The sequence below is a fragment of the Acanthochromis polyacanthus genome, chromosome 23 (assembly GCF_021347895.1).
Source record: "Acanthochromis polyacanthus isolate Apoly-LR-REF ecotype Palm Island chromosome 23, KAUST_Apoly_ChrSc, whole genome shotgun sequence".
NCBI lineage: Eukaryota > Metazoa > Chordata > Actinopteri > Pomacentridae > Acanthochromis > Acanthochromis polyacanthus.
The window spans coordinates 1,851,604-1,972,319 of NC_067135.1; the positions used below are offsets into that span (position 1 = coordinate 1,851,604).

At 40.3% G+C, this 120,716-nt stretch overlaps 5 protein-coding genes and 1 long non-coding RNA gene across 9 annotated transcripts; 3 read left to right on the forward strand and 3 right to left on the reverse strand.

The window, feature by feature from the left end:
* Nucleotides 1-2,601: 2,601 nt before the first annotated feature.
* On the reverse strand, nucleotides 2,602-12,577 carry LOC110945603 (N-acylneuraminate cytidylyltransferase-like). Of its 2 annotated transcripts, XM_051943811.1 has the most exons (9): nucleotides 12,557-12,577; nucleotides 8,411-8,654; nucleotides 6,603-6,745; nucleotides 6,369-6,524; nucleotides 5,786-5,919; nucleotides 5,608-5,702; nucleotides 4,512-4,683; nucleotides 4,272-4,437; nucleotides 2,602-3,589 (listed from the first exon to the last, which is right to left on the reverse strand). In XM_051943811.1, exons 2-9 carry the CDS (start codon nucleotides 8,635-8,637, stop codon nucleotides 3,375-3,377), a joined length of 1,308 nt encoding a protein of 435 aa, XP_051799771.1. In that variant the 5' UTR covers nucleotides 8,638-8,654; nucleotides 12,557-12,577; the 3' UTR covers nucleotides 2,602-3,374. The 2 variants fall into 2 exon arrangements, with proteins under 2 accessions (XP_051799771.1, XP_051799772.1); XM_051943812.1 differs by lacking the exons at nucleotides 8,411-8,654; nucleotides 12,557-12,577 and adding an exon at nucleotides 7,241-7,453.
* Nucleotides 12,578-13,190: 613 nt separating this feature from the next.
* LOC127532311 (uncharacterized) lies at nucleotides 13,191-15,905 on the forward strand. The gene is made up of 3 exons (XR_007939689.1): nucleotides 13,191-13,324; nucleotides 13,578-14,188; nucleotides 15,253-15,905. It is a non-coding gene; the product is annotated as an uncharacterized LOC127532311 (long non-coding RNA).
* A 16,290-nt stretch (nucleotides 15,906-32,195) lies between these two features.
* Nucleotides 32,196-38,070, reverse strand: cmasa (cytidine monophosphate N-acetylneuraminic acid synthetase a). The gene is made up of 8 exons (XM_051943810.1): nucleotides 37,704-38,070; nucleotides 36,991-37,133; nucleotides 36,757-36,912; nucleotides 36,173-36,306; nucleotides 35,995-36,089; nucleotides 34,844-35,015; nucleotides 34,604-34,769; nucleotides 32,196-33,921 (listed from the first exon to the last, which is right to left on the reverse strand). The coding sequence occupies exons 1-8, from the start codon at nucleotides 37,928-37,930 to the stop codon at nucleotides 33,707-33,709; spliced, it is 1,308 nt and encodes a 435-aa protein (XP_051799770.1). The 5' UTR covers nucleotides 37,931-38,070; the 3' UTR covers nucleotides 32,196-33,706.
* Nucleotides 38,071-43,372: 5,302 nt separating this feature from the next.
* Nucleotides 43,373-62,119, forward strand: ovol1a (ovo-like zinc finger 1a). Its single transcript, XM_051943813.1, has 5 exons — nucleotides 43,373-43,687; nucleotides 58,353-58,567; nucleotides 58,940-59,146; nucleotides 60,127-60,271; nucleotides 61,328-62,119. Exons 1-5 carry the CDS (start codon nucleotides 43,588-43,590, stop codon nucleotides 61,660-61,662), a joined length of 1,002 nt encoding a protein of 333 aa, XP_051799773.1. The 5' UTR covers nucleotides 43,373-43,587; the 3' UTR covers nucleotides 61,663-62,119.
* Nucleotides 62,120-68,031: 5,912 nt separating this feature from the next.
* mus81 (MUS81 structure-specific endonuclease subunit) lies at nucleotides 68,032-79,573 on the forward strand. 2 transcript variants are annotated; one of them, XM_051943723.1, is made up of 16 exons: nucleotides 68,032-68,470; nucleotides 70,520-70,649; nucleotides 71,209-71,315; nucleotides 71,440-71,571; nucleotides 71,978-72,058; nucleotides 72,278-72,366; nucleotides 72,805-72,972; nucleotides 73,043-73,207; nucleotides 73,337-73,464; nucleotides 74,354-74,466; nucleotides 74,653-74,772; nucleotides 75,944-76,039; nucleotides 76,247-76,372; nucleotides 76,452-76,555; nucleotides 78,336-78,419; nucleotides 79,326-79,573. In XM_051943723.1, exons 1-16 carry the CDS (start codon nucleotides 68,282-68,284, stop codon nucleotides 79,390-79,392), a joined length of 1,899 nt encoding a protein of 632 aa, XP_051799683.1. In that variant the 5' UTR covers nucleotides 68,032-68,281; the 3' UTR covers nucleotides 79,393-79,573. The 2 variants fall into 2 exon arrangements, with proteins under 2 accessions (XP_051799683.1, XP_051799684.1); XM_051943724.1 differs by having other exon boundaries at nucleotides 71,209-71,294.
* Nucleotides 79,574-80,406: 833 nt separating this feature from the next.
* tmem185 (transmembrane protein 185) lies at nucleotides 80,407-87,439 on the reverse strand. 2 transcript variants are annotated; one of them, XM_022220913.2, is made up of 7 exons: nucleotides 87,204-87,432; nucleotides 85,681-85,857; nucleotides 85,343-85,550; nucleotides 84,614-84,697; nucleotides 84,100-84,276; nucleotides 83,007-83,130; nucleotides 80,407-82,338 (listed from the first exon to the last, which is right to left on the reverse strand). In XM_022220913.2, the coding sequence occupies exons 1-7, from the start codon at nucleotides 87,239-87,241 to the stop codon at nucleotides 82,088-82,090; spliced, it is 1,059 nt and encodes a 352-aa protein (XP_022076605.1). In that variant the 5' UTR covers nucleotides 87,242-87,432; the 3' UTR covers nucleotides 80,407-82,087. The 2 variants fall into 2 exon arrangements, with proteins under 2 accessions (XP_022076605.1, XP_022076606.1); XM_022220914.2 differs by lacking the exon at nucleotides 80,407-82,338 and having other exon boundaries at nucleotides 83,007-83,747; nucleotides 87,204-87,439.
* Nucleotides 87,440-120,716: the final 33,277 nt, after the last annotated feature.

Here is a 120,716-nt window from a genome sequence, read left to right on the forward strand (position 1 = left end):
TATTTTGTTGCACAACCTTTTGAGGCAATCACTGCAATTAAACGATTTCTGTATTTGTCAATGAGCGTTCTGCAGCTGTCAACAGGTATTTTGGCCCACTCCTCATGAGCAAACAGCTCCAGTTGTCTCAGGTTTGATGGGTGTCTTCTCCAAATGGCATGTTTCAGCTCCTTCCACATATGTTCAATGGGATTCAGATCTGGGCTCATAGAAGGCCACTTTAGAATAGTCCAACGCTTTTCTCTCAGCCATTCTTGGGTGTTTTTGGCTGTGTGTTTTGGATGGTTGTCCTGTTGGAAGACCCATGACCTGCGACTGAGACCAAGCTTTCTGACACTAGGCAGCACATTTCTCTCCAGAATGCCTTGATAGTCTTCAGATTTCATCGTACCTTGCACACTTTCAAGACACCCTGTGCCAGATGCAGCAAAGCAGCCCCAAAACATTACTGAGCCTCCTCCATGTTTCACCGTAGGGACAGTGTTCTTTTCTTCGTATGCTTGGTTTTTGAGTCTATGAACATAGAGTTGATGTGCCTTACCAAAAAGCTCCAGTTTGGTCTCATCTGTCCAAAGGACATTCTCCCAGAAGCTTTGTGGCTTGTCAACATGCATTTTTGCAAATTCCAGTCTGGCTTTTTTATGAGTTTTTTTCAGCAGTGGTGTCCTCCTTGGTCGTCTCCCATGAAGTCCACTTTGGCTCAAACAACGACGAATGGTGCGATCTGACACTGATGTACCTTGGCCTTGGAGTTCACCTTTAATTTCTTTGGAGGTTGCTCTGGGCTCTTTGGATACAATTCCAACGATCCGTCTCTTCAATTTGTCATCAATTTTCCTCTTGCGGCCACGTCCAGGGAGGTTGGCTACTGTCCCGTGGGTCTTGAACTTCTGAATAATATGAGCCACTGTTGTCACAGGAACTTCAAGCTGTTTAGAGATGGTCTTATAGCCTTTACCTTTAAGATGTTTGTCTATAATTTTTTTTCGGATGTCCTGGGACAATTCTCTCCTTCGCTTTCTGTTGTCCATGTTCAGTGTGGTACACACCTTTTCACCAAACAGCAGGGTGACTACTTGTCTCCCTTTAAATAGGCAGACTGACTGATTATGAGTTTGGAAACACCTGTGATGTCAATTAAATGACACACCTGAGTTAATCATGTCACTCTGGTCAAATAGTTTTCAATCTTTTATAGAGGTACCATCATTTTTGTCCAGGCCTGTTTCATTAGTTTGTTTTTTTAAATAATTATGTTAATCAACAATTCAAAAGTGATGGCTGTTTTTGAATATTTAATTTTCAATAAATTTTTATTTATTGTTACTTTTGTGAGTTTCAAGTGATTTCAGTGAGAATTGTGGGTTTTTCCTTCTTTAACTGAGGGGTACCAACAATTTTGTCCACGTGTGTAAATCCCCTGAAGGTGAAATCAGTCAGAGACTGGAACAGTTCACCATTTCAGGCTGTAAATGTGTTTATTTCTGCTGTAAAGTTGGACATTTTAACATGGAGCTCAATGGAGACCGACTGACTTTTACAGCCGCCCCGGTGGACACCTGAGGAACTGCAGGTTTTTGGATTTAACTTTCAGGGTCGAGTTCAGGGTGTCAAACATGCGGCCCACGGGCCAAAACTGGCCCATCAGAGAGCTGAATATATATAAAATATTTTATATACAATAAGACAAAAACATTTCTTCTTGAGTACAAGCTTAGGGTACTTGTGAGATACTTGAGTATTTTGTTTTTATGTTACTTCAAACAGAAATATATTCCATCCATCATCCACTCATTCATTCATTCATTCATTCATCCACTCATCCATCCATCCATCCATCCATTAAAAACAGAAGACCAAGACTTTGAACGAACAACTTCATTGAAAATTATTCAAACAACAAAAACAACTTTTAAATTAAACCAGCGAAATTAAAAATCCCATAAAGAGGCAATCGAACAAAAAAAGGCACTTCGGAGAAAAAAGAAGATCAGATGGTAGAAATGAAAGCAGGACATTAAAATCCATCAATAAATAGAAGAAATACAGCTGATTATTGCTGCTCATTCAGCTGTGAACTCCATATAGAGGCCTGTTTATCACTGCAGCTGAAATACAGAAAGAGCAGTGACTACTAGAGGCCTGGATGGTTAGCTTAGCTTAGCATAAAGACTGGAAACAAATGGAAACAGTTAGCTGAGAAGAAACCAGATTTGATTTGGGAAAGTTTTAGTTTAATATTCTCGATTTTAAATGTGTGATGAACACATGAGATACTGTCAATGGGACTGTAATAAGACGTGAATTTATAAAGTAAAAAACAAACATCTCTAAAGCTGTGACTGATTCGAGATGAACTAATAAAGTTATAATTAAATATTATTTCAATGAGTAAACAAAGACCATCTGGAAGCAGTTTCTGAGCTCAGGAGCAGCAAAATGCATCAAAAATAAGTAAAAAAACAACATTGATGCTTCGTTTCACAGGCTTTTTGAAGACTTCATGCTAAGCTAAGCTAAGCTAAGCTAAGGTAAGCTAAGCGGCTGTAGCTTCACCAAGTGTCTGGAAACTCAAACATTCATAAAAATCAGGGGAGCAACTAAGAAACATATGAATTTTATTAGAATACAGATTGTTTTCCTGATATAAACCACAATTATTCTACAGAATTCCATCAGTACTTTTCCTGGTTCCTTACAGAGAACCTGGTTTCTGCCTAAAATTGTCCTTTTCAATATATTTTAGTTAAAACATTCCAATATGTACATTTTCTGAAGACTCCTCTTCACTTGAGTCATTTCAGAGACTTTTTGATATTTTGGACACATTTTTTTTTTAGTAATTTTAGACAAGAAATGAATGATTTCTTCAGAAGTTTGTCATGTTTGACACATTTTGAGTAATTTGGGACAAATCTGGACACAGGTTTAGTCAGCTTGGACAGGTTTTCTTGAGCCACTTTGGAGAAGTTTGTCTTTTTAGGCAGTGCATTCTGGGTAAACTTTCAGGGCTCATATCAGTACATGTGATAGGTGGTTGGTCAGAGCACAGAACCAGTTTGATCAGACAATTAAGTTGAATTTGGTGTTCTGTTTTTGTGGAAAACATACAGCAAACTGCTGAGCTTCAGCTTTCTGCTTATCTAAGTCTGCTTTTGGTGGTTTGGATCTACATTTAGAGTCACTTTGCTCTTTAATAAACCAGTTTTTATCCTCTGATTTGGTTGGAATCTGCATATTTTGACCTAAACACCTTCTGTTGAGGTTAATCAGTGAAAACAGTCCAAATATTCTGACCCCAGATCAGTAAATGACCAAACTTGATCAAACTAATCTGTGTTGTTTCGCTGCTGCCACTCACTCCTCAGCTGCGTTTAGAAGCTGCTTCGGTCGATGTGTTCCTGCTCCATCTGAGACTTTGCCTTCTGTTTCTGCAGCAGGATGTGTTCACAGAACTCCTTCACGGCTCCCAGTCCTCCCCGTTCGTGGCAGGTGTACTTGGCGGCGTTGATGGCGACGACCGGAGCGTCTCCAGGTACGGCACTCAAACCGGCCAGGTTCAGACACCTGACGTCCGCCTGGCCGTTACCTGGAGGAGAGAAGAAGAAAATAGACTAATCTAATCACAAAATGGTGTGAAACAGCCAACATGTGATGCCAAATGAAGACATAAAACGACCAAAGTACGGTACAAAGCAACCATAAAATGATGAAAAACCACCAAACTGGGACAGTTCTGTGTGTTTTCCTTTAGTTTATGTTTAGTTTTTCTCATGCTGTGTCTCATTTTTTTTACTTTCTATGTCACGTCTGTCAGTTTGTGGACTGTCAGACATTAAACTGCTATATAACATAGTTTCAATACTACGATACATCCCATAATACTGATGCTCAAACTTAGTCACAGAGGAAATGAACAGACACCAGATTTAGTGTTCAGACTGACACCTGGATGGATTTAAACTGATCTGGCTACAGTTATTAAACGTGTTTCTCCTCCTAAATGTCCTGGTTCTATCTGCTGGACTGATGAAGTTCTGAGGCTCAGAAATGATGGAAAAAGTCCATTAAAAAGTGATAAATGTGGACCCTCCTGTGTGGACTTTAAGGACCTGGAACTCTGAAAATATTCACAGTATGAAGGTAGAACTTTGCTTCCTGAAATAAAGTTCCAGATGATTGTGAGGAGGTTCTGGTTGAAGGTTCTGGTTGTTTTTTGGTGGACTGACCCTTTGTATTCCTGTAAATAACTCCAGTTCCTAATGTTTTACCGATGTACGCCACGTCTTTCCAGTCCAGGTTCTTCTCCTTCAGGATTGGCTGCAAGTCATCCAGAGGCTCCGCCCCCACCTGCATCACCTGGCAGCCCATCCTCGTGGCCAGCTTGTCGGCCAGTGATCGGGTCACTGGGTCCTCACTGGAGGTCAGCAGAATCACCTGGAGGAGCAGGACAGATGGTCAGGTGTTGTTGTGTGTTTGTTGTTTGTGTTGTTTGTGGAACAAATAAAGACCTCCACGTCTTCTCTCTGCACCATCCGGATGCCTGCCGTGTCCTTGGTGTTGATGGAGACCATGTCCTCTCCAGATACAGACAGAAAGATCCGTCCTTCTGTCAGACATCCAGAGACGTTACAGAACATCAGACGGACCACCTCTGGAGTGTCCCGACCAAAGTAGCCGTACCTGGAGGAGGAGAAAGGAGCTTTTACCTTCAAACAGAAGACCATGAAGCTGTTCTAATAAAACTCCTACAGCGACTTCTTACAACTTGGCTCCCAAAAGTCACAACAAAACCAGGAGACAGCAATGGTGTGGTGACTAAAAATGGTTTATTGCCACGCAAAAACAACCAAATGGGCCTTAAAAACCCAAGCCAAAACCCAGAATCATGCTGATGGAGCTCCTGTCAGAGAGCCGTTTGAATGGAAGTGGACAGAATAAGAGCAGCTGAGCCACTGGATCAGGTGAGGACTGGAACAGACACACCTGGTGTCCAGGTGGAGGGTCGTCACACTGAATGTGGTGAAGACACGGACAGGATAGTTTACAGCAGATCAGAATGATTGAATGGATCCAGCAGAGGACACATTATGAAGTATTGGTTCTGAACCGCTCATGACCCAAATACAGAAAAAAAACAGAAGCAAAAAATTTAAAAAAATAAATTTAGAAAAAATAAATGAGCAAAAACATAAAGTAAATAAATCCCCAAAAATAAATAGCATAGGCAAAACACAAAACAAAAATTTAAAAAATATATCTAAATCATTTTTTGCTCATTTTTTTTCTATATTTGTTTTTCATATTTGTTTTCTTTTTGCTATTTTTAGCTATATTTCTTTTTTATATTTTTTTGTGGTTGTTTGCTCTTTTCTCATTTTTTTCTATACAAGCATATACATTTTTTTGTTTATGTTTTTTTAGTTTTTTGATTATTTTCTTCTATATTTGGGCTTACATTATTGTTATTATTATTCATCATTTTTTGCTATTTTTCTAGATTTGGGTTTATGCATATTTACATAATTTTTTGGTTTATTTATGTTTTTGCTCTTTTCTTTCTATATTCAGCTCTTCCAGGGTTCAACCTATCGTTGCTCTTCCTACCTGAGGACTCTCTGCTCTGCTACCGGCCAGTCGATGTCCACGTCGATGTCCACGCTGTACTCAGGCAGCATCTCATAGTAGGACACCTTTCCTTTCTGCAAGGACACAGTAAGACCATCTTATAAAACCAGTTAGAGCTTCTTCTGTCCGTCCAGAGTCCAGGACGCTGCTCAGCTACCTGCGGAATCCCCTCCTTGATCAGCTTGCTGGTGTTGAAGTAGAAGGATCCGTTCTCACACAGTTCTCCGTCCCAGTCCTGACGCCGAGGACGTTTAGCCGGGTCCAGATTCAACGGCTCCGTCAGCTTACGGGCTGCACGGAAGAGGAAGAACAGGTCCCAAAAATGGTTGAAAATCATTTAAAACATGCAGAAAAAGGATGTAAAACAGACAAATGTTCCCCAAATTACTTAAAACCTGTCTATAAAAACTCACATTTGCCCAAAATAGTTGAAAATGATTCATAAAATGACTCAAACGTGTCCTCCATAACTAAATCTCACCCAAACGGATAAGAAAATTCATTAAATTATTCAAAATTTATGTTTATTTTCCTCTCAAATAACTTAAATAAATTTGTAAAAGAATAACAAAAATGGAAATATAAAGAAAAACACATAAAATAAAAATAAATAACGTGACAATATAAAGCAACATTAATCAAAAAATGCATCCATAAAATAAAAGGCTGATAAAAGTAGAAATATAAAGACAAATTAACTAATAATAAACACGTATGAATATACATTAACGTGAACGTACATCCCTTCTTGACCTCCTGCCAGCGGAACTGGTGCCTGCGGACCACAGAGAAGACCGAGTCAAAGCCCTGCAGCATCATCATCTCCAGCGCCCCCTTCAGGTGGAACGGGTGGAGACACGGAGACGTGGCCTGGATGTTGCAGACCACGTCCACCTCTGAGGAAACCAACAGGTCAGGAGTGTTTTAGGGCCTGCAGCTCCACAGTCTGCACACATCCAGGTGAGTTTGCTCACCTGGGTTCAGCATCACAAACTCCTGCATGGTTTCCAGAGACGTAGAAGAATCTCTGGAGACTTCAGCGCTGCGCCGGTGAACTTTAGCCCCCCAGGACTTCGCCACTTTCTCAATCTCGTTGTGGTCTGTCGACACCCAAACACTGAGAAAGAGAAGGAAAAGCATCGTTATTATTATCATTATCATTGCTATTATTATTACTGTTATTATATAGTGTTTGAAAACGTCTAGTGCAGGGGTCGGCAACCTTTAACACTCAAAGAGCCATTTCGACCCGTTTCCCACAGAAAAGAAAACGCCTGGAGCCGCAAAATCCTTTTGGCATTTAAAATGAAGACAACACTGCATTTATCGCTTTTTTACCTCTATGCCCTTGTTAATCAGTCGTGATTAATTAATTACAAAGCCTTTAATTAGATAGATTCATTGTTTTAATCGTGTCCTTCCACTAATATTTATCTTACTTAGTTAATGTCATTTTTGCTCCTGGACCTCACATGTTACGTAATGTTAGCTGGAAATCAATAATTTGCGAATGTCTATTTAACTTGTAAAGTCTATTTATCTTAAGCCAATAACTTTTCTCCGGTAAGTCGCTGCCCTATTTTCCAAGACGACACTCCTCTGACTCTCTGACCTGCTGCCTGGAAATGACATTGAGCCGTGTTCTTGCGAGTAACGTGTCTTTCTTGGAGTGGAGCTTTAATATACAGGCTTGCCATTCTTGAGTACAAAACGATGTGAAACTACAGGCGTTGCTTCTCCAGGAGTAAAACAAAAAAAAGACATGAAACGTGTGGGAATTGGAAGGTCCGTGTCGTCTCTCTGCATCCCAGCAGCACATCCGGTGGAGTGACACGGCAAAATAAGAGCGGTAATTTCACAATATAACTCTCTATATTAAAATGCATTGAAACGCGCCTGAAAGGCAGAACACTTCATTTTCCAAAGTTACAGGGAGCCACAACAGAGGGCTGAAAGAGCCGCATGCGGCTCCGGAGCCGCGGGTTGCCGACCCCTGGTCTAGTGCTTTCTTGTTTTTGTCCTTTTCTGTTTCATTTCAGTTATTTAGTGTCTCATTTTTGTCGTTTTTGTCTGATTTTGTCTCTTTTTTTTATCATTTTATTGTGTCTGTCATTTTGTGTGTTGTTTTCATCATTTTTTGTCTTGTTTCTGTCATTTTGTGTGTTGTTTTCATCATTTTTGTCTCGTTTCTGTCATTTTGTGTTGTTTTCATTATTTTGTGTGTTGTTTTCATCATTTTTTGTCTTGTTTCTGTCATTTTGTGTTGTTTTCATCATTTTTGTCTCGTTTCTGTCATTTTGTGTTGTTTTCATTATTTTGTGTGTTGTTTTCATCATTTTTGTCTCGTTTCTGTCATTTTGTGTTGTTTTCATCATTTTTTGTCTCGTTTCTGTCATTTTGTGTTGTTTTCATCATTTTTGTCTCGTTTCTGTCATTTTGTGTTGTTTTCATCATTTTGTGTGTTGTTTTCATCATTTTTTGTCTTGTTTCTGTCATTCTGTGTGTTGTTTTTCATCATTTTTTGTCATTTCTTTCATTTTGTGTTCTGTTGTGTCGCTGCATCTGCTGTGCAAATCCACTGAATCATTTCCAGTGAATCAGTAAAAACTTTTAATTTGTCGCTGCAGTCAGTTATTATAATCTGAAAACCTGTTGAACAGTCAGTCAGTCACACTTTGATGAAAAGTCAAAGTCCATACAGACTCAGAGACACATGGACGTTACAATCTGAATGAATCTACCTTCAGCGGGTCCTCATGACGTCACCCAGGTGTGTGCTCACCTGTCGAACATCTCGGAGTCCACGGCGGCTCGCAGCACCCATCCGATCAGCGGGACTCCAGCCAGCATCTTGATGTTCTTCAGCGGGATCCCCTTACTGCCTCCCCGGGCCAGGATCAAGGCGGCGACGTGTCTCTTTCGCTCCGTTGACCGGGTCTGCTTGGAGCCGCTCGATGCTCCGTTCTGGGCTCCGTTATCACCGGAGAGGGCCCGTTTCCTGGAAGCCATGGCGGTTAACGGAGAGCCTGTGGCGGTTTGTGGAGAAAGAGAGCTGAAGGAGGTGGAAGAATCAGAGAACAGACAGAAACTACCAAAGCGAGAAATACGGCCGCCATCGAGGGGTCCGCGCAAGATGGCGGCGAGTCTAAACACTCTTTGAGACGTCTGCGATAAAATTCGACTCCAAACTTTACAACGTCGATATTTGATAAACCAAATGTGTTACTTCAGCCATTAAATAAGACAACGTTAAGAAGAAAAGCCAAAAACTGCGCGGAAAGAACTTTACTCCTGGTAAAAGTGAACTTTGCATAACGAGTGTTTTTGCTAACTGCAAATCTTCAACATCTTAGCTAGCAAGCGCTCCCAGCCAGAGAAATGTTGAAAGCTCAAGACAAGAAAGAAGAAACTAAACGCAAGTTAAGAGTTTCAGCAGTATCAGCGATGATGGAAGAGCATGATTACACAGATGTAAACAGCTCTGAGGCTTTGGAGGTCGATCCAGGGTTCGCCCCCCAGCCCGATTCACCCAGCAGCAGCCCGGCGCCCAAGAAAACCTGCGGTGGGAATCGTGAGCCTGAGCCATCTTTACTGTCCATACTGAACGACAGGGCAGAAGAAGTTAAGTGTATGATAAATCTGAACTCTGACGACATCAAAGAAATTAAGAAAGCCATTGAGCATCTGCATGAGGAGGTTGGTGACATCAAAAAAGAGAACATGGAGCTTAAAACGAAATGTGCAAAGTTGGAGTCTGACATGGAGAATCTACAAAAGCGCATTGCAGACGCAGAACGCTACAAGCGCAGGTGGTGCCTTCGCCTCTATGGGTTGCCCGAGCACGGCGAAGAAAATGAAGGAGAAGGTAACGGCAGTTTGCCAAAAAGTGGCTTCTGCGCCGGAACCAAAAGTTGCAGAGCGAATTGATGTAGTCCATCGGCTTGGAAGGAAACGTGATGACAACAAGCCCAGAGCGGTCATCATCCTGTTTGCTTACCACACACTGAGAGATGAGATATGGAGAAATGCAAAAAACAACGCATATCTACGTGACAACAAGCTGCGTTTTGGAGAAGACCTCACGAAAGAAGATAAGGATGTCAGAGCTGCGTTGTGGCCCATTATTGAGAAAGCCCGGAGCGTTGGAAAAAAAGCATACTTCGTGGGACGTAAAGGTCAGGGCCGAGATTACCCATCTAACACCTGTGCACCTCCCGCATACAAACAAAATGGCGACCGCAACAGACCGAGGTTTCTCTCGTGCGCTTTCCTCTGTTTTGCACGGGCTGAATTAGTTTGGACTACTTCTTCTTCTTCTTCTTTTAATTCCGGCAGGCTGTACGATAGAATGCGTAATGCTGCCCTCCACTGTTGAAAGGGAGAGCTTAGATTTTCCTCAGGACCCCTGTACGGCGAAGGAAGCTGTTAAAACTACAAAACATCATGGCGGAAAGGCAATTGTTAGGTCGCTTAGTGATTGCTTCACACATGTGTTACGCTGATTGGCTCTCTCCAATTCAAGCTGTGATCGGTAGTCCCGCCTCTGGGCTGGATTTGGTTCAATGGAGCAGTTCCAGACTGACTTTATGTGTATTTGTAATACACAATATAAAGGCTGTCTGGTCCCCAGGCAAATGCAGCACACCTGCATTTGCCTGGGGTGTGGAACTACAATTTACATAAAGTGACAAGTTATCATCCATGCTGTGAAAATCCCAGCCTTGGATACGTTTCTTCTTGGTCAGGACAACCTTTTCAGAAAGATATTCTTCAAAGAGTCAAAGTTCTCGTAGTTTCACAAAATAAAATATACTTCAGTCCTTCCAGTTCAGAACTCGTGTGAAATTAACATTTTCTTTTTCCTCTTGTTTTCCTTTTTCTGGAGTCACCTTGAGCATTCTTCTTTTTGTTTCGTTTAAAAAGCCTCGACTGTTTCTTTGGTTCGGGCATAGCGGGGCGGCTGTGGATCAGGTGGTAGAGCGGGTCGTCCAATGATTGAAGGATCGGCGGTTCGATTCCCGCTCTCGCCTAGTCGTGTGCTGTTGTGTCTTTGGGCAAGACACTTAATCCTCCTTTCCTCCAGTGCTCTTCACTGGTGTGTGAATGTTGGTGGTGGTCGGAGGGGCCGTAGGCGTGGATTGGCAGCCACGCTTCTGTCCGCCCCAGAGTGAGAATGTGTGAGCGTATGGTTGAATGGAAGCAATTGTTGTATAAGCGCTTTGAGTACTCTGATGAGTAGTAAAGTGCTATATAAGAGCAAGTCCATTCATTCATTCATACACCTTCGTGAGGTTAAAAAAAACGTGCAGATGCTAAATTTGCGCCTGTGTCAAGTGGAAGCTCCGACCAGAGGCGTGCAGGGGCAAAATTTCGGCCCGGAAGAATTAGTACTATAGCATGAAAGTAAATTTGTTTCTTTATTCTTCAATCAAAAAAGTTGCTCCAATCGCAAAACATGTTTTCAATCAGAAAAAACTTGACTTCAATAAAAAAAACATTTTCAATCAAAGAAAAAACTTGTTCAAACGCAAAAAAAAAAAAATATTTGAGACCCAAATAATTGCATATAAACACGTTTTTTCTTTGATAGAATTTTTTTTGTTGTTGTTGAAAATACATTTTTTGATTGAAGTCATATTTTTGGATTTGAGCCATATTATGGGTAGGACATTTGTTTCTTTGTTACTCAATGAAAACGAAAGCAGCCCAACCTCAAAAAATGTTTTCAATAAAAAAAAAGGTCACTTCAATAATAATAATAAAAATTCAATCAAAGAAAAAAAACGTTTTCCCAATAGAAAAAATATTTGAGACTAAAAAACAAATGCATTCGAACACGTTTTTTCTTTGATTGAAATTTTTTCATTGTTGAATTCAGTTTTTGACTGAAAATATATTTTCTGATTGAAGTCATATGTTTGGATTTGAGCCATAAAATGAGTAGGACGTTTGTTTCTTTATTACTCAATCACAAAAGATATAACTTCAATCAAAAAAAAAAAAATTTTCAATCAAAGAAAAAAAAGTGTTCGGAGTGTTTCGACTTTGTTTTGGCATTCAAACACCTTTTTTTCCTATCGAAGTGAAAAAAGTTTGGAAGCCTGTTTTTGCGATTGAATCATTTTGACACAAACATCCCACAGTGGGCGGATGCTTCTCCATTGGTCGGGCATGTTTGAGTGACAGGTGTCCACACCAATGACGAATCTCTCTCCAGAAGAAGCTAGAAGCTAGCTACTTGCGTGCGGGGAAGTCAGTCTTTTCTATAGTCGTATGTTTGTGCAGCTGACGCTGCATCTGTGGTTGCAGGCGCAGGCCACTACTTATTCCACCACCAGCTGCAGCTGCATTGTAGTATCCATGATAATGAATTTACTGTGAGTACAATGACCTCAGCACACTCCCACACCTTGGAGCGGAATGGAGCCGGGCTGAGGACGGTAAACCGGTTCAGCAGGTATTCAGTTTTAGAATATAATATTGTACTGGCAACACAGCATATCTTTGTGATGGCTTAAATCAAAGTTTACAAATTGTATAGTTGTAGTGTTAAGTACGTCTGACATTTTACATCTGCTTCAGTTCAGGTTTAAATGAAAATAACTTAGTATCATTCATGAATATCTGTCACAATCAAACTAAGATAAAATGAAAACAATTAACATCATTACTTCACACAGAAAGTACGAATATAGCAACTTGAAACACGTTTTCTACCAAATTTATACCCTTTAAATGCATATCGCACGGTAACATCACAAATGTGTCTCCGTTTGCATGAAAACAAGAATGAGCATAACATTCACACACAATTAAACTTATCTGCTCTCAAAGTTCCTGAAGACACCAGCAGTTTACTTTCTACGTTTCTCAAAACACACAGCAAACATATATGCTTCACCAGGTGTATTACATTCACTTACCTTACCTGTAAAGATGGATAATAAAGGAAAAACACAGACACGCTGTTACTTCAGTCACATCCAGTGTTGTAATGGACGAACGGAAGCAGCGAGACGGGTCTGTCTGCAGGCTGCAAGAGAGAGGCGTGTCGCAAAGTAGGCGTGTCGCAAAGTAGGCGTGTCGCAAAGCTTCGCATCACTTTGCGACACGCCTACTTCACGACACACCTCTCACCGGCAGTCACGGAGAAACACGCGAGATATGAGATTTGAATCTTCAACCATGGTGGGTCGTGTCCACACCGTAAGTTTTAGCATATTTCATGTAATAAATGTGAATGACTTGCTGCATGTTGTTGTTTCATAGCTATGGTGATAGGCGATATTATAGTATGTAATATTATTTCATTGAAGAAACAGGAGTACACCAGCCTGTTGCTGTGTAAACGTCACAAAAAGAATGACTGAACGCTGCAATGTGTGTTGTAATAGGGTGACCAAACGTCCTCTTTTGTCTGGATATGTGTACCGAGGGTGTTTTATAAATTCGTGTAAATTCTCCACTGTGCTCAGTCCGTATGTTTCGGTGTTTGATATATGTTTTTTACATTATTTCATATTACGTATTTATGTATTTGTCAAGTAAGACTTGAAAAGAGAGCTATTATTTTGTTTTAATTGATATGCTAATACAGAAGAGGCATTATGTAACCGTATTTTCTTTAAATAACAGTGATCTTGCAAAGCAGCTGGTTCCAGGTCCTTGGATTGAAAAAACAGGCAAAGACATCGAGGTAACAGTCTTCAAGATTGCATTACTTCATCAGAACATACAACTGCATTTATCAAGTGTCCTCTGTTGCTGTGTCCCAAAAAGAGGGTGGCCTGCAGTGAATATTGTAACTATTTTGCTCAAAACTTTTTTAGTATTAATATACATCCCCATATAAACTGACTTGGCCCATCAAAGCAATATCATGATACCATGCTTTTTAAAACAAATTGTATTAGATACATTTTGATATTTGTTCTACTATCGTGGTGCAGGAGCTTCTGAGACAGACACATGCAAATGACTGTGGCATTTTTATGATGATGGTAAGCTTTCAAACATGGAACTTTCAAATTAGCTGGACATGTTTTCAGTACCTGAACCTGTTTAATGTTTCTGACACAGTACGCCTGGTACCTCATTCTTAGTGATCCATTTGACTTCACTGTTGTAAGTTGAACCGATAATTTGATCGTTACAGTTCCTGTAAGTTTGACAAACTAGTGTGGATATTTAAAGTAGCAGCAACATACATGTACATGAAGTTAATCATTGTGGATTTGTGGAATGTGCTCTTCCTATAAGGACGACACGCCAGTTCTGTGGAGATGGTGGTGTTCTGTTATTATGGAAAACCTAATCCTGGAAGGGTATGATTGATTTAACCTTTGTTTGTCAGGCCAGCAGCAGCTGGGCCTAATTGAGCGTGATTCTGTGGTTTTGTTTTGTATGCTTTTCTTCCTCTCTCTCTCTAGGTGTGGCTCAGCAGGCAAGGAGTGGCAACAGGTGTTCTTTATTCAATCATGATCGCTGGGTGGGGAAGCAGCTGAGAGCAGTTCATCAGATCATCACCATCTCCTTCATAAGCAGACATGGCCGTAGCCAGGTATGAGGTCAGCGAGGTCCGGACCTCACCTATTTTTTTCCGAGGGTTTTTTTTTCCGCCAAATATGCCCAACTGAATAAAACATAAACTCATAAAAACTTGAAACCTCTCTGTGAAACGTGCTTGTAAATTATAAATTGTGGTAAACATCCATGGGCTTTGTGTTCTGTTTGTGCCTGTGTGCGTGTTGCGGTGAAAAGCTGTTTGATCAGCTGATGCACGTACCCGCAAATGCGCCCTATGACGCGGTTGGCAGCGGGCCAAACCCCGTTCAAAAACTAGTGTTTTTATTATTAGCACTTTGTAGACTACATCCCCGCCCATCTACACCAAGGTGATCACAATATATTTTTTAGATAATTCGGCACTAGTTCGGCCTGTCAGATCATCTGATCAAAGAGTTTAATTACTTTTATCCACAGCGGAGAGCGCGTCCGGCGCTTTTTTTTTTTGATGAGCGCCTGGCTCATCAGACAACATACAATGTATGTTGAAGATATTTCTAACCTTGCCAGTGACGACTTGTGCCTGTGAGAGGTCATTCTCAGCCATGCGAAGACTTAAAACATGGCTTAGCTCTACCATGTCCAACGACAGACTGACAGGCCTGGCGATGATGCATGTGCATCAGAAAGTGGAGGTGAACCGGGAGAATATCCTTCAACGGTGGGATGCCTCTGGTCACAGGAGGATTCGGCTAGCCTTTGATGTAAAAAGTTGATTTGTTTTTTTGAAAAAAATACACATTTTTGTTTGGAAAATGCTGATTTCACATCATTAAAAGATATTTAAACAACATCTTGTGTGACTTGTAGCCTAAAAAAAATATATAAAAATAAATATTTTTAAAAAACATTGAAAAATTTTCGGCGCACGCTTTGCGCGCGCATCATGGACCTCACCTATTCCAAAATCCTGGCTACGGCCCTGTAAGCAGACGCTGCCTGCTCCTCGGTGCCGGATCGTAGCAATAGCAACATCTATTCCTGTAATCATTCACCTGATTACTTTACCACTTCTCACCGTCATCCGTTCCTAACTCCGCTCTTTGTTCTTCTCTCCAGTCACCGGTTCAGCCGTTCCAGTTCCTGCCTCGCCACAGCCACGTTTCGTCTGCTCGTTTGAGGAAGTTCGGCAGAGACGTTTCAGCCATCCGGCGTTCCTCCCACACATCGATGGCTGTCTTTGTTCCAACTACGTTTCATCTGCCGTTTGTTTGAGGAAGTTCGGCAGAGACGTTTCAGCCATTCGGCGTTCCTTCCACACATCGATGGTTGCCCCGCTCCTGCAACCATATAGACTGCCGGCCGACTACAAACCATCAATCAGCCCTGGAACCCAGTCCGAGCATCCCGATTCTTCCGTCGTTAAGTACTGAGAGAAAAACTAATTGTTTGCCTGAGTTGAGAAACATGAACCTGCGTAGTAGTAGTTGAGATGAGACAGCTGGTTGTCAGAGCCGAGCATTAGTGAGAGAGAGCAAGTTAGTATTGATCATTTCTGTGTAACTTCACTATAAGTATTCTTGAGATTTAGTGACATTGGAAGCGCTAGGAGATTAGCTTCGTTGGTGTTTTGTATGTAATTCTTGTTGAGGAATTTAGTTTGGAGTTTTTTTTCACTGGTGATTAGTTCTCCGAGCCTCTAGTCTGTGCAACCTCTGTTTTGTGTTACACAAGATACTTCCTGTTACCCGCCCCGTTCTGGGATTTGTAGTTTGTTGCAAGAAAAATTAAATTTCATTCATTTAAAAACTTATTGTCTGTCGTTTCCTGCACCTGAGCTCCTCCATTCACCCTAACATTGTTAGATAAAAATATTGTTATATTGTATCCCTAGCTGGCCGTTTCAGCACTATGACTATTTTTCTTAGTTTATTTTTTTGTGTCTTCGGGCATGGGAGAAGGTTTGCCCATTTCACTAAGGAGGGAAAGGACATGATTTCTGGCCATCTTTCACCTGTTTTCTGACTGAAGCGGAAAAGAACAGATGATGAAGACACAGATGTAAGAATATGTGACAACAACACAATGAATGACATAATATGGTGACTTTACATGTATGTGTAATTAAGACCTTCTTCAAAGGACAGTGTAGTCACCAATAACCCTAACAGGCAGCCTTGGTTTAAGGCCCCCTGAATGGTCTCACTAGGAAGCACACCATAGTATTTGTCCTTTGTTTCATTTTATTAGTAAGTTTGAACCACCGGTCATAAGCCTGACACACAATAATAAACAGTTACACTAATATTATAAATCGTACATCGGCATTGCCGATCAGAGACCAACGGCTATCTAGAAATAATATCGGAACTAACTGAGATCTGGACTGTAATAAAAAAAATCCCCACAGTTGAACAGAGACAGAGATGCATATTATAATAGATGATATTTGAAGACATATTAAGTGTTTTCTTTTTTCAAATTTCACTTATTGTCACCATGAACTTGTGAAACTCTTGCTGCTTGCATCAGCAGCATCCTTTACAAACTGACAAAAAATGGACATTTGGAAGACCACCGACTATATCAATAAAGATTTAGTATAGTTTTGATATGTTTATCTTGGAATGTTCCATCTATTTAGAATCATGACTGGGAAGACAATGAGGGGCTGAAGGTTGGTGAAAAAGTTTGCTTGTTTATTTGTCTTTTGGTTGATAGATTCCATTTTTCAAATTAGAATGTTGACAGGAACATGTGTCAGTGGATGCAATGAGCTCTTAATCAACTTTGTTTCTCAGCAGAGCAACACATTAAAAAGGTGATGAATGTAATTAACTTCAGTTGTCATGGTTTTAAAGCTCTGGCTGACTATCATTCTTCATCAGTAAATGAATGTAGTTACCGACTATGAAATTCAAAAGCAGTCTTGTGTATGTTGTTGACTGTTCTCAACATCCAACCAAATAAAGTCTGACACAAAATGTTACACTTGTGATATAAATTATTTATTTACATTTACAGAAAAATGACCCCCATCAAGACAATGTAGTAATAACTATTAGAAATAGAACCCAAGATATAGAAGCTGACCTCTCTGAGGCATTCCTCCAGAGACTTTAGATTTTTCATCCCACACACACTCATACCTCACCACCACCAAGATGCTATTTCACTGATGTCTGACTGGGGAGTAATACAGACATTATTAATGAAGCTTTGTTTAAGGCAGTAACATTTTTCTAGATGTTCATGTGGCAATCATTGTACATATAAAGTGTGGCAATCATTGTACATAATTTAATTTACATTTCATTTAGGATACTTTTGTATTGTGTGTGATTGGATTTTTACAGATATTTTATGTTAAATTTAGAGATTGTGTGTGTATTATTGCATTATCCAGCTTCAGTGGCTAACTCTGACCAGCAGAGGGCACGTTCGCTACACAGTAGAGTGGTGATAACAAAATCTCGCGTGTTTTCTGACATGAACGAGATCACAAAATCAGCTGTTGCTAAAGTGGGCGAGTCACAAAGTGGGCGTTGCAAAGTGACGCGAAGCTACTTGGCGACACGCCTCTCTCTTGCAGCCTGCAGACAGATAGGCTGAATCCCAAACCGCCCCCTACACACTATCCCTACACACTACCCCTCCGTTTGCGCGTTCCCGTGGAGGGTCCTCCATATTAAGGGCCGTCCCAAACCGCGTAGTGCGGAGGGAGAGTGGACTGTTCAGCCCTTAAATAGCGAGTCTGCATCGATGCTCACTCTGGACAACTTTTTCAGGAAGTGCAACGTCGAAATGGAGGAGGAAACAACATATCGATGTAAGTTCCACATTCGTCCTTTATTTCTCCCACGCCTTTTTCACACTGACAGAACATCACAAAAAGAGTGGTGAAAAAAGATAAATCAAAAGAAACAAATCTTCTTCTCTGCTGATGTTTGATTTAATTGTGCACCCCCTGACACCTTAAAATTTGAACACAACTGACAGAATTCATTTATTCATTTGTTGGATTTGAAATGCCAGATAATAGGATTGGAAAAAATGTGAGTGAAAAAAAGTGGGATGCTTTCGTCTTCTGGAAGCAGCAGCGATCCTTGATAGTTGCAACCTGTGCCACAGCGCTACAGCCATGACAGTAGGTGTCTTTCTGTTACCATGGCGATGACGTCTTCCGTTTTCCGGTGAGGCAACAGGGCGTCCCATTCCTGCCGATCGTATTTATACCCTCCCCCTTCAATAATAGGTGCCCTCCACAGCTGCGAGTGTGACTTCTTTTGGAGTGACACTCGGTAGTGGAGGGGGAGTGTGTAGGGGGCGGTAGCATGGAGGGACAGACCGGTGACACCTGCCTCGTGGGCACGCACCACCTGAACACAGTTGCCCGCGGTGGTCCATGGTTGATGGGTTCTGTAATGTTGCATAGGGTCACATCTATACGTGGATCTGGCTGGAAGTCCCATGTTGTAGCACACTGGATTACCAAACTCATTATAGGTGAATAGCTTTGGTGGCTGCCGTTCTCTCCTTGGCCGCTCTTGTACTTGGTCTTTGTCACTCGGACTTTCACATGGTTGAGGTGACAGAGGTTGCAGCACAAGGTTGTCTCCAAGCATTTCCAGTCCATCTGGTGCCTCATCCCTGTCCCACCTTGATCCTCAATCCCACCTTGATCCTCTCTCAGCTGTAGCAGTTTGTCCTGTTCCTCTCCTTGCTTATCATGTGTTCCTGTAGGTTCAGAGCCTGCTGACTGGTCAACATGTTCCTCTTCATTACATGCCTGTGGACGTGTATCCTGAGGGGGCTGTTGAGGTAGGTAAAAGAACCAGTCATCCTCAATGTCCTCATCACTGTCATCCTCCTGCTGAGTATTGGTTATTTCTTTATTTGCCTGTTTCACATTTTTCTTTGGTGGTCTGGCAATTTTTAGAGGAACTTCCAAAGGCAGATGATCACATGGAAGCAAGAGATTGCGATGTAATATCCTGCTATCTCGCCCCTTTCCATGTTCCGGTACAACTTCGTAGACTGGGGCATCCTTGTTTACTCTGCGAACAACCTTGTGGATAGTTTCCTCCCAATGGCTGCATAGCTTGCCAGTTCCTCCTCTTGGAGTCAAGTTCCTCACCAGAACACGATCTCCTGGTTCCAGCTCCGAGCTCCTCACTTTGCAATCATGGTTTCTTTTTCCTCTTTCAGCTGACTTTCTCGCATTGTTCTTTGTTATCTCATAGGCTTCTTGCATCCCCTCCCGCCACTGTCGCATGTACTCTCTGTGGTCAGGTGTACCTGTTTCTGGTGTCAAGCGGAAGAGTATGTCGACAGGCAGCTTTGGAGTTCTTCCGAAAAGAAGATAAAAGGGAGAAAAGCCAGTGACTTCGCATTTTGTACAATTGTACGTGAAAATCAACTTGTTCAATGAGTCCTTCCAGTTAGATTTTTCTTTCTCAGTCAGCGTTCTCAGCATCTGTAGGAGTGTATGATTGAATCGTTCAACTTGTCCATTTCCTTCAGGGTGGTATGGCGTCGTTCATGAGCCTAACACTCCAGAAGTCTTCTTCAGTTGTGCAATCAGCTGATTTTGGAATTCACCTCCTTGGTCGTGATGGATGCGCTGAAGAAACCCAAATTTCAATGCATAATCATTGAAAAGCTTGTCTGCTACTGTTTTGGCCGACTTAGAGGTTGTGGCATAGGCTTTGGCAAATCTTGAGAAATGGTCAATCACAACCAAGATGTACTCAAAACCGCCCGCACACTTGTCAACATGCAGAAAGTCAATGGAGACTAATTCAAAGGGCTGAGTTGTGACAATGTTGGTCAGGGGTGCTCTAACTTCTCGACTGGGCTTCTTTTGCTTCAAACATGAACAGCTTTGAGCCACATAGTGTTCGATGTCCTGTTGCATATAGGGCCAGAAGAAACGTTCTCTTACCAGTGAGGTGGTCCGGTCAACTCCTTGGTGCCCCATGTCATCATGCAACTCCTTCAAAACGGTTGACTTGTACTTCTCTGGCAGAACAAGCTGTGTTCGTGTGGCTGTTTTTTGACGCAGGATGCCATCATCATCGAAGACAAGATTTTCCCATTCACTTATCAGCCTTTTACTCTGTGTACTGAATGATTTTAACTGTTTATTATCAGGTTTCTTATCTAACTTACGACACTCGATCACTGGGCCGATATTTTTATCTTCCTTCTGAGCTCGACAAATCTCTGCAGGCATGAGAGGCTGATGTTCTGACTTGTGGATGTGTTTGCACTGAGCAGACAGAGCCATGAACCACACTGGATTAGGATTTGGGTCCTCAACTGACTGTACTACTGCTTGTACTGAGCGAGATGACATTTCTTCCGTACAGTCTTTCAACAAAGTTTCTATGCAGACTGGCATCCTTGAGAGGCAGTCGGCATCAATGTTCTCCTTTCCTGGCCTGTAATCGGATGGTGAGGTGAAAATCCGCTACTTCAGCAACCCATCGGCTTCCAGTTGCATTTAGTTTTGCTGTGGACAGGACATAGGTGAGGGGATTATTATCCGTATACACAGTGCTGATGAGCCGATCAAACAGTCCCTGAACTTTTCACACACAGCCCATTTAAGGGCAAGGAACTCCAACTTTCCAGAATGTAAATGATAGTTCTTCTCGGATGCAGTGAGGGATCAGGAAGCGTATGCTATGACACGCAGTTTTCCTTCCTGTTCCTGATACAATACTGCCCCCAGGCCCAGGTTGGAAGCATCTGTGTGCAGGACAAATGGCTTTGTGTTTTCTTTTGTACTGTCTCATTTTTGTATCACGTTTCTCACTCTTTTGTACATCAGTAGGAGCTTTCATGAGATCGTAGAGAGGGGCTGCGATTCGAGAGAAATCCTGGATGTATTGGCTATAATAACTCAGGAGGCTCATAATGGCTCTTAATTCTCCCACAGTGGTTGGCTTCTTGTCTTTTAGGGCTCTGACAGCTATGGTGTCAGCAGGGTCAATCTTGCTGCCCTCTGATGAAATGACCCGTCCAAGATAGCGAACCTCTCTTCGAAACATCTCACATTTGGCCGGCTTCAACTTTATGCCATACTCTCTCAGCCGCCTCAGCACAGTTCTGACATTTTCAACATGGCTTTCAAATGACTGACTGAACACGAGTGTGTCATCCAGATATGGGATGCAGATCTCATTTCGGATTCCCTCCAGACATCCTTCCATGCATCGCTGAAAGGCAGCCGGTGCGTTCATGAGACCAAAGGGAATTCGGATCCATTCATACAAGCCCCAGGGGGTTACGAAAGCAGTGAGGGGGCGACTCTTTTCTGCCATGAATCCCTGATGGTACGCCTTTCCCTGCTCCAAGAGCGAAAACCATGAGTTGCCACCCAGACCATCCATGATGTCCTGCACTCTGGGCATTGGCTGGCGGTCTGGTACGGTTTTGCGGTTCAGCTCGCGGTAGTCGATGCACAGGCGTACGCTTCCATCTTTTTTTCGAACGCATACCACTGGAGATGCATAGGGAGAGTTAGACTTGCACACCCAGCCTTGTGTTATTTGCATGATCTCATCACACAAGGCTGGGTGTGATGAGATCACGCAAATAACTCTTCATTTCCTGGTACAGTGGTTTCGGTACGGAGAGGTAAGTTTTGGCCACAGGTTAAGTATCTGTCAGTGAGATGGAAAGTTTCAAGTTTTCAATACAGCCGATGTCATCATCAGATTTGGAGAAGGAGCCCGACTCTTCTCTTAACATTTGTTTAACTTTTTCTTTTTCAGGTGGGCTAAGATGGCTCAAGTCGACTGGGGGATCCCATTCACCACCAGAGATTTGTTCTTTCCCGACTCCCACATGACGTACTGTTACTGGAGGGGAGGGGTGGGGCTTCTCGAAGATTTCTGATGGGTAAACTGCTTGGACTTGTTGCACTGTCCCAATAACTGTTCGGCCAGGGAGCATTATGTCATGATCTGTTGGGTTTTGTACATCCACCATTATAAATGGTTTTGCTCCTTTTTTCAATGTTACGAGAGTATCAGTGAACTCAAGGCCCTCTGGCCACTGTGGATCGACACTTGGCTCAAAGATCAGTGTTTCATCTCGTAAAGGTGCTGTCAACACACGGCACTCTACTCTTAAAGCTGTGTGTCTGGGGACATGTACTCGCTCTCTGGTCATCTTGGCCACATACTCATGTGATCGCTGTTCAGCAGTAACTTGCTCTACAAAAACGTCAGCGTGACCCATTCCAAAACCAGGAAAAGCTGCTTGGACAGTTTTGATTAGCTGTTCTTTGTCAGTGGTGTTATTCTGCTGTAGCTCAGTTTCAACAATCAGTTCAATGACATTTGAGCCAATAATAGGTCGAGCAAGACTGTTACCTTTAATCACTAAGGTGGGAACGACGACCTCTGTTGTTGGAAGTCCATCTGTAGCTAATTTAAATGTTACCTCTATCCATCCTGAGTATGGCAGGTCTTCTCCATTAGCTACGATGAGGTTTAACGAGTCATCACCATCAATGATTTCAGAAATGTCCCTCAGTGTTACATGTTGCAAGTACTCTGCTTTCCAACGTTCACTCACGACAGTCACTTGTGAGCCGGAGTCCCATAAGGCCCTAACATGCTGGTCTTGAATATGGCAGTCAATTAGGTATTTCCTTCCAACAAGTGGAGCAACTTTGACTTGTTTTCTCTGTCGTGTTGTGGCCCCGACTGCATCACATGAGGTTGTTGAGCATTGGTTTTTGTGGACTGCCCAGTGTTCATGTTGACATGCCTTAGAACAGTACAATACACCTTTACATGCTGCACATTGTCTTAGTTTGACGTTTTTTCCATGTGCAGCACAGTGTGCACAAAGTTGGGGCGCTGTGGATGAAGTGGTCACTCCCTGCCCCGCTGGGGTAACCCTGGCTCATTTAAAGGCATTAGAGGAGATTTAATTTCCTACGACTTTGAACGTAGCATGCGCACATACAACCTCTCCCTCACCCCCCTCTAACCTCCCCCCTCTTAACATTTACGAAGAAACGCCCCCCTCCAGAAACTTGCGTTGGACTCGTGAAGTTGTCTTTTACGGCTGGGTCCCCCTGGATCTTTATCTGCCATTATGTAAAAAAAGATGAGCAAAACAAGTCTCCAACTAACTACGAAGCTATACCAAAGCAACACATACAGAAAACACGTAAGTCCAAGGCGTACGTAATCTACGTAACTAGGCCTGAGCCGGAAGATTTTTGACTGACAGGAAAGGGAGCAAACCAAACGCCTCGGTCCGAGCGCGTTGATTGGCTGATGTTTTTCAGGTCCTGCCATGTCCACAGGTTTTTTTTTTTTTAAATTTTTTTAGAAACCATACATACAAGTCCACTAAAGGTCAGTATATTCACTTTATGTGAATCAGACAAATTAAACAAAAAAACCATCCTCCATAATGCCTTTAAAGCACTCCCTCTGAATTGGCCTGATCGTCCCATTCTGCAACCGACAGCAAAGTGTTCGCTACTGCCACACCTGAAGCAGTGAATGCGGTCTTCTCTATTTTCCTGCTGGCACGCATAGCATCTCCTTCTGTGACTTGGAGCAGGTGTGGGAAAGGAGCGCTGGTTACCATACCTTTGGTTGAATTGAGGATGGCCGTGCTGGGGTGCAGGAGCTGGAGTAATCCAGTGTCTGGGTGGTGGGCCATGGTGGGCTGGTGCTAGCTGATGTGGTGTACAGTCTGGTGCAGATGCTGTATCTGGGTGGTGCCTGGGTAGGTGGAAGGGCTGCTGCTGCTGCTGCTGCTGCATGGACTCTTTGATGGAAGACACCTCAGCTTTGAGATCCTTTAAAAGACACATGTTAGCTTTCATCTCCTGCAGTTCAGAAAGAATGTCAGTTTGATTGTTACTGTGACTCGGCTGGCTCATTTTCATCTTTTCAGCAGGAGTGTGGTCAAACTGAGCACAGTGGACGGCTTCAGATCGCTGTGGTGTTGTCATTTTTTTCTTGCTTTGCCTCTCACTTTCATAGGCACATGCAGCATTCAGTTTTTCAAACAGGAGTTCATCAGAAACACCAGGCTGCTCAAGATATGGCTGGAGATCCCGCTTGATATTATCGTTTTGCAAACCAGTCATAACTGAGCAGTGTTGCCAACTTAGCGACTTTCTCGCTAAATCTAGCGACTTTTCAAAGCTCCTAGCGACTTTTTTTCGTCAAAAGCGACTAGCGACAAATCTAGCGACTTTTTCTGCCGTTTTGGAGACTGACAGGAAAACTGGGCTCATTCTGCAGTTACTGTTTTCAACCAGCAGCAGGTGCTGCTGTGAGCTTCTCCCCCTCCCAGAGCACAGGCTGTCAGTCCAGTAACCCCACAGCAGTCCCAGTGTCTCATTAGAGGACACATCAGTCCGCGGCCAGACGGCAGGTGAATCGCGCATATTTTTTTGCATATTTCACAACATAATACACATTATCACATTACATAATATATACCCTGTTAAAAAAAAAACATTAGAAAGATTCAAATTGGATATAGACTACAAATGTGACTTTTGTCAGACTGAAATAGAAACTATTTCTCATCTGTTTTATAACTGTTCATACAGTAGGAATTTATGGTCCCATATACAGCAGTTCATTTATGATAAAACCGGATATCTGATCAGCCTCCAGGAGAGGGACATCATATTTTATTTTGATGAACCAGATCTGCCCCGAAACTTCTCCTTTTTGATTCAAACTCTAATTATGCTGGCAAAATACCATATACATAAAACTAAATGGTCCAAAGCAAAACCAAATGGACAATATTTTGAAAATGAAATCTCTCAGTATCTTAATTTAATAAAATATGCGTCTAATTCAAAAGCAGTGAAAACCTATCAAGCAGCCTGTAATTTCCTTAAAATAATAACTTAATGCATTTCATCATGTGTGTTTTTTATCTATATGTACATGTAGATATCGAGGAATTGGTGTGTTTTTATATATGTGTGCGTGTATGCAGAGGTACATATCAGTATGTGGTTCTGTATTTGTGTATATATGTATGGATAAAGGTGTATATATTATAAGTGTACATTCTAGGGATGCAAATGATTGTGTAATACAATTAATGATGGTTGCTTCATCTGATCAACCGATGATCCACCAATTGATGAGAGGCAATTTTTTGTTGAGAAGCTGAACTCCCTTCTGAGTCAATTGCAATTTTTGCTTCAAACAGTGTCTGATAAATGCCTGATTAATAGTCAATTGTCTGCACCCCTAGTACATAACATATGTGATGTCTCCAACCCCCTGACATGTATATGTGTGATGTATGCATTTATTTCCCCCTTTCTTTTTTTTTTTCTTCTTTTCTTTCTCTTTTGTTAGTTTACTTTTTATTCTTCAGTGTTATTTTTTTGTTCTCTTTTATTAATATTACCTAATGGTATTGCTATTGACGTATGATCACTGTATATTGTAAAACTAAATTAAAAAAAAAAACAAAAAAAAAACCCTGCAGCAGTTCCAGTGAGGGGAGGGGGAGACCCACATCACTCCGCGGCCAGACGGCAGATGAATCACGCATGCACAAAGTCACTACAGATCCCATCCAGACTTATGGAGCCAAATAAATGTTTCTTCACTGTCATGCTAAAATAAACCACAGCATTTAGCCTCTAGTACAACAACATATTTTGGGTGTTTTATACTCACTTTTTGGTCTCTTCCACAACGTTATTCCTCTCTCCTACAACGTTTATTACAATTACATGCAAACTGGGAAATTATGCAAAGTAGGCGATGACATCATTTAGCGACTTCTAGTGACTTTTAGGAGGACAGCCAACAGCGACTTTCCTTACTGAGGAGTTGGCAACAGTGTAACTGAGTGTAGGAACATGTTCTGTACTAGCACGAGATCGTATCTCAGGCCTGACTCTGATTCTTGTGAGGCAAATAGAATCTTCTGCCTTAGATCTAGAGCACGGATGAGGAATCTTTGAGGTGTCTCTTTTATGCCCTGAACTTCCGATGACAGCTGCTTGTATAGTTCTGTCGCGCTCTTTTCTTGATAATGACAATGGAGTATCCGTCTTAGTGTTGGCAGTGTTATGTCACTTTTCCCCTCTAAGTAACTACGCAGCTGCATTCCCGGGACGATGGCTCTTATGACAGCATCAACAATCTCAGGCTCAGGAAAACCTTTTTGAAGGCCGTGTTCAATCTGTCGGGCTAAGCTGGAAAATGTGAGGCGATCTTTTTGTCCTGGTTCTCCAATTTGTCCAGCTATTTTAAATTCTTTATGCCAGGGAGGAGGGGCCTGAAATGCACCTGAAGCTGGTGTTGTGCGGATGACTGTGGTGACCTGAGCCTTATGTTCACTTCCCCTGAAAGTGCTTCCTGGAGGTGGCGGTGGTTGTAACTGAGGAGGCCTGCTTTCTGGTGAAACACTGTCCTGTGCCTCGTTCTGTTCTTTTATCTCTTCATCCAGTGATGTTTGAGGCTCAGCTGAATGCTCAGTCATGGCTGTCTCAGCTATTTTGTCCTTAAAGAAGAGGCGCTCTGACATTCCCATATCCTCACGTTTTTGCAGCTCTTCCCTCTGTAGGTGACTACTTATCATTGTGATCAGTGATGCTTTGCTCTTTCCTGCCACATACTCGGATTCCAATCCAGCAATATTGAGGAAGTCGCATAATTTTCTTAAATTATCTGCTGGCAGTGCACAAAAGTTCAAGTATTTCCACTTGCACCCTCTCTATCTCAGTTGATTCCATTGTCACTGCAGCAACAACTCAGTGTCCTGTAGCAGTAGTGGTCTGGGTGCTAAACCTTGGCTTTAGCGCTCCTGGTGCTTGAAGTTCACCTCAGATTGCTTGTGCTCTTTGTTTTAGACACTTGGCCCACCGTAGTACTTGTCACTGGATGCTGCCTGCCTGGGTAAGTTGAAGGGGACTGAATGAGAGTTGGGGACGTCCGTCGCTGGCAGAAGTCAAACCTTGTCTCACTCAATCCCAGCGGTGCCTCCAGAAAATGTTACACCCCTGTAAAGGGGGATAATAAAGGAAAAACACAGACACGCTGTTACTTCAGTCACATCCAGTGTTGTAATGGACGAACGGAAGCAGCGCGTCCCGCTCTACAGTCCGGCTCAGACAAAAGCAATCGAAACCCGATCACTGATTGGAGAAACAACTTTCAAAGAAATAAACTTGTATAAAAGTAAACACTGCAGAAAAACAATATCAAATAGTAAGCAAAGTGATTTTACAAAATAACATCAGGAGTCGCTCATGTTGAAAACACAGATTATCCTTTTCCTCTTCTCACTCTGTTTGAGACCAACGTAGTGGATAACAGATCACTCAATCTCACTATGAAATTCACAAATCAGTTTTGTTTTTACATTTGATAAATGAATTATGTGTTGTTTTTAACTGTGTACTATCATGAATTAAGTATTGTTTTGCTTACAAGTTTTTTTAACAGCATTTTAACATCGCTTTTATAACCATTACATTGTCACCGTTATTTCTGCCGCGCATGCGCGTTGCCGCCTGTTCCTGCTTTTTAAATGAGTACCTGTGCAGCTCGGTGACCCACCTCTGTTCCTCTCTCTGTGTGATCCGGCAGCTCTGCGCTCTCTCCCGTTATTCCGCAGCGGAGCCGTTTCCTGCTTTACCTGCTGCCGCCTCACCTGAGCTGCTCACCTGTCCGACGGGAACTTACCGGAGGGGAAAAGCGGCGGATCGAGCCGGTGGAGTTCGGAGGACAGCGTCCAGGTTTCCTGCGGGGCGGGACCCAGCATGCCGAGGGCCTTTCTGGTGAAGAAGGCGAATGTGTCGCCGGGGAAGCGGAACTGGAGCGAGCTACCGGACGATGAGCGGGGCGACGTCTACGTCCCAGGTGAGTCAATCAGCTACAGGAGGCCGGGTGGCGGCGGCTTTTACGCACAGATCGGGGGTTTAACGGTTTGGATCCAGCGGCAGGTGGGGAGGGGGTCCGGCAGGGGGAGGGGGCCCGGCAGAGGGGGGGGGGGAGTAACGGGGCCACCGAATAACGGGAAACCGGTGGGATCAGCGGGGGCAGCTGCGCGTATCTGAGCCAAACTTTTAAACTTTATTTGTAGTTTTTGTGAACAAACTGAAGCAGATCCAGGATCCGGTGGGACTCCCGGCTCACCTGTCCAGGTATCCGCAGCTGCTCTGTTCCTCTGTTCCTGTAAACTTCACAGATCGACCTTCAACCCCTGATTGTGCTTTTCTTCCTCCCGGCCGCTCCTGAAATGAAGCTTAAACAGAGTCTAACTTCGATTAGTGCGGACCGAAAATGTACCAAAAAGTCTAATTTGCTGATTAAAAAGCGTTATTTCGATCATCAGCTTCATATTAAAACTAAATTCTTCACTTTGTGTTCATAAATAGGATAATTACATACAGAACCGTTAAAATCCGTTCAAATAAATAACATTTAATTCCAATCAGCTGCTTGGTTGAGTTACTTTTTGTGTGATTTAGGACAGAAACTCTCTCCTGGTTCCTTCTCCCAACACTTGAAGGCCTCCTCGGGTGATAATAATGACAAAACCAGCCTGTAAATGTGCCAGAGTTGAGGGTTTTCCATGTAAATGAGGCTTGTTGGAGCCTCCTCTGCTCCTCACAACAATCCCCATTGTTGGAGTTTTATTGTAAGACCAAGGCGGTATCAGATAACAAGTAACGGACTACACCCTAAACCTCTCCAGTCTCCCTCCCTGCCTCACCCTTCCCCCTCCGTGTCTGCCGCTCCTCTGTGGCTCCTCGTCTCCTCACCGTTAGCTTTTAATCATTGACTTTTACATCCTCTCTGTGTTTGAAGCCGGAACGTTTGGATGAACTGAACCGGGACAACTTCCAGAGGCTTCAAAAACTCAACAAAACTAAGTTAAAAATAAAAAAAAGCTCGAGTAAAAAACAAAACACCTTAATGAGCAGTTTCGTCACAAATCGTTTTAGTAGGAACCGCTGGAGTCCATGTTGGATCAGCGTTTGGATGCATTTTACGCACCGAAATCAACACAACGAAAGCAAATTCTACCTACATTTCCACAGTCACACTCTATTTTTCAGATTTTTAAGGCGTGATCAAGAACCAAAATCACTGTCAGCTCGAGAAAAGTTTAATCCCCCCCCCAAACATCCAGTTTGTCGTGAAGACTTTCCTCAAAGAGCCAAACAAAGAGCGCCTGTGCGTAATTACGCACGGTTACCATCTGACCAAACCCAGCAACGGTCTCAGCTACAGTTTCTGGTATGTGCCGTTACTTGATGTACCTGCCCGGTGTGTGTGTGCATGTCCTTTTGTCACACACACACACACACACACACACACACACACACACACACACACGCACACACTGAGGTATGATAATTGTCTTCAGAAACAGGCGTGTTGAATACTTTTATGAGGCGCCAGATGTCATCAGTTTAGACAGTTTTCTTTGTGTGTGCGTGTGTGTGCCTGTGTGTGTGCGTGTGAGGGTTTTATTTTTATCTCATAATCCACAAACATGTGCCAGGGCCTGTTTCTGATGGGTCACCAGCCTGAAATGTGTTCAGTTTTCATCCCAGTCTGACTCAAAGATGACGTTAAATTTAAAACAAACTGGACTCGTTAAAGCTGCAAAGTGTTTCAGGTTTGTGTTGATCGATTCTGCCTGATGATTTAAACCGATCGTACACTTATTGAACTCTGACATCAACAGAAGTGACTATTTTTTAAACACAAGGTTTTAAGGATGTATTTAAATGTTGTAGAACACAGCAGAAGAAACATCAGGAAATAATTGTCACATCTTCGTTAAAAAAACAGTTTCACTCGGTTCATTTGAACAAAGCCATGAATAAACCGGTTCAACGGGTTCCTCTTTATCCTGCACCTTTATAATAATCCCAATTATAACTGAATTTAAACGGAACAAAAAGTCCCGAAGAGAAAAAATCTGCTGAAGAAAATCTCATTGGAGCAACTTAATTTTTTCAGTTTGTCAGTTTAGAAACGTGTTCATTTAAATAACATGGAACTAGTTTTTATTCATTTCTTCTTTCAATTTAAATAATATGAGAAAACACGCTTTCCGTACCGAACCGTCCACAGACGTCAACCTGAACCACCGGCCTCACAAGATCGGGATATTTGTGGATTTTGAGAAAGGACAGGTGCAGTATGGGAAATGTATTTTACATCATATGGCCTCTGCAGAAGACATAAACACAGTGTAAAAAATAAAAAGAATAATAGAAAGCTTGGTACATGTGAGGAAAAACATTATTTAGATCTTCTCACCTTTTCCTCTTCAGGTGTCTTTCTACAACGTGGACGCTAGAATCCACATCTACACCTTCAACGTGACGTTCTCTCAATTCAAATGCTGCAAAATGTGTTTTGTGTGTTTTTAACTGTTGGCAGCGCAGCAGCTGCACTTTAAAGTCCACTAAAGTTCTGCTGCAGTTCCACAGTTTGACCACCAGGAGGAGCAACTGATGAAAGAAAGAGAAGAAAGACATGAAGAAAAAAGATGAAACGGTAAAAGAGAGAAAAGAATGAGGATTAGAAGAAAGAGAAGTAGAAAGAAAGAGATGATGAAAAAGAAAGTAGAAGAAAAGAAGGAATAAAAGAAAAGGAAGACATAAAAGAAGAAAGAGAAAGAGAAGAAAAAGAAGAGAGAGAAGATGAAAGAGAAGAAGGTGAATGAACAGAAACTTTCTCACCATGAATCCATTTAAACTGTAACTATAATAACTTCAGAACATTTACTCAAAAAATCTCACTTTTTAAGGTATTTCTGGACTCACTTTTAAACTCCTTTGGCCTTCCTGTGCAAACATTAAAACTGTGAACATCCGGTCAGTGGTGGAGTCACAGTGCTCTGAAATGATAACTAAACGATCCTGAGGATAAAAATAAGAAGAACCTACAGATGAATTAACAAACAGGTTGAGTCTGTTTCCTGTCCGTCTTCTTTAATCTTTACTTCGTCTCTCCTCCCTGAACTCAAACAGGTTTTACCGTCCATCGAATCGATGAAGCACACGTCCTGCTGCAGAGCAAACATCCTGAAACATCCCAGTCTGTATTCAGATCACCTCCTGACACAAACCAGGATACAGGGACATAAAAAAATGTTTATTCAGATCCTCATCTGACCTTTATTTATGTTTTCTATTTGTAGTTCAGTTCAACGCTGTGCTGCAGGAGTCACACTGAAGGCATGAACCCAGGAAGAATCTGGAGGCTCCACTTTGACCACATGAAGAGTTTCAGATTGTTGGAGTGTTTGAGCCACTTTATAAAGTCTGATCCTGAAGATCCAGAGTCATGTCTGAGGGTTTATCAGCCTTTATGAGACACTTCAGCTTCCTGTTTCCCAAATAGATTTAGAAATTCATGATTTTGTTTCAACAAAGTTCATTATGTAAACAGAAAAGAGAAAATTAATTAAAAGGAGATGTAAAAGAACATGTTTGGATGGTATATAAAGAAGGACAAACCCTCTATGATGCATTTCTTTTAGGTTTCTGTGGCATTCAAGTTATGCAAAACGTTTAGCCTGTCTGTCATTTAATCTGGTGAGTTAAATAGAAATAAATCCCCTGAAGGTGAAATCAGTCATAGAGACTGGAACAGTTCACTATTTCAGGCTGTAAATGTGTTTATTTCTGCTGTAAAGTTGGACATTTTAACATGGAGCTCAATGGAGACCGACTGACTTTTACAGCCGCCCCGGTGGACACCTGAGGAACTGCAGGTTTTTGGATTTAACTTTCAGGGTCGAGTTCAGGGTGTCAAACATGCGGCCCACGGGCCAAAACTGGCCCATCAGAGAGCTGAATATATATAAAATATTTTATATACAATAAGAAAAAAACATTTCTTCTTGAGTACAAGCTTAGGGTACTTGTAAGATACTTGAGTATTTTGTTTTTATGTTACTTCAAACAGAAATATATTCCATCCATCATCCACTCATTCATTCATTCATTCATTCATCCACTCATTGATCCATCCATCCATCCATTAAAAACAGAAGACCAAGACTTTGAACGAACAACTTCATTAAAAATTATTCAAACAACAAAAACAACTTTTAAATTAAACCAGCGAAATTAAAAATCCCATAAAGAGGCAATCGAACAAAAAAAGGCACTTCGGAGAAAAAAGAAGATCAGATGGTAGAAATGAAAGCAGGACATTAAAATCCATCAATAAATAGAAGAAATACAGCTGATTATTGCTGCTCATTCAGCTGTGAACTCCATATAGAGGCCTGTTTATCACTGCAGCTGAAATACAGAAAGAGCAGTGACTACTAGAGGCCTGGATGGTTAGCTTAGCTTAGCATAAAGACTGGAAACAAATGGAAACAGTTAGCTGAGAAGAAACCAGATTTGATTTGGGAAAGTTTTAGTTTAATATTCTCGATTTTAAATGTGTGATGAACACATGAGATACTGTCAATGGGACTGTAATAAGACGTGAATTTATAAAGTAAAAAACAAACATCTCTAAAGCTGTGACTGATTCGAGATGAACTAATAAAGTTATAATTAAATATTATTTCAATGAGTAAACAAAGACCATCTGGAAGCAGTTTCTGAGCTCAGGAGCAGCAATATGCATCAAAAATAAGTAAAAAAAACAACATTGATGCTTCGTTTCACAGGCTTTTTGAAGACTTCATGCTAAGCTAAGCTTAGCTAAGCTAAGGTAAGCTAAGCGGCTGTAGCTTCACCAAGTGTCTGGAAACTCAAACATTCATAAAAATCAGGGGAGCAACTAAGAAACATATGAATTTTATTAGAATAAAGATTGTTTTCCTGATACAAACCACAATTATTCTACAGAATTCCATCAGTACTTTTCCTGGTTCCTTACAGAGAACCTGGTTTCTGCCTAAAATTGTCCTTTTCAATATATTTTAGTTAAAACATTCCAATATGTACATTTTCTGAAGACTCCTCTTCACTTGAGTCATTTCAGAGACTTTTTGATATTTTGGACACATTTTTTTTTAGTAATTTTAGACAAGAAATGAATGATTTCTTCAGAAGTTTGTCATGTTTGACACATTTTGAGTAATTTGGGACAAATCTGGACACAGGTTTAGTCAGCTTGGACAGGTTTTCTTGAGCCACTTTGGAGAAGTTTGTCTTTTTAGGCAGTGCATTCTGGGTAAACTTTCAGGGCTCATATCAGTACATGTGATAGGTGGTTGGTCAGAGCACAGAACCAGTTTGATCAGACAATTAAGTTGAATTTGGTGTTCTGTTTTTGTGGAAAACATACAGCAAACTGCTGAGCTTCAGCTTTCTGCTTATCTAAGTCTGCTTTTGGTGGTTTGGATCTACATTTAGAGTCACTTTGCTCTTTAATAAACCAGTTTTTATCCTCTGATTTGGTTGGAATCTGCATATTTTGACCTAAACACCTTCTGTTGAGGTTAATCAGTGAAAACAGTCCAAATATTCTGACCCCAGATCAGTAAATGACCAAACTTGATCAAACTAATCTGTGTTGTTTCGCTGCTGCCACTCACTCCTCAGCTGCGTTTAGAAGCTGCTTCGGTCGATGTGTTCCTGCTCCATCTGAGACTTTGCCTTCTGTTTCTGCAGCAGGATGTGTTCACAGAACTCCTTCACGGCTCCCAGTCCTCCCCGTTCGTGGCAGGTGTACTTGGCGGCGTTGATGGCGACGACCGGAGCGTCTCCAGGTACGGCACTCAAACCGGCCAGGTTCAGACACCTGACGTCCGCCTGGCCGTTACCTGGAGGAGAGAAGAAGAAAATAGACTAATCTAATCACAAAATGGTGTGAAACAGCCAACATGTGATGCCAAATGAAGACATAAAACGACCAAAGTACGGTACAAAGCAACCATAAAATGATGAAAAACCACCAAGCTGGGACAGTTCTGTGTGTTTTCCTTTAGTTTATGTTTAGTTTTTCTCATGCTGTGTCTCATTTTTTTTACTTTCTATGTCACGTCTGTCAGTTTGTGGACTGTCAGACATTAAACTGCTATATAACATAGTTTCAATACTACGATACATCCCATAATACTGATGCTCAAACTTAGTCACAGAGGAAATGAACAGACACCAGATTTAGTGTTCAGACTGACACCTGGATGGATTTAAACTGATCTGGCTACAGTTATTAAATGTGTTTCTCCTCCTAAATGTCCTGGTTCTATCTGCTGGACTGATGAAGTTCTGAGGCTCAGAAATGATGGAAAAAGTCCATTAAAAAGTGATAAATGTGGACCCTCCTGTGTGGACTTTAAGGACCTGGAACTCTGAAAATATTCACAGTATGAAGGCAGAACTTTGCTTCCTGAAATAAAGTTCCAGATGATTGTGAGGAGGTTCTGGTTGAAGGTTCTGGTTGTTTTTTGGTGGACTGACCCTTTGTATTCCTGTAAATAACTCCAGTTCCTAATGTTTTACCGATGTACGCCACGTCTTTCCAGTCCAGGTTCTTCTCCTTCAGGATTGGCTGCAAGTCATCCAGAGGCTCCGCCCCCACCTGCATCACCTGGCAGCCCATCCTCGTGGCCAGCTTGTCGGCCAGTGATCGGGTCACCGGGTCCTCACTGGAGGTCAGCAGAATCACCTGGAGGAGCAGGACAGATGGTCAGGTGTTGTTGTGTGTTTGTTGTTTGTGTTGTTTGTGGAACAAATAAAGACCTCCACGTCTTCTCTCTGCAGCATCCGGATGCCTGCCGTGTCCTTGGTGTTGATGGAGACCATGTCCTCTCCAGATACAGACAGAAAGATCCGTCCTTCTGTCAGACATCCAGAGACGTTACAGAACATCAGACGGACCACCTCTGGAGTGTCCCGACCAAAGTAGCCGTACCTGGAGGAGGAGAAAGGAGCTTTTACCTTCAAACAGAAGACCATGAAGCTGTTCTAATAAAACTCCTACAGCGACTTCTTACAACTTGGCTCCCAAAAGTCACAACAAAACCAGGAGACGGCAATGGTGTGGTGACTAAAAATGGTTTATTGCCACGCAAAAACAACCAAATGGGCCTTAAAAACCCAAGCCAAAACCCAGAATCATGCTGATGGAGCTCCTGTCAGAGAGCCGTTTGAATGGAAGTGGACAGAATAAGAGCAGCTGAGCCACTGGATCAGGTGAGGACTGGAACAGACACACCTGGTGTCCAGGTGGAGGGTCGTCACACTGAATGTGGTGAAGACACGGACAGGATAGTTTACAGCAGATCAGAATGATTGAATGGATCCAGCAGAGGACACATTATGAAGTATTGGTTCTGAACCGCTCATGACCCAAATACAGAAAAAAACAGGAGAAAAAAATTTAAAAAAATAAATTTAGAAAAAATAAATGAGCAAAAACATAAAGTAAATAAACCCCCAAAAATAAAACAACTATATATATAACCCCCAAAAAATAATAACATGGGCAAAGCACAAAAAAAATTAAAAATATATCAAATTTTTTTGCTCATTTTTTAAAATATTTGTTTTTTGCTATTTTTTCCTATATTTGTTTTTTATCGATTTTTTTTTGTTTTTTTGCTATTTTTTTCCTATATTTGATTTCTGCATTTTTTGGTGGTTGTTTGCTCTTTTCTCATTTTTTTCTATACAAGTATATACATTTTTTTGTTTATGTTTTTTTAGTTTTTTGATTATTTTCTTCTATATTTGGGCTTACATTATTGTTATTATTATTCATCATTTTTTGCTATTTTTTTCTAGATTTGGGTTTATGCATATTTACATAATTTTTTGGTTTATTTATGTTTTTGCTCTTTTCTTTCTATATTCAGCTCTTCCAGGGTTCAACCTATCGTTGCTCTTCCTACCTGAGGACTCTCTGCTCTGCTACCGGCCAGTCGATGTCCACGTCGATGTCCACGCTGTACTCAGGCAGCATCTCATAGTAGGACACCTTTCCTCCCTGCACAGACACAATAAGACCATCTTATAAAACCAATTAGAGCTTCTTCTGTCCGTCCAGAGTCCAGGACGCTGCTCAGCTACCTGCAGAATCCCCTCCTTGATCAGCTTGCTGGTGGTGAAGTAGAAGGATCCGTTCTCACACAGTTCTCCGTCCCAGTCCTGACGCCGAGGACGTTTAGCCGGGTCCAGATTCAACGGCTCCGTCAGCTTACCGGCTGCACGGAAGAGGAAGAACAGGTCCCAAAAATGGTTGAAAATCATTTAAAACATGCAGAGAAAGGATGTAAAACAGACAAATGTTCTCCAAATTACTTAAAACCTGTCTATAAAAACTCACATTTGCCCAAAATAGTTGAAAATGATTCATAAAATGACTCAAACGTGTCCTCCATAACTAAATCTCACCCAAACGGATAAGAAAATTCATTAAATTATTCAAAATTTATGTTTTTTTTCCTCTCAAATAACCTAAATAAATTTGTAAAAGAATAACAAAAATGGAAATATAAAGAAAAACACATAAAATAAAAATAAATAACGTGACAATATAAAGCAACATTAATCAAAAAAATGCATCCATAAAATAAAAGGCTGATAAAAGTAGAAATATAAAGACAAATTAACTAATAATAAACACGTATGAATATACATTAACGTGAACGTACATCCCTTCTTGACCTCCTGCCAGCGGAACTGGTGCCTGCGGACCACAGAGAAGACCGAGTCAAAGCCCTGCAGCATCATCATCTCCAGCGCCCCCTTCAGGTGGAACGGGTGGAGACACGGAGACGTGGCCTGGATGTTGCAGACCACGTCCACCTCTGAGGAAACCAACAGGTCAGGAGTGTTTTAGGGCCTGCAGCTCCACAGTCTGCACACATCCAGGTGAGTTTGCTCACCTGGGTTCAGCATCACAAACTCCTGCATGGTTTCCAGAGACGTAGAAGAATCTCTGGAGACTTCAGCGCTGCGCCGGTGAACTTTAGCCCCCCAGGACTTCGCCACTTTCTCAATCTCGTTGTGGTCTGTCGACACCCAAACACTGAGAAAGAGAAGGAAAAGCATCGTTATTATTATCATTATCATTACTATTATTATTACTGTTATTATACAGCGTTTGAAAACGTCTAGTGCTTTCTTGTTTTTGTCCTTTTCTGTTTCATTTCAGTGATTTAGTGTCTCATTTTTGTCATTTTTGTCTGATTTTGTCTCTTTTTTTATCATTTTATTGTGTCTTTCTGTCATTTTGTGTGTTGTTTTCATCATGTTTTGTCTCATTTCTGTCATTTTGTGTGTCGTTTTCATCATTTTTTGTCTTGTTTCTGTCATGTGTGTTGTTTTTCATCATTTTTTGTCATTTCTTTCATTTTGTGTTCTGTTGTGTCGCTGCATCTGCTGTGCAAATCCACTGAATCATTTCCAGTGAATCAGTAAAAACTTTTAATTTGTCGCTGCAGTCAGTTATTATAATCTGAAAACCTGTTGAACAGTCAGTCAGTCACACTTTGATGAAAAGTCAAAGTCCATACAGACTCAGAGACACATGGACGTTACAATCTGAATGAATCTACCTTCAGCGGGTCCTCATGACGTCACCCAGCTGTGTGCTCACCTGTCGAACATCTCGGAGTCCACGGCGGCTCGCAGCACCCATCCGATCAGCGGGACTCCAGCCAGCATCTTGATGTTCTTCAGCGGGATCCCCTTACTGCCTCCCCGGGCCAGGATCAGGGCAGCGACGTGTCTCTTTCGCTCCGTTGACCGGGTCTGCTTGGAGCCGCTCGATGCTCCGTTCTGGGCTCCGTTATCACCGGAGAGGGCCCGTTTCCTGGAAGCCATGGCGGTTAACGGAGAGCCTGTGGCGGTTTGTGGAGAAAGAGAGCTGAAGGAGGTGGAAGAATCAGAGAACAGACAGAAACTACCGGTCTGTTGACAGGAGACACTTCCGCTTTTACTTCTTCTGCTGCCTGGGTGGAGACTGAGCTCAGCAGCGCCACATTCAGCCCCGCAGGACGGAGGTGGAATTACAACAGCCGCAGAAAATAAAATGGGTCCATCTATAATTGAGGGACTTCTGAAGTGGTGACAATAATAGGAAAAGTAAAGATTCATGCTTTAAATGTGAAGTATATCACACATCTCAGCAGGTTGTTTTTACTATTTTATTTTACCCCTAAACTACAGAATGAAGTCAGAATTTGCTTCAAATAAGACACTGTTTTCATAACTAGTTTAGTTATGCTGGTACAGGGATTTAACCCTTGTGTCGTCCTGCAGGCCAAACTGACCCGTTTCATAGTTTGAAAATGTGGAAAAAATATTTCTGTGTCCATATTTTCAAAAATTTTTAAACATTTTTGGTGAAAAAAAGAAATCTTAAAAAAAATGTTTAACATTTTTTTTAACATTTTAAAATCAACCAAAATCCAGCGAAATTCGCTGAATTTTGGTTGATTTTTTGTGAATGTTCTTAAAGAAAATATCAGAAGTTTAAATGATATACATGAAATCACTTTAGATATTTTTAGGATTTTTTGAAAGATTTTTACTAATTTTTTGAAAATGTTTATAAGAATTTTCTTGCCCAATTTGGGGGATTTTTTAAAATAAAACTATTAAGGGAAACTTTTATGGAATTATTGGAATTTTCTTCTTGAAGGTTTTACAAATTTTCAGAAATGTATTGAATTTTTTTACAGAACGTTTGGGGTTTTTTTTCAGACAAGGAAACAATATTTTTTAGTGCGGGCAAATGAGGACAATAGGAAGGTTAAATTAAATCTGCAGTCAGTTTTTCCATTTGGAGGCAAGCCTGACTAATATACAGGTCATTCCCACACATTAAATTTCAAAGAATCCACGTACAAAATCCTAAAACCTGTACTTGTTGTGTAAATGTTCTAAAACTAGGACAAAAGAATGCTTGCAAATATTTTTAAAAGATCAAATAAATGTGGATTTCCCCCGAAAATGCCATTTTTCTCTTGTCCCACCCACATAATAATTTAAATAATAATTATTACACATGTAACACAACATGCTAGCATAAACTGTTGATGATGTTTCTGTCACTTTGTGTCTCGTTTCTGTTATTTTGTGTCTTGTTTTTGTTGTTTTCTGTCTTGTTTTTAGCACAAGAATGACTCGAACGTCCTCCAGTTCTGGAATAGCCCGTACACATGGAGACAGAATGATATATTATGAAGATAAACCTGGATTATTTAGTAAAGTAGCTACTTAAGTTATGATTCTTTTAAACTGTACATGAAAACCTCCAAATCTAAAGATTTTCAGGAGTTAATGCAGACTAAAAGCTGAGCTAAATGGAGAATAATATTCTGTTTCGTTGGGGTTTTAATGTTGTGTTTGTCTCTGCTGCCCCCTAGTGGCCTCTAGTTACTGCAGCTTTAACCCCATCTGACCACATTTTCTTTAGATTATCTCTGAAGTTCTGAACCGGTCCTCATGTCGGCTGAGCTGCTGCAGCTTTTCTTGGCAGAAACAACGACCAGACTGAGATATGTGATCGGACCGACTGCAGAACGAAGGAAGAGAGAAGGAGAAAGTCAGGACAGAAATAAAAACATCAGAGAAGGAAGAGAAAATAAATCCCCCTCCAAAACAGCAGTGCAAACCAGCCAGCAAGAGAAAAAATACAACTGCAACTACATCTGCAAAAAAAAAAAAAAAGCTGTAAAATAAGGATTTTTCAGCTGATTTACATACAATAAATGTGTCATTTTATGGCCGTGAATTATGAAAACTATTTTAGATTTAAAAAGAAAATATTTGTAAACATTTAAAAAGATTTAAAAATATGTTTTAAAATTATATTATGTTTAAATTTTAAAAATAATCGTAAAAAAATCATCTTAAAAAATTGCAAATAAAGTTTTAAAAATTCTATAATGTTTACATTATCAAAAATATATTTAAAAAGCACCTAAACATTTTACAAAACATGTTCTAAATATTGTTTTTTTCCATTTTCAAAATAACTTTTAAGAACATCTAATAGCCAAAAAAAGTTTGAAAAAAATTATATAACGTTTAAATTTTCAAAATAAATTAAAAAAATAGCAAAAAAAAAAGAGTTTTAAAATGCTATGATGCTTTGATTTTCAAAATATTGCATTTTTAAAAAAAAATAGCAAACAATATGCCTGAAAAAATGTTTTAATTTTCTAAATAAATTTTAAAAAATGAAAAAGTCACAAAAAAGGTTTAGAAATTATATAATGTTCTAGTTTTGAAAATGAATTTAAAAATACATCTAAAAAATTGCAAAAAAGTTGTAAAAACTAAATTATGTTGGGATTTTAAAACTGTTTGATTTACCCCGATTTGAAATGACTGCTAATGAACATGTTGGTCAGAAGAGAGGCGGTTAAATGAGATGGAAGTTGTTTGGTTTCGGTGACAGTTTAGGACGGAGATAGAGGAGAAAGATGAGAGAGGAAGGAGGAGGGTAACTCATCTGCCCCGACTCCTCCAACTGCCCCGGCAGCATACCGTTCATTCATTCACCCTCACCACTCCTCAGGAACAGGAACTGGCCTCCAAACAACCCTCTAAACACACACATGAGGTGTCTCCACTGCTGATAAAAACACGTTTACTGTCAATAAAATCAGAATAAACAGCAGAACAGCTTCAATTTGCAGCTCAAAACGAAGGGATAATTCTCTGATAAACTGTTGGGTAATTAAATATTATTATACTCTTTATTAATCTGGTTTTATTAGAATAAAACAAACACTATTTAAAAAACATCTGAAGAATATAACAGAAAAAATTTGTCCAAAAAAACTATATAATGTTTGAATTTTCAAAATAAATTAAAAAAACATCTAAAAAAGTAAAATATTTTTAAAATAATTATGTAATGTTTTGAATTTCAAAATAAATAAAAACATCTAAAAAATAGCAAAAAATATTTTTTTATATTACATAATGTTTTCATTTTCAAAATAAACAAAAAGAACATCTTAAAAAGAGCAAATTCTTTTAGAATAATTAATTTTTGGAATTAAAAACAAAACATCTTAAAAAATCTAAATTTTTATTATATAATGTTTTCATTATCAGAATAAATTTTTAAAAATACAAAAAATATGTATAAAAATGTATTTTAGCTGATTCAACTATCTACTCAAATGGAAATAATGTTTCCTGTGGTATACCGCAGGGAAGCTGCCTAGGACCACTCCTGTTCTCTATATATACAAATGACTTGCCATTAGTATTTAAAAAAGCAAAAATAGCAATGTATGCTGACGATTCAACAATCTATTCATCAGAAATTAAAATAGAAGAACTTCAAAATGTTTTAATGACTGATTTAAAATCTATAGACGAGTGGGTCACAAATAACAAGCTTGCTTTAAACATTGGTAAGACAAAGAGCATTGTGTTTGGAACCAGAAATATGTTGTTGAATGAACCCAAACTGAATTTGGTGGTCAAAGATACAACTGTTGAGCAGGTCATGGAGATAAAACTTCTTGGTGTTGAGATTGATAATAAGCTATCCTGGTCTAAACATATTAGAACTGTGGCCCGTAAGATGGGCAGAGGTCTCTCAATGGTTAGAAGATGTTCTCATATGTTACCTCTGAACATGACCACAGATGTTATAAAAACACTTGTACTGTCACAATTAGATTACTGTTCTGAAATTTGGTCATGTGCCGCTGCATCAGATTTAAACGTTTTACAAATAATTCAAAACAGAGCAGCTAGATGTGCTCTCAGACGTCCATTTAGAACGAATGTAAACTGGATGCATAATGTGTTGTCTTGGCTAAAGATAAATGAGAGATTTAAAGCATCACTGCTAAATTTGACAAGAAATATTATTGAATCCAAATTACCAAATATACTCTATCAAAGATTAGATTTCAGTTCCGATGTTCATTGTTATGAAACAAGACATGCCACAGAGGGCAGATTTAAATTACCTTCAGTAAAAGGAAATATGGGAACAAGTAGTGTAATGTACAGGGCTATGATAAATTGGAACTCTTTGCCAAGTGACGTCACTCATGCAAACAGTAAACGGCAGTTTAAATTTCTTTTAAAAAGGCATCTTTTGTTATATTAATTTTTTGGTCCAAAGGTATTTGTTTTTGTTTGTCTTTGTCTTTGCTTTTGTAAGATCTTTAAGTAGGTGTGTGTGGGTGTGAATGTGTGTGAATGGTTGGGGGGTGGGGGGGTCACTTTTATTTTGGTATTATGTGGTGAAAAACAGGTGTAAAATGTTTTCTTTGTAATGCTGTTGGACTGACTCCAGGAAGAGTAGCTGCACATGTTGCAGCTAATGGAGTTCAGAATAAATACAAATACAAATACTATTTAACTTATTGACAGGCCTGCTTTTTGACAGTCATTATGTAAATAAATATCTTTTTCCTGTGATTCTACCTGTAATTTAACAAAACTTAAAAATGTATTTACCATTGTTTAATTCTTAATATTCATAATTTTCTTTCAAATAAAACAAAACCTCAGTAAAACAATGATTTTTTTGCTTCTTTAAATCCAGTAAAAAAAAAAAAACTTTATAGTTTTAACTATTAGTCATTTTGGACACGAATTGAATAATTTTTGAGAAGTTTTTGTCATGTTTGACAAATTTTGAGGAATTTTGGATAAATTTAGACAAAAATTTATCTTGGACACGTTATGAGTCGTTTTGGGCACATCTTGAGTTACTGTGGAGAAGTTTTCGTCTTTTTAGACAAGAATTGGGTCATTTTGGACAAATTTGATTGATGGAAAGCGTCCTGGTTTGTTCAGTCTCAGATTGGTGTATCAGAAAAGGATGCTTCAGGATTTATCAGGCCTTCAGGCTGCAGCAAACACAGTCAGAAACTTCACATGTTGTGTGTTAAAATGTAAATAAAGTTGTTGCTTAGTGAGTTTCATCCGCTTTAGTTTGATGTTTGTTTAGACGTAAATCCTCCAGATCATTTTATCTCAACAGTCAGACTAACAGTCAGACATTTACTGACTGGAGGTAAATAATAAACTCTGACTGGCCTTTATGGTGTTGTAGTGTGTGTGTGTGTGTGTGTGTGTGTGTGTGTGTGTGTGTGTGTGTGCGTGCGTGTGTGTGTGGGCTGAGTTCTCCCACACCTTGGAGCGGAATGGAGCCAGGCTGAAGAGGGTAAACCGGTTCAGCAGGTATATGAGGCCTAGCCCGGCTTGTTGTCACCGTTATTTCTGCCGCGCATGCGCGTTGCCGCCTGTTCCTGCTTTTTAAATGAGTACCTGTGCAGCTCGGTGACCCACCTCTGTTCCTCTCTCTGTGTGATCCGGCAGCTCTGCGCTCTCTCCCGTTATTCCGCAGCGGAGCCGTTTCCTGCTTTACCTGCTGCCGCCTCACCTGAGCTGCTCACCTGTCCGACGGGAACTTACCGGAGGGGAAAAGCGGCGGATCGAGCCGGTGGAGTTCGGAGGACAGCGTCCAGGTTTCCTGCGGGGCGGGACCCAGCATGCCGAGGGCCTTTCTGGTGAAGAAGGCGAATGTGTCGCCGGGGAAGCGGAACTGGAGCGAGCTACCGGACGATGAGCGGGGCGACGTCTACGTCCCAGGTGAGTCAATCAGCTACAGGAGGCCGGGTGGCGGCGGCTTTTACGCACAGATCGGGGGTTTAACGGTTTGGGTCCAGCGGCAGGTGGGGAGGGGGCCGGGCAGGGGGAGGGGGCCCGGCAGAGGGGGGGGGGGGGGGAGTAACGGGGCCACCGAATAACGGGAAACCGGTGGGATCAGCGGGGGCAGCTGCGCGTGTCTGAGCCAAACTTTTAAACTTTATTTGTAGTTTTTGTGAACAAACTGAAGCAGATCCAGGATCCGGTGGGACTCCCGGCTCACCTGTCCAGGTATCCGCGGCTGCTCTGTTCCTCTGTTCCTGTAAACTTCACAGATCGACCTTCAACCCCTGATTGTGCTTTTCTTCCTCCCGGCCGCTCCTGAAATGAAGCTTAAACAGAGTCTAACTTCGATTAGTGCGGACCGAAAATGTACCAAAAAGTCTAATTTGCTGATTAAAAAGCGTTATTTCGATCATCAGCTTCATATTAAAACTAAATTCTTCACTTTGTGTTCATAAATAGGATAATTACATACAGAACCGTTAAAATCCGTTCAAATAAATAACATTTAATTCCAATCAGCTGCTTGGTTGAGTTACTTTTTGTGTGATTTAGGACAGAAACTCTCTCCTGGTTCCTTCTCCCAACACTTGAAGGCCTCCTCGGGTGATAATAATGACAAAACCAGCCTGTAAATGTGCCAGAGTTGAGGGTTTTCCATGTAAATGAGGCTTGTTGGAGCCTCCTCTGCTCCTCACAACAATCCCCATTGTTGGAGTTTTATTGTAAGACCAAGGCGGTATCAGATAACAAGTAACGGACTACACCCTAAACCTCTCCAGTCTCCCTCCCTGCCTCACCCTTCCCCCTCCGTGTCTGCCGCTCCTCTGTGGCTCCTCGTCTCCTCACCGTTAGCTTTTAATCATTGACTTTTACATCCTCTCTGTGTTTGAAGCCGGAACGTTTGGATGAACTGAACCGGGACAACTTCCAGAGGCTTCAAAAACTCAACAAAACTAAGTTAAAAATAAAAAAAAGCTCGAGTAAAAAACAAAACACCTTAATGAGCAGTTTCGTCACAAATCGTTTTAGTAGGAACCGCTGGAGTCCATGTTGGATCAGCGTTTGGATGCATTTTACGCACCGAAATCAACACAACGAAAGCAAATTCTACCTACATTTCCACAGTCACACTCTATTTTTCAGATTTTTAAGGCGTGATCAAGAACCAAAATCACTGTCAGCTCGAGAAAAGTTTAATCCCCCCCCCAAACATCCAGTTTGTCGTGAAGACTTTCCTCAAAGAGCCAAACAAAGAGCGCCTGTGCGTAATTACGCACGGTTACCATCTGACCAAACCCAGCAACGGTCTCAGCTACAGTTTCTGGTATGTGCCGTTACTTGATGTACCTGCCCGGTGTGTGTGTGTGCATGTCCTTTTGTCACACACACACACACACACACACACACACACACACACACACACACACACACACACGCACACACACACGCACACACTGAGGTATGATAATTGTCTTCAGAAACAGGCGTGTTGAATACTTTTATGAGGCGCCAGATGTCATCAGTTTAGACAGTTTTCTTTGTGTGTGCGTGTGTGTGCCTGTGTGTGTGCGTGTGAGGGTTTTATTTTTATCTCATAATCCACAAACATGTGCCAGGGCCTGTTTCTGATGGGTCACCAGCCTGAAATGTGTTCAGTTTTCATCCCAGTCTGACTCAAAGATGACGTTAAATTTAAAACAAACTGGACTCGTTAAAGCTGCAAAGTGTTTCAGGTTTGTGTTGATCGATTCTGCCTGATGATTTAAACCGATCGTACACTTATTGAACTCTGACATCAACAGAAGTGACTATTTTTTAAACACAAGGTTTTAAGGATGTATTTAAAGTTGTAGAACACAGCAGAAGAAACATCAGGAAATAATTGTCACATCTTCGTTAAAAAAACAGTTTCACTCGGTTCATTTGAACAAAGCCATGAATAAACCGGTTCAACGGGTTCCTCTTTATCCTGCACCTTTATAATAATCCCAATTATAACTGAATTTAAACGGAACAAAAAGTCCCAAAGAGAAAAAATCTGCTGAAGAAAATCTCATTGGAGCAACTTAATTTTTTCAGTTTGTCAGTTTAGAAACGTGTTCATTTAAATAACATGGAACTAGTTTTTATTCATTTCTTCTTTCAATTTAAATAATATGAGAAAACACAAGTTTTTAAGTTGTTCACACTACTTAAACAAACTCACATTTTTAAATTGACACACTAAAAAAATTAGATTTTCTTCAGTAGATTTTTAATGTTCATGTTTTTGTTCATGTAGCAGCTTTTAAGAAATTAATTCAACAGCAAACTTTTGTCTGATGAACTTTATCTTACTCTCTTGTGAAACTTAAATCTCAAAAACAGCAAATGTGAAAACGTTAAATTACACACAAAATGAAGAAGATTCAACATTATGTCAACCGTAAAAAAAAAAAAATTCGAAAAGGTTTAATTTAAATCAGTGACTTCTAATTTTATCTCATTAATTAAGTTCTGTTAAATACAGTTTCAGAATAAATGCTGTTTAAAAAAAAGTGTGTTTTGGCTTAAAATGTAGTTGTTCAAAGCAGTTTTTAATGTTATTTGAATGTAAATGTAATGTCTGATGTCCCTAATTCCCATAAATATGAACACGTTTCATTTCATTTCATTTATTTGTTTAGTTGACAGGGACAGTGTACATTAGTGAACATTTCTGTCAATGCACCAGAATTAGCCAAAAGGCTACTTTTCATCCGTAGTCCCTGGACAGATGTAAAATAATCATCCTAAAAACAAACAAAGCATGTCAAATGATAAAACATACAGTTCAAAGTTTACAATAACACAATACATTAAAAGCATAAAGTAAAACTGTGTTTAACGGGAGCGTTCATGAACTGAACATACTCATTTCATTAACTTGAATTTGGTTTGAAATCCCACAAATGTGTGTTTAAATTCCACAAAATATGAATTATGTTGGCCATGGAAGCAATCTTTGCATCTTTAACGGTAAATCAGTCCATCAGATTTCTGATGTGGTGCATTTAGGGGCTCTATAGATTGTAGTTTTTTTTTGGATTAGTGGAATCTCAGAAACACTTCAGAGGATGATGATAGAAAACGTGAAGATACTTCACAGTTCCTCCGTGTTTCCAGCTCCATATTTGAGTGTTTCCAGTTGTGTTTGTGGGTTCTGCTGAGGTTAATGTTTGCTGGATGGAAGGAAACGTAACGGACCGGCCGACAGCCTCCTGCTGCAGACAGACGCCTTCAGCAAACACAGCGAGGCTCGGTGTTTGATGAAGATATCGACTGATTGTTGGCTCTCAGCTGAGCGGACAACAAGAGAAAATATTACTGAGGCACAAACGGCAGCAGCGTTTTTATTCTGACGTCCTCAACCTTCACCTCCCAAACACACAAACCTCATTCATGACGAGGAGAACAAACAACACAGATTAAATGTCCAGCAGCAGCTCAGTCGCCACAGAAACTATCAGCACACGGCAAGGAGAGAGGACACATTTAAAACAAGGAGACCTCACAATCTACAGGAGCTTTAGTTCATCAAGTTCTACCTTCATAATATGAATATTTACAGACCGTAGAGGTAGGTCCAGATGGAGCTATGAGGCTCAGAAATGTTGGAAAAACTACATTTTTAATGGACTTTTCCCATCATTTGTGAGCCTCAGAACTTCATCATTCCAGCAGATAGAACCATGACATGTAGGAGGAGAAACATCTGAGTTGTCCTGAAAACTGCAAGTAAAATAAGTTAAAAAGCTGGAAAATTACCACAAAAAGAGACCAAACCACCAAAATTACCACAAAGAAACACAAAATCAGCACAACAAGTGATAAGAATACCACAAGGAGACACAAGATGTCCACTGAAAGATGCAAAGGTACAACAGAAAGGCCCAAACTACCACACATACCTGCAAAATCACCACAAAGAGGTACAAATATTATAAAAAGGCCCAAACTACCACACATACCTGCAAAATCACCACAAAGAGGTACAAATATTATAAAAAGGTCAAAACTACCACACATACCTGCAAAATCACCACAAAGAGGTAAAAATATCAGAAAAAGGTCAAAACTACCACACATACCTGCAAAATCACCACAAAGAGGTAAAAATATCAGAAAAAGGTCAAAACTACCACACATACCTGCAAAATCACCACAAAGAGGTAAAAATATCAGAAAAAGGTCAAAACTACCACACATACCTGCAAAATCACCACAAAGAGGTAAAAATATTATAAAAAGGTCAAAACTACCACACATACCTGCAAAATCACCACAAAGAGGTAAAAATATCAGAAAAAGGTCAAAACTACCACACATACCTGCAAAATCACCACAAAGAGGTAAAAATATCAGAAAAAGGTCAAAACTACCACACATACCTGCAAAATCACCACAAAGAGGTAAAAATATCAGAAAAAGGTCAAAACTACCACACATACCTGCAAAATCACCACAAAGAGGTACACATATCAGAAAAAGGTCAAAACTACCACACATACCTGCAAAATCACCACAAAGAGGTACAAATATTATAAAAAGGTCAAAACTACCACACATACCTGCAAAATCACCACAAAGAGGTACAAATATTATAAAAAGGTCAAAACTACCACACATACCTGCAAAATCACCACAAAGAGGTACAAATATTATAAAAAGGTCAAAACTACCACACATACCTGCAAAATCACCACAAAGAGGTAAAATATTATAAAAAGGTCAAAACTACCACACATACCTGCAAAATCACCACAAAGAGGTAAAAATATTATAAAAAGGTCAAAACTACCACACATACCTGCAAAATCACCACAAAGAGGTAAAAATATCAGAAAAAGGTCAAAACTACCACACATACCTGCAAAATCACCACAAAGAGGTAAAAATATCAGAAAAAGGTCAAAACTACCACACATACCTGCAAAATCACCACAAAGAGGTAAAAATATTATAAAAAGGTCAAAACTACCACACATACCTGCAAAATCACCACAAAGAGGTAAAAATATTATAAAAAGGTCAAAACTACCACACATACCTGCAAAATCACCACAAAGAGGTACAAATATTATAAAAAGGCCAAAACTACCACACATACCTGCAAAATCACCACAAAGAGGTACAAATATCATAAAAATGCCAAAACTACCACACATACCTGCAAAATCACCACAAAGAGGTACACATATTATAAAAAGGTCAAAACTACCACACATACCTGCAAAATCACCACAAAGAGGTACAAATATCATAAAAATGCCAAAACTACCACACATACCTGCAAAATCACCACAAAGAGGTACACATATTATAAAAAGGCCAAAACTACCACACATACCTGCAAAATCACCACAAAGAGGTAAAAATATCAGAAAAAGGTCAAAACTACCACACATACCTGCAAAATCACCACAAAGAGGTACAAATATTATAAAAAGGTCAAAACTACCACACATACCTGCAAAATCACCACAAAGAGGTACAAATATTATAAAAAGGTCAAAACTACCACACATACCTGCAAAATCACCACAAAGAGGTAAAAATATCAGAAAAAGGTCAAAACTACCACACATACCTGCAAAATCACCACAAAGAGGTACAAATATTATAAAAAGGTCAAAACTACCACACATACCTGCAAAATCACCACAAAGAGGTAAAAATATCAGAAAAAGGTCAAAACTACCACACATACCTGCAAAATCACCACAAAGAGGTACAAATATTATAAAAAGGTCAAAACTACCACACATACCTGCAAAATCACCACAAAGAGGTACACATATTATAAAAAGGTCAAAACTACCACACATACCTGCAAAATCACCACAAAGAGGTAAAAATATCAGAAAAAGGTCAAAACTACCACACATACCTGCAAAATCACCACAAAGAGGTAAAAATATCAGAAAAAGGTCAAAACTACCACACATACCTGCAAAATCACCACAAAGAGGTAAAAATATCAGAAAAAGGTCAAAACTACCACACATACCTGCAAAATCACCACAAAGAGGTAAAAATATCAGAAAAAGGTCAAAACTACCACACATACCTGCAAAATCACCACAAAGAGGTACACATATTATAAAAAGGCCAAAACTACCACACATACCTGCAAAATCACCACAAAGAGGTACAAATATTATAAAAAGGTCAAAACTACCACACATACCTGCAAAATCACCACAAAGAGGTAAAAATATCAGAAAAAGGTCAAAACTACCACACATACCTGCAAAATCACCACAAAGAGGTACAAATATTATAAAAAGGTCAAAACTACCACACATACCTGCAAAATCACCACAAAGAGGTAAAAATATCAGAAAAAGGTCAAAACTACCACACATACCTGCAAAATCACCACAAAGAGGTACAAATATTATAAAAAGGTCAAAACTACCACACATACCTGCAAAATCACCACAAAGAGGTACACATATTATAAAAAGGTCAAAACTACCACACATACCTGCAAAATCACCACAAAGAGGTAAAAATATCAGAAAAAGGTCAAAACTACCACACATACCTGCAAAATCACCACAAAGAGGTAAAAATATCAGAAAAAGGTCAAAACTACCACACATACCTGCAAAATCACCACAAAGAGGTAAAAATATCAGAAAAAGGTCAAAACTACCACACATACCTGCAAAATCACCACAAAGAGGTAAAAATATCAGAAAAAGGTCAAAACTACCACACATACCTGCAAAATCACCACAAAGAGGTACAAATATTATAAAAAGGCCAAAACTACCACACATACCTGCAAAATCACCACAAAGAGGTACAAATATCAGAAAAAGGTCAAAACTACCACACATACCTGCAAAATCACCACAAAGAGGTAAAAATATTATAAAAAGGCCAAAACTACCACACATACCTGCAAAATCACCACAAAGAGGTACAAATATTATAAAAAGGCCAAAACTACCACACATACCTGCAAAATCACCACAAAGAGGTACAAATATTATAAAAAGGTCAAAACTACCACACATACCTGCAAAATCACCACAAAGAGGTACACATATTATAAAAAGGTCAAAACTACCACACATACCTGCAAAATCACCACAAAGAGGTACAAATATCAGAAAAAGGTCAAAACTACCACACATACCTGCAAAATCACCACAAAGAGGTACAAATATTATAAAAAGGTCAAAACTACCACACATACCTGCAAAATCACCACAAAGAGGTACAAATATCAGAAAAAGGTCAAAACTACCACACATACCTGCAAAATCACCACAAAGAGGTACAAATATTATAAAAAGGCCAAAACTACCACACATACCTGCAAAATCACCACAAAGAGGTACAAATATTATAAAAAGGTCAAAACTACCACACATACCTGCAAAATCACCACAAAGAGGTAAAAATATCAGAAAAAGGTCAAAACTACCACACATACCTGCAAAATCACCACAAAGAGGTACAAATATTATAAAAAGGCCAAAACTACCACACATACCTGCAAAATCACCACAAAGAGGTACACATATTATAAAAAGGTCAAAACTACCACACATACCTGCAAAATCACCACAAAGAGGTACAAATATTATAAAAAGGTCAAAACTACCACACATACCTGCAAAATCACCACAAAGAGGTACAAATATTATAAAAAGGCCAAAACTACCACACATACCTGCAAAATCACCACAAAGAGGTACAAATATCAGAAAAAGGTCAAAACTACCACACATACCTGCAAAATCACCACAAAGAGGTAAAAATATTATAAAAAGGCCAAAACTACCACACATACCTGCAAAATCACCACAAAGAGGTACAAATATTATAAAAAGGCCAAAACTACCACACATACCTGCAAAATCACCACAAAGAGGTACAAATATTATAAAAAGGTCAAAACTACCACACATACCTGCAAAATCACCACAAAGAGGTACACATATTATAAAAAGGTCAAAACTACCACACATACCTGCAAAATCACCACAAAGAGGTACAAATATCAGAAAAAGGTCAAAACTACCACACATACCTGCAAAATCACCACAAAGAGGTACAAATATTATAAAAAGGTCAAAACTACCACACATACCTGCAAAATCACCACAAAGAGGTACAAATATCAGAAAAAGGTCAAAACTACCACACATACCTGCAAAATCACCACAAAGAGGTACAAATATTATAAAAAGGCCAAAACTACCACACATACCTGCAAAATCACCACAAAGAGGTACAAATATTATAAAAAGGTCAAAACTACCACACATACCTGCAAAATCACCACAAAGAGGTAAAAATATCAGAAAAAGGTCAAAACTACCACACATACCTGCAAAATCACCACAAAGAGGTACAAATATTATAAAAAGGCCAAAACTACCACACATACCTGCAAAATCACCACAAAGAGGTACACATATTATAAAAAGGTCAAAACTACCACACATACCTGCAAAATCACCACAAAGAGGTAAAAATATCAGAAAAAGGTCAAAACTACCACACATACCTGCAAAATCACCACAAAGAGGTAAAAATATCAGAAAAAGGTCAAAACTACCACACATACCTGCAAAATCACCACAAAGAGGTAAAAATATTATAAAAAGGCCAAAACTACCACACATACCTGCAAAATCACCACAAAGAGGTACAAATATTATAAAAAGGCCAAAACTACCACACATACCTGCAAAATCACCACAAAGAGGTACACATATTATAAAAAGGCCAAAAGTACCACACATACCTGCAAAATCACCACAAAGAGGTACAAATATTATAAAAAGGTCAAAACTACCACATATACCTGCAAAATCACCACAAAGAGGTACAAATATTATAAAAAGGCCAAAAGTACCACACATACCTGCAAAATCACCACAAAGAGGTACAAATATCAGAAAAAGGTCAAAACTACCACACATACCTGCAAAATCACCACAAAGAGGTACAAATATTATAAAAAGGTCAAAACTACCACACATACCTGCAAAATCACCACAAAGAGGTAAAAATATCAGAAAAAGGTCAAAACTACCACACATACCTGCAAAATCACCACAAAGAGGTACAAATATTATAAAAAGGTCAAAACTACCACACATACCTGCAAAATCACCACAAAGAGGTACACATATTATAAAAAGGTCAAAACTACCACACATACCTGCAAAATCACCACAAAGAGGTAAAAATATCAGAAAAAGGTCAAAACTACCACACATACCTGCAAAATCACCACAAAGAGGTAAAAATATCAGAAAAAGGTCAAAACTACCACACATACCTGCAAAATCACCACAAAGAGGTAAAAATATCAGAAAAAGGTCAAAACTACCACACATACCTGCAAAATCACCACAAAGAGGTAAAAATATCAGAAAAGGTCAAAACTACCACACATACCTGCAAAATCACCACAAAGAGGTAAAAATATCAGAAAAAGGTCAAAACTACCACACATACCTGCAAAATCACCACAAAGAGGTACAAATATTATAAAAAGGCCAAAACTACCACACATACCTGCAAAATCACCACAAAGAGGTACAAATATCAGAAAAAGGTCAAAACTACCACACATACCTGCAAAATCACCACAAAGAGGTAAAAATATTATAAAAAGGCCAAAACTACCACACATACCTGCAAAATCACCACAAAGAGGTACAAATATTATAAAAAGGCCAAAACTACCACACATACCTGCAAAATCACCACAAAGAGGTACAAATATTATAAAAAGGTCAAAACTACCACACATACCTGCAAAATCACCACAAAGAGGTACACATATTATAAAAAGGTCAAAACTACCACACATACCTGCAAAATCACCACAAAGAGGTACAAATATCAGAAAAAGGTCAAAACTACCACACATACCTGCAAAATCACCACAAAGAGGTACAAATATTATAAAAAGGTCAAAACTACCACACATACCTGCAAAATCACCACAAAGAGGTACAAATATCAGAAAAAGGTCAAAACTACCACACATACCTGCAAAATCACCACAAAGAGGTACAAATATTATAAAAAGGCCAAAACTACCACACATACCTGCAAAATCACCACAAAGAGGTACAAATATTATAAAAAGGTCAAAACTACCACACATACCTGCAAAATCACCACAAAGAGGTACAAATATTATAAAAAGGTCAAAACTACCACACATACCTGCAAAATCACCACAAAGAGGTACAAATATTATAAAAAGGTCAAAACTACCACACATACCTGCAAAATCACCACAAAGAGGTACAAATATTATAAAAAGGCCAAAACTACCACACATACCTGCAAAATCACCACAAAGAGGTACACATATTATAAAAAGGTCAAAACTACCACACATACCTGCAAAATCACCACAAAGAGGTAAAAATATCAGAAAAAGGTCAAAACTACCACACATACCTGCAAAATCACCACAAAGAGGTAAAAATATCAGAAAAAGGTCAAAACTACCACACATACCTGCAAAATCACCACAAAGAGGTAAAAATATTATAAAAAGGCCAAAACTACCACACATACCTGCAAAATCACCACAAAGAGGTACAAATATTATAAAAAGGCCAAAACTACCACACATACCTGCAAAATCACCACAAAGAGGTACACATATTATAAAAAGGCCAAAAGTACCACACATACCTGCAAAATCACCACAAAGAGGTACAAATATTATAAAAAGGTCAAAACTACCACATATACCTGCAAAATCACCACAAAGAGGTACAAATATTATAAAAAGGCCAAAAGTACCACACATACCTGCAAAATCACCACAAAGAGGTACAAATATCAGAAAAAGGTCAAAACTACCACACATACCTGCAAAATCACCACAAAGAGGTACAAATATTATAAAAAGGTCAAAACTACCACACATACCTGCAAAATCACCACAAAGAGGTAAAAATATCAGAAAAAGGTCAAAACTACCACACATACCTGCAAAATCACCACAAAGAGGTAAAAATATCAGAAAAAGGTCAAAACTACCACACATACCTGCAAAATCACCACAAAGAGGTAAAAATATCAGAAAAAGGTCAAAACTACCACACATACCTGCAAAATCACCACAAAGAGGTACAAATATTATAAAAAGGTCAAAACTACCACATATACCTGCAAAATCACCACAAAGAGGTACAAATATTATAAAAAGGCCCAAACTACCACACATACCTGCAAAATCACCACAAAGAGGTAAAAATATCATAAAAAGGCCAAAAGTACCACACATACCTGCAAAATCACCACAAAGAGGTAAAAATATCAGAAAAAGGTCAAAACTACCACACATACCTGCAAAATCACCACAAAGAGGTAAAAATATCAGAAAAAGGTCAAAACTACCACACATACCTGCAAAATCACCACAAAGAGGTAAAAATATCAGAAAAAGGTCAAAACTACCACACATACCTGCAAAATCACCACAAAGAGGTAAAAATATCAGAAAAAGGTCAAAACTACCACACATACCTGCAAAATCACCACAAAGAGGTACAAATATTATAAAAAGGTCAAAACTACCACACATACCTGCAAAATCACCACAAAGAGGTAAAAATATCAGAAAACGGTCAAAACTACCACACATACCTGCAAAATCACCACAAAGAGGTAAAAATATCAGAAAAAGGTCAAAACTACCACACATACCTGCAAAATCACCACAAAGAGGTACAAATATTATAAAAAGGTCAAAACTACCACACATACCTGCAAAATCACCACAAAGAGGTACACATATTATAAAAAGGTCAAAACTACCACACATACCTGCAAAATCACCACAAAGAGGTACACATATTATAAAAAGGTCAAAACTACCACATATACCTGCAAAATCACCACAAAGAGGTAAAAATATCATAAAAAAGGTCAAAACTACCACAAATAAGTGCAAAGGCAACAATAGTGCACCTATGTGACCCAAAATCACCTCAACAATAGGTGAAAATACCACAGAAAGACACAAAATCTCCACTAAAAGAAGTAAAATGGCCCCAAAGAACATCTGGTTCTTCATCTTTATTGATGATCACAGTTCTACCTTCAGACTGGGAATATTTACAGAGTTATGGGTCCAGATTTGTCACTTTTCACTGGACTTTTTCCATCATTTCTGATCCTCAGAACTTCATCAGTCCAGCAGATAGAACCATGACATGTAGGAGGAGAAACATCTGAGTTCTGCTAAAAACTGACACCAGATCAGATAAATCATTAGAATAAGGACACATTTTCAGTCATCTACTACAATTATTAAGCCATTTTCGACTAGCTCTGATGAATTGACACAACTTGGATGTTTATTGTCCAGTTTTTGTAACTTTCAAGTCATTTTGGACAAATTTGTGGACCCAGCTGTTTCTGTTTAATCACAGGGTTTAAATGATTGAAGTGACTTAAAAGAAAAACAGTCACATTTAATCATCCGTAGCATCTTCCATCTTTTAATGCTTTTGTTTGTCACTGTTTTCTCGTGTGTGCTTAACACTAAATGTGTTATATGTTCATTTTTTTTGAACACTGAGCATCAGTAGACAAGTTTTGAGTCACTTTACAGAAGTTTTTATCTCGGATTGGGCCATTTTGGTCAAATAGTTTTCCAATATGTACGTTTTCTTGAACATTCCTCTTATTTCAGTCATTTTAAAGAACTTTTTGATCATTCTGGAAAGATTTTTAGTCATTTCAGAGATGGTTATTGTCATGTTGGACAGATTTTGAGTAATTTTGGACATTTTTGGATCAAAGTTTAGTCAGCTTGGACAGGTTTTGGGTCATTCTGGACAAATCTTGTGTCACTCTGGAAAAGGTTTTTTCTGTCCAGACAAGAATTTAGATCATTTTGGACAAATGTGTTTGAGGGAAAACTTCAAATAATTTTCCAATATGTACATTTTTTTTAAAGACTTCTCTTTGAGTCGTTTTGGAGAAGATTTTTCATCATTATGGACATTTTCTGAGAAATTTATTTCATATTAGACACATTTTGACTAAGTTTGGACAAAAGTTTAATCACTTTGGAGAAGTTTTAGTGTTTTTAGGCAGTGCATTCTGGGTAAACTTTCATATCAGCATGTGTGATAGGTGGTTGGTCAGAACAAGTTCTAGACAATGAAAGAAGCATTTTTACACACAGAAGACACCAGGATCATCTGATAGACACTTTCTGGAAAAATAATTGTGTGAAATTGTTCCATTTTATGTGGTAATGTAGCTTCTGGTCGACTAACAACGCATCGGTCTGTTTAAACTTCATTTGGATGGATTTAGTCATCATTTAGTCACACTTTAAGCCTCATCTGTTGTTAAAAACCTCCTGGCTGCTTCTCTCTGAGTCCCGTTAGCTCTGCTGCTCGTTGCGTCTCTTTGTTTTCATCTTTCTGTGGGGCTTGGTTTGCATTCACATTTGCCTGACTGCGGCTCAGCTGATTGGCTGCCTGCACCGAGACACACCTGCCTTACCTGAACACACAGAGCGACAAAGAGCTGCACCTGCAGGCCTCAGTGTGTCGTGTTGTGTTCCTGTGGAGGTGGATTGTTTGAGGAAGGAGCAGATCTGGAGCTGCAGGACAGTCTGGTTGGACCGGTCCAACTGTGGTGCTGAAGACAGAGTGTGTGTGTAGAGGCTCTAACAATAGCTCAAACACACACATATTGAACCCTGCATGTTTGCTAATTGAGAGATTGTGCAAATAAGGAGCTGCCGGTCTGTTGTGAAACGTTATAGAGCAGCAGATTTAATTTTCCTCCATGAGCCTCAGACCTCTTTTACTGCCTGTTTTAAACGACAGTCACATTTATTAGTCATCTGTTGTCACTGAGGTGGATAAACGAGTGAATCAGTGCAGTAATCAGAATATTCTCTGTTGGTTTAATGATGCAAACTAAAGGTGAAACTACACAAACACCACATCACTGCCAAAATCTGATCACAAAATGACGTAAAACAGCCAATGTGTAACGCCTAATGAAGTCATAAAGACATAAAATGATCAAAGTACAGCACAAAACAGCCACAAAATGATGGAAAACAACCAAACTGGGTTGTGAAAATGCATAAAATTACCAAAATGTTACACAAAGACCACAAAATGACGTAAAACAATCAAAATAAGATGTTAAACTATCACAAAATGACATAAAACAGCCAACATGTGACGTCAAATGAACTTCTAACGACATAAAATGACCAAAGTACGGCACAAAACAGCCACAAAATGACATAAAACTACCAAAATGTAACTCCAAATAAAGTCTATAATTGATATTGTTAAATTACTAAATTATAAAACGGAAACAGAACAGTGATTCCTGATGAACCTGCAGACAATCTTCACCTAAATCTGCAGCTCAACATCAGTTTCTCCTTCTGTTTCTGTTAAAGTTTCTGCACACAACCTGCTGACTAACAACACGGCTGGAGACCAAAACCAGAACTAAAACAGCCTGAATCCTGGACTTCTTATTGGTTCCAGAGGAGGACTAACAGTCTGACTGCTTCTTGCTTTCATTCTTTCTACAGTTTCCATCTTCCCTCCGTCCGTCCTGATGATGGAGGCCGAGGCGAGTCCAGCTGAGACGACTCCGCTCTGCCTCGCCAAATACTCGGACGCTCAGACGTCGGCCGAGCTGCCGTCCAGCACGGTTCTGGGTCGGCCTCAGAGTCCGGCCGAGGAGAAATCGGAGATCCGGAGGAGGTCGCAGGGCGGCTCCACATACATACGAGCCAAAATCAAGGCAAGAAACCAGGACTTTCACACAGTTCTTCATGGGTTTCCTGCAGAGTTTAGTTTTAGCGAAGATGCTTGATGAGAATATTTCTCCATCATCCATCTCAGAGTGTCAGATGATCATGAAGTTTGACGTTCAATCTAAATATTTTCTCCAAAGTGAAGATTTAACCAGTAAAGTAGTCATTTCCACTGGGTTTATATTCATCTAAATGTCAGATCTTTGGGTTTTCTTCTGTTACCCGTGAGATTTTCTTTCCAATATTCAGAGAACTGCCTCATTTCCATGTCAGATTGTCAAACACTGATTTAGTTTTGGGTCTAATCTCGATTTTGTGAGAACAGAAAAATAAAATTATGAATCTTTTCTCTGCTACAGGTGACTACAGGCGAGTTGCCTCCCGATCCGTCACTTCTTCCTCTCAATCTTCCTCCCATTCCCACCCGACCGCTCCTGACCACACATGTGATGCCGGTTGCCTCGACGACGACCTCCGTCCCCGTGGAGACGGTCTCCATGGTGACCAGATCAGTGGGTCAAAGTCAAACTACGTCCACGGCGACAACAGCAGAGTTTGTGTGTCAGGTAAGAAGACGAGTTTAAGTAGACAGATTTGATGATAGAACCTTGTAGAGACATGTTTCAGCTTTAAAGTTATTCATGATTATTTAGTTTAGAGTGACGTTTAAGAACTGTTTTACATTCCTAATAAAATAAAATAAACCAAATCTAACACGGTTCCCCTCTGACCTCCTCAGAACCAGCTGGTTCTTTATCTACAGTAACTTCAGAGTTACGTTGGTCACAGTAGGTCAAAATGCTCCTTTCATTGTCTAGAACTCGTTCTGACCAACCACCTATCACACATGCTGATATGAGCCTTAAAGTTTACCCAGAATGCACTTTTTAAAGGTTCCCCTAAACCAAATATGCCCAAAACAATTCAAAACATGTCCAAAAGATCTTGAAACATCTCTAAAAAAAAACTTCTCCAAAGTGACAAAAAATTTCTTCAAAATGACTCCAAACCTGTCCAAGCTGACTAACCTTTGTCCAAAATTACTCAAAATGAGTCTAACATGACAAAAACGTCTCAAAAAATGACTCCAAAATGACAAAAATCATCTCTAAAATGACTAAAAATGTGAGTTATCAAAAAATTATCAAAAAGTTCTTTAAATCATTCAAGTGAAGAGGAGTCTTCAAGAAAATGTACATATTGGAAAATTATTTTGAGTTTTCCTTCAACCAAATTTGTCCAAGATGACCCAGTTATTGTCTGAAAAGACAAACACTTCTATAAAGCAACTCGAAAATTGTCCAAAATGAGAAATCTGGTCTCACCTCTATGTACTTCAAGGACCTGAAACTCTGAAAATATTCATAGTCTGAAGGTAGAACTTTCCTTCATTAATACAGTATAGTTATTAGTAGAATTAAGGTATTATAATTCTTATTCCTGAATGCCAACTTAACAAGTATTTGTGTAAAAATCCACCAGGCACCTTTAATGTTTGATTCTGCCCTGATGTAATGTAACGTGAGCCTGTTGTTGCTGCGTTTAGGTTTGCCAGAAAACCTTCCAGTACCAGCGGATGTTAAACAGACATATAAAGTGTCACAACGAGACCAAGAGGCACCTGTGCAGCTTCTGCGGCAAAGGCTTCAACGACACCTTCGACCTCAAGAGACACGTACGCACTCATACAGGTAAATACACACTACCTGAAGGTTCACACACATGCACAGTTACAGAAATGTATTCAAAGTTCTCTGGCAGCATCATGATGTGAAGCATGGTGGCGGCAGCATCATGATGTGAAGCACGGTGGTGGCAGCATCATGATGTGAAGCACGGTGGTGGCAGCATCATGATGTGAAGCATGGTGGCGGCAGCATCATGATGTGAAGCACGGTGGTGGCAGCATCATGATGTGAAGCACGGTGGAGGCAGCATCATGATGTGAAGCATGGTGGTGGCAGCATCATGATGTGAAGCACGGTGGAGGCAGCATCATGATGTGAAGCACGGTGGAGGCAGCATCATGATGTGAAGCACGGTGGCGGCAGCATCATGATGTGAAGCACGGTGGTGGCAGCATCATGATGTGAAGCACGGTGGAGGCAGCATCATGATGTGAAGCACGGTGGAGGCAGCATCATGATGTGAAGCACGGTGGCGGCAGCATCATGATGTGAAGCACGGTGGCGGCAGCATCATGATGTGAAGCACGGTGGAGGCAGCATCATGATGTGAAGCACGGTGGCGGCAGCATCATGATGTGAAGCACGGTGGCGGCAGCATCATGATGTGAAGCACGGTGGCGGCAGCATCATGATGTGAAGCACGGTGGAGGCAGCATCATGATGTGAAGCACGGTGGAGGCAGCATCATGATGTGAAGCACGGTGGTGGCAGCATCATGATGTGAAGCACGGTGGAGGCAGCATCATGATGTGAAGCACGGTGGCGGCAGCATCATGATGTGAAGCACGGTGGCGGCAGCATCATGATGTGAAGCACGGTGGCGGCAGCATCATGATGTGAAGCACAGTGGCGGCAGCATCATGATGTGAAGCACGGTGGTGGCAGCATCATGATGTGAAGCACAGTGGCGGCAGCATCATGATGTGAAGCACAGTGGTGGCAGCATCATGATGTGAAGCACAGTGGTGGCAGCATCATGATATGAAGCACGGTGGTGGCAGCATCATGATGAAGCATGGTGGTGGAAGCATTAACTGATGACCTCATCTCTCCGTCCAGGCGTCCGTCCATATAAGTGCACCCTCTGTGAGAAGGCCTTCACCCAGCGCTGCTCCCTGGAGTCCCACATGAAGAAGATCCACAGCGTCACCCTGAAGTACGCCTACAAGGAGCGTCGCAACAAGCTGTACGTCTGCGAGGAGTGCGGCCACACGGCGGGAACTCAGGACGAGCTGCTCCTCCACCTCCACCAGCTGCACCCCAACAGCGCCCTGCTGAAGGGGAAGGCCGCCCGGAGGGGAGGAGGACCGGGGGGAGACTCGGTGGGAGACTCCACGCCTGGTTCTCCACAGGGAGCCGACAGTGATGACACCACCGGATCATCTGGCCAGTAGGACGCCAGGAGAGCTTCAGGATTAACTCAGGGGAAGAAGGACTGTAAAGCAGACGTGATGTACATGTGTGTATATTTATGAAAGTGTTGGATTTAGGAGTCGACTTTAACCATGTTTGACTAAAACACACACTGATGAGCAGAAACATTCCTGGTAGGACCCTCTATGAGAATGTTGTCTTGGTACCTCCAGGTGGTCTTCATGTTTTGGATCATTTGTGTTTTTCTACATGGGTTTCTCTTCCTTTGTGTTGCATGTGAATATTAACTGTGGGCTTCTCTGTACAGTCGAAGAAATGAGTTTTGTTTTGTATTAAAAATACTTTATTCATTAAAAGGAGTAATATATTCAGAGAGAATGATTTCTTTGTGCTTTTAATATCAGAACTGGGGTCATTTCAGGCAGCGGCGTGGTGGATTTACTTTATTTGAAACCCAAAAGTAAGTTCTGTGAAATATTTTGGCTGAATTTTGGAAATTTCAGATGTTTTCAGACCTGAGAATTTTAGTGTTTTCACCCTTAAACAACCTGTGAAGTCATTTTCAGGGTTCGATATCTCCAGAAATAAAACTCCCACAGATATAAAATGTGAAGACACAGACAGGATAGTTTCCAGAAGATCAGAATGATTGAATTGATCCAACAGAGGACACATTTGTAATTATTGGTTCTTAAAAGCAGATAAAAATACAAAATGTTCAAACTTTGGTGGTATTGTGTCTCCAGAAAGTTCATCTAAGTGTCTATAAATGGATGGATCCATATTTCTACTAAAATACAGTCTTTGGTCCACATTTCACCAACTTTTGAGGCTCTAACATCAGTAGAATCTGATTTGTGGAAATTTTGCCAAGACAAGGTTCCTTTTTTTAGACATTTAGAACCAAAAAATTGTCTGAAATGACGACAAATTTGTCCAAAAATTACTTAAAATGTCTCTAAATTTATCTGAAACCAGTGGGGCTTCAGCCCCCCTTAAATAGGCTGCCCAGGGCCAGAACAAACAGAGTAGCATAGTATGTCTCTGAGAAAACATCACAGTATAGCCTTTGGTTTGAAAAAACGCCATCAACTCCAAGATTTTAAATACTTTCATTTACTGCAAATGAATATCTCCTCCAAACGTCTCACTAATAATCATTATCAGCCTTAAAAACCCACAAACACTCCCCCTCTATACTGGACCACACTTAGTACAGTCTGGTTCCCCCTTCTATAAATCTGCTTGGAATCTTCCACTTCCTGTTTGTCAAAGTGGCCTTCTATCTGGACAGGTTTTGTTGGAGCTCATCAACAAACATTTTGGGTAACTGCACTTTAATCTGGATGGATGACACTGAATTAGAGTCTGTTTTAATGAGACTGAGTTCAGATGTGTAGCTCTGTCATTAAATAGGAAATTATTTCTCAGAATTCACAGAGAAAAGTCTGAAATGTTTGCTAGGTTAGCGTCCCACATGTTCTTTGGCTCAGCTAAAGCTAACTCTCTCCAACTTCTGGATCTCTGGAGTTGCTTGTTGTTCAAATATCTTCTAGAGATGCTGAAGCTTAGAAAGTCTGAGATGTTTGTTCAGAATCAGCTCATTCTCAAGTCTGATCTGAACTGTCCTCTTTAGTTTGAACTTTCCCTAAACTTAGGAGTTAATGACAGAGCAGCACATCCAGACTCAGTCTCATTTATGTACAGATTAAACTTCAGTGTCATTCATTGATGTTAAAGTGCAGTTTTTCATGTTTGTTGCTCATGCTCCGACCAAACCAGTCCAGGTGGAAGACGATGTGAAGAGAAGCCACTGGCATGGCTCAGTGGGTAGAGTGGCCGTCTTGCAACCGAAGGGTTGGCGGTTAGATCCTCGCCCCGTCGTGTTCGAGGTGTCCCTGAGCAAGACACCTAACCCCGAATTGCTCCTGATGGGGTTGTGGTTAGCGCCTTGCATGGCAGCTTCCGACATCAGTGTGTGAATGTGTGTGTGAATGGGTGAATGTGACGTATCATGTAAAGCGCTTTGGGTACCTTGCAGGTATAGTAAAGCGCTATATAAATACAGACCATTTACGTTGGAAATAAATGTCCTTTAATTAGACATTGTCATGCAAAAGTTGGATTTCCTTTAATGATGTTCAAATCTTTGAGTGTTTTGTTGATGTTGGTTTCTAAATGTTTTCTGACACTCGACCCCAAACATTAAAACCTTCTACGGCTCACAAGCTGCAACAATTCACACATTATCAACTACACTATATTGTCAAAAGTATTGGCTCACCCATCCAAATAATCACAATCAGGTGTTCCAATCACTTCCATGGCCACAGGTGTATAAAATCAAGCACCTGGGCATGCAGACTGCTTTTACAAACATTAGTGAAAGAATGGGTCGCTCTCAGGAGCTCAGTGAATTCCAGCGTGGAACTGTGATAGGATGCCACCTGTGCAACAAATCCAGTCGTGACATTTCCTCGCTCCTAAATATTCCACAGTCAGCTGTATTATAAGAAAGTGGAAGAGTGTGGGAACGACAGCAGCTCAGCCACCAAGTGGTCGGCCACGTAAACCGATGGAGCGGGGTCAGAGGATGCCAAGAGGTGGCCAACTTTCTGCAGAGTCAATGGATACAGACCTTCAAACTTCATGTGGCCTTCAGATTAGCTCAAGAACAGAGATTCAGCAGAGAGCTTCACGGTTTCCATGGCCGAGCAGCTGCATCCAAGCCGTACATCACCGAGTTCAATGCAAAGCGTGGGATGCAGTGGTGTAAAGCACACCGCCACTGGACTCTAGAGCAGTGGAGACGCCTTCTCTGGAGTGACCAATCACGCTTCTCCATCTGACAATCTGATGGACCAGTCTGGGTTTGGTGGTTTCCAGGAGAACCATACTTGTCGGACTGCATTGTACCAAGTGTAAAGTTTGATGGAGGGGCGAACATGGTGTGGGCTTGTTCTTCAGGAGTTGGGCTTGGCCCCTTAGTTCCAGTGAAAGGAACTCTGAATGCTTCAGCATACCAAGATTTTTTGGACAATTCCATGCTCCCAACTTTGTGGGAACAGTTTGAAGCTGGCCCCTTCCTCTTCCAACATGACTGTGCACCAGTGCACAAAGCAAGGTCCATAAAGACATGGATGACAGAGTCTGCTGTGGATGAACTGAACTGACCTGCACAGAGTCCTGACCTCAGCCCAATAGAACACCTTTGGGATGAATTAGAGCAGAGACTGAGAGCCAGGCCTTCTGGTCCAACATCAGTGTGTGACCTCACAAATGTGCTTCTGGAAGAATGGTCAGAAATTCCCATAAACACACTCCTAAACCTTGTGGACAGCCTTCCCAGAAGAGTTGAAGCTGTTCTAGCTGCAAAGGGTGGACCGACGTCATATTGAACCCTATGGATTAGGAATGGGATGTCACTGATGTTCATATGAGAGTCAAGACAGGTGAGCGAATACTTTTGGCAATATAGTCTATCTTTCTCACAAAACTAAGATAAAAAGTGCAAAACTGTCTGATTCCTGCATCATGAATGTAAATCTTTTTGGTTTTTATCACAGTAAACTGAATATATTTGGGTTTGACATTTTATAAACCAAAAACAAGAAATGAATTACCGGAGAAAACAATCAACAGATTAATGGACAAAGAAAATGTGTTTTCCAACATATTGCTAAAAAAAACATTACGACCGGCTGTCGAGGAGCGACACAAAAACAGGACAAACGCTGGTTTCCAGGGGGGTTAAAGAGTTAAGTTTACAACAACACAACATGTGAGCAGAAAAATCACAAAGTCTGTCTTTAGTTCAGCTGAAAATATTAGTTTTTCTCTTTTTTTATTGAGCAAACTTTTCAGGAAGTAGATGAAGAATAACTAAAGCTCTCGTGTAGAAGTCCAACTTATTTTGGATCCTTGTGGAGAGTTTAATCTCAGAGTTTGTAAAGCTGTTGAGTTTTTAGTCACATGGATTGTTTTGACATTTAATAGAGAGTTTAGTGTCTGATTGTAATTCTGTTCAGTGAATGGATCATTTAAGTTATGAAGTCATGTGTTGTTTTTGCTTCAGCTCTTTTTATTGTTTAGTTGCTGATGTGGTCGACTTGAAGCTGCTGAATACATTAAAATCCTCCAAGACAAATGTTAAAAGTGGTTGCTGGAGTTATTTCAGTTATGCAGATATTTATGGAAAATACTGAAATGTGTTGTTCTCATCCAGCCACAGAACTTTCATCCATATTTTACATGAAGAACCATTTTCAATACTGCCTGCCCTTACTCTGTTTTTTAAGCTGAATGTTTTTTTTATTATCCCTTAATGTTATCTCCATAATAAGATTTTAAAAGGGCAAAATGCTTTTAATTTACACCAGAATGCAGGCAATAAGATCAATAATTTTCAAAATTTTATGGGGGAGGGCCCCCAGACCCCCCCAGCATCACACACAAACCAAATCTCACTCTCAGGTCACAAGTTGGCAGCCCTGAATTATTGTGTTGTGAGCAAAGCTCATGGCCACTGTGGCCTAAAACATTTACACAGTAAAGTATCTCTGAATAAATCTAAATCTGTCCAAAAAGTGGAATAGCAATTTCTCAGATTTTGTTAGCTGCTTGTGAATTAAACGTTCACTCACATCCTGTGCATCTCCTGGGGGCTAAGCCCCCCGTCCTTAAAACCTAGTGACGCCCCTGGCTGAAACTCATCCAGAATCAGGAAAAAATTGCCCAAAATGACAATAATTGATTGTAAAAATGGACAAGCTGCTACCATGTTGAGATTTAAGGCAGATTTCGTCTCTCTGAATGTTCCCACACGGATACGTTAAACTACAACAGTTGGGAAACAATCGGCTGAGCCTCATTTCACCACACGGAACCTGTTTGAATGTTCTGTTTCAGCGAGGCCCTCTGAGCTGCAGCTCCTGGCTAATTACTCCACCTCTTTGTGGAGCTGCTGTCTGTGTTTACCAAAGAGAGAAGCTGCTGCTGGAGGGTGAGGCGGATTCCTGGTCTCTGTCGGGTCTTGTTGGAGGATTCCAGCGGACTGCTTCAGCCTGAGGACACGTGGAGGAGCATAACGGTCTACAAACCTGACTGGATCCGCTGCTTATTTTGCAGGAGAAAAAAAAAACTGAAACACTTGAACACCACAGAGCACACCGCTATAAATCTAATTTTTCCTCAGTTATTTTTTAGGCTTGTGTTTATGCTGCCAGTCATGAAGTAATTAAAATACCTTTGACTGTGGATGAAAAGCTCATCCCTACAACTCGGTGTGGTAGAAATTTTCAGAATGTCTTTAGAAGTTGTCAAAACTTGTAAAGATTGATGCAAACAGGGGCTTTATTTTGTTGAGCCAAACTGTTGTTCTATCAAAAACCAGGAAGATTGTGTTGACATATTTTCCACTCATCAGATTCTACTGATGTTAGAACCTTAAAAGTTGGTGAAATGTGGACCACAGACTGAATTTTAGTAGAAGTATGGATCCATCCATATATATACACTTACAGGACCTTTATGGGGACATAATACCACCAAAGTTTGAAAATGTCGGATTTTTTCCCCACTTTTGAGATCAAATAACTAGTCATTGTCATTTTTGAATTTCGAGTAATTGTGGACACATTTGACCCTTGTAGTTCATCAGTAGCTCATGTGGACGCATTAGGCATAATCTTCTTCTGTGCATCATGTGACCGATGTCAACAAGGCTCTAACATCAGTAGAATTTGATGTATAGCAAGACAAGGTTCCAGTTTTTAGATATTTTGACAAACAAGCCTGAAATGACAATAAATTTGTCCAAAATTAATTAAAATGTGTCTAAAATTTCTGGACACTCATCCAAAATTAGGACACAATCACCCAGATAAGTATTTGATCTCAGAAATGGGGAAAAAAAAAAAAAAAAAAAAAAGTGCAAAACCTTCAGCCAAGGGTGGCATTGTGTCCCCAGAAAGTTCCTGTAAGCGTGTGTGTATATACATATATATATATATGCATCCATATTTCTGACAAAAACAGTCTTTCTTCAACATTTTGTCAACTTTTGGGGCTCTAATATCAGTAGAATCTGTATGGAAAGTTTGACAAGACAAGGTTCCAGTTTTTAGATAACCTAAATTTGTCCAAAAATTATTCAGAATGTGTCCAGAATTGCATGAAATGAGGAAAAGTTTGATGTGAAGGTATTTTATTGACTCTGAAAGTGCAAAATATTTTTTTTATATAAACTAACTGCATTACATATTAAATATATTATAACAAACTATTATAATAAACTAAATCCAGTTTCCAGGCGTTGCAGTTCAGTTAACCTGTAGTAGCCTATGTCGCCGCTGTTTGTATTTGGGCGCATTCTTCTTCTGCGCATCACGTGACCGATGTAAACAAGGAAGTGCTCCGTGTCTTTGAACGGAAGGCGCCAGCTGCTGCTAATAAGGGGAGTTGTGTTTATTACCGAACACGCACTGAAAAATACGGTTTTTCTTTTCTCTCTGATAAAATTGGCCGTTTACACCGTTCGTTGATTCCAGCCTTTGCGTCTTGTTTTATTAAACTTTAACACAGAGCTAATTAGCTCCCGTTGGCTAAAGTTGTCTTTCTCATCATCACGAAGCTGCTGTTATGTCCTCAGTCTACCCGTCATCTCTCCCCGGTCACACACACAGAGGGATGTCCGCGTCGGAGCCGGTTCGGTTGGGTCGGAAACGAGCCCTGCCCGCCTGCCCGAACCCGCTGTTCCTCCGGTGGCTCACCGAGCTCCGGGACGAGGCGAAGGAGAAAGGACTGAAGACCCAGTACACCTACCAGAAGGTACCTTATGCTCCGTTAGCTGTGGTGGGAAGCAGCTCTGAGGAAACTGAGGTCAAAATGGATCTACAGGTTCTGTCTGAGGCTGTTTACATCAGTGTAACAGGCAGGAGTTTCTAATACTGATGCGCAAAGTTGATTAAAGAAAAATTGGTCCTGAATAAAATTTTAAATAAAAGATTTAGTGTTTAAATTGCAGTGTGTCCAAAATGATCAAAAACGTCTGAAATGACTCAAGGAGTCTTCAAGAAAACGTACATATAAAATTAAACAAGTGATGTAAGTTTTCCCTCAACCAAATTTGTCCAAAACCTGTCCCAGTTGACTAAACCTTGGACAAACTGCCTGAAATGCGTTGCAGATGCGTTAATTTAACAGCAGTTAAACCTGACACCACCGATCAAGCGTTAAACAAAATGGACAACAGGGAATGTAGATGGTTAATATTTATTGTTGACAATACAAAAGATAATAGAATCACAAGCTCATTTACCTTAGCAGGGTCTAATCTAAACTATTGAAACTGATCACACATGAGCCCAATGAACCAAAGATTTAAAAAAAATAAATCAATCACTGCATATCAAACAGCACTGCATTCAATTCACACTTACATCGGGTCTCAAAGTTACCAGGATCAAGGCTGAGTATTACTTGCAGCTGATCTAAATAGGGAAGTGAATTATAAACAAAAAAATTAACAAAATAGAAAGAGTTAGTCCGCTCTCACAGGATGCACCCAGGTCTGTTCATCTGCAAGGCCGAGTGGACGAACTACAACTAACAAACCCAGAAACGGACAGCAGGAGACGGTGCAACCCAGATGGACTGTCACTGCAAAGCACAAACAGTAATACAAAATTTATGGATTAAATGAACAAAAACACCCTTTAATAAACATCCTTTAAAACCGCTTACCTGCTACATCAGCATCTCACACGCAGCAGGCCCCATAACACTGTGTGGTCATGCTGCAAAAAACACCTTTAAAAAAGGCACACCTGAAGCTTTGCAGAGAAACTCCACTTTAAAGATAAACTAACGTGCATCTGACCACAAACCACCGGGACGCCTCCTGTCCATCACACAGACAATCATCAGCACCTGACTTCATTTTATCACTGCCTGCACCAATCAGAGGCAGACAGCTGGTTTTAATCAGATTAATATGATGACAGATTAATCCACGTTCATTTTGACAGCCTGACTAAAAACGTGTCCAAAATTATCAGAAAGTTCTTTAAAATGATTCAAGTGAAGAGAAGTCTTCAAGAAAATGCACATATTGGAAAATTATTTTAAGTTTTCCCTCAACCACATGTGTCCAGAATGACTGAAAACCAGAGAAAATAAATCGTGGTGTCTTCTGTGTGTAAAAATGCTCCTTTCATTGTCTAGAACTTGTTCTGACCAACCACCTATCACACATGCTGATATGAGCCTTAAAGTTTACCCACAATGCACTGCTAAAGCTTTCTCTGGTGGATTATCAGAAAACAGAAACACATTCGTGTCCAAAATGCCTTAAAATTCTGCAACATGATTAAAGAAATGTTCAAATTTTGTCCTAAAATGAAAAATTTATGCAGAAAATGAAGTGATTTCACACTGAAGTGAGGCTCAGAAATGATGGAAAAAGTCCATTAATTCTGGACCCACCTCTGTGGACTTTAAGGGTCTGAAACTCTGGAAATATTCACAGTATGAAGGTAAAGCTTTGCTCCGTTAAATAAAGTTACTGTGGATAAAGAATCATCTGATTCTGAGGAGGTCAGAGGGGACTTTTAGTAGATTTTGTTGATTTTTTAAATATTTCTTGAATTCTGTTTGAATGGAAACAAATTGACCCACCTGTTGATGCTTTCTTTCCTCTTTTTGGCTCATTCTAAACCCTGCACTGACGTTTTTGCCCAGTGTAAATAATGCAAACACAAAACCTTTATGTGCAACTAGAAAAGTTTCTCAAACACAATCAGAAACATGAAAGTATGTACGAAGTCTCCAGAAAAGCTGACTCTTCATCTTTATTTGTGTGCTTTTGTCTTTTTGCAGGCCATCAACTCTCTGAATAAATATCCGCTGCCACTGAGAAACGCCAAAGAGGCAAAGATCCTGCAGAACTTTGGAGACGGCATCTGTAAAATACTGGACGAAAAGCTGCAGCGGTACCATCGACAGAGCGGTGAGGAACAGATGAAAAATGACACAATTCTGGTCTAAAAAAGCTAAAACTTTTCCAAAATGACTTAAGATTTGTCTAAAATGACCCAAAACCTTTCCATGCTGACTAAACTTTTGTCTAAATTTGTTCAAAATTACTCGAAATTTGTCTACCATGACAAAACCTTGTCAAAAAATGATTCAGTTGTTGTCGAAGATGACAAAAAAATTCTAAAATGACTAAAAAAATCGTCCAAAATGATCAAAAATCTCTCTGAAATGACTAAAATGAAGAGGAGCCTTCAAGAAAATGTAAATGTTGGAATATTATTTTAAGTTTTCCCTCAACCAACTTTGTCCAAAATGACCCAATTCTTGTCTAAAAAGACAACAATATCTCTGAAATGAGTCAAAATTTGTCCACAATGACAACAGACATAAAATCTGGTTTGTTGAAGAAGAGCCTCCTAAAGTTACTGCAGATAAATAATCAGCTGATTCTGAGGAGGTCTGAGGGGAAGTTTGTTCATGTTTCGGTTGGTTTTCCACGGACTGATCCTCCATGTTTTGTTCTGTTTCAGGTGCAGAAGCTCAGATCCACTCAGACCTCAGAACAGCGCCTCCTGCAGGCAGAACAGACAACAACAGCATGGCTCCATCCAGGAAGGTAAACAGGACAGCTGAGCCGGTATTGCTGTTTGTATATACTTCTTTTTGACGTAAATAGTGAACATTCTGAATGTAGAAGCTCATTTCAGAGGTATAATGTAGATGTTGGTCATTTAAATGTGGACATTCCTGTTTTTTTGTAGAAGAACACAGCAGGTGATGGAGGGAAGGCTGGAGCAACATCAGAAGGGAAGAAGAAGAAGAAGAGGGAGTATGTTCCTCAGAGGAGGTCTGGAGGTTACGCTGTCCTGCTCACTCTGTACCGACACTCACAGGTACACTTTTGTTGGGCCATTTTGTGTGTTTTTGTGTCTATGCATTTTGTTTTGTGTCTTTTTGTGCTGATTTCTGTCGGTTTTATGTTTCTTTGTCTCTGTTGTCAATAGGTAATCATTTTCTGTTTCTTTGTGGTTGATTTTGTGTTTTTTGTCGTCATTTTATGTATTTTTGTGACACTATATGGTTATTTTGTATCTTTTTTGGGTGATTTTTGTCATTTTGTGGTTGTTTTGTGTCACTGTTGTCAATAAGTAATCATTTTCTGTTTCTTTGTGGTTGATTTTGTGGTCATTTTGTGCTATTTTATGATGGTTTTCTGTGTATTTTCGTGTCTCTCTGTCGTGGTTTTGTTTTACTTCTACGTCTCTAAATCTGTGTGTCCTTGTTGTCGTCTCTCTTTAGATCCCGGGCAGCAAAGGTTTTATGTTTAAGCTGGAACTACAGACTGAAGCTCAGCCTCTCTGTGATAAATCTTTTGCTGTGGTGAGTTCTTACATGAGCCTCTGCTTCATCACTCATTAATTTGAATTTTTCAAAGCATCAGACATGGAAAGTTTTAAAGATGATCTTGATCTATCCTATAGTTTATGATAAAAAGATCAGAGATGATTGAGCTGAAGCCTATGACGATTTAAAATGACCTAAAACTTAGCCGTCTTTTACATAAATTTAGATGCATTTCTAATTTTTCTGTGTCTGCAGCCTGATCTGGGCAGTAAATACACAGCCTGGTCTTCAGTCAGCACCCTGATCCAGAAAAACCTGCTCATTAAGACTCACAATCCTGCAAGGTACAGCACAACAAAGATACAAAGTGTGTTTCTGTTTGTTTGTTTTTGATTCATTAACTGGATTCTGCCTTTTTGCCTGTAGAACCATGAGGGTGAGCAGGATCTGATCGCTTTGTGCTCATATTTTATCTATTTGTGGTGATGCTGTGCCTCTTTGTGGTCTTTTTTTACATCTGTTTGTGAGAATTTATAGTCAGTTAACAAGTTCTCTCTCATGGCAAAGTATTTTTATTCTCCCTCTGCTTGTATTTGTGGTGTTTTTTTTATATGGAATGACCCCACTGGTCATGGTGGAGTTTGTTTTACTCGTTGGGATTCACAGTAAGGCTGTATTTAATCCGGTGTTGCTGCTGTTAGTCAGTGAACATGCAGTTCTTTCGAGGTGGTTTTTGCCTCAGTGCTGCTCCTGAATCAGCTCTTTAATGCTCTGTGTTTCAGGTATTCTCTGACAGAAGGAGGTCTGGCTTTGGCCGAGCGTCTGGCAGCAGCAGAACAACAAGAAACTAAAGTCGGTTCAGGAGGGGATGAAGAGGAGGAAGAGGAGGGTCCTGGAGTGGTTGACCTGACTGTTAGTGATGAAGGAGAGGAGGAGGAGGACAGAACACAGTGAGTGGACTCTAACTGATGTTCTTATATTTGTTCTGTTCAGATCAAACTGACCCTGTTCTCCTCTCAGTCCGACAGTCGGAGCTGCTGGCCAGCTGAGCAGCGACGTGGACGCTTTGTGTACGTCAGAAAAACCTCAAAAATCACAGACAACCAGCAGAAATCCAAGTGGAGGATGTCTCCTACCTGGGACCTATGAAATTCTACTCTGTGTGGACTTTATAGAGACCACCGGGTAACACAGCTTAATTCAGGACCTTAAAAACTCTGATTTATTGGACTTTAGACAGTTTAAGACCTTTAAAGTCTCTCTCAAAGACCTGCACTGCGGTTAAACGTGTTTATTTTCCGTTTATTGTTGCAGCGGCAGCCACCACCGTAAGCAGGAGCTGGTCAAAGAGCTGCAGAGAAACGGAGTCAACTTTGACGTCAGGAAGCTCAACGTTGGCGACTTCCTGTGGGTGGCTCGAGAAAAGGTCGCACCTGTTCCAGGTAAATGCACACAGCAAAGAACAAAGAGACAAAGAATCTGAAAGATACCCGCACAAACATCCAGAATGAGTAAGAATCACACTAAAAACACTCAACTATGGCATCAAATCCACCGTTTATTCGCTCCATTCTGCTCCCTCCTGCCTCCACTGACCTAATAAAGCCAACAAAAGGCCCGAAAAAGTTAGCAAAGCAGCCGACAACGTGGTGAACTTTATTCTGAAAACAAGCAGGCATTCTCACTAAAGCATGTGCCAGATGTTCTGATCCACAAAAGCCACAAGTTTAGCTACTAAACTTTGTCATTTTGTGTCTCGTTTTGGTCGTTTGTGTCTCGTTGTTTTGCGTCTCCTTTTTGCTCGTCTTGTCTCATTTTTGTTGTCTTGCGTCTCATTTTTGCTCGTCTTGCGCCCCGTTTTTGTCGTCTTCTGTCTCGTTTTTGTCATTTTGTGTCTCGTTTTTGTCATTTTGTGTCTCATTTTGTCGTTTTGGTCGTCTTGCGTGTCGAAGTTCAGAAACTAAAACAAACTTATTTAGCATTTTCAGCAGAGCTTATTACCGATGGACCGACCTCGGAGGCAGGATACAGCAGACTGAGAACGCAACGTGGGACACTTCCGTTACATCCGGTCCACGTAAACGAGAACAGCCCTCAGAGAATACGAATGACTCCACTGTTTAGTTGATCTACATGATGTGACAGCTCAAAAACGCCCATCATGTCTTCTAGATGCACTAGTTTAGAGTTCTTTGGTTCAGACATAAAGTAGATAGACAGATGCTAGAGCTTTCATCCAAACTGTCTAGGTAATCAGCGTCTGTCTATTCACTTTATGTCTGCACAGAAGAACTCTAAACATCTGCCTGATGTGAGATCTGTGGTTTTCAGGTCAGCTGCGACTCCCTGCAGGCAGAGAACTGGTCCTGGATTATATAATAGAGAGGAAGAGGATGGACGACTTGTGTGGGAGCATCATCGACGGACGCTTCAGAGAGCAGAAGGTCAGAGCGCCGCTGAAACTATTCTTATCACTACTAAACAGGATGAGCTGAAATAAGCAGTTAAAGGAGAACATCTGCATACAGGTGTTTGGAAACGCTGCTCAAGCTGTCTGATCATTAATTATCACTTGAAGCTGACAGGTTTGAAAGTGAAAACCGATCTTTTCTCCGTCTTTCCTCCATCAGTTCCGACTGAAGCGCTGCGGTCTCCGTCGGCCGATTTATTTAGTGGAGGAATGTGGGACGGCTGCTTCTCACCTGAGTTTACCTGAAGCTACGCTGCAGCAGGCCATCATCAACACACAGGTACCCCACCGAGAGCTGACAACATTAAAACCGCCCGTCTAACATACGAGTAGCTCCTCTCTGATTGGTCGATGTCAGCAGCAGATCTTTGAGTACAGCTACCGGTCCTGAATGAATCACAAACGCTCCAACAGATTATAATCTGAGTCAACACCTTGAACTCTTGGTCGTGTTCCTCTAACTATTCCTGAACAGTGTCTGCAGGGTAGCAGGAAGCTTTAATGTCCTGGAAGACGCCATGAAGGTGGTCTGTAGCGGCATTTTGAAATATGAAAAATCTAGTATTTCTGCTTCATCAGCCGGTTAAAATGACAACATTCTGTCATCAGTAAAAAAACAAGACGAACAAAATCCAGCAAAAAAGTGACAGAAAAAGTTGTAATTGTCAAAAATTGATAATAAAACATCAATATCTGTACAGTAGTAAATACAGTAAAGCTGTAATTTTATAACAAATCACTCTTATAGAAATACAGATTTCTGTTTCTTTTCCAGTTTTTTTCTGTGATTTTGGTAGATATCATCTGTAACTTAACAAAACAGAGAATCTGTAAAATATCAGTTAACTGTTGAAAGAAAACACGTTTCTGAAACTAATATTACACCAACTATAAAGGAAAGTGATATTTCAGGTGGCATTGATATTAACAGCAGTAAGAGGCTCCACCTGGTGGAAGAAGCAGGCACTACAGCTGATTGATGACATCAATAAAGTCCTGTCAATAAAAATATTGATTCCTTCACAGTTATAATACAGTACATCTGCTCCACTTGTTCTCCTTTTTGGTTATTTTTCAGTTTAGAAATCTGCTGATATCTGTACTTTTACTGCCGGTTGAGAGTTTTACTAAAAAAAAAAATCTGTCATTTGAATCTTTACTGCTCATATTTATGCAGGTCAGAATTTTTTTTCCAGCTTATTTAAAGCTATAATTTCTTTGTTAAAGTGTTTTATGTTAAAAATAAGATAACAATTTGTTACTAATTAATCTAGCAAGTTTAAATATTGATCCTGAGATATGACAGTTATTTATGGTGTGATTTTTATCTAAATATTTTACATATTAGAGATTAAAACCCATAAAAATAACCTATAAAACACTGTCATTCCTCTATAGAAGCAATAGAAGAATCAATAACCAGTTGATGTGATTTAGTGTGTGTTTGTTAGGTGATCGATGGCTTCTTTGTGAAGAGAGTTCAGGATGTGAGAGAATCTGCAGCTTATCTCACCATCATGACACGGTTCCTGAACAAACTCTACCAGGTACAAACACTCAGAGGAAAAAACAGAGGTGGGTCCAGATTTACCACTTTCTAATGGACTTTTTCCATCATTTCTGAGCCTCGGAACTTCATCAGTGATAAATCTGGACCCACCTCAAGCATATTCACAGTATGAACATTAAATAAAGCTGCTGTATATACACATCCGCTGATTGACAGACTTTAATAATAACGTTTCGTCCTTCAGAACCGGACTCTGACGTGTCGGTCCAGAGAGCTGGAGGGGGATGTGAGCGCTGATGAGGACAGAGGAATCCCCTCCAGCTCTCTCATCTCCTTCACAGAGTTCAACCACGGCGCATTAAAAAACAAGGTTTGTGGACACAAGTCTGAACTAAAACGTCACAACACACTTTCTACAATCAACTGTGTGTTTGTTTGGATCTCCTCAGTGTCAGACGGTGAGGGAGGTGTTTGCCAGACAGTTGATGCAGATCAGCGGTTTGTCTGGAGACAAAGCAGCAGCGATCCTGGAGCACTACAGCACTCCACACAGGTAGCCCTCATCAGGGGTTCTGATTACAGGAGGCTTGGTCTGATTTTCACTCTTATCAGTCAGGTCAAGCATTCTGGCTGTCTATTTTAATGCCTCAGTATCTCCAGAAATAAAACTTCTACAGACATAAAATGTGGTGAGGACATGGGCCGAAGAGAGGACAAACTTTTAGTTACTGGTTCTTGACAATTGGAAAAAAAAATGTAAAGAAATGTGCAAAATGACTCAGTATTTGTCTCAAAAAAATTTAAACTTGCCCGAAATCTGTAAAAATGATCTAAAATTACTCAAAAACTGTCCAAAAGGAGTCAAAAAATGTTGAAAAATTACAAAAACGAATTATTATTGGTCCTTGAAAATGGAAAATAGTGCAACTCTTTCACACTTTGGTGCTACTGTGTCTGCAGAAAGTTCCAGTTTTTAGATATTTGGATTACATGCTGATATGGACAGATACACATTTAATAAAAGAATACCTAAAAGCAACAAACAAACTTATGCGCATGCGCAGCTCCTCTCGCCCCTTAATTCATGCCATTAAAACTGTTATCTGGTTGACATCAGGTATGAAGAACAAGCATTTGAATTCCATAAAACAGGGGAATGTTTGCCCATAATCACCGTGTAGCTGACACAATACACCATGAACACTGTCATCCTGTAAGAGACAGTTTAGATGAAGTCCAAGTGCTCATCCTAGCTGGTTAGCAGGTGCAGCAGTTCAATGTCATTTCCCCGGTTAGATGAACCTTAAATTTCATGTGGTTATGGCACAGGGCAAGCTGTTCAAATCACAATATCCACCATTAGTCCAGACGTGGTCAGAGTTGCCGCTAAACAGCAAACATGGAAAGCAGAACAGCCGGTTCAGTGTAGCACATTCACAGAGCTAATCCTTCCTTTTGGACGAAAATGCGAACTATTTTCTTTCCCTTCCGCTGGAAGCTCTGGTAGATCAGACGCTGTTCTCTCATCATTCAAAAGCTGACGTTTTTCCTCAAAAGACAGACGTGGAAGTAGTTTAAACCTGTCATCCTGTCGGTTAGCCCGCCAGCTAGCTTGAACGCTAAGCATCAATTTACTGATTCTCTGTGACCGTACCGAGAGCATTAGCATAGAATTAGCATAGCACAGGAACGCAAGATGGTGGCGTAGAGATCTGCCTTTTGACCTCAATGATTTTATATGGGGAAGCTGACTGCGCATGCGCGAGCACACCTCGTTTGACAGGTGAAGTGAAGGCCTTCAGGAGCATAGATATATACAAACGTGTATATAAACGTGTTTGTATATGTCTATGTTCAGGAGTATATCTATGTTCAGGAGAGGGTGAGTTTAGTTGTGCAGCTTCTCTGCGCGGCCAGGAGGAGGCGGTGTTGAGTCATTTTTATTGGGCGATGAAAAGCACTAAATGCCGTCACGTTCAAATCGATGCACACCAATTTTTGTGCTGAACGACCATAAGGAAAAAAAACACTGGAACAACAAAACCAAGACACAAAATGAGACTCAAGATGAAAGAAAAAATCGTCCCAAAGAGATGCAAAGCAACACAAATGAGACAGAAAATGTCTGAAGGAGGGAAACAAAACAACAGACCTGTAAGTTTGCACATGTAATGACAGTAAATAGACGTCACATCCATCACAGCAGGTTGGAGGCTGTTGGATTTTAAGTAATGTGCCTCATTGTGATTGTACCGGTTAGATCTGGACCACAACCACACCACAGTGGAGAAGAGATATTTTATTTGTTGAATCTCTGTCTGCTCTTGTTTCAGTCTCATGTCGGCCTACGATCGATGCACAAGTGAAGCAGAGAAAGAGAAGCTGCTGTCGACCATCCGATACGGGAAGCTCAAAAGGTTTGTAGCATCCAGTGGAATATTCTTCTGGTTGGTAACAAGTGTAAACAAGAACTCATTTCATTAAAAAAATCAACCAAATCTGACCTCCTCAGAATGAGCAAGTTCTTTATCTACAGTAACTTTATTTAATGAAGCAAAGTTTTACCTTCATACTGTGAATGTTTTCAGACCTACAGAAACTTGAAGTCCATAGAGGTGGCTCCAGATTTCTCACTTTTTAGCAGAACTTAAATGTCATGTGTCTATCTGCTGTCCTGATGAAGTGATGAGGCTCAGAAATTATGGGAAAGGTCCATTAAAAATGGCTAATTATTCTTTTTTGTTCATTTGGACAATTTTGAGTAAATTTAGACACATTTTGAGTCATTTTGTTCAGATTTGGAGCAACTTCTAACTATTTTAACTAATTCTAGGACACATTTTGGACATTTTTAATCACTTTAAGCCATTTTTTGGTTTAATTTTGAACATTTTGAATCACCTTTGCAGACTGTAAGTCATTAAGGAAAATTATGAGATATTTTGGGACCTGGAACTGGAACCTTGTCTGGTCAAACTTTAACATCAGATTCTACTATTAGAGCCTCAAAAGTTGGGGAAATGTGGACCAGAGATTAGATTTTAGTAGAAACATGGATCCATCCATAGATAAACACTTACAGGAACTTTATGGAGACACAATACTAACCTGATTGAATATTTTGTACTTTTTTCCATCTTCAAAGGCCAATAATTATTAATTTTAAGTCTTTTTTTATTTTATTTTAAGTCTGTGCTTAAAGGGCCTGTCACTCTGAAAATATTCCTAAAGTGAAGGTAAACTGTGGTTTCATAACATGACTTTTATTAGTTCCTGTTCAGCTGAAAGTCTTCCTGATGGAGTCGTTTTTGTTTTTTGTTCAGAAACGTGGGTCCGGCCCTGAGCAGAACCGTTTATCAGCTCTACTGCACTCTGGGTCCGCTGTCATGAACGTTCACCGCTGAACCGTCAGTTACAGACCTCATTTCTTTGTCTCAAAGAGCCTCCTCTCACCTCAGTGTGAAACTTTCAGAATAAACCCGATTTACATGTTTATGTAAAAAAACGCTGCTATGTTTCTGTAAAGAGTTCGACTAATGTGCACCAATAAAGTTTGTTATTTTGAATATTACTCATTTAAATGCAATCATGTCTTTCCCTGAGTGCTGGATCATTTCCATCCTTCCACTGAGCGTCTGTTTGAGCTGTCTGAGCTTCCAGACGGACAGTAGTTAGAACCTGAAGGCAATCTGGAGATGAAGAAAAGGTTCTTCATTTAAAACTCATCAGGGGTTCTTTCATTAGAGCCGTTTCAAACCAAAACCATGGCTTAAAACTGTCCAAAATGTGTCCTAGAATTACTTAAAGTTGTTAAAATTCCTCCAATTCACCCAGAATCACGTCTAAAATAGCTCAAAACCTGCAGTTATCACAAGTTCTGTAAAATACGGGCGAATTTACAGAATTTCATGTGAAACTTTTTGCATTTTCCCCCTCATTAAAAGCTGTGAAACCATTTTAATGCCTCAGTATCTCCAGCAATTAAACCCCCACAGCCATGAAATGAGTTGAGGACACAGAATAGTTTCCAGTAGAGTGATTAAATGGATCCAACAGGGATGCATTTGTCATTATTGGACCTTCAAAATGAAATTAAAAAAAAAAAAACTCAATAATTGTCAAAACAAAATGTCCAAAATCAGTTATTTGATGAGGTCAAACTGGAGTCATTTTGGACAGATTTAAAATAATTTTAGGTCAATTCTGAATCACTTTTGGACATCTTTGAGTCATTTTGGATTTTTTTTTCAAGTCATTCTACATTTTTATGTCTTTTAGGACATTTTCCAATTTACTTTGGACATTATTTGAACCATATTGACCGGTTTGGGGTGATTTTAGACACATTTTGGACAATCTTCAGTCATGTTGGATGAGTTTCAAATCATTTGGGACACATTTGAGTCATTTTGGATATCCTTTAGACATGTTTTTGAGTCATTTTGAGTACAAATGAACACTACATCAGCTGATTGTGATCCTACTACAAATCCACCTCTGAGGACTTATCAGGACTTATCCATCAGAAATGATTAAAGGAACAGCTGATTAAACTGTGGGGGGGGTTGAGTCCCATCAATTCCTGCTGCTGCTACATATTAAGGTCATGTGATTCGATTTCTGAGTTGTGTTTCCATGGAGGACTATATCGCAGTGAAAAATGAGCCACAGTGAGGAACGAGACTTCACGGGGTTACAGTAAAATTAACGGTCTTCACTGCCGTCTAACAAACCCAACGTTCCCTTTAAAAGTCCAGGATTATTGGCACAAAGTCTCTGGGTTTGATACCATTATTCCATCTTAAAATGATTTAATCTCTTTGTCTGTTCTAACATTTTTACTCTCTGGTCCCAAACTTTACATGTTGTCTTATTTACAAAAAAAAAAAAAACAGGAATAATAATAATAAAAAAACAACCTAAAGGGCAGACAGGGCTCCTCTTAGAACAAAGTGCCATCTCCATTGTCGTCTGTTTAAAGAAAAGGCTGATTTTTTTCAGGTATCTCCTGAATCTCCACTCCTGAATCAGCATTCTGAGCAAAAAAGCCTTAAAACTTTGAAGTTCCACCCAATATGAGGCTTCTGTTGGTCAATTTAAGCGTCTATTTTCAGACGTTTTGATGTCTGTAGCTTCAAAAATCCAAAAATTAGTTGAGTTTCTATAAAACTGTCAAACGAATCTGATGCAGACTTTTAAAATGTCGCAAAATTTGGGAGACGTCCGTTTCTGAAGCCTCATATCGGCTCTGGCTTTACTTTGAAACACATTTTTACCTTTAAGAAGACCTGTGGATGCTGGAGGGAATCAGTCAGTCTGATGATGAGGAGAGATTAGAGGAAAACACAAACAAACCTGAAAAATATCAGACTTTTCCTTCAACCACACCCCTCCATTTCCACCTCCATGAAAACAAATCAACTAAATCTGATAAAACGTTCTCAGAATCACCTCTACAGGAACTTTATTTCATGAAACACAGTTTGCCTTTCTACTCTGGATGAAGTTCAGTGCAGCAGATAGAACTTTTCGGAGGAGAAACACATCTGAGTTCTGATAAAAACTGACACCAGGTCAGTTTTACATCCATCCAGGTGTCACAATCTAAACACTAAATCTGTGTCCATCTCCTGTCTTCTACAAATTATAAGGGCTAAAGAAAAAATGTGGAAAAAGTCTATTAAAAAGTGACAAATCTGGACCCAACTCTACGTCCTTAAAGGTCCTGTACCTCTGGAAATATTCATGTATGAAGATAAAACTGTGCTTCATTAAATAAAGTTAGTGAGGAGGTCTGCGCAGATTTATTTCATTTTCTATGGAATGAAACGAGGGGAACACTGATCCCAAAGTCAAACAGTCTCTCCACTGGTCCCCATCACAGAACAAGTGTCTTTTCCATTCAGACACTCTGATCCAGAGATTCTTGAGTCCACAGATCCAGCATCGGGCCCACGTTAGGAGTCTGGGGTTCAGTTTCCTCCAGAACAGAACCAGTGTGAGGAGTCTGGAGCCGTCACCGAGTTGCAGAGTTCAGGTGAGTGGGCTGAAAGGTCGGGGCAGGTAGATCTACTCCGCTGGTCGTCTAGTCGGGCATGTCGATGCAGAGCTTCGGCGGCGGGACGAAGTACTTCCCGGGACTCTGTGTGATCACCACGCCGGTCTTCTTGTGGAACATCGGGGCGATCTTGGGCGGCGGCTCCGGGACGGGCAGGTCGTCGGCCGCCTCGGGGTCCTCGCTGCGCTGGAGGTCGTAGGACACGTTGCCGTACTCCCGCAGGAAGGGGAGGAGCTCCAACAGGAAGTGGCAGAAGTCCTTCCTGATGCCGAACCACCCTGTCAGATCGGGACAGAAGTCGCAGGAGGTTCAGTCAGCGGAGGGAACATTAGTTTTAGCTCTCATAAATGTAAAGTACAATTTACGTTGATGAGCTAAAAAAAAAATAGTTTCAGCTCATAAACGTAAAGGACAACCTTCACATAGCGGAAAAAACTGTTTTAGCTCTGTATAAGTTTGTCAACGGAGAGGACGATCATGACGAGAACTAAAAAAAAAGATGTAGCTCTTGTCGACATAAAGGACGACTTTGATGAGCGCAAAAAAAAATTTGATCAACTTAAGGGAGGAGCTTGACGAGAGCTAAAAACATTGTCTTTGTTTAGCTTTTCAGTGGGAAGTACAACCTTGACGTGAGCTGAAAAAAAAAGAACTTTAACTCTCGTCAACATAAAGGGTGACCTTGATGAGAGCCATCACCTGGACCTACAATCTGGAAGAATTCTTCTGAGTTCTCTCCTCGACCGTCTGTGATCGTAATCTGAAGACGTCGGCTTCCCAAAGTCCCACTAAAATCAACATTTATTGTTTTCGGAAACATTTATTTTAGACAATCAGGGGCATAATCCAGATCAGAGCTGACTCCTGATAAATACTTTTGGTTTGTACACAAACTACGTTCTAAAACTACCGTGCAGCGAGCAGCAGAGTCCATTTGAATACTCACAGTGGTTTCCTCCCTTCTGGCCGAAGGTGGTGGCCATGAGAGTGAGCAGAGAGAGCCAGAGAGGAACGAACACACAGACATAACTCAGACTGTTGTGGCCGTCCAGTTTATGAACCAGGAGGATCTGAGGAGACACCAGAAGGTCAGGAGACGATGAAGATCATTCTGAAACTGGACTATTACAGGTAGATTTTCTGGGGTGCTAGTAAGAAGTTTCCACAGATACAAACATCAGTAAATTAGCAGGATGGATGCTGAAGGTTTACAGTCTTCAAAAATAAACCGAACACCTCAGATTTAGTTTCTCTACATTCTGTCTAACAATGAGATCTATTTTCTTAGCATTTCCAGACCATCCTGCATGTCATTTAGACTGACTTTGGATCAGGAGAGCACATATTTGAGACTTATCTTGGTGAAACAGGAAGTATGATGTGAGCAAAAAGTTTAAAGTTTCAAATGTAGACAGATAGATAAACATTAAGGTTACTATAAACTATAAAAAAACTTGCTGTACAATACTATAAACAAAACACTTATATTTTGACATCTATAGAAGTACTACATGCATTAAGAGTCAGTACACAGTATGTACACATGAAGGCACAGTGACTTAAAGTGATTTGTAGTAAGAAGAAGCGTTGTGGTAAACCACAGAAGGTGCAACGGAAATGCCAGGATTTCTGATCTTCTGCTGCTGGGAGCTCCTGTTCTTTCGCCATGCTTTCCACATGTCTCCGTCTGCATTATTAGAAAAATTTGGAGGTGCACGACGAGGAAATAATTCGCTTGAGAAGGCGTGGCTAAAATGATGTAATTCATCTGCGTCAAGCACAAAAGAAGCTTTATGTTTGGGAGCCGTAATGAAGGCCAAAAAGTTAGTGAATGTAGCACAATCTAAGGTGGAGTACAACCGGAGAATGGAAACAATAGCGCCGCGTGACGACGTATTCATCCGCTCTGCTCATCAAATAGTTCCATGTAATGATGAAACGTCATAGGTGGAGGACGTCGTAACCTGAGGACCTCCTGTAAAGGTTCAGAAAATGTGTGTGTTTGACGGTAAAGCTGCAGCTGTGTGACTCTGACTCACCTCGAAGGTGAGAAGCGGCACGACGATGGTCATCCAGCTGATCGCCATGGTGATGTGAGTCCGGCGCTGCTCGGCGATGATGTCGATGGAGCGCAGGAAGAGGACCGACCAGATGATGTAGTAAAGAACCACAAGGCACAGGAAGGACATGAGGATCCACAGAGGAACGCAGACCACCTGCAGGACACACCCTCAGTTAGAACAGGTGGGATACAGACACAATGAACAGACTCATGCAGCACGTTTGAAACAGCTGCTGAGCAAAAAGGGCTGTGAGGAATTAATCTAAATATTCATGTTAAGGTGGAATGCTGCCTTATTTAGGATCTGACTTTACCTGAGTCATTTCTATTTGGGTTATATCAGCTAAAGTCAAAGTTTTAGAAGGTATTCTCCTTTTTCATAATGTCTGGATACTTAAAATGGCTTCTGTGAAATTTTCATTTGGGAGTAAAACCCTCCAAACATGAGAAACCGAAGCAGTTTAACAGTGTGTGATGTTCTTGTTGCTCACCAGCCAAGGCCAGCTGATGATCCGGTCCAGCCTCAGAGCGATGAAGATAAACTGCAGAATGTTGACTGAACACAGAACCTCGAGCTGCAGACAAATGATCAGAACAAAAGTGCAGAAATCTTTTTACAAAACATCATCAGTAACCTGAAATGACAAAAATAAGACAAAAACACAAGCAAGAAAAAAGGAAACAAAACGACAAAAACATCAGACAAACAATAAAAAAACCAACAAAAAAGAAAATATTACAAAAGTGAGAAACATGACTAAAAAAAATAAACATAAGCTAGACAAAAAAGAAACAAAAAAACAATTATGATACCCGTTCCCGTCTATTGCGCATGTGCACATGCGGGATGACCTGCCGTTACACTGAAAAAAATCCCGGTGAGAACCCTGCTTCTCTGGAGTTTTTACACTCTGAGGGCCGGATTGGACCCTCTGGAGGATCGCTTTTGGTCCACGGGCCTCATGTTGGACCCTCTGGAGGACCGCTTTTGGCCCACGGGCCTCATGTTGGACCCTCTGGAGGACCGCTTTTGGCCCACGGGCCTCATGTTGGACCCTCTGGAGGACCGCTTTTGGTCCACGGGCCTCATGTTGGACCCTCTGGAGGACCGCTTTTGGCCCACGGGCCTCATGTTGGACAGCCCTGTTCTAAAGTTACATCAGAGAAAGAATGAGCTGCTTCTAGAATGATTCATTTTCCCCTAAATTTCAGATTCGTACCTCGAGGGAGCGGTCATGTCTGAAGCCCCAGACACATGCTGCGACTGAAACAGGCGACACAAAGAAGAGCGGCATGAAGACGAGCAGCCAGAAGTAGTGTCCTCGTTGCACTCGGTCACACACCAACACCTCAAACATCAGCAGCAGGACGTGGAGGCCCACGGCGATCAGCATGGCTTTAAACTCCACACAGGTCTCCCCTTCAGCCCTGACAGCAGACACAGTTCAGCTAATTAATTCCCACACTTTGAGAAACACCGTCCTAAAGTAAGTGGAGCCTGTCTGAACTCCAGCTGCTCTGTTTAGATGTGACATTCACCACATGTGAGCGGGTCTACCTGTACTGAGGGTTATGAGCCCAGACTCCGGTGCCCACGGACGCCCCGATGATGACCAGCAGCTTCCACAGCCATATGGGAGTGAACACCGCCCAGTAGCTCCACTGGATGACTCCATCCAGCCTCAGGGACAGCAGCACGGAGAACAGGAGCAGGCACGAGTAGATCAGGAACTTACTGCAACACAGGACAGGAGGAACATTTGCACCAGTTACACCACTGTTATTACAGTGATCTCACCAAAACAAACAAGCTATCTCACCGTTTTCACAGGTTATACTTCTACAAATTGTTTATAATATTCTAAATACTTCTATTTGACACCTTTTGTATAAATGCAGCAACAGGACTGCTATTCTACAACTTTAGCACTGATCTAATAGGACTGTATTAGCTGGTGATGCATTTATTCTGACAGCTACGCATTTGAGAGAAAGAAAAATGAAACAGAATCAGTGATCTTTAGTCCAGTTGTAGATTTATTGTAGCCTACAATGAACTCAGCTGCTACCCAGGTTAGCTACAGGTGTCCCAAAGACTTTTTAACCTGACCAACAAGCATCTCAGCTCTCCCATAAGTCTGATTATCACCCGTTCCTCAACTCCTGACGTGAGCTGTATCATGTGTGATCATCTTCACATTTCAACCCTTTACAAGCTTTGTTTCTTGTAATTTGAATGTTGAGGCTGCAGAAAGTCTCCTACTCACAGAACATCTTCCTTAAAGCTTCTTTTCAGACATCACACTGAGCATCAATTTCATGAGCCAAGATATTTAACTGATCCATGTGGCCTTTCTTGTGTAATTATATCATCAGTACAGTTCATTAAGACAGCTTTCACTCCCTTAAATAATTACCATTATTAAATTTTAGCTTCTATGATTGTCTACTTCTGTATATCTATTAAATGCATGTAAACACACACAATTTACTTAAACATAGTCTACACTGACACCAATGTTTGAATATTGTATAGATATTTTTTGATTTGTTTTCGACTCTTAGCAGATTTTTGTACTTTCCAGTCTGCCCCACATCAAACTTAAGCACCCCCAAATACCTCAATGTCCTTTTTTAATTACTTTTCTTTGTCCAAGTACGTTTTTTTCCTTTCTCATATCTTTAAAAGTCTGTAGCCATTGTTGTTGACGGACTGTACAGTTCAGTTACCCACAAAAGAACAAATAGCCTCGTCCATTCTAGCTAAACATGCGTAAAGAATTGATTAAATAGCTCCAGCCAACGTGAGTTACCATTACAGCGAGCTTTAGCTACCAAATCCTCTGCGCTATTTCAGCTAGCATGTTAGCCGGGCCTTGTTTAGCAGGACAGCTCCTGGTAACATTGTCAGCTGTGTTTACAGGTGTTTAAACGGCGAGGTGTGACACCAGAACAGGTATCGAGAGTTTCACACATTTCAGGCACACACGTTTTGTTTGTTGTCAGAAAACTAATCAGCCAGGCTATGCTAACTAGCGACACGGCTAGCTAAAGTGCTAGCTAAGTCGTAGCTAACGTTACCTGGGGTTGAAGTCCTGAAAGAGTCCTCTTAAATTCATGATGCAGAGAGGCTTGTCAGCGACACTACATTAGTTTCCCGTGTTGTCCGCGTCTTTCCTGAACGCTACACATCGTAATGTCGGCGGCAGCGGAGCTTTTTCTCTCGGGTTCATTACGAGCTCGATGCTAACTCGTCTGTTTTTATTTTCTGGACGAGCGTTTCCTCGGAAACCACGTGATCACCCGACAGAAGCCGAAGTCTTTTCGGCAGAGTAAGACCCGGATGTTCCTTTTCCGATTAATTTTTTTTGCAGACTGATTTTTTAAAATTATTTTTATTCTTAAATCATACTTTCAAGTCTTTCTTAGCTGTTGTTTTTTCAAGGCCCTCCCTCCAAGAGAGCATATTAACAATAATATTAACAACAACAACAACAAGAATAACACTAAAACTAATACGATTACTACTAATAATAACAATATAAATTCAATATAAATATAACAAACGTAATAATCAGATATTGGATATTATCCACTTGTTATATTTATTGGTTTCTCCTTATGAAAAATAACTGGAAGAAATTTAAAATATAAGTCAGACCAAAGCTTTGGTCTTAAGAGGTTAATAATGTTTTTGAATCGAGCGAATATATTTAACTTTTGCTGAACTGTACGCACGACAAAATGACTGTTGCAAAACAGCTTTTAACATGACTAATTTACTGTTATTTTCCAAATGGCCCCCCTGTTGTTAAATGAATTACATATAATTATTAAAAATAGTTATAGTAATGTCACAGAAAAATATTAAATTGCATGTAAACATGTTAACTAACTGTAAATAACTACCATATAAAAAATGTGTGATTTTTCCAAATGGCAGTTTGTTGTTGTTGTACAAGATTTTACTACAAAGTTACACAATTTTCATGGTATATTTGCAAGTATTTTCACAGTTTTTTACAGATTTTTAAACTTTATACCTTTATTTTTATAATATTTTTTCACACACCTTTGCTACCAAGTTGTCACCATTTTCACCGAGATGTTTTTTTTTTTTAGAGATTTTAACAGAATGTTTTACAGTTTAGGGGGTGATTAAATCCAAACAGACGACTCTGTTCTTACAAAACTAAAATCATTTAAAGGGACAATTAAATGTTTAAATAGTGTATCTTTATGGTCACACAATGTTAAAGAAACAAATTGTTCTAGAAATTACAGTTAAATCAATTAAATTTTCATATTTTTCAGTGTAGAGATAATCCAGACATTTTTTAATCTTTCCGACATTAAAAGCAACTCATGCAGTTTATCTATTTGTTTATTCATGTGTCAGTTTTTGTTATTTATTGTGGGAAAAGTTGCTGAAGTGGAGGAATGTCTGAGTGTAAAATAATGTGATTCCTGTTTGTTTTATGCACTAATCAGTCAATATGTAATATGAGTAAATAGAACACGGCTTTAAATGGTTTGTTCTGGTTATATAACATGCAAACACACGCAAATATGAACATATGAAGACGTCGGACGACACAGCAGCTCAGAGTCACACGGAAGATCACAAACTACAGACAAAGTAAGTGAATTTAAATTCGTCTAATCTTTTTCTTTCTTACACTGGCTGCTCTATTAAAAATTCAATATGGTTTGATTGTTTTATTGTATGTTTTGAAGTGATTCTAACTATTTTTACAAATGTTAATATATTCTTTTACAACATTTGACTGTGAAATTAAAATGTTTTACTAAAAAGTCAGGATATTTTACAGATATTTGCTGTTATTTGAAAGAAAAAAGGGCCTATTTAGGATTAAAAACTGTCAAATTATGTTGTTTGATCATGCAAACAGTATTTGGTAAAATCCAACAAAAATATCTACCATTTTTTAGTAGTTATATACATATTTTTTCCTTCCAAATATCTGGAAAATTGCCTTTTTGTTGCCTTTTGTAAAACTGTTTCAAAATGTGTTTATTCTTATGGTCAGATGTTGTAAAATAATGAACCGTTATCTATAAAAATACAAGAAAATATAATGATTTTGCCCGATTTTAAACAACAACATGCAAAGTGGTCCATTTTTCTGTGATTTTACCAGATATTATCTGTAATTTAACACAACAGTGAAAATCTGAAATACTAGTAAACTGTGAGTTTGGCTGTTAAAAATGTTCCTTAATTCCATTATTTTTCATATTGCAAAGCAGACTGTTATTAACATAAAACTCAAGTTTTAAACAGTCCAAATAGTGCAAAGCAGTAAAGATTGAATGGATGCATGTGTAGTGGATTAATATGCACATGAATGCAGTTTATATACAGTATTTATGGTACAGTTGACATCATTGTGATGATTTGTGCATGTTTAAAACAAAATACTGCATTTCATGTGTAAAATCTGTCATATTTGGAGCACATTAGATTTAATTCTCATGTGAGAAGATGAAAAATGTGGATATTTTTCTCCAAATGAGCCGGTGTCATTTCACTCTAACGCTTTTTTCGCGCATTATTTTTTTTTTTATTTTGAGCTGGTTTCCTGTTCTGACCGTCCAGCAGCAGGTGGGCTGTGAAGGTCCCTCAGGTCAGAGTCTGCAATGACAGTGAAAAGCTTCCTCACACCACTCCCCCTGGTGGTCAAAGTGGGTCACTGCAGTGTGAGGAGCAGCATCCTCTGGAGACCTGTTGGTTCTGTAGGTGGGTGAAGGTGGGAGGCTGGGATCTGCTGTTGGACCAGAACATCAAATCATTTCATAACGACCTGTGTGGTGACAGACTCTTTGTCAGTGGGATGAAAGCTGAAGACTTCAGACAGGTGGGATGATGGATGAGGTCCTGCTAAACCAGGCGTAGATCGATGCTAAAGTTTCCTCAGTCGTCCTCCTGTAGCTGCTTTAGCTTCCTGATGCTTCTCCTCATGTTGCCTCTAGCAGCTCTGGATGGATCCTGAAGGAGGTGTTATGGTCTTGGAGACTGGATTTAACTTCCTTTGTCATCCAGGGCTTCTGCTTGGACTCCAATCAGATGTGTTTGTGAACTTGTCAACACAGTTCTGTATGTAGAAGAGCTAAACCCACAGCTGATGTGTCTTCTCAAAGATGGCCCAGTTAGTCCTTTAAAGCAAGTGTGTAATGTAGTCACCATTTCCATGATTTAACCACTTGTTGGTTTGTGTTTCATTCTCTGTCCATCTGTTTCTCCATGACCCTCCTTTTGTCCACAGTCATGCCCTCCTTTAATACCTCCGTCCCCCTCCGTCCTTCCTCTGTGTCCTTCATCACCTTCCTCCTGCAGATCTGCCTCAGATCAAGAGTTGGTGTTTACAGCATCACCGCCTTCACCATCGCCAGCATCCTCATCCTCCTCCCTTTCTGCGTCTTCGTCCTCTACCTGGGCTATCAGCGATGGCGACGGCAGCATTCAGGTGTGAAGATGAGCCACTCGGACGTCTTCACCTACAACATGGTGGTCATAGAGCTGCTGAGCATCGTGGGCTCCATCCTCACCTCCTGTGGCGTCCTCGTTAACCAGCCTCACATGGTCACACTGGGTACCTGCCTGGTCTCCATGCGCAGCAGTGGACAGATCATGTTCCACATCCTGACCTGTGTGGAGCGCTACCTGGCTGTCCTTCACCCCGTCACCTACCTGAGCCTGAAGAAGACCAAGGCCCTGAGAATCAGAAACTTCACCATTGGTTGTGTTTGGTTCCACTGTGTGTCATCAACAGGTTACATGTTTCTAACAGATGACATTTTCATGTCCATAATAGGTTCTACTGTACCTCTTTCTTTGACTGTCATCTGTTTCTGCAACATTTCTATTCTCTGCGCTCTGATTCGTCCGGGGCCAGGGGAAAGGGGTGGAGACAGACAGAGGGTTGACCAATCAAAGCTGAGGGCGTTCCACACCATCCTGTCCATCCTGGCAGTGCTGTTGCTGAGGTTTGGGGGCTTTCTGGTCATCACTAGTCTGTTTGAGTCACTGGGGGACACTGAGCAATGTGGTTTGTGGTTTTCTGACCTGTGGTTCAGTCTGCCCAGCAGTCTGGTTCTACCGCTGCTGTTCCTGCACCGAGCAGGAAAACTGCCATGTGGGAAGAACAGCGGTAGTCCAGGAGCAGGACCACAGCAGACCAGCCCCTGATGTCAGGCAGAGGCAGGAATGACAGCAAACCATTTAAATTTAGAATAGTTCAAATCAGATATGTTTAGCCTGCGGGCTAAAACCGGCCTCCAGAGGGTCCAATCCGGCCTGACTTTGTAAAGTGTAAAATTACATTAAAGACATTAAATTTAAAATAATTTCTCAACCATGGCAAATTGTTCAGATAGTATAGGATCCTACAACTCCTGATCGTATGCTCTTATTTTACTGGTCCAGCCCACTTCAGATCAAACTGGGCTGAATGTGGAACCTGAACTAAAATGTGTTGGTTTAAATGGTGTGTTTAAGATGTAGAAATATATAATCACATAAGATAAATGTAGTGATGGTAAACAAGCAGAAGGTTTAAATGGTGATAAATGTGAACGGTCCATGTGTGAGTGTCTCCAGTTGATCAACATCTAAATGTTTCTGTGAAGCTTTCAGACTAAATGTGACCTGAAGAAACATGAGGAAAGTTACTGGAAGGGAAACATCCCCATGGCAAAGTGCAGGGAAGCTAATGCTGCTAACATTAGCTTCAAACACTATTGATTCATTCTGTACCCTTCTGTTTGTGTTTTTGGTTTTAAAAAGCTAAAAAAAAAAAAGATCAAGATTCATTCACAGTAAGAGTCTCACGCTGCAGATTCATGCAAAGCGTTTTATTTGCTGTTCAGGCCTGAATAACACCAGCTCATTTGAATACACTACACAGTTTGTTGACATTTCAAAGCAGCTTGACAAATGCTCATTTAATGGCAAATTTAAATCAGATGGGTTCAATCAAAACTGCCTGTCAGTTTAATGTGATGCTTCAGTGATGATTAATGACTGTTGTTAGACTTGTAAATGCTCCTTTAAACGCTGCTGAAGTCTGTTTAAATGGTGAAAGTAGAAATATTCCTCGTGTTTCCATCATTCTAACTGTATCCTACTGACAGAAGACATTTCTGAGTTCTCTCTCCTTCTTCATGGTTGTTCTGTTTCCGTAGAGGACTTTATATGCAGTGAAACATGAGCCTCAGTGAGAAAAAACGAGGCAGAAACTGCTGCTTGGAGCTCAGCAGGTTGACTGGAGGTCAGTGCTAACAGCAAGCAGAAGCAATGTGCAGATGAATTGCTGTCACCAGAAACAGAGACTCAGTAAAATGTAGTAAATGAGCTGAGACTGAATGCAGAAATGTAAAATTCAAGATATTGAATGAAGCCAGCTTTTTAAATGAGAAGACTTCTTTCTTTTCTCAGTCAGCTTTAGTTGAACATTTGTGGATCTTTAGTCTTTTCTGAAATTAAACCAGATGTTTGAGGATGTCACGTTCAGCCCCACAACATTCTGATGAGTATTTAATGTTTTTATTATCTTAAATCCGTAAAATAATAACAGCAGATGTGATACTGTCAGAACATATCATTTCTGCAACTTAACATCCTCTAAATGAAGACAGGTTCTGGGTGAATGAGGTCATTTTGCATCTCAAACTGGGTTTATTAATGAATGGGAAGTAACTGACAAATAAAACTGACTTGACTTGACTTGAATTGAAATAAGAGCAGCAGCAAACAGGCCCCACCCTTCAAGAGTTGTTGTTTGAAACCCTGCTTACTCAGAGAATCACACTATATCTGAACAGAAAGGCTTTGCTGCAGGATGAGGACTTAATGCACAACACAGAATTATGTCTAATTATCTACAGTGAAGTGTAGATTTAATCAGATTTAGAGAAAATGTGCAGAAATAATGAAAATTATAGGATGAAAATAAAACCTAAGGGTTTAATCAGTGCTGCTTCTTTTACATTCTGCTGCCACTAAGCAGTAAATCAGAAGCACAAGATCCTGCTTCTAATATATATCACAGTGGTGGCTATGAGGACAGCTACAGAATAAAGAAAGTGAAGACAGCAGGCCTCCATTCCTCAGTGAGCACTAGTTTATTTTCTGCTATGTCATAATATAAAAATAATAATGTATTAATATGTAGTCTTCTCCTCATCTATTTTATTCAGCAGCTCTCTGACCTTCCTCTCTGAGTGTTGTCTAACACAAGTACCTCCCATCACACATGGAAACAACAAAGAAGCAAAGAGCAGAGAGCAGGTTAGACAGGTCCTGAACAAGATAGATGGGATAAACAAAGAAAACAGAGGAGAACACTGCACTGCTGATATGTTTGCTGTCTGCGTCTTCTGTCCGTCTCAACCCACCGGACAGCAGAAAAGACTATTATCTGTCACAGGTTTAAGGGTGGTAGCAAATGGGTTGCTACTGTGCGTTTGGTAGCAGCTGCAGCAGCTGGTGGGTTGGTCGGTAGGATGGTGAGGAAGTTTTCATGTGTAGGTGCAGTTACAAGGTTAAACAGTCCATAAGAGTAAATCTATAAAACAGTCCATTGAGAGCAGCAGCAGTGAGGAAAGCAACCATTATTGCTGTAGACACGAAGCAGAGAGCAAGGAGGAAGGAGAACCCTGACATGAACATGATGTTTTACTGTGACTTCAGCTGGAAAACATCTAAACTATGCAGAGTTTGGAAACACAACAGCAGCATCCATCTGATGGAGATGCAGCATGATGTCATGTTGTCACCTGGTTCACTTTATCCAATCAAATGTCTTCAGATTTCAGCCAATCAGAGCCTGTTATGTCTCCACCTGTTGGTTTGTTCCTGATGATTGATTTTAAAGGTTGAATGTTGTAACTTGTGATCATGCTAAAGTCTGGATGGTCTCTATGACCAGCTCACTGTTCTGCTGTCTGATCTTACAGCTGGTCTTCAATATTCTCTGAGTATTTTCCTCCTTATATTCAGCTGCTTTTCTCAATGATCTTAAACTTTTAATCATACTTTTGCATTTTTATGATTACACTTTTTCTTTGTGTGTTTGAACAGTATTGTTCAATGGCAAATATAAATCAAAGGTGCCTTTCAGTTGAATGTGACACTTCAGTGATGATTAATAACTGTTGATGTCAGACTTTTAAATGTTTCACTTCCTGTGAACTCTGCTGAAGTTTCTTCTCATGATGAAAACAGAACTATCATTCCTCCAAATATATGCTGATGGTAAAAATAAAACTGTCTACTCTTTACTTGGGGCTGTTTTGTTGTTATTTCCCTGAATTGTGGTAAAGGTTTGTTGTGTTTGCTCCCCTCATGTGATGATCAGTAGTCTGTCTCTCGTGGAGTTTCATGGTAAACTCTGGTCAGTCAGACACAGAGTGAAGCAGATGAACTTATTTCTCAGATCATCCATTGACTCAGTTCTTCATCATTTTACCTTTTCTGTGTTGAGATGATCCTGTGTGGGGGTTTTCTATGTTCAGGGTTGTTGCAGCTCTTTTGTAGATCAGTTCACCTCACAGAAGATGGTTGGACATGAAGCAGTTCAGAAGAATGAAATCTGTCAGTTTAAATTATGAAATATTCAGATACTTGGTTGTAAAAGTTTTTAATCTCACTCAGTCTGACCTCCGTACATTAAAAATTTCACAGAAAAGTGGGCAGGGCACTCATTCAGACATGGAGTCACCAGTGTTTAATATTATGGGATGTATCATAGTTTGAACAGTAAAACTGCAGCAGTTGAATTAAAATTGACTGAAATTTCCGGACATTTTTTTGTAATAAAGTTGAGTTGAGGTTCAGTGGTGAGTTAATAATAAAATCTAATGCTGACATCTAGTGGACACTTTTAATCACTACAAGTTTACACAAATTACAAACGGTCAAAAATGTGAATCAACAACACACAGTGACGATTTAAAGTGTGTTTGATCAGATCTCAGTTTACAGCAGAAATGTTTCTGAGCCTCATCACTTCATCAGAGTGAAATCTGGACCCTCCTCTGTGGACTTCAAGGACCTGGAACTCTGAAAATGTTCATATTAAATACCTTTACTGTAGATAAAGAACCAGCTGATTCTGAGGTCAGAGTGGAGGACTGACTGATTTTAATAGAAAGACCCTTGAAGGTTCCAAAAACTAGTTCAGTTCTTCAAACTTCAGCTGTCTATAAAAAACGTCTTCATTTCTTTCACGGCCTCTAAATCTTAGAAATGAGATCATGCCTAGTTGAAACGCTTCATCTTCATTTACATAAATCTTCCAGCAATGTGTTTTGTCATCAAAGAAGGAAAGAATTGCTGTCATGGTTAACTAGAGAAATATCAAGGTGGTCAACTATATTCATGGATGTAAAACAGGTAAACCAAACTAACCAGAGGAGTGAGTAGGGAAGGTGAGCAGGCAAACAGACTCCAGGTGAAATGAACAATGGAAAGTAAAGCCAAAAAAACTGAACACGAGGAATCTGTGTTTGGGTTCTCTAGTTAACGCTGGCAGTAATTCATGAATTTCTAATGTTTTTTTAAGGATCCCAGCCTTGATTTGCTGCAGACTCTGCTGCTCCTCTGCCTGTCTTCATGAGCTGCTGTAAGTCGAGGACTTCCCTGCAGTCTTTTGTTTCAACCCAGTAATCTTTCGTTTGTGTCTTGGTTTCTTATATTTAGAGTCAACCCTGTGTATGCTGTGAGTTCATGTTCAGCCACTTTAATTACCTGCTCCTCATTTAGTTTCTCTTGCTTCATTCCTTCCTCTCACCTACTTACCTGAGTTACCTTGTGTCCTCATGTCTGCACCCTTATTTCAGCTCATATTCTTGAAAATACTGTTGCATCAAACCTCTGGTCTCATCGCCCTCAAGATTAGTGTCTGCGCTTGGGTCCAAACCTGAACTGTGACGTTCAATCAGATCATAATTTTTACTGCTGCAGCTATGGTACATCTGATGTTGAACCTGCCGGTTTTATGTCTGAATCTGCTCACGTTTCTGTGAAAGTCTTAATCTAACGGAGTTGGACTGAGTTAGATTTGACTTTGAACACACCACTGAACAGTCCTCAGCAGCAGTATGTTAAGTTCAAATGGCTAATCAGCCAATCACATGGTCACAACTCAATGCATTTAAGCATGTAGACGTGTTCAAAACAACTTGCAGAAGTTAGGCCCCTTAGTACCGATTGAGCCTCAATAAACTCCACAGTCCACCTGGATATTGTTGCTAACCATATCCATCTCTTTATGACCACAGTGGACCATCTTCTGTTTCTACTTCCAGCAGGATAATGCTCCATGTCACAAAGCTCAGATCATATCAAACTGGTTTCCTGAACATGACAATGAGTTCATTGCACTCCAACGGCCTCCATGGTCACCAGATCTCCATCCAGTAGAACCTTTGGGATGTGGTGGAACGTGAGATTGGCACCATATCCAAATTTGGATCAAATGTGTGACGCTAACATGTCAATATCGGCCAAAATCTCTGAGAAATGTTTCCAATACCTTGTTGAAACTATGCCACCAAGAATTAAGGCAGTTCTGAAGGCAAAAAGGAGGTCCATCCTTTCACTAGTTTTACTATTTTTTAAGTTTTATTTCAGTTATTCTGAATGTAAAATGTATCACCAATAATGAATAGTTAGTGTAAAGCATCATTAAACCTCAGCCACAGGTGAGTTTAAAATAACACAACCGTGAACACAGAAACACTCAGACAGCAAATGATTGATGTGGATACACAAAGTCTGTCTGCACACCATTTGAACTGTGTGTGTGTGTTTGTCACTGTCATGTTTTTTATGCAAATGGAATATATCTGAATTGAACTTAGAGAGAGGTGGAGTGTTGCTGTCATACACAGTCAGTACAGTATATTTGAATAAAACACTCAGAGTCCACCGAGGAGAGATACAGAGGGAGGAAGCTCAGAAACAAACACTCACAAGGTTGGTGTTCTTTTCATTTTTTAATATTATGATTTAAATGATCAGGTGTATTAAGAAATGAAATGCAAAGATAAAACTTTTTATCCTGTGTTTGACGAATAAATGACTATTCATTAAAAAAAATGACAGTTTTGCGATCATTTGTGACAATGTAGAGCTCAAGGAAAACACATTGAAGGTTTTCCTTTCAAATTGCTTTTCAACATTGAACGACGGTCGCCTTGTTTTTTTTTACAAGAATTTACAAAAAAAAACATCTTTCGTGGCAAAGTGCTTCTGCAATGTAATGTCAAATCAGTTAAGTAAAATATAATGTGTAATCAATTAAAAATATTGAGTGTAAAATGAGTGATTACATAAGTATTACCCCTTTAACACAGTATTTAGTAGATCCTTTGGCTGAAGTTACAGCGTTGATCCTGTGTGGAAAGGCCTCAGTCAGCCTTGCACGTCTAAATTATGCAATCTTATCCCATTCTTCTGAGCAAAACTGCCAAAGCTTTGTCACATTACACAGGGATCATGAGTGAACATCCCTTTACAAGTCCTGCAATGAATTCTCAGTTGGGTTGAAGTCTGGGCTCTGACTCAGCCACTCCAGAACAGTCAACTCATCTTTAAAGCATTTCTGAGTAGTTTTGGCTTTATCTGCTCGAAAACAAGTCTTCTGCCAAATTGCCGTTCTCTTGCAGACTGCATCAGGTTGCCCTCCAAGATTTTCCTTTACTTTGCTGCTTTCTTTTCATCCTCGACCTTTTTAGGACTTCCAGGGCTTGCTGCTAAGAAGCATCCCCACACTGTGAAAGTGCCACCACCATGCTTCACTAAGGGGATGGTGTTTGTGATCATGTTCAGTGCTTCATTTTTGTGAAACATAGCATCTACTTTTGTGGCCAAATTTTGGTCTCATGAGAGTACAGAACCTTCTGTCTTTTTTCCCCTCCAGATGTCCGTGAACTCTTCATCATCCTCCAATGCCTCACTTCTTCATCCAAACCTCTCCTCCAACAACTACAACATCCCTTTAGTTGTATATTGTCTCACGACCAGACAAGGCTCCGACATCTTCATCTCGTTCTCCATCACCTACATCCTCCTCCTCCTCCCTCTCTGCATCTTCATCATCTACCATGGTCTCCAACAATGGAGACTAAATGGCTCCACCTCCTCAGCAGCAACCATGAGTCACTCTGACAGCTTCACCTACAACATGGTCACCATGGGGATGATTGGAGTCTTTGGGTCTGTCCTCTGCTGTTGTGGTGTCTACAGTGATCAGACAAATGTAATAATTGTGGGGACTTGTCTTTTTTCTTTCACCTGGTTTGGACAGATGTTCTTCCACGTCCTGACCTGTGTGGAGCGCTACCTGGCTGTGGTTCATCCCATCACCTACCTGAGCCTGAGAAAAGAGAGAGGGATCAGAATCAGGAACATCAGCATCGCCTGTGTCTGGCTGATTTCTGTCGTAGAGACGGGTCTGTTGATGATCAATGACATCTACAGTAGTACAGCTTTCTGTACCTTAGTATTATCTTTAATAGTGATCTCCTTCTGCAGCGTTTCTGTTCTCTGTGTTCTGATTGGTCCAGGTCCAGGGGAACAGGGTGGGGGCAGGAAGAGGGTTGACCAATCAAAGCAGAGGGCGTTCTACACCATTATGGTCATACTGGGAGTGCTGGTGGTGAGGTTTACATGGAATCTGGCTTGGGCCGTAGTCCATTTGTTGGGAAGAGGTACTGAGTGTGAAACAATGATGTATGGTATCTGGTTTAACGTGCCCGCTGCTCTGGTGTTACCGCTGCTGTTTCTACACAGAGTGGGAAAAATGGCGTGCTGTTCTTTCTGTTCACTTCGTTAAATACAGCAGTCACTGTCAGTCTTGGTGATGCAGGAAGCTGTGTGAAACAATTTCTGTTTGTGGCATGGCCTTTTAACCTATTGCAAGCAGTTATGATTGACTACAGCTGATGACTTCTCTGAGATAATTCAAATCTGGCCTACTTATGATACACTCATTAGACTCATCAGCAAATGCTGCAATGGAAAAGTCTGAGGAGCTCAACACAGAGAGACAATAACCACAAGAACAGCAAACCTACCATCAAGCATGGTGGTGGCAGTATCATGCTCTGGTGTCAGTGGAACTGGTGCTTTACACAAAGTGAATAGAATAATAATAATAAAATTAATAATCAGCCAGATGGGTGGATCTTGGACTCAGTCGGGTCTTCCAACAAGACAATGACCTCAAACACATCTCAAAGGTGGTAATGAAATGGTTAAATCAGGGCTGAATTCAGAATTGAGCTTCAGGTCATGAACTGATGGTAGCTATTCTTCAGCAGGATTTTCTGATAGAGAGCAGAACACATGGCTCCATCAATTATGACATCACACTACCACCCCCCTGTTTCACTGTTGGGATGATGGAACGTAGCATTAGCTTCATACCAGATGTAACGGTACCCATACCTTCCATGTCTTTGAGTCATCAGTCCACAGAATGTTCTTCCAAATGTTGTAGGGCTCATCTAGATCTTTTTTTGTGTGTTCTTTTTGCTCAGTAGTGGTTTGATACTTGCAATTCTCACATGATGCCATTTTCTCCCAGTGTCTTCCTTATTATGGGATCATGTAGACGGACCTAAACTGATACCAGTGAGGTCTGCAGATCTTTTGATGTCCATCAGGTTCTTTTGTGACCTCCTGGATTAGAAATCAATGTGCTCTTGGAGAAACGTTAGTTCTTTGTCCGTTTGTGGATAATGTCTCTCACTGTGGTTCTCTGGAGTCCCAGAGTCTTAGGAATGGCTTTGTGTCCCTCCACATGAATGTTACTTTGTTTCTCGTCTGTTCTTGAATCTCTTTAGAACGTGGCATCTTGTGCTGCTTTTTGAGACTTTTAGGTACTTCACAGGTTCTATTTAGTGATGTTTAGGTTCAACAAGCCAGACTAAGCCTATGTTAGTGTGGCTGGTGAAATGAATCTGGTCATTTGGTTGGTGGTAAGATGGGCTGAACAGCATATTTGGTTTGATACTCAAATCATATAAAAACTGCATTTTTTGCTTTTTTGGGTTATCTTTGTCTTACATTAAAATTAGTTTGCTCTAAAAGCGTTTAAGTGTGACAAATAGAAGATTTCTGTACTTTAGAACAGCATGTCCATGACCTTTAAAAGTGTATGTGAAGCTTTGTCCATGACTGTACCTGCAGCATCTTACAGTGGCAGTAATGATGTGTTTCTTTAAATTGTTTGAAGTTTGTTTGAAGTTTATTAATGGAATGCCCCTTGAGATGTAGAATCTCGTTTTCGAGGGGATCCATAAACACATACATATATAAACACAATTTACAATGACATACATAAGTGCACACATTTACACATAAACACACATACCCACACACATACACACACAGGACAGACATGCTCCTTTGTTCCCTCACCCCCAAATTAAGGTGTGAGGCACAGTAACAGTTACTGCATGGGCAAAGAATCACATGTAATATTCTGTGTTCTTCTATACATTCTGGCCAACCTGGATTTAAACTTTTTGGGTTTACGTCTGATTGATTCACTTTTTACTATCGTTTAATTTTCTTTTCTAAAATTTGCCTCATCTCGCCTCACTGCATATGTCTGATAGCATTTCTTGAGTTTTATTGATATTATCACATGATATTGTTTTATATCGTATTGTTTTATTGCTTTTTATTCCGTTTGTTCTGTGAAGTACGTTGTGTTGTATTTTACTTGTGTGACAAGAGCTACTGAAATAAAGTCTGACTGACTGATTTCCACTGATATCTGCCTGAAGATTACATCCTGATCATGTCAACTAGAAGCTCTTTACATCAAAAGTGAACATATTTGTGACCAAAAAGGAAAACCTGTAATTTTCAAACTGAACTTACTACTCCTGTGGTTTCCAATCAGCCTCACTGCTTCAATACGGTTATTAATGACTGGTTGATAAAGTGACTCCCAGTTTGCAGAACTTTGGCAGGACAGAAATATTCCATCATGATAATGATCCACAGCACACGGCTAAAACCTTTTCAAAAGAAGAAAAAAAGCGGAAACAATGATCTAGTATATTAAATCCTTACTGGTTTCTCTGACAGACAGCCCATTATTTCCAGAAATAACACACACTTTACACACTCCACACCTGAAGCTGGAGAAGCTCCCAAAGTCAAAAGTTCTTCTACAGTCCATGAGCCTGACATCAGTCAAACCCATGTTTTTTTCCCACTTTATCACAGATCTACTCCTCGATCATTTTTTGAAAGGGACCCTGAAAAGTGACCTCTGTTTCCTTTGTCTTCTCTCTTCCAACCTCACCTGTCTTGACTTATGTTCTACAGTAGAAAAACCCAGCAGCACAACCACACAGCCTTCTCAAAGAAATATATTCTATTACAATGAAAACAAGAAATAATCCAGCAGCCAACAAGAAAACCCAATGAGGAAAACAACCAGCAACCAACCAGCAGTACCACAACTCAGAAAGTTAAAAATTCTAATTCTACTGCAAAATCAACAATATCCACTGATTAGTCAGAACATTTTGACCGCCTGGCTGACACCGTGTTGGTTCTGCTGTGGACTGTTCTGTTTAATAAGGCTCAAGCTGAGAAATAAAAGCTTCAATCAGACTAGATCTGTCTTTGAGTCATTATCTTGCAAGAAAGAGAAGGTCAAACACACCTTCTGTTGACTCATATCCATCCATCTAAACACAGCTAAATCCATTCGTTACCTCACAATAATAAAACTGTCAACACCTTGGAAAAAATTAATCCTCAGATGAAAATCAGTGGAAATTCCTGCTGCTGCTTTGACTTGTGTGCTTGTCTTCTATGGAATCATGTAATGTGACGGGAATAAAACCATTCAAAGTGTGTTTCACAGTAGTTTAATCAGGATTATTCAGTGAAACAGAAGCAAATCTCCATCAGGTAAATGGTTTGTTCCAAAGAGAAGTGGTCTTAAGTAGGGAGTGGCTACAGCTCCACAATCAGTCACATTCCCCACACGCTATAAAACAACAAGAACACACAGGAAGCTAGACAACAAAGCACTCCATAGAGTTAGAATCATAAATTTACCTCAAAACTGTTGACATTAAAGGTTAAAGTAGGATACAGAGAATGTTTAAACCCACCAAGAGCCAAACTGCATCCACTGATATATAAACCTGTGAAATGTGTCAGGTTCTATTTGTAGATGAACCTGCAGCAGCTGAAACTGACACAAACAAAAGTACAAAGACAATATTCAAACTCAAATGATGGTTCAGACTGTATTTTATGTGTACAGATGTGTGTGTGGAGCAGAGAGCTGAAGGTGAACAAACCAATCAGACTGAACTCTGCAGCTTCGTCCACGTTTTAAGTCTTGTTTAACTTTGTTTTGTCTTTACAGATCATGTGGTTCAGCCTCAGAATCATTTCATTTTCTTCAGTCGGATCATAACTTTGTATAATCTGGAACAATTATGAAACTACAAAGATGAAAAAAATGAGTGTGAATGTATTTTATATGTACAGATATAAAGTCATGAACAAAAGTTTACATCACAGCAGTACTGAGTTTGCAGTGACTCTGTAACTAAATTTTCTGTGAAGGAATCATTGAAACACATGAATCTCTGTCACAAAAGAAAATCAATCATGCATTTGCTTCTTTCATCAATTTATTGAAGGTGTTTGGGAAAATAGAGTCATCAGTTTTGTTGATATAGAAAGCAGTGTAAATTAAGTTTTCTTTGTGACGTCTGAGCTTCTTGTGTGTGATTCCAGTTGATTCCAGCAGCTGATTTCTGAGCCAATTTAAACAGGGTCTATTTGATCCACTCAGATTCAGACACAAACATCAATGCTGTAGAAAAAGTCAGAGTTGTCAGAGTCATTGGGAACTCAAGACCGCTGTGAGGTTTATGATTTGTTTTTGTTTTTTTACAAGTATATGGTGAAAAATCAGCTCCCCCCCAAAAAACACCTTTTGCCATAACAAATTTATGACGCTCCAATGCTTGTTTTGCACTTTTTGAAGGATTGGACACCATGTTAATGTGTCACTGCTCTCACTATGACCTGTGAGGGAATCCCTCAGGAAAGTCTGCATGAAATCCCTGAAACACTAAATCATTCCAGGTCAGACAGCTCTAAACCCTCACACATATTTAGAATTTCTCTGATTTACTTCAGACATGACACAGCATCATCAAGGCAAAAGAGCAACTACATACACAATTCAAACAACACAACCAATACAAAATCTAAAATAATGTCACAAAACGAGCAGGATGAAGTTTAACTTAAGAACTCCTGCCTGCTACATGTATTTACATCCTGTACCTCACTGTTTCCTGTTTACATCAAACCTTTTAAGCAATCTCTTTTTGCATTCTTTCTAATTGTTTTATAGTTGTCTTATCCATTCACTTACCTCACATATGGAAAACATCTACTCTTCAAACAGCTTTTTAAATTGAAAATTTAAGAAATACGGTGTAATTTTTGAATTCAGAATATGTCTTGTCCTTCATAGTAATGACAGTTTTGAAGATGAAGATGAAGATGCTTTGCTTATGTCCTAAACAATACATGTAGAACGGAAGGACTCTGATGGAGGAAAGGCTTGGATGAAGAAGGGAGTCATTGGAGGATGAGGAGGAGTTCACTGACATCTGGAAGACAAAAAGACATGATCACATGAATTAACTCATGCTGCATGTTTGTCCTCATCTGTTCATGTCGCTGAGCGGTCGGCTTGTAGAGCAGTTTTAAGTGTTGTTCCTGTTATTCACGTCTTTGTCAAGTCAGAGTAGTCAAAAACTCCGTAAACAGCTGAACCGTTCTTTAGTTGTGGAAACACTCCACAGTCGTCCCCATCCCCAAGAAGAGTACAATCAAAGCACTGACTGACCTCAGACCTGTGGCTCTCATGATGAAGGCAATGGAGAGAATAGTGAAACAACACATCATCACAGTAACTAACTCACAGATTGACCCACTCCAATTTGCATATCGTTCGAGCAGAGGTGTTGATGATGCCAAGCATTCATTCTGGACACTTTACACCGTCACCTGCCTCACCGCCAGAATAAATGGACTGACTGTTCTGTCAGTCCATTAAGGTGAAGAGTAGACTTAAAGATTTATGTACCCACATCAACCAGTCATTAACTATGAGTGTTATTTCAGTCATATCTGTGACTGTGGTTTGGTGAAATTTGGTGCTTTACAGTAACTATCACACTATTAATAATAGCAGATTTAAAATAAGGACAATCAAAGTTGTTATGTTGCTTTCAGTAACCATAGCAACAGGAATGCAGTTACCGTCTCCGTTTCAGTTGTTTTTCAGCTCGTTAACAAAATCAGAGGCTTCATCATCTCATTATTTTTTCTTTGTTCATGAGAATCTCGATATCGATTCGGAGACGATTTTGCTCCCAGACTTTTCTACTTTATTCTTCTATTTATTACAGCCGTGGCTAACATAGCCTATAGCGCCACCTACTGACAACATCACACAGTCTGGTTTGTTTACTTTTAAGCAGTTTAAAAATGAATATAGGAGCTTCCCATTGGATAATTACTGCAGTGATGACAAGAACGTCTTCAACCCTAGTTGATGCAGTGAGGAGCTGCTTATTTCTTAAATGTTGGAAGACACATCCTGTGGTCATGGAAAGGATGTTAATCTGTCTCAGAAGGGTCAAATTATTGGCCTGCATCAACAAAGAAAACAACTGAGAAGATTTCTGAAGCTACTAAAATCCGGATAAGAACCATCCAAGGTATCATTAGAACCTGAAGGATGGAGGAGAACCTTCATCTTCAGGAACAAACTCTTAGATGATCGTAGGAAACCACCAGTAGAACTCACGGCTGTTTAATAGTGAAAATCAAAACAACTCCATGGATTGAGATTAAACAGCTGTAGCTCTAAAAACCACTGAACAGTGAGGATGATCAGGAAAAAAGGCTTCAGTTTGCTGAAAATCGGTTTAAATGAATGAAGCTTTAAGTTTCACACCTCTAATGTGCAGCTGTCGGTTAATAAACAATAAAGTAAGGTGCTGCATTGATGGTAAAATAAATATATTAATGCATGTTGAACAGTTTTCTACCAGTATTTCTCTCTAGATCATTTGCAGTAGCAGCGATTTTGGTCGTCATTAATTCTTACATCACTTTTGGTCATTTAGAACAACCTGCTGACTGAGGTAGATTCATGATGAGCAGAAGAAGAGCCACATGATGAGTTAAACACCGACTTTTGAGAGAGTTTGAAGCAGAAACTCTGAGTTAACAAAGAAAGCTCATAACCACCTGATACCTGTTAACTCTGACTGGGGTTTGAGTTTTCCTTGAGCCGACTGACACACACACAAAAAAAAATCTGTTTAGTTTAAACAATTACAAACAAACTGGACATTTAAAGCTGCTGATGAGGCACAGTCAGAACATTCTCCATCAGTGTGAGGACAGGTCTGACTATGAGAGGCTGTGATTATACAGTATAAGCTCCTCTTAATTAGTTTATCTGCATTAATGACTGTTTTTTCTGATCTGTCTAAAACCGTTTAGTCATTGTTGTCGTCTGTAAATGACTTAACCTGATAAATGATTATTTACATGACAGTCGGACATCATAACTAAACCACACGTCTTCTTTTCTCAGTCATCATTTATCTGCAGGCTCATATTTGAATGAAACAAGAAGAACAGCCGCTCTGGACTCAATCACTTTATCTGATTTGAATACACACCTGTCTCTGATGATGTAAAAGTCATTTGAATTCTGCAAAATGCTCATCTTCATGAACACATCATTAACCGCTGACGTATTGTTGAACGAGGCTCTGACCTCCCTGGAAAAGGAGAGAACCAGGAGAACATTTACCTACAGAAATGAACCGTATCAAATAATGATCAAGACAAGATACAGACTAAAGATGCAAAAAATCCCCAAATGAACTGAAAAAGCACATCCCTCCTCCCTCCTGTTACACAAACTGATGTTGTAAAGTTGTGTAAATGTGGATCAGATGTCAGTTTCCAACAGTGTGTGACTCTGTAACGCAGCAGGAGGAAGGTCAGAAAGAAACACTGCTGACAAGGTGGGTGTCCTTTAAATCTGTCATCATGTTTACTTCATGTTGTTTGGAGCTGAAATAAACTATCTAATTATTAATTAATGTGAGGAGATAATAGAAGGACCTGTGGCTGACAGAAGCTGAATAATCTTTGAAACATTAGTTATTTTTTTCCATCATTAAATCATTTTTATATCGTCATGATTGGAATGTTTTCTTTTTTAATAGCAGAGGTTCAGTCCTTCCTCCAGATCAGACGTGTAATAACTTGTGTGTAAAGAGTGTCAGTATTTTAGCAGAAAGAAAATAAAGTGGTGGCATGTAGCCTGATTTTTCAGAAAAATGGTTTGCGTAATGTGCAAATGGTGGAAACTAAACTTTTGCTTTAGTCCATGTTATTGTTGGAAGAAGGATTTAGATCGGTTGACTGATGGGTTTACTGAACTAAAAGTAACAGTGTAAAAATACTCAAAAGAGGTACTCCTACATGCAAAATCCTACAAGAGCACAAATACAACCATACTAGAATTAAAATATATTCAGATACCTGAAGTTAAAGTATTCATTTTTCAAACTGTCCTCTTCAAAATAATACAGATTACTTGATTAGAATTATTGCTGCAACCAATTTCAATTACTTTATACCATTTTGTACTTTAGTCCAGTACTTAAGTAATTTAGTTATGTCCAACCACTGGTGAAAAAGACGATGTCGTTCCTGGGTTCAGGACCAACAGACTGAGCTCCAGACTCAGCAGGTCTGTCTCATCTCCATCTCCTACCAATGAAGCAGACCTGCTCCACCTGAACAAGGAGCTGAGCAGCATTGTGTTGAATGAACTGCAGGAGCTCTGAGGGAATTTATTTTGTTGTCATTGTAAATAAATACAATTGAATTAAATCCCTTTCAGTGAGGACTCAGTCTGGATTAAAGTTCCAGCTCATGTTCCAATAACACCTTCAGGTCATGTGACCAAGGTGTGTCTCCATGACTTTGATGCAGACTGAAATGTGGTTGTTTACTGACATCTAGTGGTTCTGATGCACAACTGCAGCTAATCTGGATCAACATGGTGGCTTGACCACAAATTTTCTCTTCTATTTCGAAAACACTTCTGTGAAAAATATTCCTGCATTTGAGGCGAGAAATAACGTGTGCAGCAGCTGAATCTGTCCTCATTTTAGTTTTAACGTTTGACAAAAGTTTCGCGAAGTATCGGATCTCTGCACGCCTCATTGAATTTGAACAAACTGGGTGGTGGTGGGGGCTGGCCTTGGGGCCCCATTTTATGGCCCGGTTTTGTGGCCCGGTATCCCCGGCCTTCCGGGGGTGCCCCCACGGGGTACTATGGGTGGGTGAGTGAGTAAATGATTACGGATGTTACGGGGGGGTTGGTGGGGGGGAGCACTGGTGGGTGGGGGGGGGGAGAGGGGGGGGCAGTGGGGGGTGGGGTGCCTTGGATCTTGGGCTGCGGCGGAGGCACCGGCCCGTGCCGGGTGGCCGTCTGGGGTGGCCGGTTCTGCTGGTGGTGTTGACCCTCTGCCTGGGGGGGCTGGGGTTGCCTTTTGGATGCCTGGGGCCCGGGGTCCTGTGCTGGGTCCGCCTTGGGCCTCCAGCACCTGGCGGGGTCGGCGGCCACCGGTCTTGGTCTCCTGGGGCCCGGCCCCGCTGGACGCTGGGGGTCCTGGCCGGGTTCTCCCTCTGCCCCCTTCCGGGCCGGTCCGTGGTCGTCCTCGTGGTTTGGTGGCTCGGTGGCTCGGGTCTCTGCTCTGGGATCGCTGCCGGCTCGCCTGGGTCTTGTGGGCTCTCGGGCCCGCTTCTGGCCTTCACGGAGGTCAGAGGTCATAGTTGCATGATCACAGTCACAATTGCACCGTACTCTGCATGTGGACATAGCAACCATGTTGTCTTGGGGGGTGTTAAGTTTGTTCTGGTGCCAAAATATCAAAAGACATGTTTCCTTAGTTTGTTTGTTTCACATAGATGATCTGAATAATTACTAGCTGTGTTTCCTAACAAAACCCGTAGGATGCATTCCGGTGTGTCTTTGTTAAGGTGTACTAGCTTGTTGTCTGTTGTGTCGGTTTCAGTTGAAAGATTATTGTATTCTTGCACTCTTCCTTTTCTTTTCTCTATCCCCCTTTGTTGTTGTTTTTTCTGCCTTTTTGTTTCCCTGTCAGGTCCGGCAAATTTATGTATATTTAACTAATCAACAAGTATTCAAACTAAATAAATTACTGAACATTATCAAGGGGAGTCTTATACTTATAAATTCCCCTTGGAAAAGCAAACTTGTGTGGCACAATGCAGCAGCCAGATCCTCATTCTGCCTGCTCTGTTGCTGGACCGGACAAAAAAAAAAAAAAAAAAAGAATTTGAACAAAGTAGGCTCGACTTCTACTGTGTTGGTCTGACATCTGCTGGAGTGTCAAGCTGAAAAACACGTCTAGTGGACACGTGGCTGAAGAAACACAGACATGATGAATTCTTCTTCTTTCTTTCAAGTTTATTTGAAAAAGAATGAATGAATTTAGTCTATGTGATCGTCGTGTCGTCTTCTCTTTCAGATGTCTGTCAACTCCTCCTCATCCTCCAATGACTCCCTTCTTCATCCAAATTCTTCCTCCATCAACCACAACCTTCCTTTAGACATGTATTGTCTCATGTCCAAACCAAGCTCCCTCATCTTCACCATGTTCTTCATCACTGGTTTCCTCCTCCTCCTCCCTCTCTGCATCTTCATCATCTACCATGGTCTCCAACAATGGAGACTAAATGGCTCCACCTCCTCAGCAGCAACCATGAGTCACTCTGACGGCTTCACCTACAACATGGTCACCATGGAGATGATTGGTGTCTTTGGGTGTGTCCTTTGCTGCTGTGGTATCTACAGTGATCATTCAAGCATATTATTAGTCGGGTTAATTCTGTTAAATTTATCCTGGTTTGGGGAGATCTTCTTCCACGTCCTGACCTGTGTGGAGCGCTACCTGGCTGTGGTTCATCCCATCACCTACCTGAGCCTGAGAAAAGAGAGAGGGATCAGAATCAGGAACATCAGCATCGCCTGTGTCTGGCTGCTTTCTGTTGTTGGGGTGATTCTGTTGATGTTGGAGGACATCTATATCATTGTCAATTTCTGTCTCGTGATACTGTCTTTGTCAGTGGTCGTCTTCTGCAGCGTTTCTGTTCTCTGTGTTCTGATTGGTCCAGGTCTAGGAGAACAGGGTGGGAGCAGGAAGAGGGTTGACCAATCAAAGCTGAGGGCATTCTACACCATTATGGTCATACTGGGAGTACTGGTGGTGAAGTTTTCATGGAATCTGTGTTGGGCTGTGCTGTACGTGTCAGGACGAAGTATCGATTGTGTGGTAATGACGTGTGGTATCTGGTTTAATCTGCCCAGTATTCTGGTGTTACCACTGCTGTTTCTACTTAGAGCAAGAAAATTTGTGTGTTGCAAGAAAAACATCCAACAAGCACAAGGATGAGATTTGTATCCAAGAAGATTCAGAGAATGACAGAAAAAAAGGATTAAAAGATGGTAGTGGTTATAGTTTTGCCCATGAGGGAGCAATGACTTTATCAACAGCAGATAGACACATAGATTAAATATAATAGTGTTTTACATTTCTAATGTGGAAAAAATATGTAATCTGATGGATATCTTCTGGTTTGGTCTCTTTAGAAAAATGTCTGTGTCCTTAAAGACTAGATGTTTGACTTTGTTTACAAGTTTGAAAACAGTTTTTAAAGGTCAGAAAGTTATTAACGTCAACATTTTAACATCTTCTGGTTTGGTCTTGAGCTCTTGTTTTAAATGCTAGATGTTGGACTTTGTTTAGCAGCTTGTTTCTAAGTTTGTGTGTCAGCTGTCTGCTGAGGCTTCAGATGAAGTCGATGAAAGCAGCAAATGAGCAGTAGAGACACAACAAAGCAACACTTCAGAGTCTTCAGCAGCTCTGTCAGGATGTACGTTTGGACAACAGATCTTTGAGCTAAATGCTAACATTAGCATGACAACATGTTCGTAATGCTAGCATCCTGATGATGAGATTGTTCACCAAGACTGTCATCCTGAAGTAGAAAAAACAAACCTTGTCCATCATTTGTCCAAATAAAACACATTCTGACTTGTATTTTTTCCTGCTAAGACATCGTAGTTTTATTATCGTAAAGCCATGATGATCACATGGCACAAAGTGCTGTGATTCTGATTTTCTTCATCAGTTGACATAACACCACTTATTGTCATCTTGTTGTGTTCTTCTGATGAATCATCATATTAGTGTTTCACTGATTTCTGCTGTTGCATATTTTAGATATCAGTTTAGAGCAGAAAGTTACTTAAACCTGTTATGTTCCGTTTCTGTAAATGATCCTGAATAAACAACTTCTAAAACATACTTTGAATGTTTTTGTGTAACTGAAAATGATGAAATAAACAGTTTTGTGCACAACAACCTCACTTTTCCCTACAATCCAGCAGTACACAGTAAAAGACTCTTTGGTTTGGATACAGACATCATTTAACTCTTGATTTCTGCTCATTCTGATGGCCTGAATAAAAAAAAACTGCAGTCTTGGAACATGATAGAAAATCTGTGGTGGATTATCCAAAGGGGGCTGCACGGTGGAATAGCGGTTAGCACTTTGGCCTTGCAGCAAGAAGATCCCCAGTTCGAATCCCGGCCTGGGATCTTTCTGCATGGAGTTTGCATGTTCTCCCTGTACATGCGTGGGTTTTCTCCGGGTACTCCGGCTTCCTCCCACAGTCCAAAAACATGCTGAGGTTAATTGGTTACTCTAAATTGCCCGTAGGTGTGAATGTGAGTGTGATTGTCTGTCTGTATATGTAGCCCTGTGACAGACTGGTGACCTGTCCAGGGTGTCCCCTGCCTTCACCCGAGTCAGCTGGGATAGACTCCAACACCCCCCATGACCCTAGTGAGGATAAAGCAGTGTATAGAGGATGGATGGATGGATTATCCAAAGCTCTGTTTCAAAGCGTGAACCGAAGAACTTAGAAGAATTTAAAGCAGTAATTCAAGGAGAATGGGACCAGATGATCCCTCAGCAGGTTGAAGGTCTGGTGGAGAACATCCAGCAGGATTAGAGCTCTGCTGCTGCTAATGGAAGGACTACTAATTATTCATCTGATGATGTGATGGTTGATTCATTTTTTGCTCAGTTTAGAACTCATTCTCTGTTCACATAAAGAGCAAAGACGTACTACATGTCCATTTAAACACTACATTTCCCTGCATTACTGAGCGAGAAGGAACTGCTGATGTGTGAAGACTGCAGCCATACAGTATTATTAATGCTTGAATTATGTGCAGTTAAAAAAAAAATACACCAGCAATGGTACTGTGGTTGTTATTTTAAAGCAGCCATAAACTGCAGTCACAGCTGTGATTAAAATAAACGCTCAAACAGCACACAGTGAGTGATGGCTCTGATTTGAATACACAAACTTTGTCTTCACATCATTTGAAATGTGTGTTCATAGTGTGTTTCTGCAATGCTTCATTTATCAAGTGATTGTTCATCTGACATTGTCACTGTTTTTTTATGCAAACTGAACACATTTGAATTGAACTCAGGCAGAGAGGTGGAGTTGGATGTAACGTAGATTCAGTACAGTAGATCTGGATCAAACGTCCACGGAGTCCACCGAGGACAGACACAGAGGAAGGAAGCTCAGAAACAGACACTCGGAAGGTTGGTCGGCTTTTAATTTTTTACCATCAATATCGTTCTAAATGAAATATGTAGAAGTATATGCAGTATTTGCTAAAGATTCTCCACTGGACATAAATCAGGCCAGTATTTGTAAAGTTGGATGAAGGAGTAGTTCAAACCATACAGACGGTCAACTAAGACGTAAAAGCAATCAGTTAGTCTTGAAAATATGATTGCAATGTCTTTACTTTGACAGACACTAAGATGATATTCAGAGATTGAATCCCTTTGACGGTCATGCCCTCTCTTCTTTCAGACATGTCTGTAAACTCCTCCTCATCCACCAATGACTCCTTTCCTCATCAAAACCTTTCCTCCATTGGCTCTGACCTCCCATCATTCATCTATTGTCTGACCTCCAAACCAAGCTCCTTCATCTTCACCACACTCATGTTAACCACCATCCTCCTCCTCCTCCCTCTCTGCATCTTCATCATCTACCATGGTCTCCAACAATTGAGACTAAATGTCTCCACCTCCTCAGCAGCAACCATGAGTCACTCTGACAGCTTCACCTACAACATGGTCACCATGGAGATGATTGGAGTCTTTGGGTGTGTCCTCTGCTGCTGTGGTATCTACAGTGGTCATTTTAACATATTATTGGCAGGGTTCTTTCTTTTTTCTTTCACCTGGTACGGTGAGACTTTCTTCCACGTCCTGACCTGTGTGGAGCGCTACCTGGCTGTGGTTCATCCCATCACCTACCTGAGCCTGAGAAAAGAGAGAGGGATCAGAATCAGGAACATCAGCATCGCCTGTGTCTGGCTGCTTTGCTTTGCATTTTTTGGGTTCATCAAGATGGAAAGGGTGGCCGTCATTCTGAATTGGTTAATGTTGACTTCATCTTCAGCCGTCGTCTCCTTCTGCAGCGTTTCTGTTCTCTGTGTTCTGATTGGTCCAGGTCCAGGGGAACAGGGTGGGGGCAGGAAGAGGGTTGACCAATCAAAGCTGAGGGCGTTCTACACCATTATGGTCATACTGGGAGTACTGGTGTTGAGGCTGACTTGGAATCTGGTTTGGGCTGTACTGTACGAGTTGGAAAGTGATCTTCAATGTGTGATAATGACAACCAGTCTCTGCTGTAGTCTGCCCAGTGCTCTGGTGTTACCTCTGCTGTTTCTACATAGAGCAGGAAAATTAGTGTGTTGGAAGAAAAACATCCAGTGAGAATCAAGTCGAGATTCGTAAAAGTAAAATTACAACAGATCCACAAAAACTAGGCAGAGGGAAAGTTATGCAGAAACAATGAGAGTGGAGACTAAATTGTGAGATAATCATGAAATTCATTTGACATCTTGATTTTTTCCCCCCCATTTAATGGTAGATCAATTCAACAGACCTGAATCTGAAACCTCATCATTTGTTGTGGTTGCTGCTTTGTGGTGTCACATTGGGTGACGTTTTTATTCTCTTTAACCTTCATCTCCTTCTGCAGCCTTTCTGTTCACTTTGTCATTTGAAAAAAAAAAAAAAAGAAGACGGCCCGAATATTCGGATCCATTCGTCTGGTCTCCCGGCTCCAAATTTTGCCTTCGTTTTGTCTTCAGTTAAACTGAAGAATTCCCAAACAGCAGAGGTCTTCAGCATCTTGTCTTGTGTTTATGCAACGAAGTGAAGCGTGACGTCAGAGTCTGCAGCAACCCGGTCATTCGGGTGGTGGTAAGAAACACGAATGGAGGAGCCGAAATGAGCCGAAGGGAAGACAGTAACGCTGCATATTCGTTCCGCCCGGTAACGTCCGACGAGGGGGGGCAAATATTCGGATATTCGGGTCCAGCCCTATGTAAAACACAGAAAAAATGTCCATGTAGATAAAATGACAGTTAATCTTATTTGTTTTTCTCTTGACCGTCTCATTTTTAATGGGCAACAAAATCGTGTGGTGTTTGGTCTTTTTACGGGTTGAGTTTGTGTGTCTGCTGCAGAGGACTCAAAAAAAAAGAAAGCATTTTAGCTGAGACAATCACATTTATAATTTTTTTCATATAGAATATTTTTTTCTTGTCACTGACTGACTGTGTGGTTTCATATGGTGATCATAGACTGTATATAAAGATGGACGTAGCATCTGGCTCCAGAATTGAAGCCAACCCGGAAGTGTCAAAAACTTGCAATATCACGCCCTCCGCTAGGGTTGGCTCCAAAAAGCTTTTTCTCCATAGACCCCAATTCATTTTTGGAGAAAATATAATTTGATAGACTGATGTTCTACAGCTCAGGATTTTTTTCCCGTTAGTTTTCATGGTCAAAATGAGAGATCAGGTGGCCGATCTTAAAATAAATCAATACTGAATTTTAAATAAATCGTTAAAGTTGGCAGAGCCAGGGGGCGTGGCTATACTTGATGGACAGCAACAGAAGCCTCTGCGGTAAAATGTGGGCGGGATAAGAGAGTCCTCAGCCAATCCTGCCCCTAGTTGCTCTCCGGTCCAGCCTGTTTGATGACGCTTTTTACGTCACTGGCTCCAAAAAATCCAAAACGGCGACCAGGAAGTAGCAAAATCCGGGCTTCATTTTCTCAGCGTTGAAACCAACGGGTGACGTCACGGTTAGTTTACGCCTGATGGTGATCCCATGGCAGAAAGTACAGGGGGTCCTCCACTTATGTTGGAGTTTTGTTACAGCCCAACCGAAGTTGTTTTTTTCGTAAGTCGGAACTCCAAAGCTATCACATGCATCACAATATCGATCAGTTCTTCAGAAAAGTGGTGAATATCAACGACTTTCATGCATGTATGAATCATTTTACGTGTATGTTAAGATAACAGAATATGTTGTACTCTTTTTACAACTTGATCATGTTTGAGCCAAAATAAAAGGCAAAAAGTTAGCGAATGTAGCATAATCCAAGGAGAATGGAAACAAAGCCGTCTGATAGCGCTGCGTGACGATGTATTCATCCGCTCTGCTCATCAGCTAGTTCCACGTAACCAGTTCTGATGTAACGACGAGACGCTGTAAGTCAAGGACGTCGTAAACAGAGGACCTCCTGTAGTGTGATTCTGTGTTTGTCACTTTATGTAAAAATCTTTGTGTTTCTGTTTTGTTAATCTGCTGAATAATCATGGCACAAAAAAATAATCAATTCATGTATATTTTTGAGAATTTCCTGTGTGATGCTCATAAAACCTGTTATGTTGCTTCTACTTCACTGTATATTTCTGATTAAACAACTACAAAAGCTGGTTTTATTGGATTTGTTTCCATGAAGTTAAATGTTTCATAGAAAATGTTTTTCTGTACACGAGTTAAAACTGCAGCAGTAATTTTTACTACGACTCATGTTTGACGTTTTGATCTGAGAATTCATTGTCTGCTCAGATGTTGACAATTTAAATAGAATTTGGGAGTTTCTCTTCTTTCTATATGAAAGAGCATGAACTGATTTTTCGTACTGATCAAGAAAAAGTTCAACAGCATGAACAGGAAGTGCAGCATTTACACATGATACAAACCAGACATCAACAGACTTATTAATCATTACTGAATAATGTGGAACGAGCATCATAATAATATGTAAAACAGTATCTTATTCATCCATTGTACTGAAAGCATCGAGCTGAAACCACTGGGTCACAGCAAATGAAACAAATGTGATTGTATTTGACTCAACTAGTCATGAAAGATGAATTAATTTGGCTACATTTCATCAAAGAAAAGAAATGCTGAACACGAGAGCCGTCCAGGATCATTTTAAAGCATCATTTGTACTTTGTTTGGTTGAAATCCTTTCAGATGATGTTCAGAGCAGCAGATGAGGTCTGACTGTGAGCTAACAGTGTGTAGGCGACACCTGAGCTGAACAAACACTACAGCTTTACTCTCTTCATTTCTGTCAGCTTCAATATGGAACTGTAGTTCCTCAGACATTTATGATGTGAAGAGATAACATCCACTGACACTGACTTGCTTCATTATAGGTTTATTACAAAGAAGACCAGCATCGATCAGAGAGACGGCCTGGAAGGATTCAGCTAAGATGTAAACTAACATTCTGAGTTCACTTATATATGTTGATCGTTGCTTGTAAAAGCACGATCTATGTTCTTCAGTCTAATAAAATAAAAGTCTAATGTTCAAGGTCAAACCCTAACCCTAACCCTAACCGCTCTCAGTATCTACACATTCCAGAACACATCTCAGGTCAGATACTACAGAACCTCCATAAATAAAAACAGGAGCCTCTATGATTAAACATTTGTGTTTCCAGACAGAAGCAGAGAACTTCAACATGTCACCATGAACAAGTTCAGCAACGTCCAGCACACCTGACAGCCATCAGACTGCATTCACACGGACCTTCATCTGACTCTGGCTGCAAACGGACTCATTTACAGACTTTTACTGACCTTTAGGAGTGACTTTGAAAGTTCCTCATGAAGATGGAGCAGGTCAGCTGAAGAGGTGAAACAAACACTCCTTGTTGTGTTTGTCTGGGCCTCACAGGCCTGAAGATGAGAGAAACATGCTGGGATGCATTCAAGGACCACACAAAGTTGGAAAAAACAAAACTCCTCTCCTAGACAATGTTCTCATTTCAGAGGACTCGTGTCAGTGGTCAGAACACAGAGTTTTGCAGAAAAACATCTTTCTTCCATAAGTCCGGTGTTGTTTTTCTTCTTACCTGTGTGATCGTTTCTTGTTGCTCTGATGAGGGAGGAGATGTGCAGCTGATCATGATTAGACGCTGATTAAGTTCCACAAAACCTGCTCCAATCAGACGCTACCACTGCAAAATGAATGTTTGTTTTCACAGTTTGAACTATTAACTTTCTTTGTTCTGTGTTACTAAATTACAGATAATAAACCAGTGAAATCACAGAAAAAGGATTCCTTTCCATGTGGACTGGATTTGTACCAGTTTAATGACTGGAACAATACTGAGTGAAATCTCTGTGTGACTGACATTTTCATGACAAGACAAAGAAAGCAACTTCGAAATAAAAAATGTTGACACTTCTGAATCATTCTCACTGTTTATTTCTTTTATGGTACAGCTTCATGAGTGATTTTCAGCTGCTGAGGAAACTGTTCAAACTCCACTGAATGAATGAAATTAACTTTAATACATTCAAGTGTTTAAAGGACAATAAACCTTCACAAACATCCAGCAGCTGAACAGAACCATCAGATTGGTAGTGATGTTCTGCCTGTCAGACAAAGTTCAGGGCATCAAACAGCTCATTTTCATATTATATATAAATATGTAACAAAACAGGTTTGATGAGCTTTGTACAGTTTCAAACAGACTAATACAGACTAACCTGATAAAACACATTTATTCATCAGGTAAATGTTTTGTTACAAAGGGAGCGGTGAAACACAACCAGTCGTATTCCTCACATGCTATTGGAAGGTATGAATATCAAAACATCATTCTACTGATTGACAACTTTCAATAAGGTACAAGAAGTTAGAAAAGTAGAACACTCTATACAGTAACAGTAATAAATGTACCCCAACAGTGATGACATGAAGTGAATGTTTAAGAAGTCAAACTACATTCCACATGATATATAAATCTATAAAATCACTCACATTTGTAGATGAAGCAGCAGGGAAACACATCAGTATAATAAGAGCATCAATGAATAAATAGAATGCTTCATAATAAACACAACAAAGTCTCATTAAAGTCCATAAAACATATTCATATTGTACCAAACTACTGCAGTCACTCCAGGATGTTTTTGTGACGGATTCTATTTTAAACTCTGTGTTTCCCTCCTAGCTTTGGTGACTCCAGACTAACCAGGACCTGAAGACCCTCCATGATCTTCACACCTACTGTTTGGGGTTTCTCACTGAACTACAGTGATTATGGACACAGACAGGTGAAAACTAAATGCTGAGGCTGGGGGTGAAGCTGCTGCATGTTGGACTTAAAATAGGATCAACTGAATGAGAACATTAATGGCACAAGAAAATAAAATGCAGTCCAAAACTATTTAATCTTTAACAATTCAGACCGGACCACAGAGATAACAAAAGTCAGGTGTCTCTGATAGAAGGGGTGATGAGACCACACCCTTAAATACATTCACAAAAAACATTTTCTTTACTTTCTTTTCCCGACGACTAAGGGATTTTAAGGTTGCAAATTTTGATCTCACAGTCACTGGATGTTTTTCTTCCAAAACACCAGTTTTCCTGCTCTGAGCAGAAACAGCAGAGGTAACACCAGACTGCTGGGAAGATTAAACCAGACACCAGTTGTTACTATCACACAATCAGGATGACTTTCCAACATGTCAAACACAGTCCAAACCAGATTGCATAAAAACCTCACCACCAGTACTCCTAGTATGAACATAATAGTGTAGAATGCCCTCAGCTTTGATTGGTCAACCCTCTTCCTGTCTCCACCCTGTTCTCCTGGACCTGGACCAATCAGAATACAGAGAACAGAAACGCTGCAGAAGGAAATGACTGATAAAGAAAATACCAACAGGCAGAGATTCAAAATGGTGAGTAAGTTTCCCAGAATCCCCAAACCCATCAACACAAAGCAAAGCAGCCAGACACAAACGATGCTGATGTTCCTGATTCTGATCCCTCTCTCTTTTCTCAGGCTCAGGTAGGTGATGGGATGAACCACAGCCAGGTAGCGCTCCACACAGGTCAGGACGTGGAAGAACATCTCACCGTACCAGGTGAAAATAAAAGGAATGAACCCCACAATAATTATCTTGAAATCATCTCTGTAGACACCACAAATCATGAGGACAGACCCAAAGACACCAATCATCTCCATGGTGACCATGTTGTAGGTGAAGCTGTCAGAGTGACTCATGGTTGCTGCTGAGGAGGTGGAGCCATTTAGTCTCCATTGTTGGAGACCATGGTAGATGATGAAGATGCAGAGAGGGAGGAGGAGGAGGATGTAGGTGCTGAAGAATATGGTGGAGATGAAGGAGTCTGGTCTGGAGATGAAACACTTCAAAGATTGAAAGATGAAATTGTTGGAGGAAAGGTCTGGATGAAGAAGGGAGTCATTGGAGGATGAGGAGGAGTTTGCTAACATCTGGAAGAGAAGAAGACAATCAAATGGATTAAATGTGTCAGTTCATCAACGTGTCCTCCAAGATGGATCCCTCCTCTGTTGGAGCACCGACAGTAAAATACTGCATTGTCACCACACAAGCTTTAACCTCTTCCTCCACTTCCACACTCCTCCCTGATAAAACTGTATCCTTTGAACAATCCTGGCTCTGTACAGTTTACATGATGTATGAGATAATATATCTAATAATATAAAACCATTTGTATTCATATCATAACCAACATTCCATGTTGTTGATTAAAATGAACCTCATTCACCACAGAAAACATGAAACATCAGTGAATCCTGCAGAATATTGATCCAGATTAGCTGCAGTTGTGCATCAGAACCACTAGATGTCAGTAAACAACCACATTTCAGTCTGGATCAAAGTCATGGAGACACACCTTGGTCACATGACCTGAAGGTGTTATTGGAACATGAGCTGGAACTTTAATCCAGACTGAGTCACTCAGAGCTTCACACTGTCCAGCATCAATACAGACTATAGGCTGCTTTGGTTTCATAGAATGATCATGATGAGGAAAATCATGTTTGAATTCTAACAGCACTGATTCTACACATATTCAGTGATAAACTAAAATTCCCTCAGACCTCCTGCTTTCCTCCTTTCTACCAGCTGACATGTCATTCAACACACAAACATAGAAAAAGAAAAACAAGCAACAATCATGAACACGTAGTGCACATAACAGAGCAGAGCTGTGGGACCAAAGCAGCCACCAAGCAGTGATGAATCCACATTTACACATGATTCTAGTTCAAATATCCCTCTGTCAGTGTTGCTCATTGTTGTCCTCACTAAGCCCTCTGTCACCATCAGATTCCACTACACATGTCCCTCTGACACTATTCTACATGATAACATGGCACATTTCTCTGAAGAACTATTGCACACATTCCTGTCTACATTACACATAATTACACTATTTATGTCCCTTTAACACTACACACAGATCCCATCATCACTACCAGTTATCAGTACACAAATACATTACATAAAAAGTACTTTAAAATGATTATAAAACAAATTATATTATTTGTATTTAAAACAAATCAGTAAATGTAAAGTTATTGAAATACAATTCAGCTTTATCATTTAAATGATGCTCACATTAATGAATTAATACACATAACCCAAGAAGAGGACATGTAGTTTAGTTGTAACAGATTATTTCTACTTGAGGCTTGAAGCTGAAACACCAGCATTTCATGTAACCAGAAAATATTGTCTCAATGAATGGTTCAAAACAGTTTTAGTTCATTCCAACCAGAATTAACTAAAACATGATGACATATTTAAAGGACACCCACCTTGTCAGCAGTGTTTCTTTCTGACCTTCCTCCTGCTGCGTTACAGAGTCACACACTGTTGGAAACTGACATCTGATCCACATTTACACAACTTTACAACATCAGTTTGTGTGATTATGTAACAGGTGGAAGGAGGGCTGTGAGGGTTTTACATGTTTAGTTAATTCACACTTTATCATTATTTGATACGGTTCATTTCTGTAGGTAAATGTTCTCCTGGTTCTCTCCCTTTCCATGAAGATCAGAGGCTTGTTCAACAATACGTCAGCGGTAGTGATGGTGTGTCGATTAAGGTGAACATTTATCAGAATTCAAATGACTTTTACATCATCACAGACAGGTGTGTATTCAA

Excerpts from the sequence above, each read along its gene's own strand:
- LOC110945603 (XM_051943811.1), bottom strand. The coding sequence starts at position 8,637 with ATGGCTTCCAGGAAACGGGCCCTCTCCGGTGATAACGGAGCCCAGAAC. Across the intron at positions 6,525-6,602 it reads GTTTGTGATGCTGAACCCAG|AGGTGGACGTGGTCTGCAAC; the intron begins GTGAGCAAACTC and ends TGGTTTCCTCAG. Across the intron at positions 5,920-6,368 it reads GCAGGAGGTCAAGAAGGGAT|CCCGTAAGCTGACGGAGCCG; the intron begins GTACGTTCACGT and ends TCTTCCGTGCAG.
- cmasa (XM_051943810.1), bottom strand. The coding sequence starts at position 37,930 with ATGGCTTCCAGGAAACGGGCCCTCTCCGGTGATAACGGAGCCCAGAAC. Across the intron at positions 36,913-36,990 it reads GTTTGTGATGCTGAACCCAG|AGGTGGACGTGGTCTGCAAC; the intron begins GTGAGCAAACTC and ends TGGTTTCCTCAG. Across the intron at positions 36,307-36,756 it reads GCAGGAGGTCAAGAAGGGAT|CCGGTAAGCTGACGGAGCCG; the intron begins GTACGTTCACGT and ends TCTTCCGTGCAG.
- ovol1a (XM_051943813.1), top strand. The coding sequence starts at position 43,588 with ATGCCGAGGGCCTTTCTGGTGAAGAAGGCGAATGTGTCGCCGGGGAAG. Across the intron at positions 43,688-58,352 it reads GGGCGACGTCTACGTCCCAG|TTTCCATCTTCCCTCCGTCC; the intron begins GTGAGTCAATCA and ends TTCTTTCTACAG. Across the intron at positions 60,272-61,327 it reads ACACGTACGCACTCATACAG|GCGTCCGTCCATATAAGTGC; the intron begins GTAAATACACAC and ends CTCTCCGTCCAG.
- mus81 (XM_051943723.1), top strand. The coding sequence starts at position 68,282 with ATGTCCTCAGTCTACCCGTCATCTCTCCCCGGTCACACACACAGAGGG. Across the intron at positions 72,059-72,277 it reads GTGATAAATCTTTTGCTGTG|CCTGATCTGGGCAGTAAATA; the intron begins GTGAGTTCTTAC and ends CTGTGTCTGCAG. Across the intron at positions 72,367-72,804 it reads AAGACTCACAATCCTGCAAG|GTATTCTCTGACAGAAGGAG; the intron begins GTACAGCACAAC and ends TCTGTGTTTCAG.
- tmem185 (XM_022220913.2), bottom strand. The coding sequence starts at position 87,241 with ATGAATTTAAGAGGACTCTTTCAGGACTTCAACCCCAG. Across the intron at positions 84,277-84,613 it reads TCATCAGCTGGCCTTGGCTG|GTGGTCTGCGTTCCTCTGTG; the intron begins GTGAGCAACAAG and ends TGTGTCCTGCAG. Across the intron at positions 82,339-83,006 it reads CCAGAAGGGAGGAAACCACT|GGTGGTTCGGCATCAGGAAG; the intron begins GTGAGTATTCAA and ends CCGATCTGACAG.